The sequence below is a fragment of the Oncorhynchus kisutch genome, linkage group LG26 (assembly GCF_002021735.2).
Source record: "Oncorhynchus kisutch isolate 150728-3 linkage group LG26, Okis_V2, whole genome shotgun sequence".
NCBI classification, from domain to species: Eukaryota; Metazoa; Chordata; class Actinopteri; order Salmoniformes; family Salmonidae; genus Oncorhynchus; species Oncorhynchus kisutch.
In genome coordinates, this window is record NC_034199.2 from 28,803,264 (window position 1) to 28,947,442 (window position 144,179).

Genomic DNA, 144,179 nt, shown 5'->3' on the forward strand with positions numbered 1-144,179 from the left:
TGGAAGTTTACATACACTTAGGTTGGAATCATTAAAACTAGTTTTTCAACCTCTCCACAAATTTCTTGTTAACAAACTATAGTTTTGGCAAGTCTTTTAAGACATCTACTGTGTGCATTACACAAGTAATTTTTCCAACAATTGTTTACAAACAGATTATTTCACTTGTAACTCACTGTATCACAATTCCAGTGGGTCAGAAGTTTACATACACTAAATTGACTGTGCCTTTAAACAGCTTGGGAAATTCCAGAAAATGATGTCATGACTTTAGAAGCTTCTGATTCTAATCAGAATTGCTAATTGACATCATTTGAATCAATTGGAGGTGTACCTGTGGATGTATTTCAAGGCCTACCTTCAAACTCAGTGCCTCTTTGCTTGACATCATGGGGAAATCAAAAGAAATCAGCCAAGACCTCAGAAAATAATTGTAGACCTCCACAAGTCTGGTTCATCCTTGGGAGCAATTTCCAAACGCCTGAAGGTACCACGTTCATCTGTACAAACAATAGTACGCAAGTATAAACACCATGGGACCACGCAGCCATCATAACGCTCAGGAAGGAGACGCCGTCTGTCTCCTGGAGATGAAAGTACTTTGGTGCGAAAAGTGCAAATCAATCCCAGAACAACAGCAAAGGACCTTGTGAAGATGCTGGAGGGAACAGGTACAATGGTATCTATATTCACAGTAAAACGAGTCCTATATCGACATAACCTGAAAGGCCGCTCAGCAAGGAAGAAACCACTGCTCCAATACCGCCATAAAAAAGCCAGACTACGGTTGGCAACTGCACATGGGGACAAAGATCGTATGTTTTGGGCCAAAATTCACCCAACTTATTGTGGGAAGCTTGTGGAAGGCTACCCAAAACGTTTGACCCAAGTTAAACAATGTAAAGGCAATGCTACAAAATACTAATTGAGTGTATGTAAAATTCTGACCCACTGGGAATGTGATGAAATAAATAAAAGCTGAAATGAATCATTCTCTCTACTATTATTCTGACATTTATTCTTAAAATAAAGTGTTGATCCTAACTGACCTAAGACAGGGAATTTTTACTTGGACTAAATGTCAGGAATGGTTAAAAACTGAGTTTAAATGTATTTTTCTAAGGTCTATGTAAACTTCCAACATCAACTGTATAAATATATATTATTTCTGTAGCAATCAACTTTGGTTCTGACCTTTTATATTAACATACTATGAATTTACAACGTTCCTTTCCTCAAGTCTGCTAAAGTAAGAGTTTTCTTTTCTCCTATCCACTTTGCCTTTGATCTGCTGGCCTTCTTTATGTTAACATCATCCAATTTATATGATAAATATGTATCTTATTTTTGTTATCAACAGACAAATCTGACTTGTTTACAAACTATATTGATTTCGTTAACCAAATCAAACTGTCTTTTACACTGAAAAACCTTTTTACTAAAAGAAAATTCACATATCTTAAATTTGAGATATTCCCATCTACTTCTGTACGCACATACAGCGGGGCAAAAAAGAATTTAGTCAGCCACCAATTGTGCAAGTTCTCCCACTTAAAAAGATGAGAGTGGTCTGTAATTTTCATCATAGGTACACTTCAACAATGACAGACAAAATGAGAAGAAAAAAAATCCATAAAATCACATTGTAGGATTTTGAATGAATTTATTTGCAAATTATGGTGGAAAGTAAGTATTTGGTCACCTACAAATAAGCTAAATTTCTGGCTCTCACAGACCTGTTATTTCTTATTTAAGAGGCTCCTCTGTCCTCCACTCATTACCTGTATTAATGGCACCTGTTTGAACTTGTTATCAGTATAAAAGACACCTGTCCACAACCTCAAACAGTCACACTCCAAACTCCACTATGGCCAAGACCAAAGAGCTGTCAAAGGACACCAGAAACAAAATTGTAGACCTGCACCAGGCTGGGAAGACTGAATCTGCAAAAGGTAAGCAGTTTGATTTGAAGAAATCAACTGTGGGAGCAATTATTAGGAAATGGAAGACATACAAGACCACTGATAATCTCCCTCGATCTGGGGCTCCACGCAAGATCTCACCCCGTGGGGTCAAAATTATCACAAGAACGGTGAGCAAAAATCCCTGAACCACATGGGGGGACCTAGTGAATGACCTGCAGAGAGCTGGGACCAAAGTAACAAAGCCTACCATCAGTAACACACTACGCCGCCAGGGACTCAAATCCTGCAGTGCCAGACGTGTCCCCCTGCTTAAGCCAGTACATGTCCAGGCCCATCTGAAGTTTGCTAGAGAGCATTTGGATGATCCAGAAGAAGATTGGGAGAATGTCATATGGTCAGATGAAACCAAAATATAACTTTTTGGTAAAAACTCAACTCGTCGTGTTTGGAGGACAAAGAATGCTGAGTTGCATCCAAAGAACACCATACCTACTGTGAAGCATGGGGGTGGAAACATCATGCTTTGGGGCTGTTTTTCTGCAAAGGGACCAGGACGACTGATCCGTGTAAAGGAAAGAATGAATGGGGCCATGTATCATGAGATTTTGAGTGAAAACCTCCTTCCATCAGCAAGGGCATTGAAGATGAAACGTGGCTGGGTCTTTCAGCATGACAATGATCCCAAACTCACCGCCCGGGCAACGAAGGAGTGGCTTTGTAAGAAGCATTTCAAGGTCCTGGAGTGGCCTAGCCAGTCTCCATATCTCAACCCCATAGAAAATCTTTGGAGGGAGTTGAAAGTCCGTGTTGCCCAGCAACAGCCCCAAAACATCACTGCTCTAGGAGATCTGCATGAAGGAATGGGCCAAAATACCAGCTACAGTGTGTGAAAACCTTGTGAAGACATACGGAAAACGTTTGACCTCTGTCATTGCCAACAAAGGGTATATAACAAAGAATTGAGATAAACTTTTGTTTTTGACCAAATACTTATTTTCCACCATAATTTGCAAATAAATTAATTTAAAATCCTACAATGTGATCTTCTGGATTTATTTTCTCCATTTTGTCTGTCATAGTTGAAGTGTACATATGATGAAAATTACAGGCCTCTCTCATCTTTTTAAGTGGGCGAACTTGCACAATTGGTGGCTGACTAAATACATTTTTGCCCCACTGTAACTCTCATCCTTAAGAAAATCAGCGTTAAATGTCCAGATTTATGGATAGTAGGTTTTAAATCTAGAGATATGACACAATGATCAGTGAGAATAGAAGCTGAAACAGAAGTGTTACAGACATAGGTGGCTAAATTATTTGAAATAAGTCAATAATCAATTCTTGATTTTCTGGGACCATTGGGTTTGAACCATGAAAATTGCTTAATAGCTGGTTTCTGAACTATGCATAAGAGTCACAAAAGTTGGAGATAAGACTATTTTAATGCACATATTATCTGGGGGGGATATCTATTAGTTGACTCATCTGGGGCCATGATGAAATCACCCCCAACAATTATATTCTCTGTAGGAGAATAACCCTTTTAATTATGAGATAAGATCTTTCAGCTTGTTAAGTGGGATTAAGTTTTAGTTGTTGTTATTATAGCCATACACATTATAGTAAAAAAAAGTCCCTTCAACATTCAGTAACATAGCTAACCAGTGACCATTTTCCATCAACTTTGTTGAATGAAATAATTGTATTTTATTTGTCAACATGTCATGCCAGGGTAAGCCTACACGAAACACAGACCTTATATATGAAGTACAGTAGTTCTAAAATCCCAGACGCAAAAATGAATGGTGAAAAAACTATTGGAAGTATTACTGGTTTTTACTGCTAGGTTTTATGGGTATTATGAAGCTTCCACTGTGCCAAACTATTGTGCAATTGTGATAAGCTTTCATGGTGAATTTGGTCCATTTTATTTATTGAAATATATTTTAAAGAGCACACTAGCTCTTAGCGTATTGATAAAGTTGTAACTATATATGGACCAGGTATTTGGTTACAGTAAATGCAGAGTTTAATTCTAGATGGGATGAGATCTGTTCACTCAATGATTTATTGACATTACTAATTTATCACTAAATAGAGCTTTTCCACATGACTAGATCAAGGGAACAACTTCATTCACAATTGGGGTGATTAGGCAGATACAGCATGTAGGCCTAGTCTACATGTAGGCTATTTATGTGGATAACCTGAACATTTTAAGTTCTCAAATATAAAAAATGTTTGAGGTCAGACCACCAGGTCAAAACACTGTCCCCTGTTGCTCGTGTTGCTGACTAGACACATATTCTGTTTTCCTCAGCGATCTCACCACATTGTGGCCCAGCAGCACCATGTCCTGGTCCACACAGACCTCTGACTCCTACACGACGGCTCTCAGAGCCTCTCAGCCTGACTACCGTTCATCACCTTCACATTTACCTCAGAACCCTTCACCACATCAGGGCACTTCACCCACAGACTTCCTTCAGCCTGGCAAAACTTATCTTCCTTATGGGAAAGTGTCGAAAGGCTATGAACAAGGACAGAGTTAGAGGCCAGCAGATCATGCAGTTACTGTACAGTAGTATCCAATTGGCACTCACTCAAGCACACACACATTAGTGTAAGAACGCACACACGCATCTCAATACACATGCTTTCAAGACCAGTCGGGTCGATGCATCAGCGAGTGATTAGCAGTATGGAGAATCCCTGGTGTACTCTAAGTTCCTTCCTATTCAGTAGATTCCCCACACACTTTTCTCAGGACTCAGATTTCACTCTGACTGTGTCACAGTGGCTTTTCCTTAAACCTGAGAGAAGTGTTGACAGGCCTCTTGCATAACATCAGAAACAGCTGAAAGATCCTCTATCCCATTTTTCATCATGAGCAAAATGAACACTGCCATGGCTATGACATAGGGCTTTGATTTTCCTGTCAAGGTCAACATTATTTTGAGGTTTACATTTATGTTATTGTTTATTTCACTTGCTTTGGCAATGTAAACACGTTTCCCATGCCAATAAAGCCCCCAAATTGAATTGATGGATAGAAGGAAAAATAACAGATAATTCACCACTATTGTTGCTTTGATCATAAACTCTCTCTGTCCGATCACTCACTGCCCAGCACCCAGTAGAAGGATGGAGCATTCATAAATATTATTAGTTTCAGTTAGCTAGGCAGCGTAGCAATACATCCCGGTCTCATAAATCTATAGAGAAGGGAACAAATTGAATCATGCTATGGCCACTTAACTTACTGTTAAAAGGAGAGCAGTGTTGTTTAACACAACTAAATATTTGTTTAGTACGCTGTTTGGCACTGTTAACTGTAATAGTCTTGTTATTTTAAAAACTATCAGCCAGATATTGTTTTATTTTTCGTTGCTCCAATTCATTGACTGACATACAGTGGGCTGTGCGTGACAAGTCAGTGATATGTGAAATGTATAAGTGCTGCTCTGTTAGCTGTAAGAGATGTGTGTTTATGAAGTGGCACCAGAGAGGAGCTTTAAAAGGTTGTTTCATGTGTGTTCAATGTACCCCTGTTCATGGATCATCTAACAAAGATGTAATATCTCCCTGTCTCTGTCACTCAGATAAGCTCCTTCCTTCCTCTGGGCTAGAGAGACAGGACCAATGGGCAAGAATAGAGCAGTTGTCACACCCTGATCGGTTTCACATGTCTTGTGCTTGTCTCCACCCCCCACCAGGTGTCTCCCATTTTCCCCATTATCCCCTGTGTATTTATACCTGCGTTTTCTGTTTGTCTGTTGCCAGTTCGTCTTGTATTGTCAGGTCGTCCCAGCATGTTTCCTGGTTTTCACTGTGTTCTAGCATTTCCAGTTCGGACTTTTCTCCCTGCCCTGACCCTGCCTGCCGTTCTGTACCTGCCTGATTCTGACATGGTTTATGAACTTCTGCCTGACCTGAGCCTGTCTGCCGTCCAGTACCTGTCAAACTCTGATCTGGTTACGAACCTCTGACTGTCCTCGGCCTGCCCTTTGCCTGCTCCCCGTGTTATAATAAATGATCTGAGAACTGAACCATCCGCCACCTGGGTCATATCCTGATTTGTGATAGCAGTATATGTAAATGACTGGATACAGTGCCTTCAGAAAGTATTCTCACACCCCTTGACTTTTTCCACATTTTGTTGTGTTACAGCCTGCATTTAAAATTAGATACCCCATAATGTCAAAGTGGAATTGTGTTTTCAGTGATGTTTACAAATTAAAAATTAAAGTAAATAAGTTTTCAACCCCTTTGTTATGGCAAGCCTAAATAAGTTCTGGAGTAAACATGTGCCTAACAAGTCACATGAGTTGCATGGACTCACTCTGTGTGAAATAATAGTGTTAACGGAGGGAAGACAGTGATCATGTTCTTTGCCAGAGTCAGCTTGTTTCCACTAGATGGGTAACTGGAAAGAGTGAGAACACTGTAATTACCAAACCACTTCTGATGACCAATAATTCACATTAACCTCCAGAACAGGGGATGCCCAAGCTTTTGGACTCAGAAATGTAATTTCAGTAATCAGCTTCAATCCACACTTTGGGCAGCCCTGCTCTAAACAAATCAAAACATTCTGGGCATGTAATGGCCCCTCCAAAACTGAAAGTTAACATTGACAATGTGCTCAGTAAAATGACAATCCAATAGCTCTTCTCTTATAGGATGGTGGAGATGAATTGAGGAGGGATGGCTCATTAATAAACATCTTGTTTTTATTTTATAATTCATTTTCTCACCCTAGTGATTGTAGTATGTTAAATGTGACATGCATGACGCCACTCCATTTGAAGCTGTCCTCCACAATTGAACTACACCATTTAACTACACTTAACTTACAAGCCTTGTCTCTCCACGTGATCACAGACACTTATCTTCACAAGGATCTTCCTGGATGCAATGGACAGTGTGCTGGAAGTCTAATCTGCCAATATATTTGGGGCCTTCCTTTGAATCAATGCCTTTGTAACGTAGACGCAGGGAGTTGGAAAGCAAGTGCAGTTAGTGAGTTTAAACATGATTATTTGTTTGTTTTTCATTTAAAGAATTTTACCCCCCTTTTCTCCTCAATTTCGTGGTATCCAATTGTTAGTAGTTACTATCTTGTCTCATCGCTGCAACGAAGGTCGAAAGCCATACATCCTCTGAAACACAACCCAACCAAGCCTCACTGCTTCTTAAAACAGCGCGCATCCAACCCGGAAGCCAGCCACACGTGCACCTGGCGACCAGGTTAGTGTGCACTGCGCCCGGCCCGCCACAGGAGTCGCTGGTGCGCGATGAGACAAGGATATCCCTACCGGCCAAACCCTCCCTAACCCGGACGACACTAGGCCAATTTTGCGTTGCCACATGGACCTCCCGGTCGCGGCCGGCTGCGACAGAGCCTGGACGCGAACCCAGAGTCTCTGGTTAAACATGATTTTTGAAAGACTATCTCATTGCTGTACCCCACACATACAAGAAAAAATGACATTTTGACAGTAAAATATAGCAACTATAGTGTAATTATTCAACCAAAATTCATGACAATCACTGGATTAGGTTGCACATCAAAATATCTTTTTTGATCTGCTTTTACATGTTACATGAAACAAGTTATTTCTTGAATACCAGTAGTCTGTTTATTATACGTAATGGCCCAGTTCAGTCAGAAACACGTGTTTTACAGGGCCTTCAGAAAGTTCTCACACCCCTTGACTTTTTGTTGTTGTTGTTGTGTTAGAAATGTAAAAAAAAATCTCAACGATCTACACAAAATACTCTATAATGTCTAAGAAAAATTCCTTAAAAAAATATTTAAAGAGATGAATGAACAATAAAACCGTGATACATACAGTACCTATAGAAAATATTCATACCCTTTGACTTATTCCACATTTTCATGTGTTACAACCTGAATTCTACATGGTTTAAATTGATTTTTTTCTCACCCATCTACACGCAAATCATTTTTGTTTTTAGAGAGATTTTTGCACATTTATCGATAATGAATTAGAAATATCTTGTTCAGACAACTATTCACATCCCTGGGTCAATACTTTATAGAAGTGCTTTTTGCAGCGAGTGTGTCTTTCTGGGTATGTCTAAGAGCTTTGCACATCTGGATTGTACAATATTTGCCCATTTTTATATTTATACTCTTCAAGCTCAACCAAGTTTATTGTTGATCATTGCTAGACAACCATTTTCATGTCTTGCCATAGATTTTCAAGCCGATATAAGTCCAAACTGTAACTAGGCCACTCAGGAACATTCAATGCCGTCTTTGTAAGCAACTCCAGTGTATATTTGGCCTTGAGTTTTCGGTTATTGTCCTGATGAAAGGGGAATTTGTCTCTCACTGTCTGTAGGAAAGCAAACTGAACCAGGTTTTCCTGTAGGATTTTGCCCGAGTTTAGCTCTATTCCGTTTCTTTTTATCCTAAAAAAGCTCACTAATCCTTGCTGATGACAAGCATATCCATAAAGTGATGCAGCCACCACAATCCTTGAAAATATGAAGTTGAACTCAATGATGTGTTGTATTGGATTTTCCCAAAATATATAGTGCATTCGGAAAGTATTCAGAGCCCTTGACTTTTTCCACATTTTGTTACGTTGCAGCCTTATTCTAAAGTGGATTAAATAAAGGAATATCCTCATCAAGCTACACACAAAACCCCATAATGACAAAGTGAAAACACGGTTTTAGAACTGTTTGCACATTTATAAAAACAAAAACAGAAATGATTTATTTACAGTGCATTCGGGAATGTATTCTGACCCCTTGACTTTTTCCACATTTTGAAACATTACAACCAATTCTAAAATCCAAATCAAATCACATTTTATGTGTCACATGCGATGAATACAACAGGTGTAGTAGACCTTACAGTGAAATGCTTACTTACAAGCCCTTAACCAAGTTGAGATTTTTTTGGGAATAAGTCTTAAGTAGTGTTAAATAGAAAATAAAAGTTACAAATAATTCAACAGCAGCAGTAAAATAACAAGCAAGGCTATATACAGGGGGTATCGGTACAGAGTCAATGTGTGGGGGCACCGGTTAGTTGAGGTAATTGAGATAAAAATGTAAATTTAGTTAGATAGATTATAGATTATAAACAGAGTAGCAACAGCGTAAATGAGGGGTCTCGGTAGCCAGGTGATTAACTGTTCAGGAGTCTTATGGCTTAGGGATAGAAGCTGTTAAGAAGCCGTTTGGACCTAGACCTGGCGCTCCGGTACCGCTTGCCATGCGGAATCAAAGAGAACAGTCTATGACTAGGGTGGCTGGAGACTTTTTCTTTAGGGCCTTCCTCTGACACCGCCTGATATAGAGGTCCTGGAAGGCAGGAAGCTTGGTCCCTGTGATGTACTGGGCCGTATGCACTACCCACTACAGTCGCGTCGATGAGAATGGGGGCGTGCTCGGTCCTCCTTTTCCTGTAGTCCACAATCATCTCCTTTGTCTTGATCATGTTGAGGGAGGGGTTGTTGTCCTGGCACCACAAGGTCAAGTAGGCTGTAGGCTCCCTGTAGGCTGTTTCGTCGTTGTCCTACCACTGTTGTGTCATCGGCAAACTTCATGATGGTGTTGGAGTCATGCCTGTAAGTCTTCACAAGGTTTTCACACACTGTTGCTGGTATTTTGGCCCATTCCCCCATGCAGATCTCCTAAAGAACAGTGATGTTTTGGGGCTGTTGCTGGGCAACACAGACTTTCAACTCCCTCCAAAGATTTTCTATGGGGTTGAGATCTGGAGACTGGCTAGGCCACTCCAGGACCTTGAAATGCTTCTTACGAAGCCACTCCTTCGTTGCCCGGGCGGTGTGTTTGGGATCATTGTCATGCTGAAAGACCCAGCCACGTTTCATCCCTTGCTGATGGAAGGAGGTTTTCACTCAAAATCTCACGATACATGGCCCCATTCATTCTTTCCTTTACACGGATCAGTCGTCCTGGTCCCTTTGCAGAAGAACAGCCCCAAAGCATGATGTTTCCACCCCCATGCTTCACAGTAGGTATGGTGTTCTTTGGATGCAACTCAGCATTCTTTGTCCTCCAAACAAGACGAGTTGAGTTTTTACCAAAAAGTTATATTTTGGTTTCATCTGACCACATGACATTCTCCCAATCTTCTTCTGGATCATCCAAATGCTCTCTAGCAAACTTCAGACGGGCCTGGACATGTACTGGCTTAAGCAGGGGGACACGTCTGGCACTGCAGGATTTGAGTCCCTGGCGGCGTAGTGTGTTACTGATGGTAGGCTTTGTTACTTTGGTCCCAGCTCTCTGCAGGTCATTCACTAGGTCCCCCCGTGTGGTTCTGGGATTTTTGCTCACCGTTCTTGTGATCATTTTGACCCCACGGGGTGAGATCTTGCGTGGAGCCCCAGATCGAGGGAGATTATCAGTGGTCTTGTATGTCTTCCATTTCCTAATAATTGCTCCCACAGTTGATTTCTTCAAACCAAGCTGCTTACCTATTGCAGATTCAGTCTTCCCAGCCTGGTGCAGGTCTACAATTTTGTTTCTGGTGTCCTTTGACAGCTCTTTGGTCTTTCCCATAGTGGAGTTTGGAGTGTGACTGTTTGAGGTTGTGGACAGGTGTCTTTTATACTGATAACAAGTTCAAACAGGTGCCATTAATACAGGTAACGAGTGGAGGACAGAGGAGCCTCTTAAATAAGAAGTTACAGGTCTGTGAGAGCCAGAAATCTTGCTTGTTTGTAGGTGACCAAATACTTATTTTCCACCATAATTTGCAAAGAAATTCATTAAAAATCATACAATGTGATTTTTTAAATAATTTTGTCTGTCATAGTTGAAGTGTACCTATGATGAAAATTACAGGCCTCTCATCTTTTTAAGTGGGAGAACTTGCCCTATTGGTGGCTGACTAAATACTTTTTTTGCCCCACTGTAGACCACCACCCCTTGTCTTACCAGAGACCGCTGTTCTATCCTGCCAAAAAAGCTTAAAACCTGCCAGCTGTATGTTAATCATGTTGTCGTTCAGCCACAACTCTGTGAAACATAATATATTACAGTTTTTAATGTCCCGTTGGTAGGATATACTTTCTCATAGTTCATCTATTTTATTATTAATGATTGTAAGTTGGCTAATAGGACCGATGGAAAGGTAGATTACCCTCTTGGCGACGGATCCTTACAAATCACCCGGACTGTCGTCCACGATACCTCTGTCTTTTCCTCCTGCGAATGACAGGGATGAGGGCCTTGTCTGGAGTAAATCCTTCCCATCAGACTCGTTGAAGAAGAAGAATTCCTCCAGTACAGGGTGAGTAATCGCTGCCCTGATATCAGGAAGCTATTGTTGGTCATAAGACACGGTGGCAGAAACATTATGTACAAAATAAGTTACAAATAATGTGAAAAAACATACAAAATAGCACAATTGGTTCGTCTTCTAAAATGGATTATAAAATACAAATTCTCATCTATCTTCACACAATACCCCATAATGACAAAGCAAAAACAGATGTATATATTTTTGGGGAAAATGTATTAAAAATAAAAACAGAAATACCTTATTTGCGTAGGTATTCAGACACTTTGCTATGAGACTCAAAATTGAGCTCAGGTGCATCCGGTTTCCATTGATCATCCTTGAGATGTTTTTACTCTTGATTGGAGTCTACCTGTAGGTCAATTCAATTGATTGGACATGATTTGGAAAGGCACACACCTGTCTATATAAAGTCCCATAGTAGACAGTGCATGTCAGAGCAAAAACCAAGCCATGAACTCAAAGGAATTGTCCGTAGAGCTCCGAGACAGGATTTTGTCAAGGCACAGATCTGGGGAAGGATACCAAAATAATTCTCCAGCATGGAAGGTTCCAAAGAACACGGTGGCCTCCATCATTCTTCCATGGAAGAAGTTTAGAACCACCCTGACTCTTCCAATAGCAATCGGGGGAGAAGGGCCTTGGTCAGGGAGGTGACCAAGAACCCAATGGTCACTCAGACAAAGCTCCGGAGTTCCTCTGTGGAGATGGGGGAATCTTCCAGAAGGACAACCATCTCTGCAGCACACCACCAATCAGGCCTTTATGGTAGAGTGGCCAGACAGAAGCCACTCCTCAGTAAAAGGCACATGATAGCCCTCTTGGAGTTTGCTAAAAGGCACATGAAGGACTCTTAGACCATGAGAAACAAGATTCTCTAGTCTGATGAATCCAAGATTTAACTCTTTGGCCTGAATGTCAAGAGTCACATCTGGAGAAAACCAGATACCGCTCATCACCTGGCAAATACCATCCCTAGAGAGAACTATGGTGGTGGCAGCATCATACTGTGGGGATATGTTTCAGCGGCTGGGATTGTGAGACTAGTCAGAATCGAGAGAAAGATGAATGTTGAAAAGCACAGAGAGATCTTTGATGAAAACCTGCTCCAGAGTGCTCAGGTCCTCAGATTGGGGCGAAGGTTCACCTTCCAACAGGACAATGACCCTAAACACACTGCCAAGACAATGCAGAAGTGGCTTCGGGACAAGTCTCTGAATGTCCTTGAGTGGTCCAACCAGAGCCCGGATTTGAACCTAATCGAACATCTCTGAAGAGACCTGAATATAGCTGTGCAGTGACACTCCCCATTTGTTATGAATTTGCAAAAAAAAAAACGATTTTTCTCCCCAATTTCGTGGTATCCAATTGTTTTAGTAGCTACTATCTTGTCTCATCGCTACAACTCCCGTACGGGCTCGGGAGAGACGAAGGTTGAAACTCATGCGTCCTCATGCGTCCTCCGATACACAACCCAACCAAGCCGCATCCAACCCGGAAGCCAGCCGCACCAATGTGTCGGGGGAAACACTGTGCACCTGGCAACCTTGGTTAGTGCGCACTGCGCCCGGCCCGACACAGGAGTCGCTGGTGCGCGATGAGACAAGGATATCCCTACCGGCCAAACCCTCCCTAACCTGGACGACGCTAGGCCAATTGTGCGTTGCCCCACGGACCTCCCGGTCGCGGCCGGTTACGACAGAGCCTGGGCGCGAACCCAGAGTCTCTGGTGGCACAGCTGGCGCGGCAGTACATGTCCTTGACCCATTGCGCTCTAGTGACTCCTTTTGCGGGCCGGGCGCATGAGCATGACACGGTTGCCAGTTGTATGGTGTTTCCTCCGACACATTGGCTGGCTTTGCAGCGATGGGACAAGACTGTAACTACCAATTAGATATCATGAAAAATTGGGGAGAAAAAGTACAAAAGTTTAATATGACCCGACTTTGGACACGGGAGACTCTCACGAATATGATTGTATTCTCCATTTTGCTTCACGACCCCCACAACTCTCACGGGACTAGTCTGAAGGTAACCTGGTACCGGTTTAGAAATAATGAATGGAAATATAGAGATAGTTTTTGTGCCAACAAAAAAAGGGGTTAAATACAGTGACTTCAGAAAGTATTCACACCCCTTGACTTCTTTCACATTTTGTTGTGTTACACCCTGAATTTAAAATGGATTGAATTGAGATTTTTTTCACTGGCCTACACAATACCCCATAATGTCAAAGTGGAATTGTGTTTTTCAAAATGTTTACAAATTAATTAAAAATGAAAAGCTGAAATGTCTTGAGTCAATACGTATTCAACCCCTTTGTTATGGCAAGCTGAAATAAGTTCAGGAGTAAAACTTTGCTTAACAAGTCACATAAAACAGTATGTTTTGGGTATCCTTGTAATCGTTAAGGACTGGGGATTTTTTCAGGATAAAAAATAAATGGAATGGAGCTAAGCACAGGTCAAATCCTAGAGGGAAACCTGATTCAGTCTTCTTTCCACCAGACAATGGGCGATGAATTCACCTTTCAGCAGGACAATAACCTTAAACACAAGGTCAAATCTACACTGGAGTTGCTTATCAAGAAGACAGTGAATGTTCCTGAGTGGCCGAGTTACAATTTTTACTTAAATCTATGTCAAGATCTGAAAATGGTTGTCTAGCAATGATCAGCAACCAATTTGATAGAGCTTGAAAAGAACAATGGACAAATATTGTACAATCCAGGTGTGTAAAGCTCTTAGAGACTCATAGCAGTAATCCCTGCCAAATGTGCTTACAAAGTAGTGACTCAGGGGTGTGAATAGTTATGTGAATTAGATCTTTCTTTCCTTCTCAATACATTTGCAAAATATTCTATAAACATGTTTTCACATTGCCATTATGAGTATTGTGTGTAGATGGGTGAGAAAAATAATTTGTTCAATACATTTTCAATTCCTTATGATTTTCTTTTGGACTGTCTGTTTTTAATTTATGAATGTGTTATTCAATGTGTTTCTATGGGCTATAGTAGTAAATACATATATTTTTATACCTACATTGGTCCTAAAATTCCAAATCAAATAGCTTAATGATCCATGGTATGACCATCTTTAAACAATTCCATATGTTAGCTTAGTAGAAACCCCCCTCCACACTACGAGGTTGGAATAATACTGTGCAATGATTTGATATTGAGATAAAAACTGATGCATTGGGCCTTTAAAGCACTATGAATTACTTGGGTCTGACCAAATCATGGTCTGGTACCACCAAGTGTAAAAGTTGGTGATACTAGTGGAAAATGTTAGTCTGGAGCCTTGTAATAGTAATTAACACGGATGGAAGGTGTTGATTCAGGGGAACATATATGACAGGGACTAATTTGCAATATAGCCAAAGTTGTTAGCTTGACATTGATAACATATTTTTATTTTTACCTTTATTTAACAAGGCAAGTCAGTTAAGAACAAATTCTTATTTTCAATGACAGCCTAGGAACAGTGTGTTAACTGCCTGTTCAGGGGCAGAACGACAGATTTGTACCTTGTCAGCTCGGGGGTTTGAACTTGCAACCTTCCGGTTACTAGTCCAACTCTCTATCCACTAGGCTTAAGCAGACAGGCAGAGAACAAGAAGAAGCACATAGTGATAGCAGAGAATATGCTGTCTAGAGCAGAGGATCAGTTATAGTGGTGAGCTGTATCTCCAGTGGTGTTTTTACATTGTATTCGTTTTAAACATGAGCTAGATAAAAAAAGTGGAGGTCCCTCTCACTAGTCACTTGTACAGAAATGGTTGAGAAACACCGTGCAGTAATTTTAAGTGGCAGCACTACTGCCTGTGTCTAAAGGCGTATATGGTCAGGGTGTATTTGTGTTTGGCTGGTGGCCCACCGGGTGGTGGGTGGTATGGTGGTGATATGAGTTGACGGTGCACACATTGATATGGGATGGTGTAGATAAAATGATGAATTTTTGTCCCAGTCCGCCCCTGTGCTATTCAACTAAAGAATTGATAAAGATACCAAATATTTTAGTATATTCTGTAGCACTGTGGCTCTATATACTACACTAGCCAGGGCTATAGCCTACGTGAGAAGAAAAAGTAATGAATGAATATGCGGGGCCATAGGGTATTTAAAGTACTGAGTACAACAGACATATTTTCTGGTAGGCGGACTGTCCAACAAATAAGCCATTGGTTCCCATTCTCTCTCTCTCTCTCTCTCTCTCTCTCTCTCTCTCTCTCTCTCTCTCTCTCTCTCTCACTCACTCACTCACACACTCACACACTCACACACACACACACACACACACAAACGGGAGGTTGAGTGGACACAAGGTCCAGACAGAGGGACTGGGACTGGCACTCTAGACCGTATCACTGGGCATTGCCCGCTCTTCTCCCGACCCTAAGCCCCTGTTGTTTCAGAAATTCCTCTTCTGTTCACCAGTATGCTGAACTGAACTACATCCACAACAGCCTCCCTAATATCAAGAGCTGTGAAATGCAGTATAGCCTATTGGTTTGCCTTTGAACACATTGAGGTGTTATTTATTGTGTCCAGCAACGTGTTGCTTGACTGACTGTCCTGTGAAGGTTAAAAACCTGGGTTACAGAGGTGCCCAATTTACAGTAGACCTACTGTTGTGTTGCATGTTGAGTAATACATCACAGAGAGATCATACATGTACAGTACAGGAACACCTTTGTCATTCCTATCAGAGAAATTAGTGTTTACAAAATGAAAGCCGTGCCAGGTGTTTACATTGAGCATTATTGTTAGGACAGGACAATAGTGCTCAGTGTGTTTTGTTGTGAAGTGCCAGTGTGATTTAAAGCTGCTGACTGCACCAGACGCTTACATTGCACTCGCCTCTCACTGGCTCTCTCTCTCCCTCCGTCATTTGTATGGATGGACACAGTCTGTCTGCCTGCACGGTTTGGTCATAGCCTGCTGTTACCTGCCTGCCTGCCAGTCACCCACAATGGGCACATGTTCTCTCTCTCTCTTTGTCTCTGTCTCACTATCTCCCCCATATCGCATTTCTCTGATTCTCTCATTATTTCATTCACTCACTTAAATCTTCCTCTCTCTTCTCTCTCCTCCAAACACATACAGTATCTCTCTCTCTCGACAACTCTCTCATATACTCCATAAAGCATCCCACAGTGTAACAATCCGAAAGGCCTTCTGGTGTTTTAATTAACTAGTTGGTGGCTGTGACTGAGTCAAGGAGTTAGGGATAGGAGAAGGAAAGAGAATAGGAGGAGGAGAGGAGAGGGAATAGGAGGAGAGGAGAATGTCTTGACGAAACAATAGTCAGAGGGGTTGGCCAAACAAAGCACATCCAGATGGGATCAGACTGTTGATCATCTGCTGTTATTCACGAAGACATTCACAACAACAGGTGGGTCTGTTCTGATAAAGCTGAAAGCACAGGAACGCAGGGAGGTTGAGGCACACACACACACACACACAGGCACAAATACACACACAACCAGAACACACTTCCTGGAAATGGGAGGGGTTGTTGACCTGGAGTACCAACACAATACACACAATACCTCAGCCTGGTCTCATAGACTAGACGTAACATAGTAAATCCGAGATGGTCAAATTAGAATATGTTACATTTGGTTTTGTTACATAAGCTCCTGCTGGGCTCCCGAGTGGCGTAGCGGTCTAAGGCACTGCATCTCAGTGCAAGAGGCATCACTACAGTCCCTGGTTCAAATCCAAGCTGTATCACATCCGGCCGTGGTTGGGAGTCCCATTGGGCGGCGCACAATTGGCCAGGGAAGGCTGTTATTGTAAATAAGAATTTATTCTTAACTGACTTGCCTAGTTAAATAAAGGTTACATTTAAACATATATATAAAAAAAAACAAGAGATGGTTACAAGTGTGAGTCTCATCACGGACAAATTGAGCATTTTAGCTAATTAGCAACTTTCTATTACTTATTACTTTTTTGCGACGTTGCAACTACATGTTAGCGAACCTTAACCCTTTTTGCTAACCCTAACCTTAACCCTTTAACCCAGGGGTGGGGAATTCCAGTCCTTGAGGGCCTGATTGGTGTCACAGTTTTGCCCCAGCCCCAGCTAACACACCCGACTACAATAATCACCTAATCATCTTCAGTTTAGAATGCAATTTGATTAATCAGCTGTGTTTGCTAGGGATGGAGAAAAAGTGTGACACCAATCAGGCCCCCGAGGACTGGAGTTGCCCACCTCTGCTTTAACCTATCTCCTAAACAACCCTAACCTTAAACCTAACACCTAGCCTAGCTAACGTTAGCAATCTAGCTAGAATTCGTAACATATGATACGTTTTCAAAATTCGTAACATAGTACTTTTGCAAATTCGTAATATATTATACGTAATGGGTGATGGACATCCACAAATTAATACATACAATACAAAACTTAACATATCATACTAAATAGTATTTCACGGATTTAGATACAGAATAATACGAAATGTTCTGAGACCAGGTTGCAGCCCTGCATGTAGAATAATCCTCAATGCAGTGAACACATGTGTCTGGTAGCTCCATTTTGTCTGCAGAATAGTCCAGTACCTCTCTGCATGCCTTTTGTTTCACAGTAAAAACACAACTGATCTTGATGTTTGTGTTGTTCAGACCAAAACATTTCCTTTTGGTCAGACATTAAAGGGAAAACAGAAGTCTGTGGCCCTACGATAACTGCATAACTATACATGGCTGATGGAACACATATATACTTTGAGTGATTGCTCACCTCATGTTGATACTCTTGTCTACTGTTCATTAAAATAATTTGATTGGCATGATGACACGGATAATAACACATTTCCCTATCCATCTCATAAGCCTATTTGAAATGATGTTAACCACATAAAATGTATGCAGTAAAGTTGCCCAAGGATAATGGGAATATTCTGCAAGAGTCATTTAGTTCCATCGTCTGTGTCCATCGGTATTTTCCGGAACATGATCTCTTCTAGGTCTTCGGAAGCTGGTTTTTGCGAGTTGCCTGTCTGTCTCTCCCCTGTTCTCCCCCACCCTCTTATCCCCAGACTGCTTTATGTCTGGCTAGTCTGGGCGTCAGTGAGCATGCGCGGTCGCCATGTTAGCAAGTTCTCTCCTCCCCCTTCGGTCTCGTCACACTCCGACAGCTCGAGTCACAGTGCAAGAAGGCGGACTGGCTGTAGATGGCTCTTGGAACAGGGAGTGATACAGCAAACATTGGACTATAACAAAGACTTGTCTGAATGGATTAAACTGTTTTGCGAGACATTTAAGTGGATATATTCTCCTAAGGATAACCTTATATCGGTGAAGGATTGCTTGTTTATATATTTTTTGCTTCTGAGAAATTAAATAATGCGACTCTCCACAGTGTGTGGATAGTGATGGAGCGAGCGAACGTTACACTTCTATCTCAGCTCTCGCTTTGGATGTTTACTGCATACTTTCTTTGTGTTGTTATAGCTATTTATTTTAGATAGCTACCTATTGAGATAAGATATTAAACGACGAAATGCTGGCTTGTGTGTGAGAAAATACGCGTATGTGACTGGATAACAAGCCCATCAGCTGATGTTAGCCAACTAGCTTGTTAGCATTTCTGCTCGCCAATCGACTGTCAAACGCGAGCATTCTCCGTCACGAGAGGGGACGTTTATATACCCATAAAAGCTAAATAATCGAACCTTGTATTTAAGACGGATTTATTTATTTTCAGCTGATATTATATTGTTAAATATCAGTCTTTTGACCTAATCTTTGTCAAAACGGCGGTCCCAAAACATTGTAACGTTAGACGAGACTATCAGAGTCTAGCCGCTACCCCCTGGAATCTTTCAAAATGCACCATCCTGATTCTGCAGGAGACTCTGGCAGCGTCAGAAAGATGGCGCACCCGGCGAATTTTCCTAGAAGGGGTAGTAACATTAACACTGGCGCCGGGAGTGGCCCCATGTCAACACCAGCTAGTTCGGCTGTTAGCAACAGCCACGTCCCCGCTGAAGACTACCAATCCCCCCTCCTGATGCAGTCTCAACCCCTTGTTGGATCATCCTCCCCCGGGCCTCCGCACCCTCCCCACAGCCTGAACCTGCACTCTCAGCCACAGCCCCAGGCTCTGTCCTCTGGGTCACAGGTGAAGAAGAAAAGCGGCTTCCAGATCACTAGCGTGACCCCAGCCCAGATCTCTGTGAGCACCAACAACAGCATAGCAGAAGACACCGAGAGCTATGATGATCTGGATGAGTCTCATACGGAGGATCTTTCCTCTTCAGAGATCCTGGATGTCTCCCTCTCTAAGGCCAACGACATGGCTGGGGGTGAGAGGAGTTCCTCAGAGGAGACACTGAATAACTTCCATGAGGCGGTCACACCCGGGGCAGTCTCCCCCAACCAGCCCCCCCACTCCTTAATCCAGGGACCCCAGCACGGCGGGATGGTTAACGGGAATGTGCACCACCACCATCATCATCACCACTACCACCATCAGCAGGGGCAACATAATCATCCTCACCAGGCCCTGGCTCAGCCTCCTTCCTCAGCCCCCCACTCAACCCCCACGTCTGGAGGAGTTGGTGGTGGCTCAAAGATGCCTTCTGCCATTGGGGTCCTTCTGGAAAATGTTTCAGTGGGTTCTGCCAGTGTTGCTGCTCAGCCTGTAGCAGTTGTCCCTCTCCCTAGAATGCATGGCTCTACTGCTGGTGCTACCATTAGCATAGCTAATCCCCTGACCAGCAATATTAGTATTGTGGATATGTACATCTCTTCCAATGTGCCTGTGATGGGGGGTGTTAGCACCAGTGCTAGCAGCAGTGGTGGTGGCTTCCCCCCCAGTGTGATGAGTAGCAGTGGTGGGGTTGGAGGTTTGATGGGGAGTGGCTTTGGCAAAAACAACCCCAATATCAATTTGATACAAAATCAAAGCTCTGGAACTGTGAACTCGAGCGTCACTATGAATTCTGCTGCTGCCACTGCCTCTGTGGTGTTGGGGCCCTCCAGTGGCACCCAGGGTGGAGGAGCTGCCATGCCCCAGCCAGGAAAGAGCTCTGGCATGGCTTCGGCCTCAGTCCCCTCCTCCCAGCCAGCCCCAACCCTAGCTCCTGCCACCACCAGCTCCCGTTTCAGAGTGGTCAAGCTTGACTCCAGCTCGGAGCCTTTTAAAAAGGGCAGATGGACATGTACTGAGTACTATGACAAGGAGACCCCAGGTTCAGCCCCTGCCCCCTCTTTCTCTGAAGTTTCTCTTCCTAGTGGATGGGGTGTGGAGAGCATGCGACCGTGTGGGCCTGAGATTGTGACAGGGGGGTCGGAGAGAGAGGGCATCAGTGGGAGTTCAGTGAACAGCATAGTCAGCACACTGAGTCACTACACAGATAACGTTGGCAGTGGAGAGGCCGGAGGCACCCCATTACTCCAGTCTCAGTCTCACTACCAGGACTACTCCAACCCCCCTAAGGCCTTCCAGACCTCCCACCCCAGCCTCCCCATGGGGGTGTCCCAGCCTCACCTGCTGACCACTGTGGCTCCCTCAGTCCCCGCCAGTGCTCATCAGCCTGCCACAATCAACATGGCTGGCCTCAAGACCACCCTAGGCCACCCTACCACTCCCATGCCCCAACAGCCGCTCACCTACGCCCAGGCAGCCTCTATCCCTGCCCCAGCCTCAGCTCAGGGACTAGTGGGGGTGCATCAGCAGCAGATGAGCTATGCTCTTCCCCAGCAGCCTTCTGTCCCTTCCCATGCAGCCCCAGTGCACAGGCTGAGCCAGGTTGGAGGTATGCATCCAGACTACCCTCATCCCCAGGCAGGCCTACCCCAACCTGTTCTCCCACAGGCCCTGCCTGGACCCGGGCAGATGGGAGTCCCGCATCAGCAGGTGGTTGGCTCCATCCTCCAACCCCAGGGTCTTCTCCAACAGCAGCCCCAGCAGACCTCTCTCCAGGCCTCTGCGGCAGGAACGGGGCTAATGCCTCAGATGGGCCCAGGAGTGCCCGGGTTTGGGCAGCAGCCACAAGGACACCCTCTCCCCCTGGACCATCAACAACAGCAGCAATCACTCCCGGGCCAAGCCCAAGGACTTGCCACCCAGCTTCCTGTCCCCCCTAAACAGGGCTGCCTAGCCTCCATTGTGCCTCATTCTAACCCCCAGAATGACCCCCAGCCCCAGAACAGCAGTGGACTGGCCCAATCTCAACTCCAGTCCCAGCCACCCAGGGTCAGCATGCCCCAGGCTGTGGTTGCCCAGGCCAGCGCCCTGTATGCCAGCCTGCCCTCCTTCACCACCACCCAGCTGGAGGATGCCCAGCGCCTGCTCTTCCAGCACCAGTCTGCCTTGCTGGCACAGGCCCTGCCCAAGCTGGCTGGGGAGGGTGGCTCTGAGATAGGCACAGGGCTGGGGACTGAAAGTAACCCTGCCGCCACCGTGGTCAGTGCCTTAACTGCTTCTGCCGGACTCTTCAAAGCTGTGGACGGAGACGATGATGGGTGAGTCCCAAATCTAAGCCATTAGTATAGGTTTTTGATCAATTGATTGCTTGATTTGATTTTGGGGTATAGAACAATATTTCTTAAACATATCCCCTAATCCACTACAGTAGTAGGCCTGCTGATACAGACAATATAACTAAAGAGATGGTCCCATGTTTTCTCATTTATCCGCAGCAAACAGTTTGTTCCCTAATGTTGTTTCTGATGTGCTGAATGGCATTCAGACCATGAAATGTTTAGTCAGTGTTGGCCTTAAAAGACAGTGTTCTGAACATGACGTTGCATTCTAGCATTGTAGCAGTGAATGCACTTTTTAGGGAGGAATCGGGAGAACCATGGTACTACCAATTATGTATATATACACTAGATGACTGATCGGGGGCGCTGTTTTGAAGCCACGTGCCTCCATTTTGGCACTCCCCCACCGTTTGTAAAAAAAAGAAGAAAAAAAAGAAAAGACAAATGCAATTGTCTACTTTAGTTTTTGCCACATGTATTCTATTACAGACAACTTAATGCATTCTTTAAAATGATATAATGTGAGCTAAACATCAAATAAAACACAGAAAAATATACAATATCATTTTCCTTAAAGGTTTATTTTTTTTGTTACTGTCCCCAATACAACAACAAATACTTAAATACATGTAATTTTGTCCTTTAAATGTTGAACTGAAATACTGTAGAATTCCATTCATTCCTACTGGGGAGTGTCAATATGCCAGACCGGTGGTTTCAAAGCCTCTCAATGGCCAATACACGGCATTGACAATCCAGGGTTAAAATACAGTACTTTCGGAAAGTATTCAGACCCCTTGACTTTTTCAATTTTTTTAGCGTTACAGCCTTATTCTAAAATTGATTAAATTAATCAAATGAAAATGATATTACATTTACATAAGTATTCAGAGCCTTTACTTAATACTTTGAAGCACCCTTGGAAGCAATTACAGCCTCGACTTCTTGGGAATGACGCTACAAGCTTGGCACACCTGTATTTGGGGACTTTCTCCCATTCCTCTCTGCAGATCTTCTCAAGCTCTGTCAGGTTGGATGGGGAGTGTCGCTGCACAGCTATTTTCAGGTCTCTGGCTGGGCCATTCAAGGACATTGAGACTTGTCCCGAAGCCCCTCCTGTGTTGTCTTGGCTGTGTGCTTAGGGTTGTTGTCCTGTTGGAAGGTTAACCTTCGCCCAGTCTGAGATCCTGAGTGCTCCGGAGAAGGTTTTCATCAAGGATCTCTCTGTACTTTGCGCCGCTCATCTTTCCCTCGTTCCGGACGAGTCTCCCAGTCCCTGCCACTGAAAAACATCCCCACAGCATGATGCTGCCACCACCACAATGCTTCACCGTAGAGATGGTGCCAGATTTTCTCCAGGTGTGATGCTTGGCATTGTCTTGGTTTCATCAGTCCAGAGAATCTTGTCCATTAGGTGCCTTTTGGCAAACTCCAAGCGGGTTGTCATGTGCCTTTTTACTGAGAAATGGCTTCTGTCTGGCCGGTCTACCATAATGGCCTGAATGGTGGAGTGCTGCAGAGATGGTTGGCGGCCAGCTCTAGGAAAAGTCTTGGTGGTTCCAAACTTCTTCCATTTAAGAACGATGGAGGCTACTGTGTTCTTGGGGACCTTCAATGCTGCAGACATTTTTTGGTACCCTTCCCCAGATCCGTGCCTGGACACAATCCTGTCTTGGAGCTCTACGGACAATTCCTTTCGACCTCATGCCTTGGTTTTTGCTCTGACATGCACTGGGGGACCTTATATAAACTGCTGTGTGCCTTTCCAAATAATTTCCAATCAATTTAATTTACCAAAGGTGGACTCCAAGTTGTAGAAACATCTCAAGGAAGATCAATGGAAACAGGATGCACCTGAGCTCAATTTTGATTCTCAGCAAAGGGTCTGAATACTTATGTAAAGTTATTTGTTTTTTTATCTTTAATAAATGTGCCAACTTTTCTAAACCTGTTTTCGCTTTCTCATTATGGGGTATTGTGTGTAGTTTGAGGGGATTTTTTTTTTTTTAATACATTTCAGAATAAGGCTGTAACATAACAAAGTGGAAAAAGTCAAGGGGTCTGAATACTTTCTGAATGCACTTTACATCATTGGGTACTTCCTAATGGAATGGTGCAACCTGCTGAGTGTCTGTGGTTGCTAGGACTTGTGCTGTGGTGGTTGAGCTAGTTTGGATTGGGGGAATCCAGGTCGCCACGGCAGCACCGTGTGTGGGTGAATGGGATGCCAGACTGCTGGTGAGATGGTAGACAAAACAGTGTGTGTGCGCACCCACTGTCTGAGAGAGCTGTATGCTAATCTGCCCCTCCTCCACCTTAGACACTAGACAGTGCAGTGCTCAGCTGGAGGTGACATTTTGACTACTTCAGACTGCATTTAGTGTGTGATATATATATTTACGTGCACACACACACACACACTCTCAGTGCCCCAGTTGTCAGCTTTTGACAGATGTCGCACAGATCCATCCTTGTCTGCTGCACAGACCACTTTCTGCTACCACAATATTGTTTTCACCCTTTCCAATCAGTGCAGATGAGAGGAAACAAGGAGAGGCTGGATTGCCATACACACTCAGCACTTTGATGTCTTACTGCAGGGAAAAGGTGGTTTAGGGTTCATGAACATTTAATTTTTAATAAAAACATTTAATTGGACCTTTATTTAACTAGGCAAGTCAGTTAAAACCTCTTGGAACTACCCATCCCGGATCCTGGAGAATTGTCATCAACTATACTAATTAGCATAGCGCAACGGCCCAAAAATATTACTAGAAAATATTCATATTCATGAAATCACCAGTGAAATATAGTGAAACACAGCTTAGCCTTTTGTTAATCACCCTGTCATCTCAGATTTTGAAATGATGCTTTACAGCCAAAGCAAGACAAGCATTTGTGTAAGTTTATCGATAGCCTAGCATAGCATTATGTCCAGCTAGCAGCAGGAAGCTTGGTCACAAATCAGAAAAGCAATCAAATGAATAATTTACCTTTGAGCTTCGGATGTTTTCACTCACGAGACTCCCAGTTAGACAGCAAATGTTCCTTTTGTTCCATAAAGATTATTTTTATACCCAAAATACCTCCGTTTGTTGGTCACATTATGTTGAGAAATCCACCGGAAATAGCGGTCACGACAACGCCGAATTCTTTTCATAATTATATCCATAATATCAAGGTGTTTTTCAAATATCTATTCGATAATATATCAACTGGAACAATTGGCTTTTCATTAGGAGCAAGAGGAAAAATGACTACCTGTCTTTTACGCAAAAATCACTGAGAGCCCTCAGCTGGCCACTTACGCAATGTAGTCGTTTACGCTCATTCTTCAACATAAAGGCGTGAAACTACGGCAAAATGCTGTAGACACTTTAGGGAATACGTAGAAAAAGGAATCTGGTTGATATCCCTTTCAATGGCCAATAGAGGTGCATAGGAACACAATGGTTTCAAAACATGAGTCACTTCCTGATTGGATTTTTCTTCTGCAATATCAGTTCTGTTATACTGACAGACAATATTTTTACAGTTTTGGAAACTTTAGTGTTTTCTATCCTAAGCTGTCAATTATATGCATATTCTAGCATCTGGTCCTGAGAAATAGGCCGTTTGGAACATTATTTTTCCAAAAATGAAAAATAGTGCCCCCTAGCTTCAAGAGGTTTTAAGAACAAATTCTTATTTTCAATGACGGCCTAGGAACAGTGGGTTAACTGCCTGTTCAGGGGCATAACGACAGATTTGTACCTTGTCAGCTTGGGGGTTTGAACTTGCAACCTTCCGGTTACTTGTCCAACGCTCTAACCACTAGGCTACCCTGCCGCCCCAAAATGATCTGATACAAGCTATTTAATGATCTGACTGAACGGAAACTTGCTACTTATGTTATGTTAAATAATGTAATGTTAACTTGTTGATTTGAATGTTAAGCTTTACACACTAGCAGACAATCTTTCATGCTTTATCTAGAAGACCATTGAATTACATTTAATTTAACTGACCATTGGTCAGTGGCAGCGCTATGAGTGTGAGGGAAAGTAAATGGAATTTCACTCTTTAATACGTTTAGAAGTCCGTGTTTGAGATTAGTGCGGAATTATTTTTTTATGTGCTTTGCAGCTGAAATTTAACAGCTTTTAGGTTACCAACTTTCTTAAATGTCTAGAGCCGGAGGTGAAGGTTAGGTGAAGGTTCTGGAATATGGTACCTCTGTGATCAGTTTAGAGCACACCAACTTTGTAGAGAAGTGTAGTGAACCAGGGTTTTGGACCAACAATAACTTTGTCTTAATCGTTTTGAGTATTCTACAGCCAGCTAGACGTGGTCATATGGAGGTCTTTGCTACTGTTAGAAACCCCTGGGCTGCGGCTCACCTCCCCAGCCGTAGCTATATTGGTCCTGAGGGATGGCTACTCCTGTCACATGATGGTGTACTCTGAGGAATGTGTAATCTAGGAGGATAATGTGGATTATAGTCTTTAATAAACGCAGCATTTGAGCTCGCAGCCCAAATCCCTTTTCACAAATGAGCAGATTGTCTTGGTGAATTAGCCTCCTAACCAGCTGTTTACCTTCTTTAAATAATTAATAACTTTACATTGACTTGTATTGAGTTTAGCCTTAGTCACCTCAGGATAATCAAGGAGTTTTTGACAATAAATACAATTACATTTTCTGCAAATGGGGGCAGTATGGTCATTGATGTTGGTTAGATGTATAGGCCTAGTTTTTTTCCAGTACTTGACAGCTTGCTGTAACAGATGTCAGTAGGATGATGTTTGATAATGATGACTGGCTGTGTGAGTGACACGCCTAAACAGCCCAGGCAGCTCCACTGTCAGAGTTAATCAGCACAGCCAACCAGCCCAGGCAGCGGGAAGGAATGAATGCTCACTCAGTGTAGGGTTGGGCCATGTCAAACTTTGTCCTATTGTGATTTAAGTACCCATAAAACATTGATATATGAAGGTATCGCCCTATATTGGCCAATATTTGTTTGGTTAAAAACGAAACAGAAAAAGACGTCTTAAAAGGACCGCTAGCACATGCTCGCATGCTAAGGGCGGGACTAGAGAAATCATGACAAAATATATTTTGGAGCTAAATCTTTTTTATTTGCCTTCCTTCTTTTGGAGCTGTGGCACAAAAGAGGTGTGTGTCTGTGTGTGCCGATCTGCAAGTGACAGTCAAGAAGCCTAGCTGGCTGTGTGATTGGTTGTAAATCATCAAGGTCCCGGCTGCAGGCAAACAACTCTGATTTCCCCAGAACTGGATAATTTTTCATTGATTTGCATTTTTGCCTAATCTTCCTCTCTTATCAGGCCTTATTACCTAATTCTATACGTGGTAGGTAGGTTGTAGCCTATATTACTAATAGTAGGCTATGGAAATAGGCTGTGTAGAGTAGGCCTTTAATCAAATACTTTTTTTTGTCACATGCTTCGTAAAAAACAAGTGTAGACTAACAGTGAAATGGTTACTTACGAGTTGAAAGTAAAGATTATTTTTTATTTTTTTGAAATAGTGACACAAGGAATAAATACACAGTGAATAACGAATAGCAGAGTCGATGTGCAGGAGTACGAGATAATTGAGGTACCTATGCCTTCAGAAAGTATTCACACGCCTTTTTGCAAATATAAACTTTTTTTTGTTGTCAAAATGGCATGTGTATATTGATGAGGATATATTTAAAAAAAAATCAATAATACCCCATAATGACAAATGTTTTTTAAATACATTTGCAAAAATGTTTTAAAAAAGCAAAGACAGGTTCATTATGGGGTATTGTGTGTAGATTGCCGAGGCAATAGTTTTCTTAAATCCATTTTAGAAAAAGGCTGTAACGTAAAATGTGGAAAACGTCAAGGCTTCTGACCACTTTACTTTTTCCACATTTTGTTTTTCGCAGAAATACATCCACAATACCCCATAATGACAACATGTTTTTAGATTTAAAAAAACAACATACATTATTTCCGTAAGTATTCAGACCCTTTGCTATGAGACTCTAAATGTAACTCTGGTGCGTCCTGTTTCCATTGATCATCTTTGAGATGTTTCTACAACTTAATTGGAGTCCACCTGTGGTAAGTTCAATTGATTGGACATTATTTGGAAAGGCACACACCTGTCTATATAAAGTTACACAGTTGAGGTCGACCGATTTATGATATTTCACCGCCGATACCACTTATTGGAGGACCAAAAAAGCCAATACCGATTTAATCGTCCGATTAAAAAAAAAATATATATATATATTTTTTTAAATATATATATATATATATATATTTTTTTACATTTGTAATAATGACAATTACAACAATACTGAATTGACAGTTATATTAACATAATACATCAATAAAATCAATTTAGCCTCAAATAATGAAACATGTTCAATTTGGTTTAAAAATGCAAAAACAAAGTGTTGGAGAAGAAAGTAAAAGTGTGCCATGTAAGAAAGCTAACTTTTAAGTTCTTGAGTTAACTAGTCCAACGCTATAACGACCTGTTCTTGAGTGGCGCAGCCAGAGCCCGAATTTAAACCCGATCTAACATGTCTAGAGGGACCTGAAAATAGCTCTGCAGCAATGCTCCCCATCCAACCTGACAGAGCCCGAGAGGATCTGCAGAGAGGAATGGGAGAAACTCTTCAAATACAGCTGTGTCAAGCTTGTTGTATCATTCCAAAGAAGATCGAGGCTGTAATCCCTGCCAAATGTGCTTCATCAAAGTACTGAGCAAAGGGTCTGAATACCTATGTGAATGTGATATTTCACTCTTTTGTGATTTTACATTTAAAACTTTTTTTTATTTTTATACATTTGCAAAAATGTGTAAATGTGTTTTTGCTTCATCATTATGAGGTATTGTGTGTAAATTGATGAGGGGGAAATAAAAAATAAGAATAATTTCAGAGTAAGGCTGTAATGTTATAAAATGTGGAATAAGTCAAGGTCTGAAAACCTTCCGAATACACTATAGATAATAGAAAGTAGAAGCAGCGTATGTGGTGAATGAATGTGTGTGTGGCGTCAGTATGCATGTGCGCATGTTATGTGTTTCAATGCAGGTATTCCGGATAGCCATTTGATTAGCTTGTTATTTGAGCTAGCCATTTGAGCTAGTCTTGTTTAGCAGTCTAATGGCTTGGGGGTTAGAAGCTGTTCAGGGTTCTGTTGATTCCAGACTTGGTACATTAGTACCGCTTGCCGTGCAGTAGCAGAGAGAAGTCTATGGCATGGGTGGATGGAGTCTAGGGCTGCGCAATATATTCAATTTGTACGGCGCACCTTCCCACTCACACACAGATACCAAGCCCATTACTCTGTCACTCACATCAACAACCACGATGAAAGATCACTACTTCCTCTCTGACCACAAGCAGTTTAAACTCTCTATTTGCATTTGAGGTTTGGTCCAACAGAATGTATCATATGGACACTGAAACAGAGATACTATTTTACTGTAATAGAGAAGTTAACCTTTCTAATGATACCCTTTTTATGTAGAGCAGACCATACCAAAACGAGAGTATGAATGAACATGATTGTGGAAAATGTACGCTCAGTCTCTGTTGCGCGTGGTATTGCGGTACCACGTACCACTAGCAGCATTTTTGCAACAGACTTATGTGCTAGCTGTTTAGTCTGTTTTTTATAAATGTGCAATGAGCAATAAAATACTAATTTATATCAGGAATTGGCAATCTGTTCTAATTCTGAGAAATAAGCATCTTCTTATCCAGGTAGGCCATTTGGTTTCAACGATCTAAACAAAGTGAACATGCTATGTGGTTCGAACAGTTGGAGACCGACAGGAGGATGTAAGCCTATTCATAACAGTTCACCTGTTCTACTTTGTTAGCAAGCGAATATATCAAAGTTGGCTTGACTTTAAATATAAAGATTGGCTGGCCCATCACTAGCACGTTAGCTTGTGCTTGAGAGATTGTTTAAGACCTGTGTTCATTTTCTATGCCTGCTACAAGACGTTGGTCACCATTAGTGGATGTGCATGGTTCTGGTTAAATTTGTCACAAAAATTGTCCTTTTCATAGACTTAAGATCAGTGATTATTGCAAAAAAGCAGGTTAAGCTATTTTGATAAAATCATTAAATGATTAGTGCGTCTTATAGTTGAAGGGTTATATTTAGCCTAGTTATAATTTTACAAGCCCTGAATTCATTACATTATTCCTGACTGTTTTGAAATGCAGTGTATTGACCTTTTAATTGTGCAACAAAGCTTATTTGGAGTGAACGTTGAAACATTTAGATCCAGAAAGTATTCATGACCCTTGTCTTATTCCACATTTTGTTGATACAGCCTGAATTTAAAATGGATACAATTATTTTGCTCACCCATCTAAACACAATACCACATAAGGACAAAGTGAAAGCATATATTTTTTTTAATGTTTGAAAATGAAATAAAGAAATCTAATTGACATAAGTATTCACACCCCTGAATTAATACATGTTAGAATCACCTTTGGCAGCGACTACAGCTGTGACTCTTTCTGGCTAATTGTCTTATGAGCTTTCCATACCTGGATTGTACAATATTTGCCCATTTATTATTTTCAAGCTCTATCTCTCAGGAAGATTCACTGTCTTCTTGGCAAGCAATTCCAGTCTAGATTTGGCCTTGTGTTTTAGGTTTTTGTCCTGCTGAAAGGTGAATTCATCTCCCAGTGTCTGGTTGAAGGCAGACTGAACCAGGTTAACCACTAGGATTTTGCCTGTACTTAGCTCCATTCTGCTACTTTTTTTTATCCTGAAACTCTCCTGTCGTTAACGATTGCAAGCATACCCATGTCATAATGCAGCCACCACTATGCTTGACAATGTGGAGAGAGGTACTGACCCCAAACATAACACTTTGTATTCAGGACTAAAACATAATTGTTTTACCACATTTTGGCAGTATTACTTTAGTGCCTGTTTTGGAATATATGTATTCTGTATAGGCCTCGTTTTCACTCTGTCAATTAGGTTAATATTGTGGAGTAACTACAACGTTGTTGATATGTCCTCAGATTTCTCTCACAGCCATTAAACTCTAACTGTTTTAAAGTCACGATTGAAATCAATATGCGGTTTCCTATCTTTCCGGCAAATAAGTTAGGAAGAACGCCTGTGTCTTTGTAGTAACTGGGTGTATTGATACACCATCCAAAGTGTAATTAATCACGTCACTATGCTCTAAGGGATCTATTTTAATCCATTTTAAATTCAGGCTGTAACATAACAAAATGTGGAACATTTCAGGGGTGTGAATACTTTCGGAAGGCACTGTATATATTGTGAATTACTCATAAATTGGAGAATTTTTTAAATATGATTTTCAGGCCATATCTACTGGAGTCTTTGACAATCTCTGACATCGCCTGGTATAGAGGTCCTGGATGGCAGGGAGCTCGGCCCCAGTGATCTACTGGGCCGTACTCACCACCCTCTGTAGCGCCTTGCGGGCGTGTGCCTTGCAGTTGCCGTGGTGATTCAGCAAGTCAAGATGCTCTCAATGATGCAGCTGTAGAAGTGTGGATGATCTGAGGGTCCATACCAAATCTTTTCAGCCTCCTGAGGGGGAGAGGCGCTGTTGTGCCCTCTTCACAACTTTGTTGGTGTGTTTGGACTAGAGGTTGGCCGATTTAATTAGGTGCGATTTTCAATGACGGCCTAGGAGTGGTGGGTTAACTGCCTCGATCAAGGGCAGAATGACAGATTTTCACCCTGTCAGCTCGGGGGATCCAATCTTGCAACCATACAGTTAACTAGTCCAACGCAATAACGACCTGCCTCTCTCTCATTGCACTCCACAAGGAGACTGCATGTTACGTGAATGCAGTAAGCCAAGGTAAGTTGCTAGCTAGCATTAAACTTATCTTATAAAATAACAATCAATCATAATCACTAGTTAACTACACATGGTTGATGATATTACTAGAAATGATCTATCATGTCCTGCTTTGCATATAATCTGACTGAGTATACAAGTATCTAAGTATCTGTCTGAGCAGAAGCAGGCACGTAAACATTCATTCAAACAGCACTTTCTTTGCATTTTGCCAGCAGCTCTTTGTTGTTCGGCAAGCATTGCGCTGTTTATGACTTCAAGCCTATCAACTCCCGAGATGAGGCTGGTGTAACCGAAGTGAAATGGCTAGCTAGTTAGCGCGCGCAAATATTGTTTCATACGTCACTCGCTCTGTGCCTTCTAGTAGTTGGAAGTAGAACGGAAGCTATACTGTTACTGGCAATACTAAAGTGCCTATAAGAACATCCAATAGTCAAAGGTTAATGAAATACAAATGGTATAGAGGAAAATAGTCCTATAATAACTACAACCTAAAACTTCTTACCTGGGAATATTGAAGACTCATGTTAAAAGGAACCACCAGCTTTCATATGTTCTCATGTTCTGAGCAAGGAACTGAAACGTTAGCTTTCTTACATAGCACATATTGCACTTACTTTCTTCTCCAACACTTTGTTTTTGCATTATTTAAACCAAATTGAACATGTTTCATTATTTACTTGAGGCTAAATAGATTTTATTGATGTATTATATTAAGTTAAAATAAGTGTTCACTCACTATTGTTGTAATTGTCATTATTACAAATAAATAAATAAAAATTGGCCGATTTTTAATCGGTATCGGCTTTTTTGGTCCTCCAATTATCGGTGTCTGCATTGGAAAATCATAATCAGTCGACCTCTAGTTTGGACCTTAGTGATGTGGAGGCTTGATGCTCTCTATCGGCTCCACTACAGCCCGATCGATGTGGATGGATGTGTGCTCGCCCCTCCGTTTCCTATAGTCCACGATCAGCTCCTTTGTCTAGCTGACATTGAGGGAAAGGTTGTTGTCCTGGCACAACTCTGCTAGGTCTCTGACCACTTTTTATAGGCTGCCTCGTCATCGGTGAACAGTCCTACCACCGTCGCGTCGTCAGCAAACTTGATGATGACGTTGGAGTCCCGTGTTGTCATGCTGTCGGTGGTGAACAGGGAGTACAGGAAGGGACTAAGCAAGTGATGAACTTGGAGGGGACTATGGTGTTGAATGCTGAGCAGCGTTCTTGCATAGGTATTCCTTTTTTCCAGGTGTGTGAAAGCATGTGGAATGAGTGAGTCGTCTGTGGCTCTGTTGGGGCGGTATGGGAATTGGAGTGGGTTCAGGGTGTCCAGGATGATGGTGTTGTGAGCCATGACCAGCCTTTCAGAATTTCATGGCAAAAAATGCGATTGCTATGGGGTGATAGTCAATAGGTAGGTTACCTTGATGTTCTTGGTCACAGGGACTATGGTGGTCTGCTTTGAACAAGTTGGTATTACAGACCGGGTCAAGGATAGGTTGTCAGTGAAGACACTTGCAAGCTTGTCAGCACATGCTTCAAGTACTCATCCTGGTATTCCGTTTGGCCCGCGGCCTTGCAAATGTTAGGATTTTTTCCCCCCCTCTCTCAATGTCTGTTGATCTGGGCCATATAGCCAAAACCTATTACTTTTTTTATTTTTATAGTAGACACTATCTATTTTTCTATTTTAAATGCCTAGTTTTGTCATTTTTATTATAGTCTAAGCTTTGCTTCATAAGCTTTGCTCAGCTTTTACGTGTCCATATATTTTTCCATCTTGATATTTTTTTGCTCAATTTCACATCTTGTTGCATGTGATATTTGTCATTCAAATTAAAGCTGTGATAGAGAATCGCCTATAGACTGACTTACACAATTGTTCCCATTTGAAAGCTGCAACATTAAGACACTAAACACTATTAGAATAGCCTATTTGGGAAATAGCTTTACCTTGTCCTAATGCTTTTGATAAGCTATTTTAATAAGTATGGCTTTTGGCCATTTGGTTTGCAACGACAAGTAAGAGGGATGCATGCATCATTACTTGTATGGTAGACTATGCTTTGCTCAACTAAGGTTTGTTCAAACTACTTATTTGATTTTTCTATCTTTCTGGTGTTTGTTCTACTTCTCTCATTATTATGGGGAAGGGGATACCTAGTCAGTTGTACAACTGAATGCCTTCAACTGGAATGTGTCTTCCGCATTTAACCCAACCCCTCTGAATCAGAGATGTGTGGGTGGCTGCCTTAATCGACATCAACGTCTTCAGTGCCCTGGGAACAGTGCCTTGCTCAGGGGCAGAACAACAGATTTTTACCTTGTCAGCTCGGGGATTCGTTCCAGAAAACCTTTGGTTACTGGCCCAACGCTCTAACCACTAGGCTATCTGCCTATGTTTTTAGGTTATTCAAAAGCGACTTAACTTTCTGAGAGCGCTTAGCTCGCCGTTAGATTAATGTATTGTTTGATCATGAAGTATCGCGGCTGGAGAAAGTAGGGATGCATAGAACTGAAGTCATATTCATATCCAGTGGGGAGAAAATACAAAATATGACTTTAAAAATAAGTAGACACTTGAGCGCCCACAAAACAAACATAAAAAAAAATCCAACTATATGGTCCAGGACATCTGACATTGAGAGAAAAAACGGAACACATTTTCTGACTGGAAATTTTGCGCTGCTTTGGTAAATCTTAGTACATTGTTCTGTTGCATTCTGCTCTTTACTGCTTGGTGCCAGTCAAGTTGAAATAGGCTGTTCATCGTCTGTCACATCACAATGTCGTCACCATCGACGATGGCTGTCAATCATTTTTGATATCTGAAACTACCATAATATTGTTTAACCCTAGCTCAGTGGTAACCTCATTTACATTTGCTGCACATTCAACCAGGGTGTCAGTGTTAGGAGAGAGAAAATGACTGCCTACTAGGACTGTTCTGTCTCTATTGTATTAGATGACTGTTCTGAATGACTGTTCTGCCTCGATTGTACTAGGCTAATTGACAACATGCCTTCCACCGTTTTCCCTCTTGTCCTCGTAATGCTCATAGTGGCCTGATTTTTACCACTGTCAAATGCAAGGCACATGGAGTCATATTGCAGAATTTTTTTCTTCTGTTTAGTTGGATGCCATTCATAACACAAGGTTTCATCGCGTTATCCTTTTGGTTGCAAACCCTGCAAGTACCCACAGCACTTGTCCTTAGCCAATAATAGACACATTGGATTGTTCTTATGCCGGCAGATTTCTCAATTTCACTGATATGCATCACTTTATTAGGACCAGGAGTTTTCTCACAACATTTACAGCCCTAACTCTGTTGTTGGACATAATGATGATAACCTCTCACAGTGAATTGCGGTGTTGTTAGGTTGGGCTATTTTGTCGTTTCTTCTAGTTTACCATGACTGATACAAGTGGCAGTCATTGTTTTGTAAAGGACATGTCACTCCTCTTCCATGTAGACCAGGGCTGCCCAACCCTCTTCCTGGAGATCTACTGTCCTGTGGGTTTTCAGTTCAACCCTCATTTAACACACCTCATTCTACTAATTAGCTGCTCAACAAGATCTTAACTAGCTGAATCAGGTGTGTTAAATTAGGGTTGGACTGAACCTACAGGACAGTAGATCTCCAGGAAGAGGTTTGGGCATTCATGATGTAGGCTAATGGTGCTGTGAAAACCAATTAAGGCATAAGAAGAAAAGGTCACCTGAAGAAGAACTATGTGATGCAAGTTTTTCTCCATGTAGACTATAAATGACTGTCGTAGAGCAGCCAGCAACACTGTGTCATAGGCCAGGACTCCTCTTTGTTCTAATGAGCAGAGCCAGGCCATTCGGTCTTTGTCCGGTCCAACAGATTAATGACTGCTAGACAGCCAGGCAGGACACTGCAGGCAGCTTATAATGTTTGTTTTAATGGCCTGCTCTAACCTCACTGTAGCTCATATACAGTCCACTGTCAGTGTCTTGTCTTCATGTGGGGGGGGGGTCTCCTCTCGCACTCTCTCTCTCTTCCGGGAGACAGCAGGAAACATGCCATCTTAGCCCTCCTCTGAGCCATTATGTAGATTTGTGAGTGTTGCATGATGTGTGTGACTCTTAATACTACAATAAGAGGTGGTTAATGGAAGATGTTGTAGACTGAAAGTGGTATGTAAACTCAGCAAAAAAAAGAAACGTCCTCACTGTCAACTGCGTTTATTTTCAGCAAACTTAACGTGTAAATATTTGTATGAACAACTGAGACATAAACTGAACAGGTTCCACAGACATGTGACAAACATAAATGGAATAATGTGTCCCTGAACAAAGGGGGGGGGGGGGGGTCAAAATCAAAAGTAACAGTCAGTATCTGGTGTGGCCACCAGCTGCATTAAGTACTGCAGTGCATCTCCTCCTCATAGACTGCACCAGATTTGCTAGTTCTTGCTGTGAGATGTTACCCCACTCTTCCACCAAGGCACCTGCAAGTTCCCGGAAATTTCTGGGGGGAATGGCCCTAGCCCTCACCCTCTAATCCAACAGGTCCCAGACGTGTTCAATGGAATTGAGATCCAGGCTCTTCGCTGGCCATGGCAGAACACTGACATTCCTGTCTTGCAAGAAATCACGCACAGAATGGGCAGTAATGGCTGGTGGCATTGTCATGCTGGAGGGTCATGTAATTACACTTAATCATGGAATTACACTTAAAAATCTTAATGTATTCGTTTTCTTCCAGACCCCCCCCAAAAATAAAGAAATGTAAGCGTTGACACGAAATCAGAAAATTTCACTATGAACAATTTTAAGAGTGAAAAACAAAATCTAAAACCATATATATTTTCCCAAAATATGTTCAGTAAAAATTTCCTTTTTTTTGCGGCGATATTGGCAAAATATGTTGTAAAATTTTTTGGGGAAGGTATTTTATGTTTTTGATTAATAAAAGTTCTACATTTGTTTTATGAATAGTGCGTGACCCTAGGGTGGCATCACATATATTCTAAATTATTTCATGGGTCTTTCTCCATTCCGATTGTTTTATACTGTTCAATTCAACTTCAACTTTAAATAATTTCCTGCATTTCCTGCACTCATTTGAGATAATTTCCACACTGCCACAATATGGGCAAAAACACTAGGTCTTATTTTTAACCAAATGTTGCAATTGCGATTTAGATCAAACACTTGGGTGAACTTTTGGAGTCATGGAAATAGAATGTTTATTTTAATTCTATAGTTAGAATATAAATAATAGTTGGCACTTTGAATACAGTGTTTGACATGAGAACGAATAAAAATGCCATGGATGAGTTATTGTGACAGGGTAGGAACCAAAGTTATGTTCAGTGTTTCCTATGGGACCCTATAGTCTTTGGCTACATTACATTTTTATTCATGCTATGCCTATTCCTCTGATTTAGAAGATACCGTTTCACAAACAACCTGCTGATTTTAGGCCTCCACCAGTACTGCTGTATTGGCTAGCTACGTTTGCTCTGACTCAGTACTTTTATTAGCTAGCCAGCTAACTAGCGATTAGCATTAGTGGCTAACACGATTTGGCTTAACTTGCTAAGAAAATACCATCTAGCTGTTTGCAGATATAAGAAACACAAACTAATATTGTAATTATAGAACGCTTATCGCGTTATATTAAGATCAAAGTAGAAACCACATCGTTGTCATCAACATTATTGCATGTGCTGCATTGAACATGCAGACTGAACGAAAGTGTCTTGTGGTCAAGCAACAACATGCGCTCCTTGAGTGATGAGGTGGAACTAGGTCTGTGTGGAAAGCTGCTTGGAAAGGGAGAGTGCGGAGAGGGATGACTCAAGTAGCGTAAACTATAAAAATGGACGTTACACATGTAGTATCACATTTAACAAACCAAACATTTAAAATACCGTTGTAGAAGGTAAAGTAGAAACCCATACAGGTCCGTGCATCAATACCGGTATATAGTAAAGTACGGTATACTGCCCAGCCCTAGGGCCCCCTTAGTAGTAGTTTATTAATCATTATTTTACTAGGTATATTAATAGAACAGTGCACTACTTTCTCTTGTACATTAAGGACCTGGGAAGAGATGCAGAGGAGAAGAAAACAATGTGCCTATTTGAAAGCTAGATACAAATAAGTAGCTTGCGACGTTTCATTTTTTAAAGTAACTTCCATGCTAGAGAAGGTTGGAGACCCCTGGTCTAGTGAGTGTGTAGGTCCAGTGCAAGATGGTCAGTGCAGATAGTTTGGGTTCCATTAATTTACTTGATCAGTTTATGGCTTGGGGGTAGAAGCTTTCTCGGAGCCAGTTGGTCCGAGGGCCGATGCTTCTGTACTGTTTCCTGGACTATAGCAGAGTGAACAGTCTATGGCTTGGGTGGCTGGAGTCTTTAGAAATGTTCTGACATTGCCTGGTATATTGGTCCTGGATGCCAGGGACCTCAGTCCCAGTGATGTACTGGGCTGTCCGCACCCCTCTGTAATGCTTTGCGGTCAGGGGCAGTGAATTTGCCATACGAAGCGGTGATGCAGCCAGTCAAGATGCTCTCGATGGTGCAGCTCTAGAACTTTTTGAGGATCCGAGGGCCCATGCCAAATCTTTTCACCCTACTGGGGAGGAAGAGGTGCTGCCGTGCCTTCTTCGTGACTGCGGGGGTGTGTGGACCATGCTAAGTCCTTAGCGATGTGGACACTAAGAAACTTGAAGCTCTCTACCTTCTCCACAACATCCCAGTTGATGTAGATGGTTGCGTGCTCTAACCTCTTTCTCCTATAGTCCACGATCAGCTCCTTGGTCTTAATGACGTTGAGGGAGAGGTTGTTGTCCTGGCACCACACTGCTAAGTTTCTGACCTCCTCCCTGTAGGCTTATTCATTGTTGTCAGCACACAGTCCTGGGTGAACAGGGAGTATAGCAGGTGACTAAGCACACACCCCTGAGGGGACCCTGTGTTAAGGGTCAGCATGGCAGAGTTGTTGTTACCTACTCTTACCACCTGTGTCCGACCTGCCAGGAAGTCCAGGATCCAGTGTCAGATAAAGGGGTTCAGTCCCAGGGTCCCTAGCTTGGTGACACATTTGGAGGGGACTATGGTGTTGAATAGGGAGATGCTTATCTGTGTTGTCTCTGTTGTGAATGTGATGTGGCAGTAGGGCAGGGAGCCATAGAAGTGAGTCTGTGTGAGGCTGTCATTGTGTGGAGATCATCTAGATTAGCTCCCAAATTAACACCAGGGACAGAGAGAAAGTGGCTCGGGTCAGCCCAGTTTGGACCAGTTTAGACCAGTACTGAGAACTTGGAACAGACTGGAGTGAAGTGGGGAGCATGTCATCAGATGGTCACTAACTGAAATATGAAAAGCACTCAGACATCCAATGATTCTTTATGCAGGTCCTTGAGAATGTTTAAGTTATGACTTGGAGAAAACATGTTGGAGCATGTCACCGGTCACTATCTGGCCATGCTACTATTAGCCTACTAGTTGGTGGGTGTTGCCTACCATGAAGCTTTGCGTCTTCACCTACCACCTAGCTCTGAATCACTTCCACTCTGTCATTCAACAGATAAGAATAGATGATCTGACGCAGCAGTAATTGTCTGACTGAGGCCACAGCCTCATCTGTTTGCCTTTTAGAATGCTGATCCATCAAAATAATGTATTTGTCATGTTCTTTGTAAACAAGTGTAGACTAACAGTGATGTAGGAAAAAAATAATAACACAGGGAATAAATACAGAGTAAGAAAAACATGTATACAAGAGGTAGCAGTAACGAGTTGCTGTACGGGGTAATTGAGGTAGTCAGAAGTTTACATACACTTCGGTTGGAGTCATTAAAACTAGTTTTTTTCAACCACTCCACAAATTTCTTGTTAACAAACTATAGTTTTGGCACGTCATTTAGGACATATTCTTTGTGCATGACACAAGTAATGTTTCCAACAATTGTTTAGACAGATTATTTCACTTATTCACTGTATCCCAATTCCAGTGGGTCAGAAGTTTACATTCACTAAATTGACTGTGCCTTTAAACAGCTTGGAAAATTCCAGAAAATGATGTCATGGCTTTAGAACCTTCTGATAGGCTAATTGACATCATTTGAGTCAATTGGAGGTGTACCTGTGGAACTATTTCAAGGCCTACCTTCAAACTCAGTGCCTCTTTGCTTGACATAACGGGGAAAATCAAAAGAAATCAGCCAAGACCACAAGTCTGGTTCATCCTTGGGAGCAATTTCCAAATGCCTCAAGGTACCACGTTCATCTGTACAAACAATAGTACACAAGAATAAACACCATGGGACCACGCAGCCGTCATACCGCTCAGGAAGGAGACATGTTCTGTCTCCTAGAGATGAACATACTTTGGTGCGAAAAGTGCAAATCAATCCCAGAACAGCAAAAGACCTTGTGAAGATGCTGGAGGAAACGGGTACAAAAGTATATCCACAGTAGAACGAGACTTATATCGACAACCTGAAAGGCCACTCAACAAGGAAGCAGCCACTGCTCCAATACCGCCATAAAAAAGCCAGACTACGGTTGGCAACTGCACATGGGGACAAAGATCATACTTTTTAGAAATGTACTCTGGTTTGATGAAACAAAAATACAAATGTTTAGCCATAATGACCATCGTTGTTTGGAGGGAAAAGGGGGAGGCTTGCAAGCCGAAGAACACCATCCCAGCCGTGAATGACGGGGTGGCAGCAGCATGTTGTGGGGTGCTTTGCTGCAGGAGGGACTGGTGATCTTCACAAAATAGATGGCATCATGAGGATAGAAAATGTATGTTGATATATTGAAGCAACATCTCAAGACATCAGTCAGGAAGTTAAAGCTTGGTCGCAAATGGGTCTTCCAAAGAGACAATGACCCAAAGCATACTTCCAAAGTGGTGGCAAAATGGCTAAAGGACAACAAAGTAAAGGTATTGGAGTGGCCATCACAAAGCCCTGACCTCAATCCTATTGAAGGTTTTGGGTAGAACTGAAAAAGCGTTTGCGAGCAAGGAGGCCTACAAACCTGACTGTTACACCAGCTCTGTCAGGAGGAGTGGGCCAAAATTCATCCAACTTATTGTGGGAAGCTTGTGGAAGAATCCCCGAAACGTTTGACCCAAGTTAAACAATTTAAAGGCAATGCTACCAATATATTTGCATACTATTGTTTGTACAGATGGACGTGGTACCTTCAGGCATTTGGTAATTTCTCCCAAGGATGAACCAGACTTGTGTAGGTCTTGGCTCATTTCTTTTGATTTTCCCATGATGTCAAGCAAAAAGACACTGAGTTTGAAGGTAGGCCTTGAAATACATCCACAGGTACCCCTACAATTGACTCAAATGCTGTAAATTAGCCTATCAGACGCTTCTAAAGTCATGACATAATTTTTGGGGAATGTTCCAAGCTGTTTAAAGGCGTAGTCAACTTAGTGAATGTAAACTTCTGACCCACTGGATTTGGGATACAGTTAATTATAAGTGAAATAATCTGTCTGAAAACAATTATTTGAAAAATGACTTGTTTGCACAAATTCGATGTCCTGAATGGCTTGCCAAAACTATAGTTTTGTTAACAATATATTTTTGGAGTGGTTGAAACACTTAGGTTGGAGTCAATTAAACTAGTTTATGTAAACTTCCGACTTCAACTGTACGTACGGTCACTGTGGGTCGAGGCACCGATGACTGATTTGCGAGCAAGGAGGCCTACAAACCTGACTGCTACACCAGCTCTGTCTGAAGCTATTAAAGTACCTCAGAAGTAGTACACTCTAGAGAATAGGGTGCCAATTGAAATGCAGATTATAACAGATGAATCCCTGTACATATTCCAGTCTCTGCTTGCGAAACAGTCCTGTAGCTTAACATCTGCTTCATCGGACCACTTCCGCATTGATCGCGTCACTGGTTCTTATTGTTTGATTTTTTTGTTGCTTGTAAGCAGGAATCAGGAGGATAGATTTATGGCCAATTTGCAAAATGGAGGGCTAGGGAGAGCTTTGTATGCGTTTCTGTGTGTGTATTAAAGGTGATCTAGAGTATTTTTTGACTCTTTGCACAGGTGACATGCTGGTAAAAGTGAGGTACGACAGGTTTCAGTTTCCCTGTCTTACGGATACAGGTATCCTGTGGGGTATTTGTATTTCTCCTCTGTCCTTGTAACAGGTGGCAATCATCAGTCACATCAATCTGAAGACACCTTCTCCTGTTTCCCTTACCCAATCACATCCCCCTTCCTTTGGTTTAAAAACCCAGTCAGTTGTTTTCCCCAGAGTCTCTCGCTCTTTGGATTTGCTGAAGACCACATTCTTTCATACCCCACAGTTTAGTTTGTGTGGATACGTCTCACATTGTCTGTTATCATGTGAGTATGTTCTGCTGTGGTGTATTATTGTTGGTTTGTTGGTGGGAAAAGGGGATAACCAGCCAAGTCGCACTTGGGCATACATTACCGTAGGAAAACTTTGTCTAAATACCCTAGTTAGAACTGGGTGGACCACCCCCTGTATTTGATTGGTTAGTTAGTCTTACTGGGTAAAGAGCAGCTAGCTAACTTAGGGTTTTTTGGATATTTATTATTTCTTTCCTTGGGTCCAGCTCAGCCCCTTTTTCCCACACCCCATTACCGTTTGTTTGACAATAAACCTAAAGTGTTTGGTAGATTTGTATTTTTTCTGTGGATTTCTTTTAGTTCTCACGGTTTCTTTTCATTGTTGTGATTTGCATGAGATATGTTACGGGTCTCGTTTCCCTCCCCCCAGACTGCTGGGAAAAGGGGGTTCGTAACACCCTGCATTAAAATCACCAGCCACCAGGAGCAGTGGCTCTGGATGTGATTTTTCTTGTTTGCTTACGGCCGTATAAAACTCGTTGAGTGCGGTCTAAGTACCAGCATCTGTTTGTGGTGGTAAATAGACGGCTTTGAAAAATGTATCTCGCTGTAAATATTATGGTCTGCAGTTTAACGTGATGTATTCTAATTCAGGCGAGCAAAACTGTGAGACCTTTAATTTTAGAGATTGCGCACCAGCTTTTGTTAACGAAATACACACCTTACCCGAAGCTGCCGTTCAGTCCTGACGAGACATAGAAAACCAGCTAGATGTGTATTTTCCATGTTCAGCCACGACTCTGAGGAACATTGGATATTACAGTTCCTTCAGGTCCCGTTAATAGGAGAGTCTTGAACGGAGCTCGTCAAGTTTGTTCTCTAGTGATTGTATGTTCGCCAGTAGAACAGACGGAGGCAATATTTTTACTCAAAGTAGTCTCGTCAGGGAGCCCACTTGTTTGCCTCTCTCGCTCCATCTCTTTCGAGTCCTAGGGATTAGGGTCTGGTCCAGGATGAGCAGTACATCCACAACTGCCAAATCGTTGAAGTAGAAACCAAATTGAGGTTAGCCATCGCTGATCTGATGTCCAGAAGCTGTTTTTGGTCCTAGAAAATTATAGTGGAAATATTATGTACTAAAAAGTTGATCCGCGTAAAAAAACACAAAATAGCAGAATTGGTTAGGAAGCCCGTAAGACGGCAGCTAACCATCTCTGCAGCGATATCTTTTTTTTTTTAGTCAGTGGGAATGTCTTCAGTCATATTCACATTTGTTTCACTCATAGGGGGTTGAAGTCATCTCCGAATGATGCAAATGTGACTGTGTGTGTGTCTGAATGTGTGTCCATGTTGATGTCATCTCCGCTACAGAGAAACTCTCCCGTGGGATCTGTGATCTTTCTGGGTCTGAAAAGAGCTTCCTGTCTCTGCTCTCCCAGGAGCCTTTGCTTTTCAATGATGTCATTGGGATTAGGTTCATCTAGTCCTGGTGTCTTTTGTTCCCGCTGCTCTGAGGTGTGTGTTAATGCGCTCCATTAGCTTTCAGAAATCAACATTTTCAAAATGCAGACCAGCAGAAAAGCATTTCACTTGCGTTTCATATTGAAAGTCAAGTGTTTTTTGTTGCTTCAATAGAGTGATAAGACGTATGCAACTAGTTTTTCTAATACAATAGTGAAAGACATTTGGCAGAAAATCTTTTCATAAGATGACAACAGAAGTGCAATGCTATTTGGCGTTCTTCGCAAAAACAGTGCATGGCCATCATATTTCATAGAAAGAATGTAGCCAGCTCCATGTCCTAATGTTTCCTTGAAGTTAATCTTGCATTTTATCTTGCTACCGGAGAAAACTAGCCTACACAGTCTGAGCGCGGTCTGGTGATCCAATGATGAGAGAAAATATATTTAATCTGAGTGGAAATGTGCAACTGAAGCACAAAATTTGGAGACTGAAGCAGAGTAGAATTTACAATAAGAAGCATTTTAGATCTTTTTTCTTGCGATTTATCTTTCCTTTTCAGCTTGGAAACACAGAATCCTGAGTTAGGCTAACAACCCATGGTCTGTGTCTGGCTTTGTGTCTTTGTTCCCGGAGGGCTCTAAGACAAACAACTGCTTTATCAGGACTGAAACATGATCTGGGACCCAAAATGGCATCAGCAGTCTCTTGCTGTCACCTGTCCTGACTGTCTTGTCCCAGCTGTGTGTGGACCGCAGTATTGGATTTTAGAAACTGATTTCAGTGTTTACCGCTTGTGTTTAGATCCCTGGCGTTATGCTAATTATTTCCTCTGCTTTATTGGATGCTAAAAAACTTGTCATGGTCTGCAAACATTGATTATAGGCCTCCTACTAGACTACCATAGCAGCATGCACATTGTGCTTGGTAATACAGGGTGGAATGGAGACTCTATAATGCTATATTTATGGTCCTAGTTGGGAAATAGTTTTGGATTATTTATCTTCATGCAGCGTACGTGTTACTCTCTGTGTAAGTATACTACCAGTTTCTTTTTGCAAGTAATAGCCGGCTTTTGGCCTATTATTTTTTAAATTTTTTAAATAGAATAGCATACAAATTAAATTGCCGCCGGCCAATTGTCCGGGAGAAGAAAAAAATCCCATTGCAAAATAATGCTTTTTTGCCTATTAATTGATGGAAACACCAGTCGATGTAAATACATTTGATTGGTCATGCTTATGCTATAGGTTAATTTGCATAATTTAGTGGAATTAAATTGTTGTGTTTATAGGCAACAGTGTATCTTACTTCACACCCGTACAGCAAACAGAGCCTTTGAGTGGAAAATGTGTCAGACAGTGGGAGAGCTGCTGTAGCATCTCAAATGACAGCAGAAGGCAGTCTTCATCAATGCGTCACACACCACTGTGCAATGAGCTGGTGGCAGTAGGCTATGAATTTTGAAAAAGTAGACTTATTTGTTTGAATCCTGCATGTTTTCATACATATGTGGCATGTCTTACCTTGCTTTAAAGTAGCCTATTATTAGATATCCTCTCTTTCTACCCCCTCACCACACAGGTTATTCAATCATTGCATCCAAACTGCTTGCGTGTGTCAATGAGCATCTGCGTAGCCAAGCGCTAAAATGGTACTTGGTTATATTTTTGACGCTGCAAATCCCGCCTCTCCCATCTTCTCATAGATTTTTAGGAGCATATATCCATGTGGCTGATTTTGAAAGTTGAACTGAGGTTCACACACCAGCCCAGTTGTTGGTGGTAATGCACCTTAAAGTTGGTTGCCGACCGCCATATAAAGTCCAAAGAAGAAGATTTGAAGGAGGAGAGATTAATAGAAACTAAATCTGCGTGTCCTGATTGCATCTGGTGTGGATGGACAAAACAACATGCGTGCGATGGCGCATGCGGACAGGCGTGAGTTCCCGGTCTACACAGCATGTCAGCTCGTCTGGGCATGGACTCTACAGGGTGTTGAAAGTGTTCCTCAAGGATTCTGGCCCATGTTGACTCCAATGCTTTCCACAGATGTATCAAGTTAGTGGGATGTCTTTTGGTTGGTGGACCATTCTTATTATTATAAGAGTGCGCAAAGCTGTCAAGGCAAAGGGTGGCTACTTTGAAGAAATATTTTAATTTGTTTAACACTTGTTTGGATAGTACATGATTCCATATGTGTTATTTCATAGTTTTGATGTCTTCACTATTATTCTACAGTGTAGAAAATAGTTTAAAAAAAGAATCTGTTGAATGTGTAGGTGTGTTCAAACGTTTGACTGGTAACTTTTTTTGTTTACATCCCTGTTAGTGAGCATTTCTCCTTTGCCAAGATAATTCATCCACCTGACACATGTGGCATATCAAGAAGCTGATTAAACAGCACAATAATTACATAGGTGCACCTTGTGCTGGGGACAATAAAAGGCCACTCTAAAATGTGTAGTTTTGTCACACAACACAATGCCACAGATGTCAAGTTTTGAGGGAGCGTGCAATTGACATGCTAACTGCAGGAATGTCCACCAGAGCTGTTGCCAGATAATTGAATGTTAATTTCTCTACCATAAGCTGGTTTTAATTTAAGGTATCTGTGACCGACATATGCATATCTGTATTCAAAGTAATAAAAAATCCATAGATTAGGGCCTAATAAATTTATTTAAATTGACATATTTCCTTATCTACTGTGACTTTCAAAGATTTGACTATGTGTTTCTATTTTTGTTCTCTGTGTGTGTGATATTGATATCATTTATTGTTATTTTTTTAATGGGTTGGTCACCCCCGCCTCACGGGGATGCGTGCTACGCACCTGCCTATAACAATAAGGTAATTATAACTATAAGAAATCTATAAATTATATCCAGCTCAGGGCTCCAGCTATGCATTTGGTTTGCCAACTCAGCCTTTCTTAAAGTATGGGTCGCGACCCAAAATGGATTGCGTCGTGTCAGAGTAAATTCATAATTATTTCATTTATTACTGGAATTAATTTGGCCAAGTGCATCTGCGCTCTCTGTCCAGTGCTCTCTCTGCTTAGCAGTCGTCTCTTCTCAGTTTGGGAGTGGGAGATGTGCTTCGCGAAGATCATGCCGCAACACATACCATGCAGCGCTGTCATTCAGCAGCAGATGATGCGCTGTCAGCCACTGACATCATTCCCACTCACCATCACTCACCGCTGTCATCAAATGGACTCGTGCTAGCCACGTTCTGACTGAGCTCAATTGTCATGAACCGCAAATACAGCGATGAGTTTCTCTCTTTCATACAAACGTATTACGAGGAGCGCCCACAATGTGCGGGGAAGTGCTTAGTAGTGCTTTGACAGTGGAAAAGTAAGTCAGCTAGCAAGGCGTTGTCATTTTAACAGGTGATGATACGCAGAAATAAGGGAGTACTAACTCTCATAATAGTTGATGTGAGTTCTTTCAAACAATCCCCTGGCCTTGTACACAGCTAATAGCTAACATTAGCCAAAGCAAGCTAGCTACTGTGCAACCCTTAGAAAGATCTACAGTAGGCCTGATCATTTTTCATCTGTACTGTTACTATAGCAATTATTATTGTTAAGCTAGTCTAGGTTGGAACTGTTGCTGTTAAAATACTGTTAAAATAAAAAGTAAATTTGATTCTTAACTGGAATAAACTGATTGAAGCGAGATGCTTTTTGAGGCAAACCCACTCGCACAGTTCTGGGTTGCTCATCTACAGCAGGAAGCGGTCTCCTGACTGAGAAAGCAGTAGATGTTCTGATCCAGTTTGGCACCACATACCTATGCGAGTCAGTGTTGCACTGTCAAAAACAGAGCTCAGAATAGACATGCTTGTTGAACTTAAACCAGCCACACACCTCTCATTAGGACTACATCTGTGTGATGTGATCTTTCAGTTTATTCCAGTTCAGAATAGAAAATGTGTTGTATTTTAACAGCAACAGTTACAACCTAGACTGTCTTTCAACAATCATTTTTACAGTAAGCTGTACAGTATGCCTGATCTTTTTTCACCTGTACTGTTACTTCGGGTTGCACTGTCAAAAAGCCTGTGTGTGTGCGGTTATTCATCTGTGTGATGTGATCTTTCAGTTTATTCCAGTTCAGAACAAAAATGATTTATTGTATTTTAACAGCAACAGTTCCAACCTAGACAGATGTGTTAGTGTTTTTAATGGGGGGAAATAAACATGAATATATATTTATTTATTTATATGGATATTTCATTTCATTGTTATTTGTTTTTGTCTATATTGCATTAATTTTAGGCAGAAGTGCAATATGAAGGAAAAGGGAAACCACACACTGCTCTTGATAGTATCACTGATCTTTAATACGTTTACGTATCTGCCTCACAGCCTTCAGAGCTTTTGTGAGTAAACATTTTTTTTTGCACCCTTATGTAGACCTAGCCCCACCCACATCCGTTCCACGCATTGAAAGAGGTTGGAGGCGAAGGAAAAGCTACCAAATATAACAATATGCATTTCATAAATATTCGAATAGTGTGTAAATAAGATGTATTAAACACGTCTGTAAAACCACAATGAGGACATCAAGTTTTCATTAATCATTGGGTACATTGTACGAAAAACAGAGTCATCTTAAATGGGGACATAATTCATGTTCAAATTCATAACATACATAGACATTTTATCATTAAGACCTTTAGGAAATAATCTCCGGAGGGCAAAAATCCCCAAATATTCTCTTTTACTCAGAGTATTGTTGATATCACCTCCCCTGTCTGATATCTTAGCTTTCTCTACGCCACAAAATCTAGAGGTAGATATTTCATGCTCTAGGTCATTAAAATGTACTGCGACTGGATAATCCCTGTCATTTCTCCTGATTTGAACTTTTATGTTCACTGATTCTCTGTTGAGGAGCCCATCAATGAATGTTCCATCGTTTGGAGGTAGTTTTCTTCATCAAACCTGAAATAGTGATGTCAAAACATATTCACCTCTAGAATAGTTTGTTGGTGGATATTCATAAGTATCTCTGTCTCCCAAATAGTGAGCTGCCAGCCACCCCACATGGGGAATGCTGGTGTATAGACTCCCGACATCTAATGTGACCAAAATAGTCTCCTGTTAAGCCCGTTATTGGTGAGATCTTGTCTATGGAGTCTTTCACATATGATGGCAATGCTTGCACATGAGTTTTAATAAAAGAGTCTACGAAGATCAACAAGGGCTCTAGCATTGAGCCTATTCCTGCAACCACTGGTCTGCCTGGAAAATTGCCTTGTGTTTTAGGTTTGTATAATTTCGGTAAAATGTACAGACATGAACGTATGGCAGATTTGCAGCAAAGATATTAATGTTGAGGTTTTGAGAAGGTTGTTTTAATAGGGTTTCTATATTAGAGCAGATTTCCCTTTGGAACACCTGTGTGGGATCAACACTCAGTTTTCTATAGAAACGTTCATTGCTGAGTTGTCTCTGAATTTCTTTATTTTCATAGTCTAAAACAACCACCGCACGCACCCCCCTTATCTGCAGGTTTAATAACCAAAGATGAATCTTTCATTAATTAATTAAGTACCTGTTCTTTTGTTCTAGTGAGATTCTTCTGAATGTGGTTTGTTTGTCTCGTATTGTCTTGCGAAAGAATTTAAACCATTCGATACGAAAGTAGATCTGCTTATCTGTACATATAGGTAGAAAAGAGAGGCCCTTAGATAAGACTGAGACTTGTGCCTCAGTAAGGTCTTTTTTTGGAAAGGTTAATTACCGTGTCCTACTGTAGCTCCGTGTCCACGGCCTGTGTTCCTGGTCCCCTCTTCGACCGCTTACCTCTCCTACGTCGTTTCTTTCCTTTCGTGGAGCCTTGTGTTGCTTCCGGGCTAAAAAGATTTGTGTGCAACGGTAGCTGGAGTCACTGTCTGTAGGGAATTCACTCTTAGTGGATGCCTCTGTGTCCAAGTTTCCTTGTCCTCCTGCTTCTTTGTCCCCCGATCAGTGGTGAGTCATTAAGTCGGCCTCTCTGTGCTCCTGTCTTTGGGCCTTCCCATGCGTACACCTGGTTGAGCTGGGTGTCCTCTGTGTCTCGCTGATATTTCTTGATCTTTGTTGTTTGTAGAAAGTCTCTGTATTTCCCAATGGACTGATTGATCTTGTCGTCGATGGCTGTGAAATTTTTTACCAAGAATCTCCATTATAACCTCATGTTCGCTAATCTTAACTTCAACTTTTACTTCCTTCGACACATGTTCAACGATTAATAGCATTACATCTATAGAACATTTGAGGAGTTCACCCCATTTCTGAACAAAAGTTTTGTATTTTTTCCCTATTGTAGGCTCTTTCTGTATTCTCCCTCCTCTTGGAATGTGCTTGTTGCGCCAATACTCGCTAAGAGTGGTGCCATGCAGGAACAAACAAGTTAATTTTTTCCGGAGTCTCTGGAGTTGGAATTGAAGTTCGACAGTCGAGTGCGAAACTGGGTAGTCCATGTTGGAGGTAGGGAAAATAATCTTGTTGGTGTCTTGTGTGAATGAAAGGGTACTCGCACAATGCGTGTTAAGTGAGTTGATCTCTCGTAGTGGATCCATTGTATACTTGGTACTACTTTTTCTTTTTGCGTTTACTTAGAAGATTTCAGAGTGAAAAACAGTCATTCAAACGGCACTTGCACATCTGAGCAATCTTTTTTGCAGGTGCATGGTAACGTACGCTAACCCCGTTCTGTACAAATGTGCGTAACCGCGACATTCAATCGAGGCTGCAAAGAAAACAGCTAATGGGACTGTAGCAACTGTGTTGACATCAAAATCTGGGGTGTGAACTACGTTTCTATTCAAGCGTTGATTGACATGGTAATGGCTCTATATAGTATTTGAGAAAAGTTGAAAAAACTGACCCCTCTGACGCTGTACGTTACATCGTGACCTGTCATGGCGTAACGTACAGCACGCATAAAGCAACTAATTCTGTCTTACAGCCTCTCTCCACCAGGTGTAGCACTTCTCTCACCGTTTAAAAACAAGAAAGCGACAGGGTAAGCGGATTACCGAGTAATTCTTTGTCGTCACTGCAAGCGATCATGACTCAAAAGACAATGTTTACTTCTGAAGATCACTTTAGCACTGCCCTAAAAACCCGACTCAAATTTGACACACACCTTCAAATAGTTATGTAATGACACAAACTCTTTATAGTGTTTTATTTACATTTTAGAGGCGATAAGTTGATAAGTTGGACAGATCGAGTGAAAAAATCCGCTTCAGGTTTCGCTTCCCCACACGACATCTCTCCTTCTCACTATCATGCAATAGGTTTCGCTTCCCCACACGATATCTCTCCTTCTCACTATCATGCAATAGGTTTCGCTTCCCCACACGACATCTCTCCTTCTCACTATCATGCAATAGGTTTCCCTTCCCCACACGACATCTCTCCTTCTCACTATCATGCAATAGGTTTCGCTGCCCCACACGACATCTCTCCTTCTCACTATCATGCAATAGGTTTCCCTTCCCCACCCGCCATTTAACAAATTCAAAAAGACCCGACGGAGCTCATTGCCTTGAATCATGCAGAGATGGGCATCATGAAGGCCTTGTCATTGATTTAGTTGGAAAGGGGAGAAATTGTGTTTTACAATGGTATTAATATTACAGTTGATCTGGAAGTATTACGTTTTTCAATAAGGTAAATTGTATGGACCAGCGCGATGTACAAAAGTGAGTGAGTTTACGTTAACAGTTGAACAAGATGACGGAGAAAGGAAAACGCACACTGCTCTTGATAGTATCACTGATCTTTAATATGCTTACGTATCGGCCTCACGGCCTTCGTCGGAGCTTTTGTGAATTAAAAGGAAATGTGCACCCTTATGAAGACCTAGCCCCACCCACATCCGTTCCACGCATCGAAAGGGGTTGGAGGCGAAGGAAAAACAAATAAGTGCTAAGGCCGATACGTACGCTTATTAAAGATCAGTGCTACTATTAAGAGCAGTGTGCGGTTTCCTTTCTCCTTCATCTTGTTCAACTGTTACCATGCACCTGCAAAAATTATTGCTCAGATGTGCGAGTGCCTTTTGAATTTAGGCGTAAGTGCAATGAAATGTACTGATATTTATATATAGTTGCTTATTTTCCTAAGCTTGGGTCCCAGGAAAACACTGAATTACTCATTTGGGTCCCAGGCTGAATTAGTTTAAGAACCCCTGCACTAACTTGCTGGCTACGTGGTTCGATGTCAAGCTTCTTGATTACAGCAGAGAAATTAAATCAGAGATCCTATTAAATTAGTATTCTAATTCTTAATTCTATGCATTCGCCACCTTCTACACAAATCACCACGTGGTTCGATGTCAAGCTTCTTGATTACAGCAGAGAAATTAAATCAGAGATCCTATTAAATTAGTATTCTAATTCTTAATTCTATGCATTCGCCACCTTCTACACAAATCACCACCTGGATCGAAATCCCTGTTGCCTAAATAGTTTCCGGTATGGTACAGAAACGGTATGAAAATGTGCATACCGCGCAAACCTACTAAGTACTCTCGGCCAGGAAACGCCATTGGTGTGTCTGAGCCCTAAGTCCTGTTATAATACTCCACTGTCTGTGCTGCTGCAGGGCTCTGTTAATAGATTCAGACTTAGCCAGCCTCTCTCTTTGGAAAGCGCTTCAATGCAAACAACATTTATTATGCTGAAGCCTCTCTCTTGTCATCTCTCTCCCTCTTCTCCTATACAATACAGCCCAGAGAACACAGCAGAGCAGCAACGTGTGTGTCTGTGTGTTACATAGTATTAGTGGACAATTAATACCACTATTTGATCCAGGTGCAGATGTGCCTTTGCTTTCTGAAGTTTTATCTCTCTTTTGATGATTTATATTTTTATTCTAGCCATTAAGGGGATCAATTGGTGTGCGCGTGTGTAGGCCTTGTTAATGCTAATGGCTTATAATGGACAATAATGGCCTGTGTTTGTAGTTGACCTTTCATCTCAGAGGCCTTAGAGCTTTAGATAGCGTAACACCCTCCTTCACCAATGGATAGGAGTAGGAGGAACCACCTTTATATCAAGTAGATGTGGGACACCATTTAGAGTCAAGCTTTTCAACAGGCACAGCTCCTCCTTTTAGGCCTAGCCTTTTACCTTCTTGACGGGGTTTGATCACATTGTATTGGAGCTCTTCTAATTTGAGCAGCGTTTCATTTAAACTTCAGTTATTGTGAATAAAGCTCATGTGTGAGTCATTCGCTCTGTCCCCTCTCTCGTGTCTGTCTCACTCTGTCTCGGTCTCTCCTTCTGTTGCGCTCTGGTTCTGTCTCCTTCTGTTGCGCTCTGGTTCTGTCTCGTTCTATCGTGCTCTCGTTCTGTCTGGTTGTTGCGCTCTCACTCAGTCGAGGTTGCGCTCTGTCATTGTGTCTGTGGTGGTCCACTCTGTCTTGTGGTTGCGCACTCCTTCTGTCTCAGAGACCAAATTAACCTCCTAAATGAGCTGCTCTGTCTCGCTCTCTCTGTTTCGTGCTTTCTGTCTCGCGCTCTCTGTCTCCCATGCCCTCTGTCTCACTGTCTGTCACTCTTTCTCTCCTTATATTAGTATTGAGAGGTGTTGATGGACTCTACTAGTCTGTCAGCTTTCCGAACATGCTGTAATGTGCTGAATCATGCCTGAAATTCCTGTGACCAATACGCTGTCAAGTCAGGACCAGGAATGTGCACACACACCTGCGATTAATGACTTTGCACATCACACACTGTCTCGACCCCCCCCTCTGTGGATGTGCTGCAACCTTAAATGAGTGCTCATGTGGCTCTGCTGCTCTAGTGAGCAGGCACAATTACATTTCTCCTCCTTGTGTCACTGGCTGGACAGGCCCTGTCTAACCAAGCCAGGGAGCCCTCCTTAACGGCCTGCCCGGCCCAGCCATGTGAAATTAGGTCACTGGGCGACAATGGCTTGGTCTGGCCCAAAATGATTTTATCCCCCTCTTTCTTCCTCTCCCACTCTTGTCTCTCATTGCCTAAAATAGTCCAAGAAAGTTCTTCTGAATTTGCAAACTCCCATATTTTCCTTCCTAAATGAGCTGCTAGTATGTAGTCACACATTCTTGAAGACCTGTTTGGGTTTTAGCTGCCATTTAGATATTAGCTACCACGTCATCAAGTAACAGATTTCAGCAAAGCACGCAACAGAACAGTGTACTGTCTACACTCGGTTTGTTGTTTTTATGAAATGGTTTTAATTGAATGGTTTTGAATCATAGCTGAAGTTTGTATTGCTACTGGTTCTGCGACGTGGACCGCCTTTACAGCTGGGAACGCAGGTTTGTGTCCGGGATTCCTGTTAAGTAGCAGTTAGTGTTAGCTGTTAGCCTGCTCCATTTTCATGATGGCTATCTGTCCTAGCCCACCAGTGTTTTTATCCATGGCTGGGCATAAATGCTTTAGGTGTGAGAGGATTTCCACACAATCACAAGATGCAGATAAGGTGGACGTGGAAAATGGACAGGGATGTGTCTGGCCTAAATGCACCACCATCAAACATCTTAGGGAGAGGTCCTCCGGCTGTTAGCTCGGCTGAGAGAAAAAGAGAACCTGCTTTCTAAGTACACCGACCTTGCTGTAACCCAGGCAAACCCAATCTCAGTTAAATTCCTCCTATAGCAAAGATTTTGAGTCTGTCCCAATCAAACGCTCAGATGTTAAGCCATGGGAGACTGGACACTCGCAAGCCGTAGGAGATCAGGGAGGCAGTCTTGGCCACCCATCTATCCAACAAGATCCGGTCCAGCTATCAAACAGCCTTGCCTGGCTTGAGACGAACCTACCAGCCCCGGGAGTCAGCACGAATCCTAGGTCTATACCAGCCCCCCAGTGGCACCCTTTTGGCCTGCCTGACCAACTACTCCGATATTGACACCATCGTCACTCACACGGGTTTTAACAACCTTTGTTTTAGGCGATCTGAGGGAGGACTACAAACATATTTTTTAACGACCCTGGCTAGCACAGGGAATCATTTTTTTCTGGTCCCCACTCGTGCTACCGAAGGGGTTTGGAACGCTTTAGCTGACTCTTTGCCTTAAACGAGTACCTAAAGAAACTTTGGAATGACAGGAATGTCTCTTTTTGTGTCAACTTTGATTTGCTGTGGGAGCAACCAGCACTTTTTAAAGACTGGATTCATCCCAACCACAAGCAGGATTATCCTCCTCTATTGTTACTAGTGCTCTCTGCTTTAAGGGCTTTTCATTTGGCGACTTTGGATCTTTTGAGCATCTTGCTTTACTGTTTAAATATCAGCCACCATTGCTGACCATAACCTTGTATAGACCACCAAAGCACTGCCCATTTTCTTTATTGATTTCTGAGAACTATGATGAAATCATTGTTGGGCGATTTTTAATATTCATGTTGACAAAGAGACTTGACTGCAAGGCCATTGGATTTATGCATCTTTTGAGCTCCATGGACTTTATCCAACATGTTACTGGGCCCACCCATAACCGCAGCCAAAATCTGGATGTGGTTATTACCAAGGGGCTTTCTACTGACATATCCTCTATGGTTGATGTTGCTTTATCTGATAACCACTGTGTTTTTTACTAGCTTGTAGCCCATAGCATAGGGTATTACTGAACACATTATTAAGAAACGCTATCTTACCTCTGAAGGTACTACAGATTTTGAGTGTATGAACAATACTCCATGACCTATTCTGCCTTCCTCTTGTGATGATTTAGGTAACTTTAATAGGAATTAAAGGCAACTGTTGATACCATAGTTCCAGTAAAGTTGAAAAAGGACACATCCAAACGGAGACGCCTTGGATGAGTGAGGAAACTTATCAATTAAAGAGAAAATTGCAGAAAAGCAGAGTGGAAGTGGAGAAAGTCAGTTACAGGTCCATTATGATATTCTGAGAAAGCAACTTGGCATATACAGTACCAGTCGAAAGTTTGGACACACCTACTTCTACATTGTATAATAATAGTGAAGACCTCAAACTAAATAACACACATGGAATCATGTACTAACCAAACAAGGGTTAAATACATCCGATTTTAGATTCTTCAAAGTAGCCACCCTTTGCCTTGACAGCTTCGCACACTCTTGGCATTCTCTAAACCAGCTTCACCTGGAATGCTTTTCCAACAGTCTTGAAGGAGTTCCCACCTATGCTGACCACTTGTTGACTGCTTTTCCTTCACTCTGCGGTCCAACTCATCCCAAACCATCTCAATTTGGTTGAGGTCAGGTGATTGTGGAGGCCAGGTCATTTGATGTAGCACTCCATCACTGTCCTTCTTGGTCAAATAGCCCTTACACAGCCTGGAGGTGTGTTGGGTCATTGTCCTGTTGTAAAACAAATGATAGTCACGCTAAGCGCAAACCAGATGAGAAGGCGTATCTCTGCAAAATGCTGTGGAATCTAAATAAATCAGACGGTCTCAACAGCAAATCACCATCACACCTCCTCCATGCTTCCCGGCTGGAACCACACATGCGGAGATCATCTGTTCACCTACTCGCCATTTTACAAAGACACTGCGGTTGGAACCAAAAATCTCAAATTTGGACTCATTTGGACTCAGGCCAAAGGACAAATTTCCACTGGTCTAATGTCCATTGCTCTCGTTTCTTGGCCAAAGCAAGTCTCTTCTTCTTATTGGTGTCCTTTTAGTAGTGGTTTCTTTGCAGCAATTTGACCATGGCCTGATTCACGCAGTCTCCACTGAACAGTTGATGTGTCTGTTACTTGAACTCTGACGCATTTATTTGGGCTGAGATTTCTGAGGCTGGTAACTCTAATGAACTTATCCTCTGCAGCAGAGGTAACTCTGGGTCTTCCTTTCAGGTGGCGGTCCTCACGAGAGCCAGTTTCATCATAGCACTTGATGGTTTTTGCAACTGCACTTGAAGAAACTTTCAAAGTTCTTGAAATGTTCCGTATTGACTGACCTTCATGTCTTAAAGTAGTGGACTGTCATTTCTCTTTGCTTATTTGAGCTGTTATTGCCATAATATGGACTTGGTCTTTTACCAAATAGGGCTGTCTTCTGTATACCACCCATAACTTGTTCACAACTCAACTGATTGGCTCAAATGCAAATGCCTTCTAGGTAACTACCTCATGAAGCTGTTTGAGATAATGTCAAGCTGTCAAGGCAATGGGTGTCTACTTTGAAGAATATTTAAATATATTTTTATAACACTTTTTTTTGATTACTCCATGATTGCATATGTGTTATTTCATAGTTTTGATGTCTTCACTATTATTCTACAATGTAAAAAATTAAGAAAAACCGTGGAATGAGTAGGTGTGTCCATACTTATGAATGGTACTGTATAACAAGGCAATTAGAAATGCCAGACGGGCTCATTTTTCACTCATACTCTAAATAATTAGTGCTCTTCTCGACCATTGATGTCCTGATAAGTCCTTCCCCCGCAAACCTATGTGCAAAGTCCTTCCCCCGCAAACCTATGTGCAAAGTCCTTCCCCCGCAAACCTATGTGCAAAGTCCTTCCCCCGCAAACCTATGAACTTTCCTCCACATCTAAATGTAATGATTTTGCGGCATATTTCAGAGATAAGATGACAAACATTCGGCTGGGTATCAGTCAACCAAGACCTGCCCTAGCCTACCACGCAAAGGCACTATGTATTTATTTTCCCTGGTTGACACAGACATGCTCAGCATTAAGCATTCTACCTGCCTTTTTTTGATTCTATTCTCTTCACCCACTTTAACAGTTTTTAATTGCATATCTGAAGAAGTGCAACTACCGTTAATCACTCCCTTTTCACAGGCACGTTCCCCACTGCACTAAAAACGTCTAAGGTGAAACCCCTTCCTGAAGAAAAGTAATCTAGATTATTCAGCTCTTAAAGTGGAAAATGATTTTAGAGCCAACACAGAGGCCTAACAGCTCTCTGTCCTTGTGCTCTTGGATTTAAGTGCTGCATTCAACACTATTGATCATGTCCTTCTGGACAGACTGGAGAGGTGGGTTGGCCCTTCTGGTCCAGTTCTAAATTGGTTTAGGACCTATAACCGGTCGAGAGATTTTCCTGTCACCCTTGGTGAACATTACTCAGAGAAAATAAAAAATCACGTGGCGTTCCACAAGGTTTGATTTTGGGTCCGGTATGGTTCAGTTTATATGTTACCCTTTGCCTCCGTTATCAGAAAGCACAGCATTGATTTTCACTGCTACGCAGACGATACACAACTTTGCATTTCTGTGTCACCAGAGGATTTTAGCACCACGTATAAATTATTAGACTGTATTAGTGATTTAAATACTTGGATGGCTCACAACTTCCTCTAAATCAAGACCAGACGAGTTACTTACTGTTGGAGCCAAAGCACAGAGGGAGAGAATCTGGCCGCACGTTTTAATTCACAGGTAATAAAGACACAACACCAGGTAAAAAAAAACCTAGTCGTTATTTTAGATTCTGAACTCCATTTCGAATCCCACATTAGGAATATATTTTTACCACCTGAGAAACATTGCCAAGGTGCAGCTGTTTCTCTGGCCTTTTAACTATCCCAAAGCCTAGGACAAGGAGGCATGGAGAGGCATCCTTTAGTTACTGTGCCCCCAGCCTCTGGAATAGGCTGCTAGAGAACCTGAAAGGGGCCAAAACTGGACATATTTAAAATCTCTTAAAACACTTATTTTTTAGCATGTCAGCATTATCATACAGCGCAACCTACATTAGCCTTTAGCTTACCCCTCTGCAGCATGCTCATCCCTTGTTCTAGCTTTCAGCACTGAGTAGCCCTTGTTCTAGCCCTTAGCTTAGCATTCAGTCATTGTTTTAGTATCAGTGCTGTGGCTGCCAGGACCTCACCCTTCACCACACCACTGACTACCACCTCTCTCTCCCTGGCTGGCCAGCACTTCTCCATACCACTTTGTCTGTGTCTCCAATGACACCCTATTCGACATATAGTGCACTACTTTTGACCAGAGCCAAATAGGGCAAAACATTTTGTGCACTATATGAGGGATAGCTAGTCATTATGAGTTTTCAGCCTGTCTGAATGAGGTAAGATGGCAGTGGGACAGACTGTCTGACTGACTGGCTGGCTGGCCTAAAGCCCCTAGCACAGCCATTCTCCAGCCAAGAGTGACTGCATCACCCTCAACAAGCCTCTATATACACACACACACACACACACACACAGGCAGCAACACCACCTCTCAATGTCCCAATCACGCTTCATGCAGAATGGAAAATCTACTGGATTATGTTTATGCATAGTGTATAGACGGGTGGGTTGTTTAGCAACAAAACCGATGCGTGCACAACAGTGGAGAAAAACAGGCGCGGTTGGCTTAGAATGAAAGGACTGTTGACAACATGTAAACTATTTCCTCTCCAAATCTGTATTGAAACCATAAATACATTTGCAAAATGATCACTTGTCTCAAATACATTGTTTTACGGAGAGGGGGAGTGAAGAGAGGTGCTTCAGGGATTTGTTGGCTGCTTGTTCTCATAAGAAGGCAGGGAAACTTGTGTGTTCTACCATGGCATGTTCAAAGTTTAAAAGTGTGGCAGCTTCTATTCTTTTACAGTATATCTTCAATCGCCTGGGGATCGCCTGGGGCTTCAGTCAGCCATCTGACCCCCATCTAAACTCCAATCCTTCAGAAGCCTGTTCAGTGAGTCAGCAGGTTTAACCAGCCTCTGATGATGATGATGATGATGACAGGGCTGTTCTGTCTGTCTATGCCGGCATAGGTCTCTCTGACAGGTGCCATTTACTGTAACGTTGCCCCGGGTACATCTTACCGTACCTGCTTATCTGGGCTCTCTGCCGAGTTTGTTTCTCCCATACTTCCTCACATCCTGTAATTCCCTTTTTATTTGTTCTTTCACTCCGGTGCTTTCCACCGCTGCAACCGCAACAGCTTTGTTATCATCTAAATTAAGAGGGTGGTGACCGCTTCTGAATAACAGAAGGCATGACAGTCATTCTGATCTTTGCACTGCAGGGGGGGGTGTCTGTGTGCGCTAGGTCATAAATTGAGATAGGAACTTTTCAATCAATTGTCATCGTTTCTGGTTCCATAGCAGGTGTTGTCTGGCTGTACCCAGGTCCCGGAGCTCTTCATATTTATAATGTATAAAACCACATGTTAGTTCTGTTAATTTACTATCAGTTTATTGTTATGATGACTAGTTTTCATGGTACCCAGTCGCTTGTACCACATCGTACACATACATACGCAGACACACTGACATTCAGAGCTCCAGTGCCGGTATCATGCAGTATTGATGGGGGGGTGAAGATATCAACAGAAATAAAATATACATCACCTCAACTCAGGGCTGCTCTTTCACAACTGTTTAGTGTTGCATCAGATACACATGACTACGAACAGGGTGTATGTAGGCTATGTCCTGCAATAACCACAATACAGGTTTTCTTAAAGCTACTGTTTAGTCTCAACCACACACTGACGTCATTGGCAGTGAGTCGTGCTGACCTCAGTCAGAGCTCGTTAAAGTCCTAATATTACACAGATCCATTGTCAGAAATCATATGTCCCAACCTGGTTCATTCTTACTGGTGTGAGTGAGAATGGGTTTTGTTTGTACATGTCTTTTCAGCTGACAGAACACACCCACAGGCATAGAGCATACTGAAGGTGCTGGGTTGTTTTCTAAAGCTGCATGGATTGGACACACACCCACCTAGCTATACCCACACAGCCCTGTGGTAATAGAGAGGTGTATGTAGTAGAGGAGCAGGATTCCCCCTCATGTCTTGGATTCCACCTCATGTCTCGGATGGATGTGTTGTGTTCAGAACAAGGAGACGTTTTAACATGAGACTTTTTAGGGCCGGGACTGTTCCAGCAATCGCGGAACATTAACGTCATCCATTTATTTTCCAAGCTGTATCACACACCATTTTACATAAAGCAGGTTTTTAAAGAGCAAAAGATCTGCTTTGTGTTTTAATTTTTGCCATGGAAACAATATTGTGACACTGGTATTGTCACAGCCTTATTACTTTATTTTTGTTTTGGAACCAGCTAGTTCAGGGTACATTACATCATCCTGTACTTACTCATGCTCACATGAATAGTCAGGGAAATTATAGTTCTTCAAAACATTCATGCATCACCTACATTGAGTAAACAAAACATTAAGAACACCTGCTCTTTCCATGACATTGACTGACCAGGTGAATCCAGGTCAAAGCTATGATCCCATATTGATGTAATTTGTTAAATCCACTTCAATCAGTATAGATGAAGGGGATGAGACAGGTTAAAGAAGGATTTTTAATCTTTGAGACATTTTAGAGATGGATTGTGTGTGCCGTTCAGAGGGTGAATGGGGAAAAAGACAAAATATATAGTTTCCCGTGTTTATCAAGAATGGTCCACCACCGAGGCACCCAAAGGACATCCAGCCAACTTGACACAACTGTGGGAAGCAGTGGAGTCAACATGGGTCAGAATCCCTGTGGAATGCTTTTTACACCTTGTGAAGTCCATGCCCTAACGAATTGAGGCTGTTCTGAGGGCAAAACGGGGGGTGCAACTCAATATTAGGAAGGTGTTCCTAATGTTTTGTACACTAAGTGTAAATGCACAACAACTCTAACTATTTAGTGAGTTTTATCAAGGCACTGTGATGCATTACCTTGCTGACTCTTGCTAGGTCTCTGTTACTATAACTCTTTTCACTCATTACATACGCTACTGCTTATTATCTATCCTGCTGCGTAGTCACTTTACCCCTACCTATATGTACACTACCGTTCAAAAGTCACTTAGAAATGTCAGTTTTTATGAAAAGCATGTTTTTTTGTCCATTAAAATAACATCAAATTGATCAGAAATATTGTTGACATTTAATGTTGTAAATGACTATTGTAGCTGGAAACTGCAGATTTTTTATGGAATATCTAAGGCGTACAGAGGCCCATTATCAGCAGCCATCAGTCCTGTGTTCTAATGGCACGTTGTTAGCTAATCCAAGTTTATAATTTTAAAAGGCTAATTGATTGTTAGAAAACACTTTTTTGCAATTGTTAGCACAGCTGAAAACTTGTTTTCATTAAAGAATAAATAAAATTGGCCTTCTTTAGACTAGTTGAGTATCTGGAGCATCAGCCTTTGTGGGTTCAATTACAGGCTCAAAATTCCCAGAAACAAAACTTTCTTCTGAAATTCATCCAGTCTATTATTGTTCTGAGAAATTAAGGCTATTCCATGCGAGAAATTGCCAAGAAACTGAAGATCTCATACAATGCTGTGTACTACTCCCTACACAGAACAGCACAAACTGGCTCTAACCAGAATATAAACAGGAGTGGTAGGCCCCGGTGCACAACTGAGCAAGAGGACAGGTACATTAGTGTCTAGTTTGAGAAACAGACACCTCACATTGGCAGCTTCATTAAATAGTACCCGCAAAACACCAGTCTCAACGTCAACAGTGAAGCAGCGACTCCAGGATGCTGTCCTTCTAGGCAGAGTTGCAAATAAAAAGCCATATCTCAGACTGGCCAATCAAAATAAAATATCAAGATGGGTGAAATAACACAGACACTGGACAGAGGAACTCTGCCTTGAAGGCCAGCGTCCCGGAGTTGCCTGTTCACTGTTGAAGTTAGGACTGGTGTTTTGCGGGTACTATTTAATGAAGCTGCCATTTGAGGCCTCTGCACTCGGTGCTGATACCCCTTGTATATTACCAAGTTCTCGTTACTCATTGTGTATTTCTTCCACATTTTTTTTATTTTTTATTTTTACACTGAACTAAAATATAAACGCAACATGTAAAGTGTTGGTCCATTGTTTGATGAGCTGAAATAAGATCCCAGAAATTGTGCACAAATTTGTTTACATCCCTGTTAGTGAGCATTTCTTCTTTGCCAATATAATCCATCCAACAGACATGTGGCATATCAAGAAGCTGATTAAACAGCACAATCATTACACAGGTGCACCTTGTGCCTGGGACAAAAAGGCCACTCTAAAATGTGCAGTTTTGTCACAACACAATGCCACAGATGTCTCAAGTTTTGAGGGAGCGTGCAATTGGCATGCTGACTGCAGGAATGTCCACCAGAGCTGTTGTCAGATAATTTAATGTTCATTTCTCTACCCTAAGCCGTCTCAATCGTTGATTTTGTCAGTATGTCCAACCCCCTTCACAACCGCAGACCACATATATGGCGTTGTGTGAGCCAGCAGTTTGTTGATGTCAACATTGTGAACAGAATGCCCCATGGTGCCGGTGAGATTATGCTATGGGCAGGCAAAATAGATTTTGCCTGCCCATAGCATAATCCCACCGGCACCATGGGGCATTCTCGATTGTTTCTTTAGCAGTATGCTTAGGGTCTTTGTCCTGCTGGAAGGTGAACCTCTGTCCCAGTCTCAAATCTCTTGAAGACTGAAACGGGTTTCCCTCAAGAATTTCCCTTTATTTAGCGCCACCCATCATTCCTTCAATTCTGACCAGTTTCCCAGTCCCTGCCGATGGAAAAAAACATCCCCACAGCGTGATGCTGGGATGCTGGATGGTGTTCTCGGGTGTGATGAGGTGTTGTCTTTGCACCAGACAGAGTTTTCCTTGATGGCCAAAAAGCTCAATTTTAGTCTCATCTAACCAGAGTACCTTCTTCCATATGTTTGAGGAGTCTCCCACATTACTTTTGGCGAACACCAAACGTGTTTGCTTATTTTTTCCAATAATCAATGGCTTTTTTCTGGTCATTCTTCCATAAACCCCAGCCCTGTGGAGTTTACGGTTTAAAGTGATCCTATCGACAGATACTCTAATCTCCGCTGTGGAGCTTTGCAGCTCCTTCGGGGTTATCTTTGGTCTCTTTGTTGCCTCTCTGATTAATGCCCTCCTTGCCTGGTCTGTGAGTTTTGGTGGGCGGCCCTCTCTTGGCAGGTTTGTTGTGGTGCCATATTCTTTCCATTTTTTAATAATGGATTTAATGGTGCTCTGTGGGATGTTCAAAGTTTGGGATTTTTTTTTTTACGGTCTGTACTTGACCTGTCCCTGACCTGTTTGGAGAGCTCCTTGGTCTTCATGGTGCCGCTTGCTTGGTGGCGCCCCTTGCTTAGTAGTGTTGCAGACTGGGGCCTTTCAGAACAAGTGTATATATACTGAGATCATGTAACACTTAGATTGCACGCAGGTGGACTTTATTTAACTAATTGTGTGACTTCTGAAGGTAATTGGTTGCACCAGGTCTTATTTAGGGGCTTCATAGGGAAGGGGGTGAATACATATGCACACAACACTTTTCTTTTCTTTTTTTATTCTTTGAAACAAGTTATTTTTTAAATTTCCCTTCACCAATTTGGATTTTTTTTTGTGTATGTCCATTACATTAAATCTAAATGAAAATCAATTTAAATTACAGGTTGTAATGCAACAAAATAGGAAAAATGCCAAGGGGGGTGAATACTTTTGCAAGGCACTGTAACTCTGTAAAGTCTTTGAAATTGTTGTGTGTTGTGTTCATATTTTTGTTCAATGTATATATATATTTCTCTGCACTGTTGGGAAGGACCTATGTAAGTGAACATTTCACTTTTAGTCTACACCTGTTTACAAAGCATGTGACATTGATTTGATAAAGGTTGGGTAAAATGTATCATGGTTCACAAAATGTATTTTTGGAGAGAGGAGCATTTTTGCTAATGTGTAGAGTGGACTGGGTCTGTAGGGTCAGTAGAACTTTTAGGTACAAGGTCAGTATTATCTGCAGACTCGACAGGACTCAGGAGATCTATGACAAGGCAGGACTGAGGAGAGACCAAGGTAATGGGTCTCATTTCAGCCATGAGTCACTTCTCTACTGAAACGTGTGTTTGGTAGTCTCTGGTGACATCTAGTGGTTATGTGGCTGTCAGGATTCGTTTTTTTTCCCTAAGCATGCAAAATACATTGTTGGCTGAAGTTAGTGGTTCTCAAACATTTCTGCATTGTGACTCATCTAATGTTCCTAGTCAAAGCTTGAAGCCATAAATGTCTCACCACCTGAATGAATCAGTGACTGTTGTTCAAGCGCTATTACTGTTTTTATAAGTGATTGTAATTGTTACCCTGGTAATGTTATCTTACATAACTGTACCTATATGATTATTTTTGTTTTCCATCGTCTTCTAAAACCTCGGTTTTTATCACTGGCAGAAATCTTGAGCTTGAGAGATCAAGTTGATGTTGGCAGAACAACCATCGTGTGTGTCATTGTCATCTTGGGGAGAACGACTGCCCCCTCTCATTGAAGCCACGGGTGTACAAGGCCAACCGCGGTACTGCAGGCATTGTTAGCAGAAAACGGAAAAATGGCACTCATGTACATTTTTTTTTTTAAAGAAAATTATGGTATCAATAATTGCTTCCAATATACCAGATGTATGTCTTTGAACCTATTTTATTTTAAAATCGTACACAGAAGAAGTTAAAAGGGTAATTTATTGCTAATGGTAGTCTGCAGTACCCTGGTCGACCTTCAGCTTGAGTTACTCAATGAGAGGGGGGGCACTGAGCTAGCCTGCAACGTCACTTCCTGGAGTAGCTCAAACGGCGCATGTTATGTCTCCATGATACACCTTAGCCAACTTTAATTTAGCTTCAATACGCTATTGAGTCTTCACAGGAATAGATTGTGGCATTGTCCATTCATATAGATGGGTTGGTTGTTTAGCAACAAAAACGACGCATTCGCAACTATTGGGCAAAACAGATGAGGTTTGCTCAGATTGTTGACAATATGTAAACTGTTTTATTGAAAACATAAATATGCACAATGAGCACTTGTCTCAAATACATTAGTTGTTGGTTAGCTAGCTAGCAAATCTGAGCCATATTGGCATAATGTGACGACATTCAAAACACCTGAAAACAAGATAAAACTAGTTGAAACAAGCCACCTACGATTCCCCATATGACAACTTCTTGTCATTCTGTATGGCCAGATAGCTAGCAACAATCGCTCAACACACAGAATTCTAACCCATTGAAGCGTGCCCATCGCTTTCATTGACGCTATCCAATCCATTGGCGATTTTAGCATGTAAATCTTGGTGGGGCAAACATAAAAAAATATATGTGGGATACATGCCAGCAAAGCCACTACACAACACTATACAATACATGAATTGCTCTAGAACGGTGCCAAACGGTGCCCACAAACTGTTAGGGCCTTCATAAAGCTGTCCCAACATCTTACCACTGCTGCACCTGGCTATCAGCGGAGCATTGTCTGGCAGCGAAGTAGTTCATTCAACTTAATTTACTTCCTTAAAACAAAAAAACTTAGCTGATAAGGCTGACTTGCTTTAACAAATGTGCTTTCTACTGACAATTGAGATGTACAAACTTTGACATAAGGGGACAACAAGCGGAAAAGAGGCAATCTGTTTCGATTAAGCCATTAATGAGCTAGCTAGGACGATCATGGACAAAACAACTATTTATTCAGCACTTTTGAAACGTACAGCGACAATTCAGAACATGAGCTGTTCTTAGTGTTCTCCCTGTACACCAAGTCAGAACCGTAGGATAAATAAAGGGGGCATATAAGCAGACAATGAAAGCTCTTAGAATATTCAATGATTGCATTTCTCTAAAACAGGTTAAAGGCTACATGTAGTGGTGCAACGGATCACAAAACTCATGGATCGGATCATGGTTTTGAGTCACAGATCAGATAATGTTTTGGATCAGAAAAAAAGGGAGACAAATAACTTTGCTTTCCATTTATTACTTAAAGAACACTTACAGCAAGGAACTTTTTGATGTTTGAATAAAATCTTAAAATAAAGTATTCAATACTCAATTGTTAAATTAAAGTGCAATATGAGGCATGATACCTTCTTCCTTTGAACAATAGTGAATGAAAAAAATTGCCTGTGTTCACATAAAAAAAAAGAAAGCAAAGCAGACCTGAGCTTTATAACTTCAAATTATTTTTCAAAAAGATGAGGATGTCTACATTGTCTGGGGAGAGGGTAGACTTCTTTGCAGTCACTATGTTCCCTGCTGTGGAGAATACCCTCTCGTTAGGAACTGAAGTGCCAGGCACAGCCAAGTAGCATCTTGCCATCATGGCAGGCAATGTGAGGGTATTTACACTCCATTGCTTTTCCACCATGTTAGTGGATCACCATCCACTGGAACGCCGCTTGCTGCCTTGTAGGATGCCACCTCCTGTTGATGGTGTTGGCAAACATGTTGTCTGTGTCTTTGCTCGCAAAGGTCTCCCCAAAAAGCTCCTTCATGACACAATTATTTTGTGGAGGAGATGCCTCTGAGTTTGCTCCTGTCGGCTCTGTGGCTTGACCCTGCAGAAAAATTACTTGATCTATTAAACTAACTCATTATTTATTTTCATAGAACTATAATTATGGAAATAACATTTAATACAATTTCAAATAAAATAATAGCAATAGCATAGACTAAGATTAGACAACAGTATATTTATTATTTAAGTCATTCACTCTTGTTTTTGTTTTTTTACTTATTCAGTGGCCACAACCTCAGTGGTGAGGTCAGTGTATGTCCTCCGCCATAGGGCAGGGTCTAGGTGAGACAGGGACTTGAACCTTGGATCCAGTGCAGTAGATATATGAAGGTAGTCCTGTACATTAGGGGGGTATCTGGGGTTCAGGGCTCTCTAATGGCAGCCTTGACATGTCTTGTGATGGTGCTGTCTTCCTCACTTGGGCCATGAATTGTAGAATCCTTGTTTTCAGAGGTAGGATCATGGACAAAGACGGTGCAGTTTCAGTGCTCTGTAGGGTTGTAACCGGTTTGAGCACCTGGAGGACCTCCCCTGCCACTTTCACGTCATCATCAGACAAGGTGATGATATCTTTATTTTTTTCAGGATCTTGTCTGTCAGTACTGTTACACCTCGTGCTCACTTGAACAGGAAGGTGGCACGGCGATCCCTCGTGGGCAAATTTTGTCATCAAACTCTCATTAATCTCAGGCATTCTCTGTATTTATGGTGCTTTCCAGACAACTGGGAATTCTGGGGGGGGGGGGGGGGGGGGGGGCGCGCGCAAGGTTGAATCATGATGACGTCAGTGATCTTCAAGTTGTAACTCTAGAAAGAGGCCCGAGTTTCCATTTCCGAGTTGGAGGACCGTTCAAAATGTATGTTCCCAGTCGGAACTCATTTTTTCCCCAGAGTTCTCATTCATCTTGAACTCACTGAAGTCAGATTTCCCAGTTCCGAGGGAAGTTGTTTTGAGCACGGCACAATTCATGGCCAATGTTGAATGTTAATCATTTTAAGCTTGGAAAAGAGACCCTTAATCCCAGATTTAGGACCACACAGCCACTCTACTGAATAGCAGGCTGGTGATTGCTTTGCAATGCTTGCAGTTAGCCACTGATTCCTTCCAAACAACAGGATTTGAATTTGTGATTTCCAACTTATTGTTTAATGTTAATGGCCGATGAGCACCGAAATCTATATTTCTCTTCATTATTTCTCTTCATTTGACAACTATTAAAAAGGATTTGCCAGTAGATGTCAGTGTGAACTTACTTCACTCCAATCAAGGCTACTGTAGATATGTGATTTGACTTAATTGTATCTGTGGCCAATGACCTTGAGCTTTCTTGGGTGGGCACTTCTAATGTAACTATGGCAGCACCCAAGGGGCTTGAATTTTTGAGCTCTACCCTTAGTCTTGGCGGTGACAGTGTCTCCATGAGTGACAGAACATTGAGCCAATCACGGCGCAACTAGAGAACATTACCAACACCTACGCTCTGTATTTTCCGCTGGCTGCCCCAACACCACAGAAAGCACGGAGCTAGGCTGAACACCTGCATTTTGTAGCTGCCTTATTCAAGAAAGCAAAAAAAAGAGACCATGGCTGGTATGGTATGGGCTTTATTAAAACTCAATAATGATAACTTTTTTTTACATTGTTTGCAAACTGATATGTGACGCGTATTAATGCCAAAATAACATTAATACGTTAACATTTTATTTATTTTTTAGCTAAAAATATGGTGCTCAAATGACTGGTCGCCACTGATCCCATCTACAGTGCCTTCGGAAATTATTCTGTCTCCTTGACTTTTTCTACATTCTATTACGTTACAGCTATTCGAAAATTGATTAAATAAATATCCTCAGCAATCTACATACACTACCCCATAATGACAAAGCAAAACCAGGTTTTTAGTGTTTTGCAAATGTATTAAAAATAGAAAAACAGAAATACCTTATTTACATAAGTGTTCATAAGCCCCAAATTTGGAACGGTCCTCCCTTTGCTGTGAGACTCGATTGAGCTCAGGTGCATCCTGAGTAAAGGGTCTGAATACTTATGTAAATGTTATAGTTTTTTTTTTGGAATAAATTATCAAACATTTCTAAAAAAAAAACTGTTTGCTTTGTCATTATGGGGTATTGTGTGTAGATTTGATTTGGGGGGCAAAAAACGATTTAATACATTTTAGAATAAACAAAAAAATCATGGGAGCAAACCACACACAAGTCAGAGTTAGTCATCAAAGTCCATCTTTAATTATATCAGCTCTATCACAATCCTGTGTCTCTCAATGAATTCTCTGAGAGCCCCACACACATTGCAGCTGAGTTCCTTTAATAGCAAAGAACACACATAGTCAGACAGCATAGATATAATAAATCGTTCAGCTTTGTCTCCTTACTCAAACCCTAGAACCATAAACCAATCCTCCATATCAACAGGCATATATCAAATTGTGATTTAGATACAACCCACTCTAAATACAAACTCCTGGACAAACTCACGGAGAGGAGAATGAGGCTATAGGTTAAGATAGAAACAACATTAGAGGGAGCATAGAATGATTCCAGACACTGCCACCCTTCCTTTCCCCACAAGAAAAAGGTAGGGAGTAAAAGATATGTTTACACATGATGACACTTTGACCTCTCCCCTCTCAGCGGCCCATGCAACTTAGTCTTGACATAGAACAGATAACTGCAACCTCTCCACAGTATTATACAAAAATACCATTCTGTTGAGAATTAACTTACACACATTAGATGAATATAAAACATCTTACAAATGTTACCAAGAAATTCTGAATCTTCCACAACAACATACACACACACACACACACACACACACACACACACACACACACACACACACACACACACACACACACACACACACACACAGTGGGGCAAAAAAGTATTTAGTCAGCCACCAATTGTGCAAGTGCTCCCACTTAAAAAGATGAGAGGCCTGTAATTTTCATCATAAGTACACTTCAACTATGGCAGACCAAAATGAGAAAAAAAATCCAGAAAATCACATTGTAGTATTTTTTATGAATTTATTTGCAAATTATGGTAAAAATAAGTATTTGGTCAATAACAAAAGTTTATCTCAATATTATATAACCTTTGTTGGCAATGACAGAGGTCAAATGTTTTCTGTAAGTCTTCACAAGGTTTTCACACACTGTTGCTGTTATTTTGGCCCATTGCTCCATGCAGATATCCTCTAGAGTAGTGATGTTTTGGGGCTGTTGCTGGGCAACACGGACTTTCAACTCCCTCCAAAGATTTTCTATGGGGTTGAGATCTGGAGACTGGCTAGGCCACTCCAGGACCTTGAAATGCTTCTTCACTCCTTCGTTGCCCGGGCGGTGTGTTTGGGATCATTGTCATGCTGAAAGACCCAGCCACATTTCATCTTCAATGCCCTTGCTGATGGAAGGAGGTTTTCACTCAAAATCTCACGATACATGGCCCCATTCATTCTTTCCTTTACACGGATCAGTCGTCCTGGTCCCTTTGCAGAAAAACAGCCCCAAAGCATGATGTTTCCACCCCCATGCTTCACAGTAGGTATGGTGTTCTTTGGATGCAACTCAGCATTCTTTGTCCTCCAAACACGACGAGTTGAATTTTTTACCAAAAAGTTATATTTTGGCCATATTATATATTATATATGCCATGTTATATCTGACCATATGACATTCTCCCTATCTTCGTCTGGATCATCCAAATGCTCTCTAGCAAACTTCAGACGGGCCTGGACATGTACTGGCTTAAGCAGGGGGACACGTCTGGCACTGCAGGATTTGAGTCCCTGGCGGTGTAGTGTGTTACTGATGGTAGGCTTTGTTACTTTGGTCCCAGCTCTCTGCAGGTCATTCACTAGGTCCCCCCGTGTGGTTCTGGGATTTTTGCTCACCGTTCTTGTGATCATTTTGACCCCACGGGGTGAGATCTTGCGTGGAACCCCAGATCGAGGGAGATTATCAGAGGTTTTCCATTTCCTAATAATTGCTCCCACAGTTGATTTCTTCAAACCAAGCTGCTTACCTATTGCATATTCAGTCTTCCCAGCCTGGTGCAGGTCTAGAATGTTGTTTCTGGTGTCCTTTGACAGCTCTTTGGTCTTGGCCATAGTGGAGTTTGGAGTGTGACTGTTTGAGGTTGTGGACAGGTGTCTTTTATACTGATAACAAGTTCAAACAGGTGCCATTAATACAGGTAACGAGTGGAGGACAGAGGAGCCTCTTAAAGATAAAGTTACAGGTCTGAGAGAGCCAGAAATCTTGCTTGTTTGTAGGTGACAAAATACTTATTTTCCACCATAATTTGCAAATTCATTAAAAATCCTACAATGTGATTTTCTGGATTTTTTTTTTCTCATTTTGTCTGTCATAGTTGAAGTGTACCTATGATGAAAATTACAGGCCTCATCTTTTTAAGTGGGAGAACTTGCACAATTGGTGGCTGACGAAATACTTTTTTGCCCCACTGTATATACTGTATATACATACAGTCATTGCTGTCATCGGAAAACTCTAAACTGTGCAGTTACCTCTAACGTCCAGCAGATGTCTGTGTCATTCCTTTAATCAGCCTCCTCCCTCTGCTGTTCTCTGGAGAATTTCCCTGATGGGTTGAGTTTGCCTGCTGGTTTTGGGGAGGGAGAGAGAGAACCGTAGACTTATTCTGTGTAAATATTCCCCACTGGGTCTGTTGGTGGTTTATAAAAAATAAATAATTATGTATGCCATTTAGCAGACTCTTAAGCGTTTTGGTCATGTGTGCATAGATGTATTTATTTAAGTATGGTTAGAGATTTGCTGTACTGGTGTGAAGTGGGAGGAGACCAGTGGACAGTTACCTAATGATGTTACTTTGAGTAACAATGACAACACCACACCCCGGCCTCTGAATTTATGGAACACACAGCCTTACCTAGTCATGGCCTAGAGGTATAGGCCTGTTTATGGCTATGGTGTAGTGTCGATTTAGATTAGGCTGGGTGAGGATAGGACCTATGGCTCTGGGTTGAATGTGTCAGCAGGCTTGGTGACTATAGAGAAACCGAGAGAGGGAGCAAGAGGGTGTGCGTGTGTGGGGTGACTTGTGGCACGGGAATCTATACTACCATGGGCATTTATTATGAAGATATTTTCTATTGTGTAACCGTATAATGTAGCCTACACACAGGCTCTACCAATAATTGTTTTGCTCTACCCTCCCTTTTGGCCTATTCACTGTGCCTGCCCTAACCTTCACCTTGCCTAACCTCACTATTTACCTGTGTATTACTTACACACAGACAAAATCAAATTTGATTTGATTTGAGACACACACACACACACACACACACACACACACACACACACACACACACACACACACACAGAGAGCCTACATTCATTGTAAACCTACAGTGCATTCGGAAGGTATTCAGACCCCTTGTCTTTTTCCACATTTTGTAACGTTAGTTTTACTCTAAAATTTATTTGGTTTTTTTCCCTCACCAATCTACACAATACCCCACAATGACAAAGCAAAAATAGGTTTTTAACACAGGTGGACTCCAATCAAGTTGTAGAAACCTATCCAAGATGATCAATGGAAACAGGATGCACCTGAGATAAATGTTAAGTCTCATAGCTAGAGTTGCACATTTTGGGGAATATTCTGAAGTGGAAACTTTCTGTGGGAATTAACGGGAATATATGGGAATTCCCGTGAATATATGGGAATTAATGGAGATATATGCAAATTAATATTAATACCATTTAAATGTAGATGTTTTTTGCATTGAATATGTACCATTTCATATGGAGACAAACATAAGCAAAAACTTATAAGTAGACATAATTGCAAATTATTAAATCCTTACAATAGAAATAAACAATTTAGTTACGAATTGAAATTTATTTAAATGAGTTGACTATTCACATGGGATGATTTCACTGAATAACAAAATAAAGGGAATATTGAATGATCCCCAATGGTCTATCCAAATGTTAACATCTGTAAAATGATGTTCCATGTCTTCTGGACCTCAATGTCCACCTCTTGAACATCAGACTCTGAGGCCTCATCTTCACTGTCACTTTCCAACCTTGTTGAGGATGGCTTGTTGTCATGCTCCAAAAGCCTCAAATTTGCCCGTATGGCCACCAATTCTTCAACCCTTTTATTGGTCAGCCTGTTCCATGCTTTGGTGTGTGTGTTCCCAAACAAGGACCAGTTGCACTCTGAGGCGACGGATGTTGTTGGGATTTGGGGAAAGACCCTCAGGTTCACAAAGTGAATCAGGTGGCTGATGATATATATATATATATATATCTCCATCCCAAAGCCCTTGCTTGGAAGTGTACTTTGCCAGACTGCCAAGAACCTTGCCCTCATCCAGGCCAAGGTGGTGAGACATGGTAGTGATGACACCATAGACCTTGTTGATCTCTGCACCAAACAGGATGCTCTTGCCAGCAGACTTGGGGTTAAACATGTACAGGCTTCAGGCAAAAGTCTTAGCGCTTTTTGATGTATTTCAGAACTGCAGTTTCCTCTGCTTTGAGCAACAGTGAAGTGGACAGGGCAGTACGGATTTCTTCCCTTACATCTGCAAGCAGAGGTGTCTGAACATCAGACAGGATAGCATTGTCTCCCTCAATCCGTGCAATGGCTACTGTGATAGGTTTCAGGAGTTTTAGGCTGCTTACCACTCTCTACAAAATACATCATCCTGATGGACCCTCATTTCTTGGAGAGACTCCTTCCCCTCCAGGAGACTGTCAAACATGATGACACCACTCCAACGGGTGTTGCTGGCCAGCTTCAATGTGGTGCTCTTAATCTTCTCACTTTGCTTGGTGAGGTAGATTACTGCTATAACTTGATGACCATTCACATACCTAACCATTTCCTTGGCTCTCTTGTAGTGTGTACCCATTGTTTTCTGTGCCATGGTGTCCTTGAGGAGCAGATTCACTGCATGAGCAGCACAGCCAATGGGTGTGATGTGAGGGTAGGACTCCTCTACTTTAGACCAAGCAGCCTTCATGTTCGCAGCATTGTCTGTCACCAGTGCAAATACCTTCTGTGGTCCAAGGTCATTGACAGCCTTCAGCTCATCTGCAATGTGGAAACCGGTGTCTGTTGTCCCTTGTCTGTGCTCTTGTAGAATACTGGTTGAGGGGTGGAGATGATGTAGTTAATAATTCCTTGCCCACGAACATTCAACCACCAGTCAGAGATGATTACAATAGTCTGCTTTCTCTGATTTGCTTGACCTTCACTTGATCTCTGTTGAACTCTGCATCTGGCAAATTAATAGATAAAGCATCTCTAGTTGGAGGGGTGTATGCTGGGCGAAGAACATTCAGAAATCTCTTCCAATACACATTGCTTGTGAGCATCAGAGGTGACCCAGTTACATACACAGCTCGAGCAAGACATTCATCGGCATTTCTCTGACTACGTTCCTCTGAGTCAAAAGAAAATTCCGATTCCAGGAGGACCATGAGCTGTTGCTATCGATAAGGTGTCCAATTACCTCTATTCTAGATGAAAATGATGAGGGAATTTTGTCAGGTTGGTTGTTGTGAGCACTGAGGGAACTATGCTCTTGGCCAGATGATTCGGCATCTTTGTTGCGTTCTTCACATATGATTTGGCACAGTATTTGCAAATGTACACTGCTTTTCCTTCTACATTAGCTGCAGTGAAATGTCTCCACACATCAGATAGTGCCCGTGGCATTGTCCTGTAAAAAAAAAAAAAGAATTCCATGTACAGATAAATGAGTTAAACAGTTAGATTAAACAACTCCTTTGTAACATGTTTTAAAATTAAACATGTATGGAAACAGGTGAATTAACACTCCTCAGTTAGCAGGCTGACGCAAGTGAAAACTCACATGGTAGCAAAAACTAACTAGCAGAAATTGTTAACAAGTTAGAAATCATTTAAACACACTTTGCTGTAGGCTACTATTTACTAGTTAACAAAGAATCATGTATGTCATATAAAATATATTCACCCCATCCAGTATTGTAATCAAAACTTACCAGAAAGCATGTAGTCCTTGGCTCAGACAGTGTAGTAGTGTAGGCTCAATAGCATCTCATTTGTGTGGAAGATCTTGAGAATCAGTTGTACATGTGATGGAAGAATGCACTGTGCATGCAGAGGGTTGCAATTCCATTGAATTTGGGATAGTTTCACCAAAATATGCCACAACCTAGAATTTATGTGTATCCCCCAAAAAAGGTTCACTATTATAAGTAAACTTTTTTGATGAATGTAAGCAATATTCCTGGGCTTAACTTCCCATCAAAAAATTCTGGAAAAATTACAGAAATTTACCGGAAAGTTTGACCCTTTGCAAAAGGGTCTGAATACTTATGTAAATAAGGTATTTCTGTTTTGAATTTTTTATGTTGCAAACATTCCTAAAAACCTGTAGATTGATGAGGGAAAAATGACATTTAATCTATTTTAGAACAAGGCTGTAACATATCATGTGGAAAAATGCAAGGGGTCTGAATATTTTCTGAATGCACTGTATACCAAATGCTGTTCAGAAGTGACTTGTGGCAGTCACACCCTTGTTGAACTGTGAATCATGTGTGGATGTATGCATGTACTATACTGTATGTTAATCTGTTGTTTTGTCTCCCTTTCCCCCCATGTTCTCTCCTGACCTGCCCTTTTGCTGCCCACCTGTAGGTGAGTTCCCTTATGCCATTACATTAAACAGTGAAATATGTAGTTAGAAGGGTCATTTCACAAATGAGTGCCTTTTGTGTTCCTTTGATATTATAAATAGAAATTGTGCACAAATACTCCATTCCAAAAGCCTGTTATATTAAATAGGGCCCTTTTAATATAGACCACATAGAAAGTTCAATATTCAAAATATGAACAAAGGCTTGCTAAAGTGCAAAAATTGCAGCATTTTCACATGTCCCTCCATCAACCCTGTCACTTCTAAAAATATTTTAATCCACTTAATCCCAAAATGTCTCCAAGTTTGACCGTCATTGTAAAGCCTTAGTTATTTTTTTGCTTTGACAGTCATTTCTGAAGATTATTAATTATTTAATACGATTTAGTGATTAATTTATGCCTGTCCCTTATTTTAAGGTCAACCCTGTTATGTGAACTGAACTCTCGTTTTAATATGGTGAAACTATACATTTTTAAAAAGAAAATTGAAAAGAAACATCGAACATATTATAGTCTAATCATTGAGTAAAAGCAGGTGAGCTGGTTCTATGCTTTTCGGCAATTTTGTGACGGAAAACTGAGCGGGTCGAGCATTACAAGTCAAATCTGTTGCCCGTAGATACAGGCTAGAAATGTTTAAACAATTTCATTTTTTGACCATAGCTGTGTTTGTATAATCATGCTAACTGCACTGATATAGTAAGTATGCCAAAAGTCAAAAGTTCCCGGATGTCGTATTACATATACAAGCAGTGGACACTATATTTGCGTGCTTTTAAGGGCCCATAATGCAATTCTTCAGGCAATGGGCATAGCTTCGCAATATTTTGGGATTTGAAGAAAATTTAGGTAAATATGCAGCCAAAGTCCAATGAGAGCGGATAGAAATTCATTGCTTTGACTAATTATGACAAATGTTAAGCAATGAAATAAACTAATGACTTTTGAAATAAGTTACATTATGTTGACTGACAATTTGTTAGCTACGCTAGCCATACAAACTGCATAGCATGTCATTACAGCAGTTGCTTGGTATGTTAGCTAGGTACCCATCGTTAGTTGGCTACCAATACATTGAACTTGCCAGTTTATTAACTATATGCTATCTAACTAGCTACCCAACATTTGAGTTGAATATTCACGTAATTCTTAGCTTAGCTAAGTGGTATATTTGTTGTGCGTTCTCAATGGACATTGTTAATGAAGTCGTAAGATGTCTAGCTAGTAATTTGTTATGGTAACAAGCTAGCAAGAAGTTGCATAGCAACAGCATCAACTTCCAGTTGACAGGCGAAGCGCTAGTACACTCAACTGAAAGGATATCGTTTGTTTACAGTATACTAAAATGAACTAATAGTATGTAGTGTATATACTCATCAAGTATGTAGAATACAGTATGGGTATTCGAACACAGCTCATGACAATGTTAAAATAGGTGAAATTAAACATATATTTTTTTTGCACTTCTCAAAAGACACCAAATTGGTGAAATGACCCAGTAATGTTAAGACTTCACTCTGACCACTTGACTGTAGTTTGGCCGGGTTGACCAGTGATGGCATTAGATGGTAGGCCCTAAATGGCCACAAGCCCCATCCAGCCCTGTGCTGTTACTTACTGCTGCAGGCATCTGATTAAAGCATCCTAACTGGCCTGCAGTGCTGTGATGCTGTAATAGGGCCTGTCCTTTAGAACAGTCAGTCACAGCTGACTGGTTCAAACCTGTTCTGTTCTGCATCTGCCCCCGCACCACAGCTATATCTCTCGCTCCATCCTTCTAGCTTTCTCTTTCTCTGTTCCTCTCTCTTGTTGTCCCTCTGACCTCTGGGCTCTCAATGTCATAATATAAACACTCTCTCAAATGCACACAGCATCTCCATTGGCCTCAACAGTAGTATCCAGGCTAGAGGTTGTATCTGTATCTGTGTGTTACTGCCCAGGACACAGGTCAGTGTCTGCGCTAACTAGCACAGGAAGACATTTCTGAAGATTTCTGTGAAAGTAGCATATCCGGAGATGGACTCACTCTCCTCTGTGTTAGTGGTCCAAAAATAGTGCATTCGGAAAGTATTCAGACCCCTTGACTTTTGCCACATTTTATTACGTTAACTGCCTTATTCTTAAATGGATTAAATAAAAAATGTCCTCATCAATCTTCACAAAATACCGCATAATGACAAAGCAAAAACCGGTGTTTAGAAATTTTAGCAAATGTATTAAAAAACATTAACTTATTTACAGAAGTATTCAGACCCTTTTACTATGAGACTCAAAATTGAGCTCAGGTGCATCCTGTTTCCATTGATCATCCTTGATGTTTCTACAACTTGGTTGGATTCCACCTATGGTAAATTTAATTGATTGGACATGATTTGGAAAGGCACACACCTGTCTATATAAGGTCCCACTGTTGACAGTGCATGTCAGCAATAACCAAGCAATGAGGTCGAAGGAATTGTCCGTAGAGCTCAGAGACCAGATTGTCGGCACAGATCTGGGGAAGGGTACCAAATTTTTTTTGCAGCATTGAAGGTCCCCAAGAACACAGTGGCCTCCATCATTCTTAAGTGGAAGTAGTTTGGAACCACCAAGACTCTTCCTAGAGCAGGCCGCCCGGCCAAACTAAGCAATCAGGAGAGAAGGGCGTTTCTTGGTGGAGATGGGAGAAACTTCCAAAAGGACAACCTTCTCTGCAGCACTCCACCAATCAGACAGAAACCACTCCTCAGTAAAAGGCACATGACAGCCTGCTTGGAGTTTCCCAAAAGACACCTAAAGGACTCTGACCATGAGATTCTCTGGTCTGATGAAACCAAGATTAAGCTCTTTGGCCTGAGTGCCAAGCGTCACGTCTGGAGGAAACCTGGCACCGTCCCTAAGGTGAAGCATGGTGGTGGCAGCATCATGCTGTGGGGAATGTTTTTCAGTGGCAGGGACTGGGAGACTAGTCAGGATCGAGGGAACGATGAACTGCACAAAGTACAGAGATCCTTGATGAAAACATCCTCCAGAGTGCTCAGGACCTCCGGATTGGGCCAAAGGTTCACCTTCCAACAGGAAGGACTAGTCTCTGAACATCCTTGAGTGTCCCAGCCAGAGCCCAGACTTGAACCCCATTGAACATCTCTGGAGAGACCTGAAAATGGCTGTACAGCTGTGCTCCCCATCTAACCTGACAGCTTGAGCGGATCTACAGAGAAGAATGGGAGAAACTCCTCATACAGGTGTGCCAAGCTCAACTTATGTCTTTAACTCAAGACCAGAAACTGAGAGAGAGGATAATGGTTAGAGGTCTGTACTACACACCTTTTATAACTAGCATCAATCATCCAATTTCCTGAAAGGGCTATTCAAGTGTTTTAGTTGGTGTTGAAGTGAAAGTGTACCAGTTGTCACACTAACTACTCTATAGGTTTACACGTACAGATACACACGGGGAATACCGGAGGATTTGAGGGAGCAGTAATGGCTCTAATTTGGAAATGATGTAATTTCTCCTATATTCTGGGATGACAGACACCTATGGAGACGGGGTATTGGAGCTCGTAATCAGTAAAATCGTTCAGGGAGCTAAGCTCTATTATTATATAACATGGACCACCGCTTATTTTATTACTATACACTATTTGCTACTAGCATTAGGCACTTAGTTAAACCACTTCATGTCAAGTCCCTGTCCTATAATGTGCAGATAGTTACTCATCATTAGGCTATACTGTAGCATGTCAGAGAAGCAGTGAGGAAAAAGCCATATTCAAATCCTCTCAGAAGAGAGGTTTGTGTGTGCATGCTCTGCGTGCTGTGGCTTTTTATCTGCACATTATAGGATGTGTGTTTGTGGCTCTGGGCAGTAGGTCGTGTTCTCTCTGTGTGTATATGAGTATAGTCTGATAGAGTCATAAGTGTGTATAGCACTGAGCCCCAGCAGTTCATGTCTCTGAGAGGGCATGGATGGGTAGGGCTGGCTGATAAGCTGGCAGTGGACAGAAGCTAGGTCCTCTCTACCCTCTGCTCTCAGCTCTCTGCTATGTCATGGAGCTGTAGGTTGGAAAGCTCTTTGTCTGTGTCTTTCTCTCTCCCTCCCTTTCTCTCGCTCTTCTTCCAAAGCGGATTGTAGCTGTTCCCCACTACTGTTCCAGTCAGAAGATGTACAGAGCAGTCATCAGCTGACCAGACAGATGGACAGCTGAAGAGAGCGGGAAGGATGGGAGGGAAGCAGGGGGAGGTTGTTGAGTGGTTGTGGGAAAACAACATACACTACCGTTCAAAAGGGGTCACTTAGAAATGTTCTTGTTTTTGAAAGAAAAGCAAATTTTTTGTCCATTTAAAATGACATCAAATTGATCAGAAGTACAGTGTAGACATTGTTAATGTTGTAAATGACTATAGTAGCTGGAAACGGCAGATTTAAAAATAAAAAATAAATGGAATATCTACATAGGCGTACAGAGGCCCATTATCCGCAATCAATCAATCAAATGTATTTATAAAGCCCTTCTTACATCAGCTGATATATCAAAGTGCTGTGCAGAAACCCAGCCTAAAACTCCAAACAGCAAGCAATGCAGGCGTAGAAGCACGGTGGCTAGGAAAAACTCCCTAGAAAGGCCAGAACCTAGGAAGAAACCTAGAGGAACAACGCTATGAGGGGTGGCCAGTCCTCTTCTGGCTGTGCCGGGTGGAGATGATAACAGAACAGGGCCAAGAGGTTCATAGATGACCAGCAGGGTCAAATAATAATCAGTGGTTGTCTAGGGTGCAACAGGTCAGCACTCCAGGAGTAAATGTCAGTTGGCTTTTCATAGCCGATCATTGAGAGTATCTCTACTGCTCCTGCTGTCTCTAGAGAGTTGAAAACAGCAGGTCTGGGACAGGTAGCACGTCCGGTGAACAGGTCAGGGTTCCATAGCCGCAGGCAGAACAGTTGAAACTGGGGAAGCAGGACGACCAGGTGGACTGGGGACAGCAAGGAGTCCTGGTCCTCCGAGAGAGAGAGGGAGAGAAAGAAAGAGAAAAGGAGAGAAAGAGATCATTAGAGAGAGCATACTTAAATTCACACAGGACACCGGATAAGACAGGAGAAATACTCCAGATATAACAGAGTGACCCTAGCCCCCCGACAGATAAACTACTGCAGCATATATACTGGAGGCTGAGACAGGAGGGGTCGGGAGACACCGTGGCCCCATCCGACGATACGCCCGGACAGGGCCAAACAGGCAGGATATAACCCCACCCACAGCATCCATCACTCCTGTGTTCCAATAGCACGTTGTGTTAGCTAATCCAAGTTGATCATTTTAAAAGGCTAATTGATCATTAGAAAAACCTTTTGCAATTATGTTAGCACAGCTGAAAACTGTTGTGCTGATTTTAAAGAAGCAATAAAACCGTCCTTCTTTAGACTAGTTGAGTATCTGGAGCGTCAGCATTTGTAGGTTCGATTACCTAAGACTGGGAATGTTTACTAGGATTAAATGTCAGGAATTGTGAAAAACTGAGTTTAAATGTATTTGGCTTGTATGTAAATGTGTGTAAACTTCCGACTTCAACTGTAGATATTCCATTTTAAAAAATCTGCTGTTTCCAGCTACACAATAGTCATTAACAACATTAACAATGTATACACTGTATTTCTGATCAATTTGATGTTATTTTAATGGACAAAAAAATTGCTTTTATTTCAAAAACATTGACATTTCTAGGTGACCCCAAACTTTTGAACGGTAGTGTAAATCTGGTAGTTTAGTAAGTGTTGGGCCAATAACGATGAAAATGGGGACATTCTAGTTGAAGAGGTTACAGATCAACACTAGAACCTTCTGTAAGGACTGGCCTCACTTCTCAGACTTTGGACTTTACAGTCAGTGTACTTCACTATTCTGTCTTCTCTCTTGTGTATGTGAGTGGGGGGGGGGGGGGGGGGGCGCTGTGTGTTTTAGTGCAGTATTTATGCTCTGAAGCTGCTCTCTGTTACCAAGAGGGATTACTCTTGTTCAGTAGAACATGAGCTGCACAGGAGTACACAGCACATCACACTAACATGAACAGCCACACACATGAACACACATGCATGAACACACATATCTCATTTAACAGAGAAACATTCCTTATGCAGGAACACACACATCTCATTTAACAGAGAAACATTCCTTATGCAGGAACACAATGTCCCCAATTTATAGGACATTTGACGCGTGTCTCTATTGCATTTCAGTGGATGTGGGTAAAGAAGTTGGCTGGTTTACACTCTACATAAACTGTACACGTCTGCCCTCCGGTTAACCCTCTATTGGCAGTGTGTGTGTGAGAGCCTGTGTGTGGTGCATTGGTCTGTGAGTCTGTGTGAATCCTATCAGTTGATTACTGACAGTATATTGATGAGGACCTGTGCTATGTTACATCACTTACAAATACTGTTCTTTTTTGATGACTTTTCAGCGTTTATATTCCAGGAAATATAAACTATTGATAGTGTACAGTATGTACTAGATGGTGGATTAGGATCTGTTATCTGGTAGTGTGAAGTCCTGGTCTGTTTGGAAACAATCAAACCACCCATCTGTCCCATCTGTGTTTGGGTATGTGCGGACAGTAAGAGTCCTAAAGAGAAGTGTGTGTGTCTCCTGAGGTTAATAGTGTGAAAGGGCCAATCAATCCTATTTGATTAAGACTTTCACTCCGGGGGTCCATATAACGCACTATAACATGACTATGTGACTGACCCAAACAGCACCGGTGAGTGTACAGTATCATACATCCAGCTCAGCCCTCCCAGTTCACTCAACTGCAGGAGTGGAAGTAATGTTCTGGCTTGACTAGCCGTCTGGAGCTAGAACATCATGTTCCAGGCCAATGTACAGATCCCCCTCTCTTCCTTCTTTCGTTTTCCTCTATCCTCATTGCCCCCTCTTTCTCTCCCATCGCCCCAATTTGGACAGCTCTGCTATTGTCTCTGGGGATAAGCCCCAGTTCACACCGCAGTGACCGCACACACACACACTGGAGTGGTCCAGCCGTGTTGGTGGTTGCGTGTGGAGGGGAACATCCAGTTGGTTCTAGGCTCCAGTAAAGGCTTCTAACATCACACCCCCCCATGTGTCACTTCTCATCAACAGCCCAGTGACTCCACACAAAGACTGATGAGGGAGACTACTGTTACAGCCGCAGGCACGACTGACTCTGGCTCTCTTTCCCCCTCTTTCTCTCTGTCCCCCTCTCATTCCCTCTCCCTTTCTGTCCCCTCCACTCTCTCTCTCTGCTTTCTCTGTATTCTGTCTTTTGCCCCTCTTTTCATGGTTCATGTAAGAATCTCTAGTCTTTCTGCAGCTTTGTCTTTGAGCGGTGCATCGTGCCCCAGAGTAATGTGTGGGAGTATTTTGTGTGTGTTAGACCTGCTAATACCTGGTTTCACTCCACATTAGTCATACCTGTAGCCTTTGTTTTTCTCACACACATCTATGTAATGGCCGCTGTGTGGATCAGCACACGCTTTGTCAGTCACCTCTCATTGGGCTGAGAATTGCTAGGGACCTCACAATACAATATTGTCACGATGCTTATAGTTGAAGTCGCAAGTTTACATACACTTAGGTTGGAGTCATTAACTCGTTTTTCAACCACTCCACACATTTCTTGTTCACAAACTATAGTTTTGGCAAGTCTGTTAGGACATCGACTTTGTGCATGACACAAGTAATTTTTCCAACAATTGTTTACAGACAGATTATTTCACTTATAATTCACTATCACAATTCCAATGGGTCAGACGTTTACATACACTAAGTTGACTGTGCCTTTAAACAGCTTGGAAAATTTCAGAAAATTATGTCATGGCTTTAGAAGTTTCTGATAGGCTAATTGACATAATTTGAGTCATTTGGAGGTGTACCTGTGGATGTATTTCAAGGCCTACCTTCAAACTCAGTGCCTCTTTGCTTGACATCATGGGAAAATCAAAAGAAATGAGCCAAGACCTCCACAAGTCTGGTTCATCCTTGGGAGCAATTTCCAAACGCCTGAAGGTACCACGTCCACGTTCATCTGTACAAACAATAGTACGCAAGTATATACACAATGGGACCATGCAGCCGTCACACTGCTCTGGAAATAAACCCGTTCTGTGTCCTAGAGATGAACGTACTTTGGTGTGTGAAAAGTGCAAATCAATCCCAGAACAACATCAAAGGACCTTGTGAAGGAAACGGGTACAAAAGTATCTATATCCACAGTAAAAACAAGTCCTATATCGACATAACCTGAAAGGCCACTCAGCAAGGAAGAAGCCACTGCTCCAAAACTGCCATAAAAAAGCCAGACTACGGTTTGCAACTGCACATGGGGACAAAGATCGTACTTTTTGGAGAAATGTCCTCTGGTCTGATGAAACAAAAAATAGAACTGTTTGGCCATAATGACCATCGTTATTTGTGGAGGAAAAAGGGGGAGTCTTCCAAATGGACAATGACCCCAAGCATACTTCCAAAGTTGTGGCAAAATGGCTTAAGGACAACAAAGTCAAGATATTGGAGTGGCCATCACAGGGCCCCGACTTCAATCCCATAGAAAATTTGTGGGCAGAAATGAAAAAGGGTGTGCGAGCAAGGAGGCCTACAAACTTGACTCAGTTACACCAGCTCTGTCAGGAGGAATGGGCCAAAATTCACCCAACTTATTGTGGGAAGCTTGTGGAAGGCTACCCAAAACGTTTGACCCAAGTTAAGCAATTTAAAGGCAGTGCTAACAAATTCTAATTGAGTGTATGTAAACTTCTGACCCACTAGGAATGTGATGAAATAAATAAAAGCTGAAATAAATCATTTCCTCCACTATTATTCTGACATTTCACGTTCTTAAAATAAAGTGGTGATCCTAACTGACGTAAGACAGGGAATTTTTACTAGGATTAAATGTCAGGAATTGTGAAAAACTGAGTTTAAATGTATTTGGCTAAGGTGTATGCAAACTTCTGACTTCAGCTGTAGGTGCCAATACAATATTTATTTTGTTTCTCTCGATTCCGTATGTATTGCAACTCGATATTGCGATTTGATGTTTCAAACATATTGTTCACTCGATGTCTGTTGCAGAGAGACGAGAGCATGAGAGAACGAGTTTTGATTAGTGAAGCAAATAAAAGTGCTGCAAACATGTTGGCTCAATATTTAAAAAGATGAAGTACATGATATAGGATGAAAAATACTGCCGTTTTTGCGCATGTACAGCCGAAATAGCTTACGCTACCTAATCATCCCCAGCTTACAATCAGCTCATTCATCGCCTCTCCCCTGTAACTATTCCCCTGGTCGTTGCTGTAATTGAGAATGTGTTCTCAGTCAACTTACCTGGTACAATAAGGGTTAAAAAAAAAATGTTTTTTTAAATACAGTAGCAAGTATATTATTTGTATCTGTTTTAAAAAAAAAAATCGATACTTGGAGTAAGATATCGATATATCATCCCAGAATAATATGACGATATGAAACTATCGATTTCTCCCCCCCAACACGACTATCCATTTATCCCTATCAGACCATACACCCACATAGCAGAGCACCTTTTGAGAACTCAGCTTAGTAAACCTGTACGTATCTTAGTAATGTTTGGGGATATGTGTTGAATGGTGGGCTGTAAAACACCATCTGAACCTTTTCATGAACTATTGGATCCACTTGACCACATGTTACATATGGGAATTGCTATAAACTAGGAATGTAACATTTTACCAATTTGCATTGGTCCCCGGTTCAAATATTTAAGAGAGGTATGTGGGAGCCCAATCCAAATTAAGCATGCATCGGTCAGAAAACGCATTATTTTTTAGGTTGTTCAGGTTCACAGTAAGAAAGTAGTTTTGCTGTAAACAGTTTGTGTATTTGGTCATTTTTATATGTACAGGGTAATTTCGTAAAGGACATTCTATAATTTTGCTTTCACGGAACAAGTTCTCCGAACTTTACAAACGTTCTAACCATTTGCTTTCGAGACCAGGGTAAAATCCAAAGGTGCATTATATTAATTGACTAAATGCCATGCTAATTCCTAAATAGAAATATTGACTTACTGTAATACTAGCTCAAACATTTTCAATCTGCAAAAATGACAAGTTATTCAGTGGGTGATGGCGAGACAGTAGTGGTAGGCCTGATTACCAACAATGATGAGACTGGGAGGTGAGAGCCCTGGCAGAAGGGTGCCAGGAAAATAACCTCTCCCTCAACATCAACAAAATGAAGAGGCTGATAGTGGACTACAGGTGATAGCAGAGAGAGCACACCCCATCCACATTGACGGGGCTGCAGTGGAGAGGGTTCGAGCTTCAGATTCCTCTGTGTGCACATCACTGACAACCTGAAATGGTGCCTTCATGCAACAGTGCCTCTTCAACCTCAGGAGGCTGAAGAAGTTCAGCTTGACCCCTAGGACCCTCATACATTTTTCCACCATTCAGAGCATCCTGTCAGGCTGTATCACCGCCTGATGCAACAATCGCACCGTCCGCAACTACTGTGCTCTCCAGAGGCTGGTGCGGTCAGCCCAACACATCACACGGGAACAGGATCCATGTACTTCATACACATCTCTCTCTCTCCGCCTCTCTGAGATGGTGTAACGTGCTGAGGCCGTGTTTCTGGTCCATTCTTCTCTGTTGAGAGAGAGAGCTGGAGAGAGCAGGACTCAACTCTCTTGTGTGACCTGCTCCTCTCATTCCAAATATTCAAATGGCACCTGTCTCTCTCCTTCTCACTTTCTACCTATATTGTATAAGCTGAGGGACGTTCTCCAAATCTCTTTCACAAAATAAAATCTCTTTCACATTCAGTGAATGGTTTAGGACTTGCTATTTATAAACGGGTGGTTGTGTATGAAGTAGGCTACACATTAATACACGTTGGGTTGACATATACAAACACACACACAGATGGTAAGGATCAGACTGGCAGATCAGGGGTAGCATCTTTAGCCCACTATTTCCCAAATCCCAAATGTACCAAACAATAGAATATGACTGGATCAATCCCCTCAGGGTTAATTTAACCAGGCATAATCAGCAACACAATTACAATACAGTATGTTGCTCTATAACATACTGTGTTCCACCCCATCACCATCTGTGGGCCTTGAGTTTACCAACCAATCAGAGCACTTGTAGACATAAAATGTGTTTATCAATATGCTATAAGTTATTAGATGGCTTATTAAGTGTGTGTAGTCAGTTGCGTGTGAAAGAGGTTGATGTCCCATCATGAGTCAAGTCCGTATTCTTCAGGCTAATGTAAACTGTCCCAGTTGGACATCTGAATAATAGAAAGCCCACTCTGACTCAGGCCTCAGTGTATTTGAACAGGTAAATCCCTCTGCTTTGTCCTTGTCTGTGTTATTCCCCTAACCCAGGCTGCTGGCTGACTAAGTTTGCAGACGCGTGTGTGTGTTGTACTCTTTCTGTGTGTGCAGGCGTTAAGCCCCCCATTAGCCCACCCTGTTGATGAGAAGTGACAAGATAAGACCCGGCTCAAATACAGGGGCCGGACTCGGCCCTCCTGACACCCTGCCTTTGGGGGGGGGGACAGGGACAGGGGAGGCCAGGGGTCTCCTAAACACAGAGGGGGTCCAACACCACCCTGGAGGAAGGGAGAGGGCAAGTGAGAAGAGGTGAATGTTTGGAGGACGGTGGTGTAGTGTGAGAATGGTAACCACTTCTCTTGTCTGTTGGAGGGTAGTAGACCCAGGGCTCACCAGGGAGGGGAGGGGAGGGGAGGAGAGAGGGAAAGGGGAGGACAGGAGGAGGAGAAGAAGTGCTCATCTGGGAAGAAGCTAATCTGTTTTGATGGTTTATGTAACACTAGGTCACATGACTGCACGCAGTACTGTGATGTCACAGGTGCCCTACTCTTGTTTTTGCTCAATCAGTCGCTAGTTGGCATGCCTTGGAGAAGCACACAGAGGCTAAAGACATACATACGCAGCCTTGGCTTGTCCCCACATCTCCACCAATGCTCTCCAGACTGGTGGAACTCAGAGAAGGAATATACAGTGATTTTAAGAGAGAGAAAGGGACCGAGGGACTAGAAAATAGGAATATATCTGATTCTATTGGAGGAGAGTTGACGGACAGCCCGATGAGAGAGCTGGTGGTCCGGGTGCAAAGCCGGGACGAGATGGCCATGAAGCTGTTGTTCAGGGAACTGGAGCAACACCTCAAGAGGTAAACGAAAGACTCATACTGGAGCTAAACAATGCCTTACTGGAGCTAGTCTACTGTTGACAATACTTACCTAGTCTCTTTGTCTACCGTGTCTGCTAACAACAGGGTTATTAGTCTCTTAAATACTGTAACTGAAGAGGTATAGACTCTGTCTGTCTGCTCTAACTGTACAGGAGTCTGGAAACAAGCCAATGGAAGGAAGACACTAAGCTGCATTGTCTCTATTGCTCTTGGCTTTGTCAGTCTAACCATTGGTTTAACGATTGGTATTACTGTTTTCATTTGAAACATGGATGGTAATTAAATTTAATACAGTTGTGGAATTGGAATGTGCGCAAGGCAGTATTTCAAAATTGACTGTATGATAATGTTATGGAAAAACTATTTATGGTACATAGTAAAGATATAATGTAGGGTAAGGGTTAATTGTTTGTCTTGTTTTTTACAGAACAAAGTTAACTTAAGCAGGGCAGATATCTTATGCTTTTGTGTGTTGATAGTTGTGTGCCTGTTCAGTTGTTTTCATAGTTGCATGGTTTAGGGGACTGACATTGTCACTATTTGTCAGTTGACAGTTTGATGGTTGCTAAGTTGTTGCCTGCTGGTTGCATGGCATTTGTCAGTATGTAGTTGTTGCATGCATGATGTAGGTGAGTGTATTGGATTGGGGTCAGATCAGATCCTTACTGTGTCTTCAGTAGGTCTTCTACCTAACCATGTACGATACAGCAATATGGCACAAAGTACATAGTCTAAATGAAGGTTAGCTCATCTTAGATATGTGTTTAACATCTACCATCACATTGAATGGACAAGAGAAGCAATATTGTCAGAATTGGTGTGAGGGTACATTAACTAAGTTAGTAAGTTTGCCTTGTCTGAGACATTAACTGCTTCATTTGTTTTATTATATATATTTTTTGGAGTTAAGGATAGGGTTTATTTTATATACATTTTAAGTCTGAAGTTTACATACACCTTAGCCAAATACATTTAAACTCAGTTTTTCACAATTCCTGACATTTAATCCTGGTAAAAATTCTCTGTTTTAGGTCAGTTAGGATCATCACTTTATTTTAAGACTGTGAAATGTCAGAATAATATTAGAGGAAATGATTTCTTTCATCACATTCCCAGTGGGTCAAAAGTTTACATACACTCAATTAGTATTTGGTAGCATTGCCTTTAAATTGCTTAACTTGGGTCAAATGTTTTGGGTAGCCTCCCATAAGCTTCCCACAATAAGTTGTGTGAATTTTGGCCCATTCACCCTGGCAGAGCTGGTGTAGCTGAGTCAGGTTTGTAGGCTTCCTTGCTTGCACATGCTTTTTCAGTTCTGCCCACAAATGTTCTATGGGATTGAGGTCAGGGCTTTGTGATGGCCACTCCAATACCTTGACTTTTTTGTCCTTAAGCCATTTTGCCACCACTTTGGAAGTATGCTTAGGCTCATTGTCCATTTGGAAGACCCATTTGCGACCAAGCTTTAACTTCCTCACAGATGTCTTGAGATGTTGCTTCAATATATCCACATTATTTTCTTTCCTCATGGTGCCATCTATTTTGTGAAGTGAACCATTCCCTCCTGCAGCAAAGCGCTGCCACCCCTGTGCTTCACAGTTGGGATGGTGTTCTTCGGCTTGCAAGCCTCCTGCCTTTTTCTCCAAACATAACGATGGTCATTATGGCCAAACAGTTCTATTTTTTTGTTTTATCAGACCAGAGGACATTTCTCCAGAAAGTACGATCTTTGTCCCCATGTGCAGTTGCAAACCGTAGTCTGGCTTTTTTATGGCGGTTTTGGACCAGTGACTTCTTCCTTGCTGAGCGACCTTTCAGGCTATAGGACTCGTTTTACTGTGGATATAGATACTTTTGTACCTGTTTCCTCCAGCAACTTCACAAGGTCATTTGCTGCTGTTCTGGGATTGATTTACACTTTTTGCACCAAAGTACGTTCATCTCTAGGAGACAGAACGCTTCTTCTTCCTGAGCGGTATGACTGCTGCGTGGTCCCATGGTGTTTATACCTGCGTACTATTGTTTGTACAGATGAACGTGGTACCTTCAGGCATTTTGAAATCGCTCCCAAGGATGAACCAGTCTTGTGGAGGTCTACAATATTTTTTTCTGAGGTCTTGGCTGATTTCTTTTGATTTTGCCATAATGTCAAGCAAAGAGGCACCGAGTTTGAAGGTAGGCCTTGAAATACATCCACAGGTACACCTCCAATTGACTGAAATGATGTCAATTAGCCTATCAGAAGCTTCTAAAGCCATGACAATTTCTGGAATTTTACAAGTTGTTTAAAGGCACAGTCAACTTAGTGTATGTAAACTTCTGACCCACTGGAATTGTGATACAGTGAAATTATCTGTTTGTAAAAAATTGTTGGAAAAATTACTTGTCATGCACAAAGTAGATGTCCTAACCGACTTTCCAAAACTATAGTTTGTTAACAATACATTTGTGGAGTGGTTGAAAAGCAAGTTTTAATGACTCCAACCTAAGTGTGTGTAAACTTCCCACTTCAACTCTATTTTTTACCTTTATTTAAGGATCTGATATGGGAAGTCAGTTAAGAACAAATTCTTATTTACAGTGGCGACCTACCAGGGAACAGTGAGTTAACTGCCAGGGGCAGAACGACAGATTTTTACCTTGTCTGCTCAGGGATTCGATCCAGCAACCTTTCCGGCCCAACACTCTAACCACTAGGCTACCTGCTGCCCCAGGTAGAAAAAAGCACTTCTGTGATTGGAAAATGCTGTTGACCAAGTAGTCACTGCCGATCTCCGTTATATGTTGCTTGTCATTGGCTAGGGACCTACAGGTCAGTGACACTGAGAGGGAACAGAACATTGGTTAAGCACAGCTTCCTGGAAGCCTGTCCTAGTATGGCCCTAGTGCTTTATGAATGTAGCCCAGTATAGCTCAGGGCTAAGTAGCTTTGGTCGCTGTGTGTGTGTGTGTGTGTGTGTGTGTGTGTGTGTGTGGACTGAGGTCAGGCTGAGCACTTCCAGGTATATATTTGAGTCTGTGTAATAGGTTAAAGCCACCTCCAGTCAAAGAGGACAGGAAGAGAGAACAGCGCATTGAGCCTCTTACTGAGCTGTAGGGCCTCAGTGGGAACAGTGCTGCTGTAATTAGGATCACTGTTGGATGGACTCAGTACAGTACTGAGCACCTCAGGCTAACCACAAGCCAAGTTCTACAGAACTAGATAAGGTTTTGTGAATTGTGTGTAAAGATGGACGCCTTTCCTATGACTGAAAAGGGCACGACAAAATCTATTCCCCCTCAGGAGACTGAAAGGATTTGGCATGGGTCCTCAGATCCTCAAAAGGTTTTAGTTGCATCATCGAGAGCATCCTGATGGGTTGCATCACTGCCTGGTATGGCAACTGCTCGGCCTACAACCGCAAGGCACTACAGAGGGTAGTGCGAACGGCCCAGTACATTACCGTGGCCAAGCTTCCTGCCATCCAGGAACTCTATACCAGGCAGTGTCAGAGGAAGGCCCTAAAAATTGTCAGACTCCAGCCACCCTAGTCATAGACAGTTCTCTCTGCTACCGCCCGGAAAGCGGTACCGGAGCGCCAAGTCTAGGGCCAAGAGGCTTCTAAACAGCTTCTACCCCCAAGCCAAGCCATAAGACCCCTGAACATCTAGCCAAATGGCTACCCAGACTATTTGCATAGCCCCCCCCCCCCCCCCCCCTCCACGCTGCTGCTCCTCTGTTATTACCTATGCATAGTCACTTTAAGAGCAACAAAAAGTAACATCCTCTCACTGTCAACTGTGTTTATTTTCTGCAAACTTAATGTGTAAATATTTGAATAAACATAAGTTTCAACACCTGAGACATAAACTGAACAAGTGCCACAGACATGTGACTAACAGAAATTGAATAATGTGTCCCTGAACAAAGTGGGGGTCAAAATCAAAAGTAACAGTCAGTATCTGGTTAAGCTGCATTAAGTACTACAGTGCATCTCCTCCTCATGGACTGCACCAGATTTGCCAGTTCTTGCTGTGAGATGTTACCCCACTCTTACACCAAGGCACCTGCAAGTTTCTGGACATTTCTAGGGGGAATGGCCCTAGCCCTCAACCTCCGATCCAACAGGTCCCAGATGTGCTCAATGGGATTGAGATCTTGGCTCTTTGCTGGCCATGGCAGAACACTGACATTCCTGTCTTGCAGGAAATCACGCACAGAACGAGCAGTAAATTATCTTTCAGGTTTCGTGCAAGAAAAAGAACAAAAAACAATACTATCAGAGAAAGCTTTGAGGCATTGTCATGCTGGAGGGTCATGTCAGGATGATCCTGCAGGAAGGGTACCACATGATGGAAGAGGATGTCTTCCCTGTAACACACAGCGTTGAGATTGCCTGCAATGACAACAAGCTCAGTCCGATGATGCTTTGACACACCGCCCCAGACCATGACGGACCCTCCACCTCCAAATCGATCCCGCTCCAGAGTACAGGCCTCGGTGTAATGCTCATTCCTTTGATGATAAATGCGAATCCGACCATCACCCCTAGTGTGACAAAACCGTGACTCATCAGTGAACAGCACTTTTTGCCAGTCCTGTCTGGTCCAGCGACGGTGGGTTTGTGCCCATAGGTGACGTTGTTACCGGTGATGTCTGGTGAGGACCTGCCTTTACAACAGGCCTACAAGCCTTCAGTCTAGCCTCTCTCAACCTATTGCGGACAGTCTGAGCACTGATGGAGGGATTGTGCGTTCCTGGTGTAACTCAGGCAGTTGTTGTTGCCATCCTGTACCTGTCCCGCAGGTATGATGTTTGGATGTACCGATCCTGTGCAGGTGTTGTTACATGTGGTCTGCCACTGCGAGGACGATTAGCTGTCTGTGCTGTCTCCCTTTAGCGCTGTCTTAGACTTATCACAGTACGGACATTTCAATTTATTGCCCTGGCCACATCTGCAGTCCTCATGCCTCCTTGCAGCATGCCTAAGGCACGTTCACGCAGATGAACAGGGACCCTGGGCATCTGTCTCTTGGTGTTTTTCAGAGTCAGTAGAAAGGCTTCTTTAGTGTCCTTTGTTTTCATAACTGTGACCTTAATTGCATACCGTCTGTAAGCTGTTAGTGTCTTAACGACCGTTCCACAGGTGCATGTTCATTAATTGTTTATGGTCCATTGAACAAGCATGGGAAACAGTGTTTAAACCCTTTACAATGAAGATCTGTGAAGTTATTTGGATTTTTACAAATGATCTTTGAAAGACAGTGCCCTGAAAAAGGGACGTCTCTTTTTTTGCTGAGTTTATTACCTCAATTACCTCTACACTGGTGCCCCCACACATCAACCCTGTACTATTACCCACTGTATATAGCCCCGCTATTGTTATATTACTGCTCCTCTTTAAATATTTGTTTTAGGTATTTTCTTAAAACTGCATTGTTGGTTTAAGGGCTTGTAAGTAAGCATTTCACTGTAATTCGGCACATGTGACATAAAATGTGATGTGATAGATCTGTGAATAACTGGATGAAATGGTGGCCTTACTATGTAGTAGCCTATTTTGTACATTTAGTATTGGATCTTAGTGCAGTCAAAAACTTGATTGTCCTGTGTTCTTTATATATATTTCCACACTGGGGTTGAAATAATACTGTTAAAATGATAATGTACTATGGTGGGATGGAGTTTTGGCCAGGGTTAATTAGTTAATAATAGACCAAATAACAAAGAGCGTTCCAAACCCCTCTGCCAACAGCTAGTTTTCACTATTCTCCTCCAGACCACTCCCAGAAAGTACTAGTGACATTAATTGCTTAAAAGTTGCTCTTTGCTAAAAAGCTATTTTTGTTTCCAATTAGTATGGTAAAAAATAAAATCACAGTAAGGTACCTAATTATTACCCTGCAATTATTTGATATTGAGATCAAAATTGCTGTATTTGACCTTTTAATATCCTGTGATGATATTACACCACCGCCTGTGACAAAACCGTATGGTTTCATAGGAAAGACAACGGCTCAGGTGTGTTTACATGAAACCATACTACCCTACATTATATTCTCTGTGTGCAAGGCTCTGGCTCTAGTGTGCCTGTAACTCTGTGTCTCTGGTATTAATCGCTACACCCTGCTGAAAGGATTTACCATTCTTCAACAGCAGCCTCCTCCCTCTTTCCCTCCCTGAACCCCACCTTTCCTCTCTCCCTCCTTTCCTCCCAGGTAGGGTGTGAAAAAGAGGGCACGCATAAATCACCCCAGCTCAGCCTATACACAGCTAGGTCAGATTTCTTGTGTGTGGAATGTAAGATGTGGGTTGGGTTGAGGTGTGAATGGAATCCATGTTTGAGAAGTGTTATGGCTGCATGCAGGGGTAATGTGTGTTTTACATACACCTTAGACAAAAACATGTAAACTCAGTTTTCACAATTCCTGACATTTAATCCTAGTAAATATTCCCTGTCTTAGGTCAGTTAGGATCACCACTTTATTTTAAGAATGTGAAATGTCAGAATAATAGTGATTTCAGCTTTTATTTCTTTCATCACTTTCCCAGTGGGTCAGAAGTTTACATACACTCAATTAGTATTTGGTAGCACTGCCTTTAAATTGTTTAGCTTGTGTCAAACGTTTTGGGTAGCCTTCCGCAAGCTTCACACAGTAAGTTGGTTGAATTTTGGCCCATTCCTCCTGACAGAGCTGGTGTAACTGAGTCAGTGTGCTCGCACACACTTTTTCAGTTCTGCCCACAAATGTTCTATAGGATTGAGGTCAGGGCTTTGTTATGGCCACTTCAATACCTTGACTTTGTTGTCCTTAAGCCAATTTTCCACAGCTTTGGAAGTATGCTTGGGGTCATTGTCCATTTGGAAGACCCATTTGCGACCAAGCTTTAACTTCCTCACTGATGTCTTGAGATGTTGCTTCAATATATCCACATAATTTTCTTTCCTCATGATGCCATCTATTTTGTGAAGTGCACCAGTCCCTAGATACTTTTGTACCTGATTCCTCCAGCAACTCCACATGGTTATTTGCTGCTGTTCTGGGATTGATTTGCACTTTTCGCACCAAAGTACGTTCATCTCTAGGAGACAGAACGCGTCTACTTCCTGAGCGGTGTGACGGCTGCGTGGTCCCATGGTGATTATACTTACGTACTATTGTTTGTACAGATGAACGTGGTACCTTCAGGCGTTTGGAAATTTCTCCCAATGATGAACCAGACTTGTGGAGGTCTACAAAAATCATTCTGAGGTCTTTGCTGATGTCTTTTGATTTTCCCATGATGTCAAGCAAAGAGGCACTGAGTTTGAAGGTAGGCCTTGAAATACATCCACAGGTACACCTCCATTTGACTGAAATTATGTAAATGAGACTATCAGAAGCTTCTAAAGCCATGACATCATTTTCTGGAATTTTCCAAGCTGTTTAAAGGTACGGTTAACTTAGTGTATGTAAACTTCTGACCCACTGGAATTGTGATACAGTGAATTATAAGTGAAATAATCTGTAAACAATTGTTGGAAAAATGACTTAATTATTCTTCCCCTCCGAGTAGTGTTAAGATGGAAACACTCAAGCCTTGAAGTCCTTGTCTGCTGCACATATGTAGGCCAGCCATAATGCTCATCCACATCTGTCGTTTTATAGTTTGGTTTGCTTTCAAATGAATATAGAAACTAGGATTTCTACACTACGCAATCATTTTTTCAGACAAAACCTTTAGCCAAAGAACAGAAGCTTTTTCTTTGACTAACTCCAGGCTATTTTACTGACAGTTACTGTAGATGGATTACCACAAATGTCATATTTAAAGACAACCTTTAGGCCTTTACTGTAACTTCTGTGATGAGCAAGGCATGTCCATGTGTATTCTGTACATCCTAGTACTGAAGTTATATAACAAGAAAAAGTATATTTATTTGACTTGCACTCAGTGGCCAGTTTGAGGTACACCCATCTAGTACCAGATCGAACCCACCTTTTCCTCCAACACAGCCTGAATTCTTCGGGGCATGGAAATGTTGCTCAATTGGTATCCAGGGGCCTAATGTGCGCCAGGGAAACATTCCCCATGCCACTGCCACCAGCCTGTATCATTGACACCAGGCCGGATGGGGCCATTGAATCATACTGCTTACGTCAAATCCCGACGTAACAAGAACCGGGATTCATCGGACCAGGCAATGTTTTTCCACTCAATTGTCCAGTGTTGGTGATCACGTGCCCACTGGAGCAGCTTCTTCTTGTTTTTAGCTGATAGGAGTTGAACCCAGTGTGGTTGTCTGCCGTAATAGCCCATCCATGACAAAGACTGACGAGTTGTGTGTTTCCTGAGATGCCGTTCTGCACACTACTGTTGTACTGTGCCGTTATTTTCCTGTTTGTGGCTTGCACGATTCTTGCCATTCTCCTTCGACCTCTCATCAACTAGCTGTTTTTACCCACAGGACTGCCGCTGACGGGATGTTTTTTGTTTGTAAATCCGAGACACTGTTGTGCGTGAAAAGCCCAGGTGACCGGTTGTTTCTGAGAGATGCTGGATTCGGCCCGCCTGGCACCAACAATCATAAAACGCTCAAAGTTGCTTAAGTTACTCGTTTTGCCCATTCTAACGTTCAATCGAACAATAACTGAATTGCATCAATGCCTGTCGGCCTACTTTATATAGCAAGCCACATCCACGTGACTCACTGTAGGTAGGAGAGAACCATTTTTGTGAACGGGGTGGTGTACCTAATAAACTGGCCACGGAGTGTATATTTCTATCTGTAGTTTGCTGTCGTTAAGAATCCACTGTATCAGCAGCACTGAACAGATATTATCCTATGATGGCTGATGTGTGATGAGCTTTCTCTGGCGTAAAATTAAGTAATGAGGCACAAGCGGCAATGCTGTATCATCAATACAATCCCAGGTAAATGATGTTATTCAGCCCAACGTGATAGCCTTATTGCTTTTATAGAACTGTTACCCAACATATACAATTACAATGAATTGCATATTTTCACCAAAATGTTAATTTGATAAGTAAATTAGCTAATAACGTTTCATTCCTTCACCAGAAGATATAGTACGGACATAAATGTGGTCCTTAGTTCTTCTTGGTCATGTTGCTACAGATGCGACCCAGTCGCTAATTATTTTTGCATAGTTGCTGTGCAAAGAGACTGGTCGTCCGTTCTAAACAAAATGGTATGCAGGCTGGATATCGTTCCTGTCACTTGCTCGCTAGCCAGCCAAATTCCGCTAACTCAGTCACGTCAAAAGTTGAACCTGGGATGTCGGTATACACTAGCTGCATTTCCGTTTGTTTGTTTTCTTTTGGCATTTATTTGGATATGTCCCATGATAATGACGATGTGTAATTTCCATTGGCTCAGAAAAAGTTGTCTGGCACCGTTCACTTCATGTATGGTACTACAGAGATCTAAATTCAAAAGTGAAACATTGTTTCCCGAGGTCGGACAGGCAGATAGCGTGGCTTATATTAACCCCGCTGTACCAAACTAAATGCTAGGCTGGAAGCAAGGGGAAATAATGTGGAAGTTGAGATAAATACAAGAGATGATTCAGACCGCAACATTAACATGATATTCTTATGGAGGCGCAGTGATAATTTTCAGATGGAACTGTTAGCAGGCATAGGTGTGTCTGTGATGGCCAATACACCACGGCTTTGAAATGCTGCTTGTCCAATCAGCATCCAGGATCCAAACAACCAGTTGTATTATGGCTACCATGACACCACCCAGTTGCTTGCTACACTGAGGTGTTTTTTTGCCCCATACAATAAAAAATGCTTGGAGCATCTGAACGAGTGCTTTTTAAAACCAACCCCTTAATTGAGTTAATGGACATCTCTTACTTCAGACTGAAAATATCTAAAGACTAGCTATAGCTTGGGGTCAGGGAGAAGCCACAGGCACTAGCCTATAACATAGTTTCTGAGTCTGTAAATACGAGGAAGTGAGCAAAGAAACAGAAATTTGATTTTAAACTGAAAAATGTTCAGTATGGCAGAATGTGTAGAATTGCAGGTAATGTGCTTTAAAACTGAAAAAAATGTATCTCAGCTCCATAGAGAAATGTTCTGTAAAATTCAGCCACCCCCGTGCCACACCTGCCACCTAAGACCCTTTTTGTTCCAGCAAAAAAACATGTGATGTACTGTACATGGCTAATTTATCGAATGATGTGATTGACGATTAGGTGACCACTTTGGATCAACTTTGCTAGTTCTGGAATACAGAAAATAAGTGTACAGGCTCAGGGTGCTCAATGAGATGTTTGGAAAACACTGGTTCAGTTTCTACGTTTTTCTAGCATTGTCTTTTCCAGAACATTTATTAAATGATCCACTATCCATCTTGCCAGTCAAGTCACTTCTTAGTGATTTGCTCACAGTCAATAGGTCTTTTGTGAGGCTACATTGTTTTTGTTTGGAGACTGACGCACGACATCTCTTCTCCTAATTTCTGAAGCACAAAAAAATGTAGCACATGCGTCTCTGGCTTGTCTCAGTAATTTGAGGCATGATGGATGGAGGGCTTCCCTCACGTGAATTGGGTTAGTGTCTGAGTCATCTACAGTCTGTCTGGCAATCCTGTGTCCCAGGGACACATACACAACTTGTGCTGAAAGAGATCTGAATTAATCTGTTCACTTGTTGTTGTTGGGTATTTTCTTAATTGTTGGAGTAAACCCTGTCTGTCACTGGAGTGTTATCATTTTCATACATTTTAACTCTGCATTGTTGGGAGTAAAGTAAAGTCCACCTGTTGTATTCAGCGTATGTGACAATTTGATTTGATCCTTGTCTTGTGTGGGACACTTGTTCTCATAGTAACCGCCAGGGGGTGGTATGTTAACATTGAAGTGTTTTGTTTTTGCACCTGCAAGGGTCTTGAAAGGTTATTTTCTACTATATGTGAATGCATTCTTTAGATTTTGTTTATCGGTTTACAGTCATTTGGTTGTTGTAAATGCACAAAATACATCTGTTCATTTTCACCTTTCTCGTGTTGTGGCTGCCAATCATTCATGGTATTCAGCCAATTGTTGGTAGCATAATTCTCGACAAGTAAACATCCCTTTGTGTCTTGGAGGGACTGTTGTGTTCCTCCTCATCTCATCCGGTTTTTCCCAGTTTCAGCGGGTGAGGGCGCATCTGAATAATTTATGATAATGTTTCGGCTGAGCCTCAGGTAGGGGCGTTCCTACATAGATTATGCTAATATCAGTATCTCACCACCAATGGGGAGCATCGGAGCCCTGTTTTTCTTAGATAAATTATGCAAATGTCCCAGGCTGCAGATTTTCTGCTGCGATGAACTGACCTTGGATATTCTTTGTGGTGCAGTGGAAGATGTACAGGCTCCCCTGGATTGGATGATTTTCTGACGGGACACAAAGTGCCTAATACCGCCTCTCCGAACCACGGAAGTAGAGAATGTGATACACGATAATCGTCGAGTTTCCTGTTGGTTAAAGCTTAGTTTATCTGTGATATAGCATGAATACTCCGTGCTATACAACAGTGGCGATGGATCTCGGTGTTTGCCAGTTAAGGAATTTTTCTATTTCGTTTTTATCTTCGTTGCTGAGCGCGGATAGTTCGCCTGTCAGGCTCGACAATAGGTAAATATAGCTATGACTTGCTGCAAGGAGGATGCTTAGTGTGGGCAGTTTATATAGTCTGTATGCTGAAAGAAACCTTCGTTTATACACGGAGTCAATCTATTATCAATCTATTATCATTGAAATACAGGTATAGCCTAATGATGCTGCCATTTTTTTATTGGGTTCAGTAAGAGAAAATGTGACTTGTCGTCATGATGCATTACTGGGTTGGCTTCGCTTACTGTTGGCTCGGGAGATGCTGTTCCTTAAATGTGTACACCACCCATGGTTAATTTTTACATGGATGACAATGAAATAACATATTATTTGGGAGGAATATTGTCTACGGTCATTTCAGTACACCCAGAACACTTTGCTCCAGAATAGTCTTGAGCGGAAGTGGTCACCTGTATAAGGATATTTATACTGTATTCCACTGTGTATTGAAATAGCTGGTATTAGATCTGCAACATCGACAGTATGTCTACCTTTTAATCATGCATTCTTACCGATGCAGTGTTAAGACATTTTTCTTTTCATTCTTTCAGTTCGTCAGGAGCCAGTGTGGTGGCCATAGACAACAAAATCGAACAGGCTATGGTAAGTTGATATATTATATTAACTCACCTTTCTTGTCTGCTATCTATACTACATAAATCACATGCATATATAACGTATGTCGAAGAACACATGCGGAGAATGATCAGTTCAGAAGAACGTTGCATCAGTCAGTTTAATGAATGGATTACATAACCACGTAACCGAGCAGAACTGGGAAGTCACGCAAAATACAGACTTCCCAGATACCAGCAATACGCTGGTTATCTTTGCAAAACCTGTCGCTCTTGATTTCCTCCTTTCTTTGTAACCACTTTTTTTGGCGCTGTTACATAGATGATGGCTCGTGAATACCTTGATGCTCTGGCAACTGGCCTTGACATCAGTTTAATACGTCGTTTGCCAAAGTGTATCTATGGGGGCATTAACGTTAGCCAGGTATCATCATTGAAAGTCGTATCAATATGACATGCACTTTTACCATCCAGTGTACCGTGGTAGCACAATAGCTTTATTTAAATTTGTGTAATCTGTAGTAAGGATTCAGTTTCGATTTCTACCTGAAGCTACCATTTATTTGAATAAACTCGTTGACACAAGGAGATGAGCGTGCGTGCAGACTTTTATTTTCAGTTCCTCCTGGTTCTAGTATTTTATTGTCCTTAGATCCCCGCCTGCTGAGGACGCTCTCTCACGCCATCCCGTGCTTGGCTTGCCGTTGTTGCTAGGCAAACAAAGTCTTTGACGCCTGGGTATAAATATCGCGGGCTCCGATTGGCTAAAGCCTATATGTGGGCCGGCCATTTTGTGTGTTTGGTGACGTTGCGTCCTGGTTTCAGAGGAAGGGGGAGGGTTAGACCCTAGGACTATTTGTTTTATAATCTACATAATCTTTCTTTTGATTTTCACCACATGTTCAACAGATTGTGTTAACATCAGACTCACTTCTTATATTAAAACAGACCACAGAAGCTAGCTACAATAATACACAATATATGTTGTATTACATAGTAATTCTCATAGAAAGGCCAGCAGTAATGCTATACATTTTTATCATCATATCAAGAGTATGATATATGTTTACGGCCATTTGAAAAACACAACACAAACTTAAAATTGTTTTTTTGTTTGTAATTATGGTCACATTATGCATTTCATTTATGGGTGGTTTCAGGAATCAAACCCACAATCCTGGTGTTATAAAGTGCCATTCCCTACCAACTGAGCCATACGGCCTTTGTATTTTTTTGTATGTGTAATTATTGCCATGTTAAACTCAGTGTTTTCTGTTCCTCTCTGTGCCTTTAGGACCTGGTGAAGAGCCACCTGATGTACGCAGTGAGGGAGGAAGTGGAGGTTCTGAAGGAGCAGATCAAGGAGCTGATTGAGAGGAACTCGCAGCTGGAGCAGGAGAACAGCCTTCTAAAGACCCTGGCCAGCCCAGAGCAGATGGCTCAATTCCAGGCTCAGACCCAGGCGGGCTCCCCTCCCACCTCCACACAGCCACCGACCCAGGCACCAGCCCTACCCCCAACCCAACTGCAGCCGACCTCACACAACTCTGGACCCTCCGCATAGCATCACCGCCTACCCCGGGAGAGGGGTGGATGAAGCAACCTGTCAACCAACCAGGGTCTGGCTGACTGTCCTCAGACATATTCTGTTCTAACACTGCAGAACAACCAGGCCTCCACTGCAGGAGGCTACGCTGTTAAGACAAGAATTTGCACATATTTAACTCTGGGAGCGGCGGCGGGTGGTGTCGTCGTTTCAAGGCGCTTTAAAACACACTATCAAAGACAATCTGCCTATGAGAGGAGAAAGGGAGGCTGTTATAGGAGAATGAACATTGCCCAAAAATACATGGAAGAAAAACTTAACAAACAAAAAAGTGAACATGACTCAAAGAATCACTGTGCCTGTATCAATGTATTTCAGGTGATGTCGACTTCAGTGGTAACAATGGAGGGAGATAGTGATGGGAGTCACCATGCTTCGCTGAATTCTAATCATGTAAATAAATGCAGCTGTTCTCTTTTTTTCTGCACGATACAGAGGGACAGACGGAGAATAGAGCATCTCTCATTGTGACAACTTCAATAATCTGTGAGGATTTATCATCGTGTAATAGTCCCCATCTGGCATGGGGCGAGAGGAGGTCTAGAGGGAGAACACGACACTTTCATTGACGTCATCATTTTAGCTGAGGTTGAAGGGAGTTGTAGCCTACATTTGCTTATTAGAGGAAGGATGGTGATAATGAGGGGTTTTCCCTGTATTTAAGTTTGAGCCCTTCAGCCTTGCACCCTGTTATCTTGGTGGATTCTCTATTCATGTAATGAAGCTGAGGGGTTAAGATGTTAGGCTAAGCTGCATTTTCAAAGATGAGTTGATGGCCTTTCCACATGATGTATATCTCTGTATATTTAGTGTAAGTACTGTGTAATATAGTGATATAAGGAGAGAAGACCAGATGCTATGTAGATGAAGTACAAATGAAGAGGGAGCTAGTAATGGGCTGGCCTGAAGATTTGTGCAGTCTCTTTATAATGCTGTAATTCAGGAGTATGGCGAGCTGTGGTGGTTATTTAACAGACAGAAGACTGTATCCACTATTCATATCCTGGGTTACAACATTAACGGTTACTGTAAACCATTGTTCACTTGAAATTATTTGAAGTATTGCACCCCTCGTGAATTTTTCATTCGTTTTCATTTTTTGACAGTGAAGTACTTCCTGATCAACTCTTTAACTTAACAAACACCGTACTCTGAATATCATAAAGAAAAACAAATAGATTTTTTGCATTCTATGTATAAGTTGTAAGCTCATGTTCTGTGCATGTTTCCTCAAACCAGATGAGGTATTGTAAACATACATAACACAATTACAGTTGCACTTCACAACTTTCAATAAAAATGTTAAAGGAATCAGAATCCACTTGTTCATGTCTCTTCTTGCGATTCATGCTTCTATGGTTAAATAGATAACCTTAATTTACATATGTAGTTTAAATAATTTTGAATCCGTGGGATATTTTTTGTCAAAGTCTGTCTCGTGAGGTTTGCGAGAGGATAGAAATATTTTTGTCACGAAATGAAAGGTGGCGTAACAGTTTTTGGTGAGTTTATTTTATTCCTGCCCACAGCTTGCAGCACCCAAGTAATCAATTAGGAGCGCAGCCGATGGTAATGCCCATGGTCAATTTGGTTGGACATTCGATATCCCTATGGGTCTAGTTAGGAACCAGCAGTAAATGACACAATTTACAATATTTTAAAAGGTCAATATCTCCACATTTCAATGACTTAAAAACATCAAACCAACTATAAATTGTAGAAATTCTTATCCAAATATTGAAAGTGTTTAATGAAACAACTAAAAGATGTGCAACAGGAAAATATTGTCCCCTTTTACATTGTGTAATGTATTGACTGCCCCTAACTATCCCTAGAGAGGGGCTACCTAAAGTCCAGGGTTGGATATTTTTGCTGGTTATGGATAACAGTTACTGTGTTTTTGTAAAGCCTTACATGTAAAGGTTTACAAAAAAACAGGAACTGTAATCTGTTACCAGCAAAAATATTGTAATCAGGTTCCAGATACTTTTGAAAACCCTAGATGAGTACTGAGAGGATTACTTTTAAATTCAGAAAGGATGTTTGCGAGCCTGACCACAAGTCAGAGACAACTATGATGACACCAAATGTGTTTGATCATTTGTGGGAAAAGAGAAAGAATAGGCTTTTGTAGGCTACAGTCCAAGCTATGTCTTCCAATCGTGTGACTGCTGTCAGCATCCTGAGATTATGCAGTGGTGTAGTCTACTGCGATACGGATATACAGTGGGGCAAAAAAGTATTTAGTCAGCCACCAATTGTGCAAGTTCTCCCACTTAAAAAGATGAGAGAGGCCTGTAATTTCCATCATAGGTACACTTCAACTATGACAGACAAAATGAGAAAAAAAAATCCAGAAAATCACATTGTAGGATTTTCTATGAATTTATTTGCAAATTATGGTGGAAAATAAGTATCTTGGAGCAGTGGCTTCTTCCTTGCTGAGCTGCCTTTCAGGTTATGTCGATATAAGTCTCGTTTTACTGTGGATTTAGATACTTTTGTACCTGTTTCTTCCAGCATCTTCACACGGTCCTTTGCTGCTGTTCTGGGATTGATTGCATTTTTCGCACCAAAGTACGTTCATCTCTAGGAGACAGAACCCGTCTCCTTCTTGAGTGGTATGACGGCTGCGTGGTCCCATGGTGTTTATACTTGCGTACTGTTGTTTGTACAGATGAACTTGGTACTCCAGGCGTTTGGAAATTGCTCCCATGGATGAACCAGACTTGTGGAGGTCTACAATAATTTTTCTGAGGTCTTGGCTGATTCATTTGGATTTTCCCATGATGTCAAGCAAATAGGCACTGAGTTTGAAGGTAGGCCTTGAGGTACATCCACTGGTACACCTCCATTTGACTTAAACCTGGAGCTTCTAAAGCCAAGTGAAATAATCCGTCTGTAAACAATTGTTGGAAAAATTACTTGTCATGCACAAAGTAGATGTCCTAACCGACTTGCCAAAACTATAGTTTGTTAACAAGAAATTTGTGGAGGGGTTGAAAAACGAGTTTTAATGACTCCAACCTAAGTGTATGTAAACCTCCGACTTCAACTGTAACCACATAGCGCATTGATGTGAATCACACTGCTGTTCTCTCATTTAACTATTTGTGGTTGTTGTGGATGGTTGTTCACACATCTAAATGTGTATTTGAACCGAATAATGGTTGAATTCAAGAAGTTTAAGCTGCCTATCAATCATTGTTTTTGAAACCAGTGCACAGCCAGTGAAACATGTGCTCTTGCAACAGCCGCATAGTGTGGATCCCAGCCTATGGAATAACAGCCGCATAGTGCAGATCCCAGCCTATGGAATAACAGCTGCATAGTGCAGATCCCAGCCTATGGAATAACAGCTGCATAGAGCAGATCCCAGCCTATGGAATAACAGCTGCATAGTGCAGATCCCAGCCTATGGAATAACAGCTGCATAGAGGAGATCCCAGCCTATGGAACAACAGCTGCATAGTGCAGATCCCAGCCTATGGAATAACAGCTGCATAGTGCAGATCCCAGCCTATGGAATAACAGCTGCATAGTGCAGATCCCAGCCTATGGAATAACAGCTGCATAGAGCAGATCCCAGCCTATGGAATAACAGCTGCATAGTGCAGATCCCAGCCTATGGAATAACAGCCGCATAGTGCAGATCCCAGCCTATGGAATAACAGCTGCATAGAGCAGATCCCAGCCTATGGAATAACAGCTGCATAGTGCAGATCCCAGCCTATGGAATAACAGCCGCATAGTGCAGATCCCAGCCTATGGAATAACAGCTGCATAGTGCAGATCCCAGCCTATAGAATAAAAGCTGCATAGTGCAGATCCCAGCCTATGGAATAACAGCTGCATAGTGCAGATCCCAGCCTATGGAATAACAGCTGCATAGTGCAGATCCCAGCCTATGGAATAACAGCTGCATAGTGCGGATCCCAGCCTATGGAATAACAGCTGCATAGTGCAGATCCCAGCCTATGGAATAAAAGTGGGGCTTTTATTGCTCAATCTAATTCATGCTGATAAAATAAATGAATCCATAGGCCTACTGGACACATACTCAAAATTGCAAACTTTTTCTAGATTTAAAGGGGCAATCTGTAGTTGCTACATCCATTTTTGGACTTATAAATTATTTATACAGTATTTTGAAGAATATAACTTATAAATGCCTCGTGCTTAGTTGAACTGTCACACTCCACGAGAACCCAAAATATAACCTTGTTTTTCTCCAATGTTTCTCCAACATTGTAAATGCATAGCATAACATGGTTAAAACAATCATTTTGATATCATGGATGGTCAGTCCTTGCATCCATAGCTCTGTCTATTCATCTGAGAGTGGTTACATTTCTCCAGGCCCAGCCTTCAGAGGCGGGACGCCCATTTTGTTATTGTTCCATCTGGATTTGCCCTTTAAATAGCTGCATATTATCAAGATATCAAAGTGTCACCAACAAAAAGGTAAACAATAGGCCTATAGCAAATGCAGCATATGGCATACATTTTTCACATGTAAAATCATTATTTCACATATACAATTTCAGTAGTGTTCAGCTCATACCATTCCATGAGCGCAGCATTTATTTTTCAACTCGAAGCAATGAGCCCAATCAGTCCTCTATGACAACAAAATCATAAACAGAGTAGGACTGGCAAATAAGTATTTCGTTTTGGGGTTATGCTCAGGTAAAATAATTTGGCCTATCTATGCTTCCATATTCCAAATCCTATTCTTGAAGATCTTTGGTTTTTATTGTAAAGATATAATTTAATCGTGTTGTTATATGTAGTAGAAAGCGATGGGTTAGAAGAAGTCTATATAACCAACACATAAATTAAAATGTAACATCCATATATGGCCAGCTATGTAAACTTTAACATTGATTTATCCTGCAATAGATGTTGTTCACTTAGTAACATACATATTTGTCGTCTTCTAGTGCTTCTTATGTGGAAAGTAATCTAAAAGTAACTAAATGTAATCTGATTGTTACTGAGTTTGGGTAATCCAAATGTTACGTTACTGATTACAATTTTGGACAGGTAACTAGTAACTGTAACGGATTACATTTAGAAAGTAACCTACCCTGCCAAAGTCAAACCAACTTTTTCACGGTCACACACCAGCCTGGTTGAAGCTAATTGGCGAAATGATTTGGTTAACTATTCCCAGCTGCGAACACACACAAGACACCCACATCAAACCACACCCCAAAACCAACTCATGTTTGAATTCAGTCATGGCCGCTAGCATGAACCAAATCTAAAACGAGGCCAACTCAGGAAGTCACCCTTTAACCATTATGGAGGGGAAATGTAAAACTGGCCTTAGATCAGTGTCTGGACTCGAGCAAAATCATCTTACTGTACACTGAAGAATATATGAAACAGACTGCTGCACTGCCTGTATACTGCGAGCTATTGGTTGAGCTCTTCCTTGCTTCCTGCTTTTCACCAGGGTCGGCCTTAGCTAGCAGCTGCATAGATTACATGGTCCACAAATCACCCCAACTCCCGAACAACTGGGAATGAAAAGCGCCTTGCTCAGGCTGATGATTCATGTGAACAAACAGCGATTGTATAACTCCACACCTCACTGAACAGCATTCCATTCAAATGAAGATCTGCCACTTGCCTTGAAGTAGGATGGTTTGGGGAGACCAATTGTGTAAAGTACTTAAGTAAAAATACTTTAAAGTACTACTTAAGTAGTTTTGGGGGGTATCTGTACTTTTTACTCCATACATTTTCCCTGACATCCAAAAGTACTAGTTACATTTTTAATGCTTATCAGGACAGGAAAATGGTCAAATTCACACAATTATCAAGAGGACATCCCTGGTCATCCTTACTGCCTCTGATCTGGCAGACTCACTATACACAAACGCTTCCTTTGTAAATTATGTCTGAGTGTAGGCGTGCTAACTTTTACTTTAGTTATTTTTTATTAAGGTATCTATACTTTTACTCAAGTATGACAATTGGGTACTTTTTCCACTCCAGAAGGAGATATAAGGTTGAGAAGCTGAGTAATAAGACATACCCGTTTCATACAGATACTGTATGTTAGTTGGAGAAAGGGCATGACATTAGAATCCTGGTAATTAGTCATGGTACTTTAGCACCTAGAATTTAGACACCTGCATTCCGCAAGGGTGTGGTTCCATGATGATAAGTTACAGTGCATTTGGAAAGTATTCAGACACCTTGACTTTTTCCACATTTTGTTACGTTACAGCCTTATTCTAAAATTGTTTCAATTGTTGTTTTTTCCCCTCATCAATCTACACACGATACCCCATAATGACAAAGCAAAAACGGGTTTTTAGAAATTTTAGCAAATGTATTAATACAAAACTGAAATATCACATTTACATTAAGTATTTAGACCCTCTACTCAGTACTTTGTTGAAGGACCTTTGGCAGCGATTACAGCCTAGATTCTTCTTGAGTATGATGCTACAAGATTGGCACACCTGTAATTGGGGAGATTCTCCCATTCTTCTCTGCAGATCCTCTCAAGCTCTATCAGGTTGGATGGGGAGAGCCGCTGCACTGCTATTTTCAGGTCTCTCCAGAGATGTTCAATTGGGTTCAAGTCCGGGCTCTAGCTGGGCCACATTCAGAGACTTGTTCCAAAGCCTCTCCTGCGTTGTCTTAGCTGTGTGCTTAGGGTCGTTGTCCTGTACGAAGGTGAACCTTCATTCCAGTCTGAGGTCCTGAGCACTCTGGAGCAGGTTTTCATCAAGGATCTCTTTGCACTTTGCTCCGTTAATCTTTCCCTCAATCCTGACTAGTCTCCCAGTCCCTGACACTGAAAAACATCCCCAAAGCATTATGCTGCCACCACCATGCTTCACCGAAGGGATGGTGCCAGGTTTCCTCCAGACGTGACGCTTGGCATTAAGGCCAAAGAGTTAATTCTTGGTTTTATCAGACCAGAGAATCTTGTTTCTCATGGTCTGAGAGTCCTTTAGGTGGCTTTTGGCAAACTAAGCGGGTTGTCATGTGCCTTTTACTGAGGAGTGGCATCCATCTGGCCACACTACCATAAAGGCCTGATTGGTGGAGTGCTGCAGAGATGGTTGTCTTTCTGGAAGGTTCTCTCATTTCGACAGAGGAACTCTGGAGGTCTGTCAGGGTGACCATCAGGTTCTTGGTCACCTCCCTGCCCAAGGCCCTTCTCCCCCGATTGCTCAGATTGGCCAGGTGGTCAGCTCTAGGAAGAGTCTTGGTAGTTCCAAACTTCTTTCATTTAGAGACCACTCTGTTCTTAGGGACCTTCAATGCTGCAACATTGTTTTGGTACCCTTCCCCAGATCTGTGCCTCGACACAATCCTGTCACAGAGCTCTATGGACAATTCCTTCGATCTCATGGCTTGGTTTTTGCTCTGGCATACACTGTCAACTGTCCGGCCTTATATAGACAAGTGTGTGCCTTTCCAAATCATATTCAATCAATTGAATTTACCACAGGTTGACTCCAATCAAGTTACAGAAACATCTCATGGATGATAAATGGAAACAGGATGCATTTGCGCTCAATTTAGAGTCTCACAGCAAAGGGTCTGAATACTTTTGTAAATAAGGTATCTCTGTTTTTTATTTGTAATTAATTTAGCAAGAATGTATTACAACCAATTTTCGCTTTGTCATTATGGGGTATTGTGTGTCGATTGCTGAGGATTTAAAAACTTTTTTTTTTTTAGAATAAGACTAACGTAACAATGTGGAAAAAGTCAAGGGGTCTGAATACGTTCCGATTGCACTGTATATAACAAGTACTGTACACACACCAGGAAACAAATAGCTAGGAATCCCCAAATTAACCACACTGTAAACAGGCTTCATTTGCAGACAACATGCACTGGGATAGGAGCAGCCAAAGTGGAACTGAAACCAGACATTTCCCAAACAAAGTCACATTTATTTAAAAAAAGGTTCTCACGCAACACAGATAAATATAGAAACACAGCAGTATGACACATCGTCAGCAGCCAGTCACATCTTGGACTGCACACACTCTCTCACACACACATACACTCACACATATGAGCAGGTATAAGACACACTGTACAAGGTTCATCCAGCCAGTTGTTGTGGTTCAAACTGTCAGTAGAAAAGCTGTCATCTTCCTGCCCTGGAACTCTGTAAATGTGATCGAGGATGGCAGGGGGGAAGGGGGGTGGTCCATTCCTCTCCCAGGCCTGCCCTGATGGACAAAGAGCTGTCCTGAGTCGGGCCTCCTGGAGGTGTTAGGAACGTAGGGTGGTGAGCAGCCCCAGGTCTGGTGAAGGGGTGTGAAGGGGAAAGGGGAGTCTGGTGGGGCCTCTGGATCACATTCCCATCCTGATGCTCTGGATGATCTGAAAAATGGCTGAGAGAGAAAGTGGCTGCTGTTACACAGAACAACATCCAGTCAGGTGAAGTCACTGAGCAGGAACTGAAGAGAAACTGAAATCTGGTTAGTTCCCTACGTGAGTAATATCAAGGCTAATGTGAATCAGAAAGTTGAACTCCTGATTGAATGAATGAGTTTCCACAGTTCTCTCACACATCTCCACAGAATCTGGGCATTACCTGATCCACAGACGACGAAGACGAACAAAGCCAGGAGCCACGGCCCCACGGGGTATTTCTCCTCCTGAGGTCGCTGAGAGGGAGTGGGGAGAGAAAACAACAATGTTCAACCACTGAGACATATAGGTCAAATGTCATTAAAACTTCACTATGTGATATGGGTTGTCTTTAGTGCTGAGCAATTAGTGCCATTTGAGGTCGGTTCAGTTTCGATTATTACAAATGATCATGGTTTTCGATTTGTTTCAATAATTGTTTTAAACATTACATGCACTATGTATTATGTGGGTTGAATGCTGTAACAACACAGAATACAACATTTAATAAAAGTCCCATGATGGTAGAGTAGGGTATTCATTTAGTAACCCCAAACTGGCAACTTGTTGTATCACAGCATGCATCATCAATAACTTACAAGGACAGGACATGTAACAATGACGGACACATTAAAAACACATTGACACATGAAAGTACATGCACCTCAGTATCTGTAAAATAATAAAGTAAATTTCAAGTGCTGTTTTCTATCTTACTCAGGAGGAAAAACAAGCAAAAACACTGTTCACAATAGGAAGACATCAAACTGTTAATCAATTACACTCGTTATAAAGCCTCATGGCTGTGGGTAAAGATGGCCATCTAAACCTCTGTGGAACTCCTGCGCAGGATGAACCTGCTACTGTAGCTTATCCTCCTGTGTTGCGTTAGGGTGGAGTGGGTGTGTGTCATTGTCCATGATCATGTGTGTTTTTGCTTGCAGCCTTTTCATAAACATGTCCCGCATTGATTCCAGGCTGCAGCAAATTGGAGCCTTTTCATAAACATGTCCCGCATTGATTCCAGGCTGCAGCAAATTGGAGCACTGGCTTTCTTGATGATTTTGTCAAGGTTGTTTAAGTCCTCCTTGGCTACATTTCCTTTCCAGCACACAATGGAATAGCACACTACACTCGCCACAACACTGCTGTAGAAAATCTGACCTTTACTCCTTGTCACTAATTGACCATCAGTTATTCACATTACTTTAATAAAATATTTATTTTGTGTATATTGCATGTTTTATTTGATGACTTTTTTTCATTCCAAGTCATCATCTCTATAGAGTGGCTGCCTATGATTCTGACAAAATCTCTATTTTAGTAGTTCTTCAAAGTAAATAAGGAACATTTTCATGACTGCTGAATACCAACTACCAATCACTTAGATCATGCATTTTCAGGTAGACGCCTCGCAAAGCAACAGCTCTCAATCCCACTTTCCTCTCTCTCCGTGTCTTCCCCACATTAACCGAATGTAGCAGGCATAAAAGAAACACATGGGACGCGTTCGATAGCTTCAAAACTGTGGTGTATCATGGGTAAATTGTGACAGACTAATCTACAAATAATATTAAGTAGTTATTTAGGATGCAAGATGATTTGTAGATCAATCAGTCTCAATTCGCCTTTAAAGTCGGCTGCAATGATGAACTCGCCCACAGACTGGCCAGTAGGCGCGCAATGGATTACAGTCATTGTAGTTAATTACCACATTTTCTATGTAGAATATTGGCCTGTTGGAAACTACAATTCCCAGTTGGGCATGATCTGATTTATCTCTAGAGAAACTGTGTAATGTGCACATTGCGCTCATATAAAAAAATGGAATTCAAATAATTGAACCTATGTGAGTCAATTAGTTGTTTAAAACCCCAAAATGTTGGTTAATGTTGGCCACACACACCGAACACAAGGTCGGACATAAGGTTAAAGTTAGTATGACGATCAAGGTCAGACGTTGTTTAGGCGGTCAAATCATGGCAGAATATGGCCCTGCAGGAAACAGAATTGGTGGAGGAAGACCAACCAGGTTGAACAAACATCCAAGGGAGGAAGGTTCTTACAATGTTATTATCTCTAGACTTACATCAAGAGTAAGTGCTGAATAGGGCAAGTTTCTGATCAGGTTTTAAACCCTGCCCTCATCACTGTGTAGGTGTTTTTTATACAGTCACACCAGAATAGGCCTGAGTGGATCTAATAATAATCTGAGTTATGCAGAGTTAGCATGGCTGTCTAGACCTGTAGCACATGACTCGCCAACATAAGCTATTACAAGGCCTGGTCTGGGTGATGTCATACAGTTGGACAGCACTCATGTGCTTACTGATGGTGGTGTGTATTATTGTGGATAACACAATTAGAGGTCGACAGATTAATTAGGGCCAATTTCAAGTTTTCATAACAATCGGAAATCTGTATTTTTGGACGCTGAAATTCTTTATTTTACAACTTTATTTAACGAGGCAAGTCAGTAAAGAACACATTCTTATTATCAATGACGGCCTAGGAACTGTGGGTTAACTGCCTTGTTCAGGGGCAGAACGACAGATTTTTACCTTGTCAGCTCAGGGATTCAATCTTGCAACCTTACGGTTAACTAGTCACACGCTCTACCCACCTGCCTCACGAGGAGCCCGCCTGTTACGCGAATGCAGTAAGAAGCCAAGGTAAGTTGCTAGCTATCATTAAACTTATCTTATAAAAAACAATCAATCAATCATAATCACTAGTTATAACTACACATGGTTGATGATATTGCTAGTTTATCTAGCGTATCCTGCGTTGCATATAATCGATGCGGTGTGCATTCGCGAAAAAGGACTGTCGTTGCTCCAACGTGTACCTAACCATAAGCATCAATGCCTTTCTTAAAATCAATACACAGAAGTATATATTTTTAAACCTGCATATTTAGCTAAAAGAAATCCAGGTTAGCAGGCAATATTAACCAGGTGAAATTGTGTCACTTCTCTTGCGTTCATTGCAGGGTATATGCAACAGTTTGGGCCGCCTGGCTCATTGCGAACTAATTTGTCAGAATTTTACGTAATTATGACATAACATTGAAGGTTGTGCAATGTAACAGCAATATTTAGACTTAGGGATGCCATCCGTTAGGTAAAATACGGAACGGTTCCGTATTTCACTGAAAGAATAAACGTCTTGTTTTCGAAATGACAGTTTCGGGATTCAACCATATTAATGACCTAAGGCTCGCATTTCTGTGTGTTATGTTATAATTAAGTCTATGATTTGATAGAGCAGTCTGACTGAGCGGTGGTAGGCACCAGCAGGCTCCTAAGCATTCATTCAAACAGCACTTTCGTGCGTTTTGTCAGCAGCTCTTCGCAATGCTTCAAGCATTGCGCTGTTTATAGCTTCAAGCCTATCAACTCCCGAGATTAGGCTGGTGTAACCGATGTGAAATGGCTAGCTAGTTAGTGGGGTGTGCGCTAATAGCGTTTCAAACGTCACTCGCTCTGAGACTTGGAGTAGTTGTTCCCCTTGCTCTGCATAGGTAGCTTCGAGGGTGGCTGTTGTCGATGTGTTCCTGGTTCGAGCCCAGGTAGCGGCGAGGAGAGGGATGGAAGCTATACTGTTACACTGGCAATACTAAAGTGCCTATAAGAACATCCAATAGTCAAAGGTATATGAAATACAAATCATATAGAGAGAAATAGTCCTATAATTCCTATAATAACTACAACCTAAAACTTCTTACCTGGGAATATTGAAGACTCATGTTAAAAAGAACCACCAGCTTTCATATGTTCTCATGTTCTGAGCAAGGAACTGAAACGTTAGCTTTCTTACATGGCACATATTGCACTTTTACTTTCTTCTCCAACAATTTGTTTTTGTATTATTTAAACCAAATTGAACATGTTTCATTATTTATTTGAGGCTAAATTGATTTTATTGATGTATTATATTAAGTTAAAATAAGTGTTCATTCAGTATTGTTGTAATTGTCATTATTACAAATACATCAAGAAAAATAATTGGCTGATTAATCGGCATCGGCTTTTTTTGGCCCTCAAATAATCGGCATCGGTATCGGCGTTGAAAAATCATAATCGGCCAACCTCTAAATACAATAGCTATCTAGAATATACAGTGTAAACCCCAAGTATTCCTTCATTCTAATACATACAATGACAACAACCTGTATCCCCCAGTGAGCTAGCTATTCCATACAGTGTCACCTTACACAATGCAGTCATGTTGACGGCAGGTAAAGATTTCTGGTATAGTTTCATAATTCAATGTTGACAGAAGAAAAGCAGGCATCTCAAGGAGCACCAATAGAACAAATCAGCCAGCCATAAAAGGAATGTTAGAGGGTGGATAGATTGGGAACCAAATACTGAAACTTTATATTCAGCAGTTATGACAATTAGGGATGCACGATATATCGGTGAGCATATTGGAATAGGACGATATTCAATAACAATGCCAACATTGGCCCAATGTCTAGTTTAATGCCGATCTGCAAAACTGATATCAAAGCTTACGTACATACCTATATAACGTAGGTAGATGATGTGCATACCTATATAACGTAGGTAGATGATGTGCATACCTATATAACGTAGGTAGATGATGTGCATACCTATATAACGTAGGTAGATGAGGTACATACCTATATAACGTAGGTAGATGATGTGCATACCTATATAACGTAGGTAGATGAGGTACATACCTATATAACGTAGGTAGATGATGTGCATACCTATATAACGTAGGTAGATGAGGTACATACCTATATAACGTAGGTAGATGATGTGCATACCTATATAACGTAGGTAGATGATGTGCATACCTATATAACGTAGGTAGATGAGGTATATACCTATATAACGTAGGTAGATGATGTGCATACCTATATAACGTAGGTAGATGATGTGCATACCTATATATGCAGGTAGATGATGTGCATACCTATATAACATAGGTAGATGATGTACATACCTATATAATGTAGGTAGATGAGGTACATACCTATATGACGTAGGTAGATGATGTATATACCTATATAACGTAGGTAGATGATGTGCATACCTATATATGCAGGTAGATGATGTGCATACCTATATAACATAGGTAGATGAGGTACATACCTATATAATGTAGGTAGATGAGGTACATACCTATATGACGTAGGTAGATGATGTATATACCTATATAACGTAGGTAGATGATGTATATACCTATATGACGTAGGTAGATGAGGTACATACCTATATGACGTAGGTAGATGATGTATATACCTATATGACGTAGGTAGATGATGTACATACCTATATAACGTAGGTAGATGATGTACATACCTATATGACGTAGGTAGATGATGTATATACCTATATGACGTAGGTAGATGATGTATATACCTATATGACGTAGGTAGATTAGGTACATACCTATTTAACGTAGGTAGATGAGGTACATACCTATATAACGTAGGTAGATGATGTAATGACGCCACGGAAAATACAGCACTACACAGAACAAAAGCAGAAAAATACTAAGCGCCAACGTCCAACAACTAAACAAGTTCAAGTCCAGCAGTCATTTAAAAGAGTAAGAACATTTCAGCGAGACAACTCGAAGGCGAAATCCACTAACGCCAAGATAATGGGATTCATTGCCCTTGACAGTCAACCGTCCTCTGTCGTGGATGATGTTGGCTTTCGCCGACTGGTCGATCCCCGGCATACACTATTTTTCAGATGTTGCCCTACCGCAGTTACACAGTATTGTTGAAACGTACATCTATGAGCTACTTGCTATGGGCGTCACTGCTATTAGATTCACGACTGACATTTGGGACAGCGATGTCAGCCCCATGAGTATGCTGAGTCTGACATCACAGTGGGTCGACGAGGATTTGATACTGAGGAAAGACGTATTGCTCAAGAATGTGCTGGTTCTCATACCGCTGCTGCCATTTCAGTGGCATTTGAGAACATGTTTGAAACTTGGAAACATGAACACACTCCTAGCGCCATTCGAACAACTGACTTCAGAAATAAGCTAACCAACTGCGTCTGCAGCAGACGTGATACCCTCTGTCATGGCATTGAAACACCTGCTCAACAAAACTGCCGACAGACCGTGGGGTTAAAACTTACAAAAGTATGTGAGGCTGTGAACAAGCGATTTGGTAGCATTCTCTCTAAGCCTCTTTACTGTGTTGCCACCATGCTAGATGCGAAGTACAAGGACCGCTACTTCGATGCAGACAAGAAACAGGGTTTACGTGAAATGTTACATACACAGCTGTGAGCACCGAGGAAGAGAGGCCATGGACAGACAGAGCTTAACCTTCCCTGTTTGACATGTATGATGAAATCCTGGTTGAGACTGAAATGACTGAACAAATGAACAACGAAACAGCAAGTAAGTGAAATAAATAGGTTTTGATGATGTTTTACTGGTAATGGGGACATACGTAAATGACAACAAAATAACTTTTTTGTCAGTGTGTGTGTGTGTGTGTGTGTGTGTGTGTGTGTGTGTGTGTGTGTGTGTGTGTGTGTGTGTGTGTGTGTGTGTGTGTGTGTGTGTGTGTGTGTGTGTGTGTGCATAACCTTTATTTAACAAGGCAAGTCAGTTAAGAACAAATTCTTATTTACAATGACGGCCTACCCTGGCCAAACCCAGACAACGTTGGGCCAAATGTGCGCCACCCTATGGGACTCCCAATCACGGCCGGATGTGATACAGCCTGGATTCAAACCAGGGACTGTAGTGACGCCTCTTGCACTGAGATGCAGTGCCTTAGACCGCTGCGTCCATGTGTGTGTTAACTATTTAACTGTACTAGAATGATTAAAAGGGCGCTAAAATGTTACATTTCGGGTATCGGTATCAGTTTTTTCTTGGCAAGGACAATATCGGACATCGGTATCAGCCAAAAATGTCCTATCGGTGCATCCCTAATGACAACGTAGTAAAATTACTCACACCTCCCATTTCTCTAAGGCTATAGGTTATTACAGCACACAATTTAAAAAGTGTACAGTATCTCTATCTAAACTAATACAGGACAGTGTAACCTACTCATAACAGGAAGGCAAACATACATCCCAGGGTTACATAATAATCAGTATCACCATCTGTCATACATCCTTTGTGTGTGTTCATATGTATGTGTGTTTGTGTGTGTGTGTGTGTATGTGTGTGTGTTCGTATGTATGTATGTATGTATGTATGTATGTATGTATGTTTGTATGTATGTATGTATGTATGTGTGTGTGTGTGTACGTATGTATGTGTGTGTGTGTGGGGGGGGGGGGGGGGGGGACCTGGTCAGGATACAGATGGACCATAGAGTTCATCAACAACCTCAGGCTCTCTTTATGGACTGAACAGCCAGATGATGACACCATCCAAATCGACAATCTAGACCGTTATCTACGTGGCATTGATTTCTTAGAAATTATTGATCAGGAGAATCGCGGGCTGTAAACCGAGTGGCAAACCACAGGTTTGAGCATGAAGACCACCAGACCATAAAGGAAACATACAGCCATCAATGATCAACATACCAACACGTTAACCTATGGGCCATGAATAACAATACATGGAGAAGGGCTTGAACTCACGTTCATTGCGCCCTGTGGTTTGTGATTGATCCGAACGATTTAAAATGAATCATATGACATGCTGAGTCTGATGTGACGAGAGATGAGCAGCGTTATCGACAGCCAAGTTGAGCCATAACATAACATTAGATACACCATTAATAATTTATCATTATGAAATGGATGGGTCACATTTATTGAAATGATGCCATTCTAAGTGACGATTAACTGAATCGGTGTCATCATGCTTGCACCTCCTTTCGTCTGACGATGGAACCCACACAGCCTGAAGAAAAGCGTCGCCTCACCAGGGTCTTTGCAACGTTGCCTCTCTGCGTGATGTTTTTGCTGTGCTTTTCGTTTGCCATACGGATCCTTTGTTTTGCTACCATCTTCTGAGAATGTTATATTGATGTAAAAGTATTATATACCGGCGTTATTCTGATGCAGTGATGATGAAGCCACGAGACCCCACTTCTCTCTGTCTGCACCTGCTGACGTGCGCGTGGACGGAATTGCGCTTCCATGGAGCTGGGCGCGCGCGCTCTGCTAAACAGTTTTTTTTCTGCCTCACCTCCCAATCTAACCAGCCATTTAGTCAAACTATTTATTGTTGAAAAATGTAATGGATTAATAGTTATGCCATTTGCCAGAGAAAAACACTTTTAACTGTAGTCTCAGTTGTCACCAATGCACAATCAGTGGTCTATTAAGTTATTCTACCTTTCTCAGACAGAAGCTGTTGTCAGGGCCTTGCCTATGAGCTGCACATGCCTGGGGTGTCTGGAGAAAGGGCATCATGTGTTTATTTGACAAACCTTACATACAGTACAGGACAGTGACTATGGCGGTCTGGAAAATGATGCAAAATTTGGTTAGAAACATTTAAGTGACCTGTTTTTTTATTGATTTTAAATACAGAATAGTTTAAGTCTGAATTTCAACCCTCTCCACCATTTATAACTAACATATAACTAACAGCTTCTGTTTTTTTTAATACTCACAAAATTATATAATATCTTTAGATGTGATTATGTTGGTAAAGTAATTTAACTTTCGTTTTTGACCCAGTTGTTGTGGTGGCAGAGCTGTAACCAAACTGTGAGCTACACGCTTTTTTTCTCCGTTTGCCCACTATTTTATTTTGTCATTTGTCACCTCACACGGTGTACAAATGTAATAAATGTTAACTACTTAAGTGGAATTCCAGACTAACTCGTCATTAGCAGCGGATAAGATCCACAAAGGTGGGAATTACCCCAAAGCATCCATGAATTGCTCTGGCCGTGGAGCTAGCAAGTGAAGGCTCCCCTGAGCCGTCTCGACTGTGGTCTGGAGGCGAGGCAGGAAAGGTAACACCGGGGGCTCGTCCAGGATGAAGGAACCACAAGGTCAACTGGCGAAGTGGCTCGAGAAGTTTGGGGAGTATAACTTACATCATTCAGGACGCCACCACGAAAATGCTAACGTCCTGTTCAGGAGGCTCTGCCGCCAGACTTGCCCCTGCACTATACAGGACCAAACCCAGAACAATGACTGTTTCAGGCACCAGGAAGTGCAGTGTGGCCTCGGCCCCAGCATAGCTGATTACACTGTGCAATCAATCAATCAAATGTATTTATAAAGCCCTTTTTACATCAAAGCCCTTTTTACATACAACATGCCGAGTCTGATGTGACGAGAGAGATGAGCAGCTTTATCGATAGCCAATTTGAGCCATAACATAACTGCTGGGTGGTACTGCTTCCCTCTGCCGTTTTCTGTGGGAATGAGCTTGTATACACAACATATACTGAGTATATCTTCTGCGATTCATCCAATAGCATTGAGGAGTATACCACCTCAGTCACTGGCTTCATCAATAAGTGCATCGACGACGTCATCCCCACAGTGACCGAACGTACTTTTCCTAACCAGAAACCATGGATTACAGGCAACATCCGCACCGAGCTAAAGGATAGAGCTGCCACTTTCAAGGAGTGGGACACTAATCTGACTCTTATAAGAAATCCTGCTATGCCCTCAGATGAACCCAGCCATGAGCTGCCCAGTGCCGCGAGCCAACCAAATGAGCAAATGCCATTTATGCTCGCTTCGAGGCAAGCAACATTGAAGCATGCATGAGATCACCAGCTGTTCCGGACGACTGTGTGATCACTCATAGCCAATGTGAGCAAGACCTTTAAACAGGTCAACATTCATAAAGCCGCGGGTCCAGATGGATTACCAGGACGTGTACTCAAAGCATGCGCGGACCAACTGGCAAGTGACTTCGCTGACATTTTCAACCTCTCACTGACTGAGTCTGTAATACTTACATGTTTCAAGCAGACCACCATAGTCACTGTGCCCAAGAAAGCAAAAGTAACCTGTCTAAATAATTACCACCCCATAGTACTCACGTCGGTAGTCTTGAAGTGCTTTGAAAGGCTTGTCATTGCTCACTTCAACACCATCATGCCAGAAACCCTAGACCTACTCCAATTCACATACCACCCCAACAGATCCACAGATGACGCAATCTCTATTGCACTCCACACTGCCCTTTTCCACCTGGACAAAAGGAACACCTATGTGAGAATGCTGTTCACTGACTACAGCTCAGTGTTCAACACCATAGTGCCCACAAAGCTCATCATTAAGCTAAGGACCCTGGGACTAAACACCTCCCTCTGCAACTGGATCCTGGACTTCCTGACGGGCCGCCCCAGGTGGTAAGGGTAGGCAACAACACATCCGCCATGCTGATCCTCAACACAGGAGCCCCTCAGTGGTGCGTGCTTAGTCCACTCCTGTACTCCCTGTTCACCCACGACTGTGTGGCCAAGCACGACTCCAGCGCCATCATTAAGTTTGCTGATGACACAATAGTGGTAGGCCTGATCACCGACAATGATAATAGGGAGGAGGTCAGAGACCTGGACAACAACCTCTCCCTCAATGTGAGCAAGACAAAGGAGCTGATCGTAGACTAATGGAAAAGGGGGCCCCCATTAACATCGACAGTCCTGAAGTGGAACGGGTCCAGAGTTTCAAGTTCCTTGGTGTCCGCGTCACCAACAAACTATCATGGTCCAAACACACCAAGACAGTTTGAACGAGGGCACGACAACACCTTTTCCCCCTCAGGAGACTGAATAGATTTCAGAAAGTTATACAGCTACACCATCGAGAGCATCCTGACCGGTTGCATCAGTGCCTCGTATGGCAACTGCTTAGCAACTGACCGTAAGGCGCTACAGACGGCCGTGTACATCTCTGGGGCCAAGCTTCCTGACACGCCAGTCACCCAAGTCAAAGACTGTTCTCTCTGCTACCGCACGGTAAGCGGTACCGGAGCACCACGTCTAGGACCAAAAGGCTCCTTAACAGCTTCTATCCCCAAGCCATAAGACTGCTGAACAATTAATCAAATGGCCACACAGACTATTTACATTGACCCCCCCCCCCCAAATGACCTGGACTAACCTGTACCCCCTCACATTGACTCAGCACCGGTACCCCCTGTATATAGCCTCCTTACTAACCTGTACCCCCTCACATTGACTCAGCACCGGTACCCCCTGTATATAGCCTCCTTACTAACCTGTACCCCCTCACATTGACTCGGTACCGGTACCCCCTGTATATAGCCTCCTTACTAACCTGTACCCCCTCACATTGACTCGGCACCGGTACCCCCTGTATATAGCCTCCTTACTAACCTGTACCCCCTCACATTGACTCGGTACCGGTACCCCCTGTATATAGCCTCCTTACTAACCTGTACCCCCTCACATTGACTCGGTACCGGTACCCCCTGTATATAGCCTCCTTACTAACCTGTACCCCCTCACATTGATTCGGTACCGGTACCCCCTGTATATAGCCTCCTTACTAACCTGTACCCCCTCACATTGACTCGGTACCGGTACCCCCTGTATATAGCCTCCTTACTAACCTGTACCCCCTCACATTGACTCGGTACCGGTACCCCCTGTATATAGCCTCCTTACTAACCTGTACCCCCTCACATTGACTCGGTACCGGTACCCCCTGTATATAGCCTCCTTACTAACCTGTACCCCCTCACATTGACTCGGTACCAGTACCCCCTGTATATAGCCTCCTTACTAACCTGTACCCCCTCACATTGACTCGGTACCGGTACCCCCTGTATATAGCCTCCCTATTGTTATGTCATTTTCTTGTGTTACCTATTCATTCATTTTTAAAATATTTTTTAAAACTTTTGTTTAGTTCGTGAATATTTTGTACTAATACTCTATTTCTTGAACTGCATTATTGGTTAAGGGTTTGTAAGTAAGCATTTCACGGTAAGGTCTACACCTGTAGTATTCGGCGCATGTGACAAATAAAATTTGATTTGGTTTGAGATAACGTCAGTGTAGTCAGCAGTGCTACAATGGGACCCATGGTGCTAATGAGTGGTTGCCTAGCAACTGCATCTAGGGGTGGGCCAGCCAGGGTTTCACAGCAGCACTGTGCCTGGGCAGGGAGGACTTCAGACATAGCTCAACCCACCGATGGATTGCATTCTATTTACTTTACTTTATATACAATTAATAAAGTCTAATAACATTGTTTTATCTATTAAAAGTCTGTTACAGCCTATGTAAGATTTCCAGTCATTTCAACCAATGAATTGTGTGTTCTCTGTTCACAGTGTCATTTTGGCTCTTTTTTTATTAATGGTGTTGCACAGCACCGCACATCGTTAAGTCAAATGCATCAGTTCACTTTGCAACAACAGTTTGTCTCCTCTTCCCCACAGTTTCTGTAAAATTGTATTTTATTTTATTTGAGTATCTAGGCCTATATTCAGCCAAATTGCAGCGCAACAACCTCCAATAGGAAGAACTCCGCTTTGATACACTTAGATGTGTTGTTGTGTGTTTATTGTGACTATGTAGTTAGTGTATGTGGTCTACCTTGCTTCTGTATGTGGAGGGCAGTCTCAGCCCAGCCCAAGGACACACGGAAAGCAGAGGACAGGGTTAAAGTAGAGGAGAGCAGCAGACGAGGTGAGGAGATCGGGGGAAAGGAGGGAGGGGAAGAAAGAGGAGAGGGGAGGAGAGGAGGGAGCAAGGAAAGGTAGAGGATAAAAGGCAGCACTGAGAGATGAGAGAGAAAGTGAGAAAGAGCGAGGGAGAGATAAAGATAGAGGGAGAGAGAGAGAGACATAAATAGAGAGAGAGAGACAGAGAGAAAGAGAGAAAGAGAGAGAGAGAGAGAGAGAGAGAGAGAGAGAGAGAGAGAGAGAGAGAGAGAGATTGGAGATTTAGGTCCTACATGCCTGCTCCCATTGATGATCCATGACCATATTGCTTATTCTACTCAGGCATGTCCCAGCCTACCTCAGCAATGAGGAGCATGCCAATGACTCCTCTCATGTACAGAGAGGCTGAATGTGACCCCTGTGAGTTTAGCTTGTGTGTGAACCATATGAATTCAACATGCTTTGGTGGGAAGTCATCATATCTGTGTCCCAGGGCTCTAATCAATGGGAATGAGGATGGATTTCACAGCGACATACTGTGTTGTTATTGTGCTAGTAGGACACTCTCACCTGGTTTAACAGACTCACATAATAGAGTAGAGTCATTGTGGAAATCATCTCATTGGCAGTCTGAACATTGTTTATGCTTGATGGTATGTTGGCCAACAGAAAGTCAACCCTGGTTTTGGGACAGTTCTATAAGTAGTCAGTGGAGTCGTCTTTCACCCTGTAGTTCCCTGTAGCCTTTGTTGTCTCTGATCGATGGCTGTGTCAGACCTTTTATTTACCCTATGACTGCTTGAATCCCATTCTAACCCCTCTAACACTATGGAATGAGGCCAACTCTGGTATGGTACTTTGTCACAGAAAGCAAAATACCTGCAGGACAGGAGGTGTAACCTGTTACAGTGTACACACCCAGACCCATAGACCCCACACGCATGCATGCACCACACACACATGCACGCACGCACGCACACACACACACACACATACACGCAGGAATGTTGACATGCAGAGCTAATAACACACTATACAGTTCAACCCCATCCTTTGTGACAGTAAAACCCTGTCATTGTAAGACAACTCCACCCTCTATAGTACCCCATCTATTTCTGCAGTGAAACAGAGAGAATATCTGACCCACTTTCAGACCAGTTTACCTCCACTTTACCCCCTAATTATGCTGCTGTTGCTCCCCCCATTCTACAGACATCTGTGTATATGTATGCACAGCATATGTACACTGAGTGTACAAAACATTAAGAACCCCTTCCTTTTGCCCGCTGAACAGCCTCAATTTGTCGGGACATGGACTTTACAAGGTGTCGAAAGCTGGCCCATGTTGACTCAAATGCTTTCCACAGTTGTGTCAAGTTGGCTATGTGTCCTTTGGGAGGTGGACCATTTTTGATACACATAGAAAACTGTTGAGGATGAAAAACCCAGCAGTGTTGCAGGTCTTGACACAAGCCTTGCACTACCATACCCCGTTTAAAGGCACTTCAATATTTTTGTCTTGCCTGTTCATCCTCTGAATGGCACACATACACAATCCATCATCTACACTGATGAAGTGGATTTAACAAGTGTTTATGTTTTTACTACAGGATCAGAGAGGAAGGTAAATAGCAGCTGCTGCTAGCTGAACACAGGCCTGAAACAGGAGAGCAATCCAGGTAATGTCAGGCAGATATGGAGGATATGTGTGTGTGTGTGTGTGTGTGTGTGTGTGTGTGTGTGTGTGTGTGTGTGTGTGTGTGTGTGTGTGTGTGTGTGTGCGTGTGCGTGTGTGTGTGTGTGTGTGTGTGTGGGTGTGGGTGTGGGTGCTTATGTGTGTTTGTGTGTGACAGGATGGTAAAGGGGTGAAGGTGTCAGATGAACAGAAAGCTAGGTCTCTGAGTAGTCACACACACATACACACACACACACACACACACACACACACACACACACACACACCAACCCACACACACCCACACACACCAACCCACACACACCCACACATACACACTGTCCCTCTCTCCAGGGCTAAATGCTACAGTAATTGCTTGGGGATCACATAATACCCCCAGTGACTCAGATGACATTTTAAATGTCACACACACCTACACAAATGCTATATGATGATCTGAGAGAAACAATGTTTTTTTTTCTCCTTCACTTTCCCAATTCCTATCCAGCATTGTAATTGGGAAGGAAGAAAGGCTTCCTCAGCTTCTGCCTGCTGTATTGTTTGAGTTAATCTTCTTCATCATGCCTCTGTGTGTTGCTCTCCCTGCCACTCTCCCCAGACCCTGTATGGTAGGCTACTCTGCTCTAGTGATGAATAAGAGATGACATAAATGCAGCTCCTGCTTTTACATGCTGCTGTTCTATTCTGTCTCTCAGTACTCTCGTGTCCTGGGTTCAACCTGCCACACTACCACACTGGCTCTGCATCCCACTATGCCACATTTTTTGTATTAATTAAGTGCATTTTCAGATTTTTTTTTCTGAATTGAGAACTGAGTTAACCCCATGGAAGCATTGAAGAGAACGACAGAGAGAGAGGGATGTAAGGGGAGAAGGAGGAAAGGAACAATGCACGTGTGTCAGGTATGACATAAACTAGTGACTGTTTTGGTTCTGGTGTGGGCCTACGTTTGAAGTTCTACTGCTCTCTTCATGTACAGTGTTTTCCACAGGACACAACTTGTCATTATCCCTTTTCATAAGGCACTCAACAATATCCTGAGCTAGACCACCTAATCACTCTGTGCCTGCAGGCACAGCCATCCACTGTGGCAACATCCTTTGATTGAATGTTCATCTAACTTGAAAACTAGAAACCTTTCTGCGACCTTACAAAAGAAAACGTGAAAACCACATGTATTTTTTTTCCATGTTAAAAACGTACACATGAAAACATGAACATGCGAAAACTCCACACGTGTGTCACGCCCTGACCTTAGAGATCCTTATTATTCTCTATGTTTGGTTAGGTCAGGGTGTGACTCCGGTGGGAAAGTCTATGTTTTCTATTTCTTTGTTTTTGGCCGTGTGTGTTTCCCAATCAGAGGCAGCTGTCTATCGTTGTCTCTGATTGCGGATCACATATAAGTTGTCATTTTCTTTTTGGGTTTTGTGGGATCTTGTTTTCTGTTTAGTGTCTGTACCTGACAGCTGTACGCTTTCACTTTGGTTATTTTGTTTGAGTGTTTTTTGAAAATAAAATCATGAACTGTTTCCACGCTGCGTTTTGGTCCTCTCCTTGTCACCAGAGCTGTTACAACGTGTCCGACAACCACATGCATTTTTTTCTCACATGAAAAATTCCCGTTATTTTTTTTGTAAGGGGCATAGCCAGATATCCGGAGAGAATCCACCGTCTCTCTCCCATTGTCTCTTGGCAGTTACATCTGGGACGCAGCAGGCTAGTAAAGAGAAGGCAAGCAGATGCAGCAGATATTTAGGTCAGAAGTGGAAAGTGGGACAAGTGTTTCCATCAGACCCCCTCCCACCCCTCCCCTGGGTGTCTATCCACTGTGGATTATTCTCTCTCAGGGCCATTAGGGACTTAATAGAAAGCTGACAGGCTGATGTACGGGACACGTGCACCATGTCCTGTACTAGGACCCGGAATGGGCTTGTCTGGCTACAGGTGATTGACTGGACTAGAGCTAGTGCTGTGACTGGAGATGGAGCTGCAACCACAAACACAAAGCTTTCTACATGTAGATATGGCAGCTGACAGACAGGACAGTCAGTCCTAGTTAATAGAGGGTTTGCTAGTGAATGTTATTGTTAGGATATCTGAAGCCGTCGATGATGAGTTGTTGAGGCTGTCTGGGTGACAAAGTGGAACGCGGCTGATCTTAAAAGAGTGCATGTGGACTCCTACACAGGCATGCATACACACCCTCCAGTGGCCCCAGACGTTTTGACTGAAGCTCATCTCACACCAGTCACACAGGTACATGAGCGAGGAGAAAAAGGGTAGGAAAAATAAAGAAAAACAGAATATGGGGTAAAGACTAAGAAGGGTAGAGGAAACAAGGCCTAGGGCAGGTGACAAGGGGGAGAGAGAAAGAGGTGAAAGAGGGATGGGATGTTTAAGAGGGTGATTGAGGTCAGCGTTATAGAGGCCAGCAGGGTAGAGGAGATCAGTGTTCTAGTAGATTCAGTTACTTATTCATTAGTTACTGATTCACTATCTTCCCTCAGTCAGAGGCTGAATCAACAGGTTCCTTCTGTAGCCACAACCTGATGGGCTAGTCTGTCTCTCCCCGTGTCGCTCCTGCTGTCTCTGTCTATGTGTCTCTCTCTGTCTCTGTCTATGTCTATGTCTCTCCCTCTCTCTCTGTCTCTGTCTCTCCCCCAGTCTATGTGTCTCCCTCTCTCTCTGTCTCTCCCTCTGTCTCTGTGTCTCCCTCTCCCTATGTCTCTGTCTCTCCCTCTGTCTCTGTGTCTCCCTCTCTCTCTCTCTCTGTCTCTCCCTCTGTCTCTGTGTCTCCCTCTCTCTCTGTCTCTGTCTCTCCCTCTGTCTCTGTGTCTTCCTCTCCCTCTGTCTCTGTGTCTCCCTCTCCCTATGTCTCTGTCTCTCCCTCTGTCTCTGTCTCTCCCTCTCCCTCTCCCTCTCTCTCTGTCTCTCCCTCTGTCTCTGTGTCTCCCTCTCTCTCTGTCTCTGTCTCTCCCTCTGTTTCTGTGTCTCCCTCTCCCTCTGTCTCTGTCTCTCCCTCTCCCTCTCTCTCTCTGTCTCTCCCTCTGTCTCTGTGTCTTCCTCTCCCTCTGTCTCTGTCTTCTCTCCCTCTCTCTCTCTGTCTCTCCCTCTGTCTCTGTGTCTCCCTCTCTCTCTGTCTCTGTCTCTCCCTCTGTCTCTGTGTCTTCCTCTCCCTCTGTCTCTGTCTCTCCCTCTCTCTCTCTGTCTCTCCCTCTGTCTCTGTGTCTCCCTCTCTCTCTGTCTCTGTCTCTCCCTCTCCCTCTCTCTCTCTGTCTCTTCCTCTGTCTCTGTGTCTCCCTCTCCCTATGTCTCTGTCTCTCCCTCTGTCTCTGTGTCTCCCTCTCCCTCTGTCTCTGTGTCTCCCTCTCCCTCTGTCTCTGTGTCTCCCTCTCTCTCTGTCTCTGTCTCTCCCTCTGTCTCTGTGTCTTCCTCTCCCTCTGTCTCTGTCTCTCCCTCTGTCTCTGTGTCTCCCTCTCTCTCTGTCCTCTCCCTCTGTCTCTGTGTCTTCCTCTCCCTCTGTCTCTGTCTCTCCCTCTGTCTCTGTCTCTCCCTCTCCCTCTCTCTCTCTGTCTCTCCCTCTGTCTCTGTGTCTTCCTCTCCCTCTGTCTCTGTCTCTCCCTCTCTCTCTCTGTCTCTCCCTCTGTCTCTGTGTCTCCCTCTCTCTCTGTCTCTGTCTCTCCCTCTGTCTCTGTGTCTTCCTCTCCCTCTGTCTCTGTCTCTCCCTCTCTCTCTCTGTCTCTCCCTCTGTCTCTGTGTCTCCCTCTCTCTCTGTCTCTGTCTCTCCCTCTCCCTCTCTCTCTCTGTCTCTCCCTCTGTCTCTGTGTCTCCCTCTCCCTATGTCTCTGTCTCTCCCTCTGTCTCTGTGTCTCCCTCTCCCTCTGTCTCTGTGTCTCCCTCTCCCTCTGTCTCTGTGTCTCCCTCTCTCTCTGTCTCTGTCTCTCCCTCTGTCTCTGTGTCTTCCTCTCCCTCTGTCTCTGTCTCTCCCTCTGTCTCTGTGTCTCCCTCTCTCTCTGTCTCTCCCTCTGTCTCTGTGTCTTCCTCTCCCTCTGTCTCTGTCTCTCCCTCTGTCTCTGTGTCTCCCTCTCTCTCTGTCTCTGTCTCTCCCTCTGTCTCTGTGTCTTCCTCTCCCTCTGTCTCTGTCTCTCCCTCTCTCTCTCTGTCTCTCCCTCTGTCTCTGTGTCTCCCTCTCTCTCTGTCTCTGTCTCTCCCTCTCCCTCTCTCTCTCTGTCTCTCCCTCTGTCTCTGTGTCTCCCTCTCCCTATGTCTCTGTCTCTCCCTCTGTCTCTGTGTCTCCCTCTCCCTCTGTCTCTGTGTCTCCCTCTCCCTCTGTCTCTGTGTCTCCCTCTCTCTCTGTCTCTGTCTCTCCCTCTGTCTCTGTGTCTTCCTCTCCCTCTGTCTCTGTCTCTCCCTCTGTCTCTGTGTCTTCCTCTCTCTCTGTCTCTCCCTCTGTCTCTGTGTCTTCCTCTCCCTCTGTCTCTGTCTCTCCCTCTCCCTCTCTCTCTCTGTCTCTCCCTCTGTCTCTGTGTCTTCCTCTCCCTCTGTCTCTGTCTCTCCCTCTCTCTCTCTGTCTCTCCCTCTGTCTCTGTGTCTCCCTCTCTCTCTGTCTCTGTCTCTCCCTCTGTCTCTGTGTCTCCCTCTCCCTCTGTCTCTGTCTCTCCCTCTCCCTCTCTCTCTCTCTGTCTCTCCCTCTGTCTCTGTGTCTCCCTCTCTCTCTGTCTCTGTCTCTCCCCTCTGTCTCTGTGTCTTCCTCTCCCTCTGTCTCTGTCTCTCCCTCTCTCTCTCTGTCTCTCCCTCTGTCTCTGTGTCTCCCTCTCTCTCTGTCTCTGTCTCTCCCTCTCCCTCTCTCTCTCTGTCTCTCCCTCTGTCTCTGTGTCTCCCTCTCCCTATGTCTCTGTCTCTCCCTCTGTCTCTGTGTCTCCCTCTCCCTCTGTCTCTGTGTCTCCCTCTCCCTCTGTCTCTGTGTCTCCCTCTCTCTCTGTCTCTGTCTCTCCCTCTGTCTCTGTGTCTTCCTCTCCCTCTGTCTCTGTCTCTCCCTCTCCCTCTCTCTCTCTGTCTCTCCCTCTGTCTCTGTGTCTCCCTCTCTCTCTGTCTCTGTCTCTCCCTCTCCCTCTCTCTCTCTGTCTCTCCCTCTGTCTCTGTGTCTCCCTCTCCCTATGTCTCTGTCTCTCCCTCTGTCTCTGTGTCTCCCTCTCCCTCCTTTCTCTGTCTCCCTCTCACTCTCTTTCTAAAACACAGACCTTCTGTTCAGCCTCTGATCTTTTATTTCTCCTCCTCCCTCTCTCTCTCTCTCTGTCTCTCTCTCTGTCTCTCTGTCTCTGTCTCTGTCTCTGTCTCTGTCTCTGTCTCTCTCTCTCTGTCTCCCTCTCCCTCTCTCTCTCTCTCCCTCTGTCTCTGTGTCTCCCTCTCCCTCTCTCTCTGTCTCTCGCTCTCTCTCTGTCTCTCCCTCTGTCTCTGTCTCTCCCTCTGTCTCTGTTTCTCTCTCCCTCTGTCTCTATCTCCCTCTCCCTCTCCCTATGTCTCTGTCTCTGTCTCTGTCTCTGTCTCTGTCTCTGTGTCGCCCTCTCCCTATGTCTCTGTCTCTCCCTCTGTCTCTCCCTCTGTCTCTGTCTCTATCTCCCTCTCCCTCTGTCTCTGAGAGAGAGATAGAGAGAGTGAGTAGAGAGAGAAAGAGATAGATAGAGAGCGAGATATAGAGATATAGAGAACGAGAGATAGTGAGTAGAGAGAGAGAGAGAGAGAGAGAGAGAGAGAGAGAGAGAGAGAGAGAGAGAGAGAGCATAGACTGGGGTCTGAACAGATTGTTCAGTACTTCTGCTCTTTTCTATAACCTGTAAGTAACAGAATATATGGTGTATACTTGGCATGTAGGTTTCTTACTTATGGGAGGGACAAACTGTGATTTGGGGGAGGGAAATGGGCAGGATGTGTATGCAAATTAAATACTGTAGTATTTTCTATATTTAAAAAGGTGTAGTATTTTTTTCTGACATTACTGTATTATTTACCACAGTGCTTTTTTGCGGATTATACTGTTGTATTTACTACAGTATACTACAACATTCTATAGTAAGTACTGCACATGACCGAGGAACACTACAGTGTGTAGTATAGTATTTTACAGTATACTACATTTTACTACAGAATTCTATAATTAGTACAGTAGTATTCTATAGTAAACTGTAGTGTTTTTTTTAATGTGTGTGTAGACAGGATCATAATGTGCGCACACACACACACACACACACACACACACACACACACACACACACACACACACACACACACACACACACACACACACACACACACACACACACAAACACACACACACACACACAACCACACACACACACACACACACACACACAATGGCATGCCATTACTGTGTGCATTTCTCACCCTGTCTTTCTCCCCCTCTATCCAGGGTGTGTGCCAGTATAAACTGGGAGACTGTCTGCTACTTTGATGTGCCTCCCTCAGTAAGATGAGACATGGCCTCTTTTGTACCTGTATTCACAACCGCATTCCTCTCATTGTTTTCACTGTATCTCCCATCTCTTCTCTCTGTCCCTCTCTCTACCCCGCCCCTTATCTCTGTCCCTCCCTGTACCCCGCCCCCTTCTCTCTGTCCCTCCCTCTACCCCGCCCGTATCTCTGTCCCTCTCTCTACCCCATCCCTTCTCTCTGTCCCTCTCTCTACCCCGCCCCTTATCTCTGTCCCTCTCTCTACCCCGCCCCTTATATCTGTCCCTCTCTCTACCCCGCCCCTTATCTCTGTCCCTCTCTCTACCCCGCCCCTTATCTCTGTCCCTCTCTCTACCCCATCCCTTATCTCTGTCCCTCCCAGTACCCATCCCTTCTCTCTGTCCCTCTCTCTACCCCACCCGTTCTCTCTGTCGCTCTCTCTACCCCACCTCTTCTCTCTGTCCCTCTCTCTACCCCATCCCTTATCTCTGTCCCTCCCTCTACCCCATCCCTTATCTCTGTCCCTCCCTCTACCCCACCCCTTCTCTCTGTCCCTCCCTCTACCCCATCCCTTATCTCTGTCCCTCTCTCTACCCCACCCCTTATCCCTGTCCCTCTCTCTACCCCATCCCTTCTCTCTGTCCCTCTCTCTATGTGTGACCATGTCTGAGTTTGTCACCGTGTGTGTGTGTGTTTTCAAAGACCCTGCTCATCATTCTGCAGCCATGAGGCAGTACACAAACCCACCATGATCAGATGCCTAGATTTGCTCAGAGACACATCAGACAGGCAGCCTCTCTACCAGACAGAAATAGCAGCAATAACAAAATTAGCATCAGATTGGAGAAATAGAATTACAATCAATCCCTGTGTGTGTCGGTGTGTTTTAGGTAAACAGACTGGAAAATGACTTCCCTCCGTGGCCCTGCCCTGCTGTAAAATGCTGAGGCCTGTTCAAAGGCAGCTGGATCTCTTACAAGCAGCCAAGGTCAACACACACACACACCAGGCAGGTTTCCACAACACACACGCGTGTGTGCCAGCCTTGGTGAATGACCTGCTGTCCGCCTGTTAGTGCTGACCATTGGTGCCAACCCACAGCAAGGAAACTGGGTCGAGCTCTGACAGGCTAAACACACACACATTCACACTTGTCTTGCACACGTGAGGTGCAGAAATGTTTTGTGTGTAGTGGGTGATGTCCATCCAATGAAGTTGTCATGGAGAGATGATGTGTTTATTTCAAAATGATACCATTTCTTTATTTCCTATTTTATGGCTGAATGGAGCCCACACTCAGAACCCTAATGCCATATGTGTGTTGTCGCACATGAGGCCAAGGTGAGATGGAGACTGGATACTCTCATGGTTTCTCACTCTGTCTCCAAGCAGACAGTCCAGAGACTGTGACATCTTAGGGGTTTCAAAACAGGACACACAAAGGGAAGCTGATTCCAAAGATATCCCTTATTAACCCAGCATTCAAGGATTCTCAGTTACACAGAGACTGAACCAAGGCTTAACTTCCTCACTTCTCAGACTGTTTTAAAAACACACACCATCCTGTCTACTGGACCAGTCGACCAGATCTTTCATGCCGGAGAGCCCTAGACATAAGTTGCCTGTAGATGCAGATCTAGGATCAGCTTACCTTCCCTGAATCAAGTCTAACATAAACACAGAACTGACTTAGACCCTCTCAACACTGCGCCTTCTGTCTGAAACATTTTGGAAACAATATGACATCGTGACGATGTCATGAGATGGTTAGGATGGTTGTGATCACGGGCTGGCTCATACCAGATTCTGGCACTCTCACTCTTGATGTGTGTGTGTGTTTGAACTGGCCATTCCTCATTGGGGTGTGAGAGGGGAACCATACACGGTGCACCAATGTTTGTAAATGGGACATGACAAAGGTATGTGACACTCCCCTCCCCACTCCTGCCTGCCAGCTCCTGGAATGGCATACATGGGACGGCACGGGGCGGCAGGTAGCCTAGTGGTTAGAGCGTTGGGCCAGTAACCAAAAGGTGACAAGGTAAAAATCTATCGTTCTGCCTCTGAACAAGGCAGTTAACCCACTGTTCCCCAGTAGGCCATCATTGTAAATAAGAATTTGTTCTTAACTGACTTGCCTAGTTGAAAATAATTATTTTTAAACATGATAGGGCCGTGATGTATAGCGTTTCCACATGAGCAGTAGTGGAATGTACTGCAATATGAATGGCCAGGTAATGTTCACCAAGGACTGATATGGCTGCAGGGAGAGACAGGGTGAGCTGTCTCTGCCGGTTTCCATCCGAAGGAATCCTCATCTGCTATAACTGCTAATGGACTGTTGTATCAGGCAGAACCAGAACAGAACACACACACAGCCACCTGTGGATTTGATTGTAATTGTATGTGAGCTGGAAGAGTGCTCAGAACATTGTCTTCTCTGCTCAGTCATCTGAGAGGTTTTTCACACAGTCCTCTCTTTCAGACACAACAATACTAACCCTATTACCCATAACCCAACACTCTGACAACCAGTCTTACAAGAATTCAAGTATATATTTACCTGAACACACATGTATGCACCATTCCATATCAGGATTACCATTCTCAAAACACAATAAACAAATATTATTTTAGAGAGTTAGTTACTAGTTTCTCTTTCTGGGAGTGACAATTGAGTCAAGAGTTCTCAGGAAGGTGATGCCACTCACATTGATAGACAACCAGTTGACAACAAGCTACAAACACACAAACATTTTTTCCTGCTAATTATCCTCCTGAGGTAAAACAGACCTACAGGGTGTATCTCCTCTGTAGTTGTACACTACAAGTCAAAAGTTTTAGAACACCTACTCATTCAAGGGTTTTTCTTTATTTTTACTATTTTCTATATTGTAGAATAATAGTGAAGACATCAAAACTATGAAATAACACATATGGAATCATGTTGTAACCCAAAAAAGTGTTAAAAATAGCCACCCTTTTCCTTGATGACAGCTTTGCACACACTTTGCATTTTCTCAACCAGCTTCACCTGGAATGCTTTTCCAACAGTCTTGAATAAGTTCCCACATATGCTGAGCGCTTGTTGGCTGCTTTCCCTTCACTCTGCGGTCCGACTCATCCCAAACCATCTCAATTTGGTTGAGGTCGGGGGATTGTGGAGGCCAGGTATACTAATGCAGCACTCCATCACTCTTCTTCTTGGTTAAATAGCCCTTACACCACCTGGAGGTGTGTTGGGTCATTGTCCTGTTGAAAAAAAATGATAGTCCCACTAAGCCCAAACCAGATGGGATGGCTTATCGCTTTAGAATGCTGTGGTGGCCATGGTGGTTAAGTGTGCCTTGAATTCTAAATCAATCACAGACTGTGTCACCAGCAAAGCACCCCCACACCATGACACCTCCATGATTTATGGTGGGAAATACACATGCAGAGATCATCCGTTCACCCACACCGCGTCTCACAAAGACACGGCGGTCGGAACCAAAAATCTCAAATTTGAACTCAGCAGACCAAAGGACAGATTTCCACTGGTCTAATGTCCATTGCTTGTGTTTCTTGGCCCAAGCAAATCTCTTCTTCTTATTGGTGTCCTTTAGTAGTGGTTTCTTTCCAGCAATTCGACCATGAAGGCCTGATTCACGCAGTCTCCACTGAACAGTTGAAGTTGAGATGTGTCTGTTAATGTCACGACTTGTTCCTCTCCTTGTTCGTTCGGCGGTCGTCGTCACCGGCTTTCTAGCTGCCACCGATCCACGTTTCTTTTTCCATTTGTTATGTCCTGATTGTACACACCTGGTTCCCATTACATGATTATTATTTCCCTAATTAACCCTCTGGTTCTCATTATGTTTTGTGTGTGATTGTTCCTGGTTTTGTGTTAGTCTTTTGTGTTAGGGTTTGTTATTCCCTGCGTGGATTTATTGGCTGATTATTTTTCAGAGTACAAGTAAGTTTTTTTCCTCAGTTCTGTGTCCTGCGCCTGACTCCGTACTCACCTCTGCACAACTGACACATGACAGTTACTTGAACTCTGTGAGGCTGGTCACTCTAATGAACTTATCCTCTGCAGCAGAGGTAACTCTGGGTCTTCCTTTCCTTGTAGGATTGTGTATAGTAGTTCTTGAAATGTTCTGTATTGACTGACCTTCATGTCTTAAAGTAATGATGGACTGTCGTTTCTCTTTGCTTATTTGAGCTGTTCTTGCCATAATATGGACTTGGTCTTTTACCAAATAGGGCTATCTTCTGTATACCACCCCTACCTTGTCACAACACAACTGATTGGCTCAAACGGCATTAAGAAAGAAATTCCACAAATTAACTTTTAACAAGGCACACCTGTTAATTGAAATGCATTCCAGGTGACTACCTCATGAAGCTGGTTGAGAGAATGCCAAGAGTGTGCAAAGCTGTAATCAAGGCAAAGGGTGGCTATTTGAAGAATCTTACTACATGATTCCATATGTGTTATTTCATAGTTTTGATGTCTTCACTATTATTCTACAATGTAGAAAATAGTAAAAAATTAAGAAAAACCCTTGAATGAGTAGGTGTTCTAAAACTTTTGACCGGTAGTGTATGTGTAGCTCTTCTGTGCTCAGTTCTCTCTCTCCCCCTGCCCTGCTCAGGTACTGCTCTGTAGTTTCACTTTAACAGACAAAGCACATAGAGACGAGTCCAATGGGGATAGATTAGGGAGGGACCATATAGCCAGACCTATACTTTGGGAGGGAACAGAGTGCTGAAGGCATTAATAAATTATCAGCAATATAGGTGATAGAGCCAACAAACACACTGCTCTTATCATGTAGCACTACTGACACCTGAGTCTAAGGGTTAGGTAGCACTGTGTTTGTTTATGGGATAGTATGTGAGTCTAGTTTATTGTAGGATTGTGTATAGTAGCGTGTGAGGGATATTGTGCGTGTGTGGTCCCTGGGCCTGTGTTTAGTGACACCAGACACTGTCACTGATCACCCTAACAAGCACATTGTGTGGGAACAGCTGATTAACTAACATCCCCACCTGTCCTGCTTACAACAACTCTCCCCTTCTCTTTCATTTTAACGAGGCAAGTCAGTTAAGAACAAATTCCTATTTACAATGACAGCTTACACCGGCCAAACCCGGACGATGCTGGGCCAATTGTGCGCCGCCCTATGGAACTCCCAATCACGGCCGGCTGTGATACAGCCTGGATTCGAACCAGAGTCTCTGTAGTGACGCTTCAAGCACTGAGATGCAGTGTCTTAGACTGCTGTGCCACTCGGGAGCTCCTTTCTCTGTCTCCCTCTCACTCTCTTTCTAAAACACAGACCTTCTGTTCAGCCTCTGATCTTTTATTTCTCCTCCTCCCTCTCTCTCTCTCTCTCTCTCTCTCCCTCTCTGTCTGTCTCTCTCTCTCTCTCTCTCTCTCTCCCCCTCCCTCCATCTCTCTGCCTCCCTCCATCTCTCTGCCTCCCTCTCTCTGCCCCCCCCTCTCTCTCTCCCTCTCCCTCTCTGTCTCCCTCTCTCTCCCCCTCCCTCCATCTCTCTGCCTCCCTCTCTCTGCCTCCCTCTCCCCCCCCTCTCTCTCTCCCTCTCCCTCTCTGTCTCCCTCTCTCTCCCCCTCCCTCCATCTCTCTGCCTCCCTCTCTCTGCCTCCCTCTCCCCCCTCTCTCTCTCCCTCTCCCCCCTCTCCCCCCCTCTCTCTGCCTCCCTCTCCCTCCTCTCTCTCTCCCTCTCTCTCAATTAAATCTCAATTTAAGGGCTTTATTGGCAATGTTAACATTGCCTTAGCAAATTAAGTAGACAATAAACAGAAGTGAAATAAACAATACAAATTAACAGTAAACATTACACTCACAAAAGTTCCAAAAGAATAAAGACATTTCAAATGTCATATTATGTGCAAATAGTTAAGTACAAAAGAGAAGATAACATAAATATGCGTTGTATGTGTCTCCCCCCCCCTCTCTCTCCCTCCGCCCCTCCCTACCTCCCTCTCTCAGCCTCCCTCTCCCTCTCTGCCTCCCTCTCTCTCTTTCTCTCTCTCCCTCTCTCTCCCTCCCTCTGCTCACTCTCTCTCTCTCCCTCCCTCTGCTCCCTCTCCCTCTCTGCCTCCCTCTCTCTCTCTCTCTCTCTCCCTCCCTCTGCTCCCTCTCCCTCTCAGCCTCCCTCTCCCTCTCTGCCTCCCTCTCTCTCTTTCTCTCTCTCCCTCTCTCCCTCCCTCTGCTCCCTCTCTCTCCCTCCCTCTGCTCCCTCTCCCTCTCTGCCTCCCTCTCTCTCTCTCTCCCTCCCTCTGCTCCCTCTCCCTCTCAGCCTCCCTCTCCCTCTCTGCCTCCCTCTCTCTCTTTCTCTCTCTCCCTCTCTCCCTCCCTCTGCTCCCTCTCTCTCTCCCTCCCTCTGCTCCCTCTCCCTCTCTGCCTCCCTCTCTCTCTCTCTCTCCCTCCCTCTGCTCCCTCTCCCTCTCTGCCTCCCTCTTCCAAAGAGGAAGAATATAGATGTGACTATATAACTAATGGTGACATCATTTAGTGTTCCCTGAATTAGACAATGATTGACAGCTACAGTATGTGCAGAGTGGCCCAGTTTCTGTTTGCCTCACTATCTTTCCTATCTTTCTCTCTCGTATAACATTCAAATGAGGGCCTGTGTGTCTGTGGAGACTATGACATCATTTATTGTTTGTCTTTACATTGAAGTCAAATTCCTTGGAACAGTTTTGACTTTGGTTGCATAGATACAATCACACTCTCACAAACATAGATACACACAAGTACATTATTGTCCTCCACACCCGAAGGAATCCCGATGTGGCTGTGCTATTCTTCATGCGTCAGACCCTAAAGTTCCCTCCCCAGTGCGGTAGACAGATGGACACTCTAACAAGGTAATGCTAGTGATTCATATGATATGGAATCTAATCAATCTGATTGCTCTCCTTATCAGAGAGGCTCTCCCTCCAATTACACTCTCACTCATTACAGTAGATGACATTGATATAGACCTGCCCTGGAACGTACACACACACACACACACACACACACACACACACACACACACACACACACACACATACACACACACACACACACACACACACACACACACACACACACACACACACACCAACATATGTCATAAAGAGGTGGTTGTAAAGCATAAACTGAACTGTTGTCTGTAGAGCCTGTGGGCAGTTGTGTGTTGTGGATTGTGTGTTGTGTGTTTTATATTGTGTGTTGTATTTGGTGTATTGTGTATTGTGTGTGGTGTATTGTATATTGTGCGTTGTGTATTGTGTGTTGTGTATTGTGTTGTGTATTGTGTTGTGTATTGTGTGTTATGTATTTTGTGTTGTGTGTTGTGTTTTGTGCGTTGTGTGTTGTGAAGGGTCTGGACCTAGATATTCCTAAACAGACCACTACACACACACACATGCACACGTGGTGTGGAGCGGGTGCTGCTATAAGGGTTGTGGGACAGGAAAGAGAAGAGCGGACCCCCACCCTCAATATGGAGGCTCAAGTTGCTTTACCTTACGTTACAAAAAGAGAACATCACATGTAAGAAAACTACAGGGTCTGTTTCTTTGGGGTTTACAGCACATGTGACACTCTTTGTGGAAGTGAATTGGGGAAGAGAGGAGAGGAAAAGGTAGAGCCATGATGACCGGATATGCCTGGCCAGATGGGCAAACCCCAGATGTGGCCATGCTAGGTGTCAGCCCAGGTCACAGAGCTGGAACACCGTGGTCCCTTCATCTCTTCCATCCCTACCTACCACCCCCTCACTCCATCCATCCCTTTATCCCTTCATCTGTCTCGTGCTGCAGGATCTGCTGACACAGAGAGAGAGAGAGAGAGAAAATAAAAATGGAGATAGTGAAGGAGAGGTAGGAGAGAGGGAAAGGAACAGGATTTAGAGAAAAACATCCCTGGTGTGTTTACCCTCATTGCAGAGCTGACGTGTGATGTGAGCCCTGCCACTGAGTCGGACCAGACACACACACACACACACACACACACACACACACACACACACACACACACACACACACACACACACACACACACACACACACACACACACACACACACACACACACACACACACACACACACACACACACTCTCTCTCCCTCCTCTCTCTCTCTCTTTCTCTCTCTCTCTCTCTCTCTCTCTCTCTCTCAGCCTCTCACAACAGAGCATGGTACTGTTTAAAGCCCTGGCAGCATCACCTTAGTATTCCCTCTCACTCTACACACTTCACCTATCTGTATCTCTCCTATCTGCAGTCTGGAGGGGGGAGACATGGCTGAGTTACTGGGCTTTCCACCGGACTGTGTGTCTGCCAAAACGAACTTGATGACCTGTCCCCAGCTCTCCTTCCTTCTCTCCTCTCTCTCCTTCCTTCTCTCCTCTCTCATTCCTTCTCTTCTCTCTCTCCTTCCTTCTCTCCTCTCTCCTTCCTTCTCTCATCTCTCATTCCTTCTCCCCTCTCTCATTCCTTCTCTCTTCTCTCTCCTCCCCTCTCTCCTCTCTCTCCCTCCTTCTCTCCTCTCTCATTCCTTCTCTCTTCTCTCTCCTTCCTTCTCTCTTCCCCTCGCTCTACTCTCTCCTTCCTTCTCTCCTCTCTCCTCTTCTCCTTCCTTCTCTCCTCTCTCTCCTTCCTTCCTTCTCTCCTCTCCCTCCTTCCTTCTCTCCTCCCCTCTCACCTCTCTCTCCTTCCTTCTCTCTTCCCCTTGCTCTACTCTCTCCTTCCTTCTCTCCTCTCTCCCCTTTCTCCTTCCTTCTCTCCTCTCTCCTTCCTTCTCTCCTCTCTCTCCTTCCTTCTCTCCTCTCTCATTCCTTCTCTCTTCTTTCTCCTTCCTTCTTTCTTCCCCTCGCTCTACTCTCTCCTTCCTTCTCTCCTCTCGACGAGGACAGTGAGCAGTGCATACACGATGAGTCTCTCTGGGACCAGATCCAGAGTTTCTGTTTTATCTTCTGGTCTACTTACTAGAGAAAGCACACTCCATCGCTTCAATTAGATATATGACATCCAGGGAAAAGACAAATATGTGCCTCATCTGTGCCGGTAAAATTCCAATTCTATATCTATACATTCAGTCTGAGTGTGTGTCGTTAGGGCAGCTCTTCTCCTGCAGGTGTGATGAAGCTGCTAGCTACAGCCTCAGCATTAGTTAGAGAGGGGAAGTGGAAAGATCCACACTGCAGCCCTGCCAACAGATCTGTACCACTGTACCCGGTCCAAGACTCTACCGGTCCACACTGCAGTGAGGCCCCCCTTCTCTCTCTAGTCAGGCCAAGCCCAGGGTATGATGCCTAGCCAGGGTATAGAGTTAGGGCTGCAGACAGTAAGTTCTATATAAGAGGAAGTTGAAAGTCTAACAATACCTAACGCTCTAAAGAAACACTGTTTCCTGGCTACTCCGTGCAGACAGGCAGAATGTTGAGGAATTTAGAACTTCATCTAAGAGTTCTAACTTCTCTAATCTGTCTCAGCATTGGCACAACTTCTTATTTGAGACCATTTTTGTTATTTGAACACTGCTTTCGGAGCTAGCACATTTGGTTTCTTGGAAGTTGTGGGAATGTACGTTTTCGGTTCCCAATTGGTTCTAGGAATGAAGCTGTTTCCTGACTGGTAAAAAGTTCTGAGAATGGAAGTAACAAGGTGGCCTGTTCTGGCAACATGTTTTAATAAGACTGCTAGCTTAGGTTTACTGTTTTGAACTCCAACCACAGATAGGACCCATGGACACATCAGTGACATTTGAACCTATGATCTTCTGTTCTTTATACATGGAGTTAGTCCACTGCCCCACCAGGATGAGCTACTGTAGCATGCCATGTTATTTTAACATACAGTGGGGCAAAAAAGTATTTAGTCAGCCACCAATTGTGCATGTTCTCCCACTTAAAAAGATGAGAGGCCTGTAATTTTCATCATAGGTACACTTCAACTATGACAGACAAAATTAGAAAAAAAATCCAGAAAATCACATTGTAGGATTTTTTATTAATTAATTTGCAAATTTTGGTGGAAAATAAGTATTTGGTCACCTACAAACAAGCAAGATTTCTGGCTCTCACAGACCTGTAACTTCTTCTTTAAGAGGCTCCTCTGTCCTCCACTCGTTACCTGTATTAATGGAACCTGTTTGAACTTGTTATCAGTATACACCTGTCCACAACCTCAAACAGTCACACTCCAAACTCCACTATGGCCAAGACCAAAGAGCTGTCAAAGGACACCAGAAACAAAATTGTAGACCTGCACCAGGCTGGGAAGACTGAATCTGCAATAGGTAAGCAGCAGGACCTAGTGAATGACCCGCAGAGAGCTGGGACCAAAGTAATAAAGCCTACCATCATTAATACACTACGCCGCCAGGGACTCAAATCCTGCAGTGCCAGACGTGTCCCCCTGCTTAAGCCAGTACATGTCCATGCCCGTCTGAAGTTTGCTAGAGAGCATTTGGATGATCCAGAAGAAGATTGGGAGAATGTCATATGGTCAGATGAAACCAAAATATAACTTTTTGGTAAAAACTCAACTCGTTGTGTTTGGAGTACAAAGAATGCTGAGTTGCATCCAAAGAACACCATACCTACTGTGAAGCATGGGGGTGGAAACATCATGCTTTGGGGCTGTTTTTCTGCAAAGGGACCAGGACGACTGATCCGTGTAAAGGAAAGAATGAATGGGGCCATGTATCGTGAGATTTTGAGTGAAAACCTCCTTCCATCAGCAAGGGCATTGAAGATGAAACGTGGCCGGGTCTTTCAGCATGACAATGATCCCAAACACACCGCCCGGGCAACGAAGGAGTGAAGAAGCATTTCAAGGTCCTGGAGTGGCCTAGCCAGTCTCCAGATCTCAACCCCATAGAAAATCTTCGGAGGGAGTTGAAAGTCTGTGTTGCCCAGCAACAGCCCCAAAACATCACTGCTCTAGAGGAGATCTGCATGGAGGAATGGGCCAAAATACCAGCAACAGTGTGTGAAAACCTTGTGAAGACTTACAGAAAACGTTTGACCTCTGTCATTGCCATTAAAGGGTATATAACAAAGTATTGAGATAAACTTTTGTTATTGACCAAATACTTATTTTCCACCATAATTTGCAAATAAATTCATAAAAAATCCTACAATGTGATTTTCTGGATTTTTTTTCTCATTTTGTCTGTCATAGTTGAGGTGTACCTATGATGAAAATTACAGGCCACTCTCATCTTTTTAAGTTTTTATCTTGCACAATTGGTGGCTGACTAAATACTTTTTTGCCCCACTGTATACAAAGCTGAATGTAATTAAATGTAATTTTTTTTACTTTTGGGAAACATTCTGTTAAAGCAGCAGTGTCAAACTCATCCCTCTAAGGGTCGAGTGTCTGCAGGTTTTTGTTTTTTTCCCTTCAATTAAGCCCTAGACAACCAGATGTGGAGAGTTCCTTACTAATTAGTATTTTTTATTCATCAATGGAGTACAAGGGAGGAGCAAAAACCAGCAGCGACTCGGTTTTCCGTGGAATGAGTTTGACGCCTGTGTGTTAAAATAAGGAAATGACAAGAAAATAATGTTTTTTTTGTCAAGTTCCTTATTATGTGCGGAAAATGTTCTAATGAAGCAATAAGGCCTGAGGAGGTGTAGTATATGGGCAATATACCTCGGCTAAGGACTGTTCTTATGCACGACGCAACGCGGAGTGCCTGGATACAGCCCTTAGCCGTGGTATGTTGGCCATATACCACAAACCCCCAATAAGATGCCTTATTGCCGTTATAAACTGGTTACTAACGTAATTAGAGCAGTAAAAATACATGTTTTGTCATGCCTGTGGTATACGGTCTGATATACCACGTCTGTCAGCCAATCATCATTCAGGGCTCGAACCACCCAGTTTATAATGCCAAGCAACTATTCTACTCCATTCCCAGAAAGTTCTGTGAAGGTTGAATGCCTATAACTATAGGACAATCACGCTCTCGCCAAGCTCTAAGAAACTTATGGTTCTCAGAACATTATATTCTAGCTGGCTTGTTTGAATACACAGATCCAAACATGCGGTGTTCACAAAGTGTAATCTATTGTTTATGACTAATCCCAGGAAACCGGGTGACAGAGTTCCATTAAATGGTGAGTAATATTGATGTGGTTGTGATTGTGACTTCAGTGGGAGGTTGGAGAGGAGATGGAGTTATTTATATAAAGCTGTGGAATAAGAACATTGTGAGGGGGTGGGTGGTAGCAGGGAACTAGGAACAGAGCCATGAGACAGTACAGAGGTGTTGCTGGGTATGAGGGAGTCTATCTTTATATCACTAACTCATGCCACATTGAAAAAAATACTCAATTGTCCTACTTGAGTATAAGTAAAGATACCTTAATAAAAAATGACTCAAGTAAAAGTGAAAGTCACCCAGTAAAATACTACTTGAGTAAAGGAGGTATTTGGTTTTAAATATACTTAAGTATCAAAAGTCAATGGAATTGCTAGAATGTACTAAAATATCAAAAATATAAGCACAAACCATTTCAAATTCCTTATATTAAGCAAATCAGATGGGACACAATACAAAATATATTTGCTGATAGCCAGGGGCACACTCCAACACTCACACATCATTTACAAACAAAACATTGGTGTTTAGTGAGTCTGCCAGATCAGAGGCAGTAGGGATGACCAGGGATGTTCTCTTGATAAGTGTGTGAATTGGACCATTTTCCTGTCTAAATGTAACGAGTACTTTTTGGTGTCAGGGAAAATGTATGGATTAAAAAGTACATTATTTTCTTTAGGAAGGTAGTGAAGTAAAAGTAAAAGTTGGCAAACATATAAATTAGAAAGTACAGATACTCCCAAAAACTACTTAAGTAGTACTTTAAAGTATTTGAAGTACTTTACACCATTGCACGTCGATATGTTTAAAGATAAAACATGTACTTTATGCGTGTACTTTATGCGTGTACTTTATGCGTGTGCTTTATGCGTGTGCTTTATGCGTGTGCACCCTGCTGCCATCCACATATAACAGATCCTGGGGACAGAGAGACTCCTCCACAGACTTAAACGGAGAGAAAGGAGGGACAGACAAAGAGAAGAAGACTCTTATAAAAGACTTTGCATGTCTGTTTCATTCCTGTGGTTAGGGCACACCTTAACGCACAATCCTAGACCACCTTTACTCCACACACAGAGAAGCATACAAAGCTCTTCCTCACCCTACATTTGGCAAATCTGACCATAATTCTATCCTCCTGATTCCTGCTTACAAGCAAAAACTAAAGCAGGAAGCACCAGTACCTCGGTCAATAAAAAAGTGGTCAGATGAAGCAGATGCTAAGCTACAGGATTGTTTTGATAGCACAGACTGGAATATGTTCTGGGATTCGTCCCATGGCATTGATTTGTACAACACATCAGTCACTGGCTTCATCAATAAGTTCATTGATGACGTTGTCCCCACAGTGACTGTACGTACTGTGGCGTACAGCAGGTCAGCCACCAGGGGGAGACTCGCCGAGGCCTGTTGACAGACGGAGTATACATCACGAGGCGATGGCTCCATCTGCTGGATGTGCCAG

The 144,179-nt window shown here is 42.7% G+C and overlaps 2 protein-coding genes across 5 annotated transcripts; one reads left to right on the plus strand and one right to left on the minus strand.

Moving 5' to 3' along the window:
- The first annotated feature begins 18,356 nt into the window (after nt 1-18,356).
- Nucleotides 18,357-102,758, plus strand: LOC109877784 (TSC22 domain family protein 1-like). 3 transcript variants are annotated; one of them, XM_020469977.2, is made up of 3 exons: nt 18,357-21,727; nt 99,812-99,863; nt 101,130-102,758. In XM_020469977.2, exons 1-3 carry the CDS (start codon nt 19,086-19,088, stop codon nt 101,397-101,399), a joined length of 2,964 nt encoding a protein of 987 aa, XP_020325566.1. In that variant the 5' UTR covers nt 18,357-19,085; the 3' UTR covers nt 101,400-102,758. The 3 variants fall into 3 exon arrangements, with proteins under 3 accessions (XP_020325566.1, XP_020325568.1, XP_020325569.1); XM_020469979.2 differs by lacking the exon at nt 18,357-21,727 and adding an exon at nt 87,303-87,641; XM_020469980.2 differs by lacking the exon at nt 18,357-21,727 and adding an exon at nt 98,930-99,281.
- Nucleotides 102,759-109,336: 6,578 nt separating this feature from the next.
- Nucleotides 109,337-117,947, minus strand: LOC109877799 (stress-associated endoplasmic reticulum protein 2). Of its 2 annotated transcripts, none has more exons than XM_020470007.2 (3): nt 117,688-117,947; nt 110,026-110,098; nt 109,337-109,822 (listed from the first exon to the last, which is right to left on the minus strand). In XM_020470007.2, exons 1-3 carry the CDS (start codon nt 117,823-117,825, stop codon nt 109,782-109,784), a joined length of 252 nt encoding a protein of 83 aa, XP_020325596.1. In that variant the 5' UTR covers nt 117,826-117,947; the 3' UTR covers nt 109,337-109,781. The 2 variants fall into 2 exon arrangements, with proteins under 2 accessions (XP_020325596.1, XP_020325597.1); XM_020470008.2 differs by having other exon boundaries at nt 109,339-109,822; nt 117,742-117,947.
- Between the last annotated feature and the right edge of the window lie 26,232 nt (nt 117,948-144,179).

Excerpts from the sequence above, each read along its gene's own strand:
- LOC109877784 (XM_020469977.2), top strand. The coding sequence starts at position 19,086 with ATGCACCATCCTGATTCTGCAGGAGACTCTGGCAGCGTCAGAAAGATG. Across the intron at positions 21,728-99,811 it reads GTGGACGGAGACGATGATGG|TTCGTCAGGAGCCAGTGTGG; the intron begins GTGAGTCCCAAA and ends TCATTCTTTCAG. Across the intron at positions 99,864-101,129 it reads ACAAAATCGAACAGGCTATG|GACCTGGTGAAGAGCCACCT; the intron begins GTAAGTTGATAT and ends CTGTGCCTTTAG.
- LOC109877799 (XM_020470007.2), bottom strand. The coding sequence starts at position 117,825 with ATGGTAGCAAAACAAAGGATCCGTATGGCAAACGAAAAGCACAGCAAA. Across the intron at positions 110,099-117,687 it reads CCATCGTCAGACGAAAGGAG|CGACCTCAGGAGGAGAAATA; the intron begins GTGCAAGCATGA and ends ACTCCCTCTCAG. Across the intron at positions 109,823-110,025 it reads CTTCGTCGTCTGTGGATCAG|CCATTTTTCAGATCATCCAG; the intron begins GTAATGCCCAGA and ends TTTCTCTCTCAG.